The 144179-nt window shown below is 42.5% G+C and overlaps 2 protein-coding genes across 2 annotated transcripts in view; both read right to left on the reverse strand.

The window, feature by feature from the left end:
* Nucleotides 1-1285: 1285 nt before the first annotated feature.
* On the reverse strand, nucleotides 1286-74622 carry CMTM8 (CKLF like MARVEL transmembrane domain containing 8). Its single transcript, XM_019727742.3, has 5 exons — nucleotides 74490-74622; nucleotides 73955-74185; nucleotides 6677-6850; nucleotides 3662-3778; nucleotides 1286-1710 (listed from the first exon to the last, which is right to left on the reverse strand). Exons 2-5 carry the CDS (start codon nucleotides 74099-74101, stop codon nucleotides 1627-1629), a joined length of 522 nt encoding a protein of 173 aa, XP_019583301.1. The 5' UTR covers nucleotides 74102-74185; nucleotides 74490-74622; the 3' UTR covers nucleotides 1286-1626.
* A 42193-nt stretch (nucleotides 74623-116815) lies between these two features.
* GPD1L (glycerol-3-phosphate dehydrogenase 1 like) overlaps nucleotides 116816-144179 on the reverse strand; it is a 44025-nt gene continuing 16661 nt past the window's right edge. The window contains exons 3-8 of the mRNA XM_019727743.3: nucleotides 142216-142356; nucleotides 140625-140763; nucleotides 135010-135122; nucleotides 125816-126049; nucleotides 125408-125514; nucleotides 116816-119730 (exon numbers count right to left, since the gene is read on the reverse strand). Of these exons, the coding sequence (XP_019583302.1) occupies nucleotides 119634-119730; nucleotides 125408-125514; nucleotides 125816-126049; nucleotides 135010-135122; nucleotides 140625-140763; nucleotides 142216-142356 (831 nt within the window). The 3' untranslated portion in view covers nucleotides 116816-119633. The remainder of the gene's footprint in view (nucleotides 119731-125407; nucleotides 125515-125815; nucleotides 126050-135009; nucleotides 135123-140624; nucleotides 140764-142215; nucleotides 142357-144179) is intronic.

The following is a 144179-nucleotide window of genomic DNA, read 5'->3' on the forward strand; positions in this document are numbered from 1 at the left end:
TGACTGTTTCCAGATACAGATCTCTGCAGGTTACATTTTTCTGCCTTTTATGGAGCCTTGATTGCAAATATAAAGTGCTTAACCCCACGGAGTACATGGAGATGAATGTACCTCTGTGAGTATGAGAGGAGTGATGGACAGAGAGACAGAGCACACAGACTGACTAGTTATGTCAGCTTTTCTTGCAGGATGAGCGAGGCAGAGGCCGTCCCGGTGATGAGTGGGAATCCAGCTGCCCCAATCATTTGCAGGTCTGTGTTGTGAAAGCTCAACCTTCACGGCCTGCTAAATGTTGGACACAGAGTGGCCTCCTGTGCCCCCAACACCCACCCACTCCCACACATCTGTACTCTACACCACCTCTCATGCTTGGTAACCCTCCCCCCTACCATTACCTCTTTGGACCCACAACCCAAGAACATTCTTTACTGTTTCTTTCAAAGATCTGGGGTGGGTGTTTAATTAGACACTGAAGAAATACCACCTCTCCTATATAGGGGTAAATAGAGCTTGGATAAGGAATTAGAATCAGATAACTAGGAAGACCCACACAAACAAAAAAACAAAACAAAGAAACAACACTTAACCAGAAGAGCAGAGGCCACAGGTCATGTCCTCTGAGTGCCTGGCTGAAACTCTTCACTCTCATCAACTATACCAACGTTTCTGTGGTTTTTTTTTGTTTTTCAAAGGAAGCTCATGTTGAAAAATCACCCAAGAAACACAACTGCTGCAGCAAGAACCGTCCTGTCTAAAAACACTTCCTCTAAGCGCACATCTGCCTTGCTGAGTGAGGTTCTTCCCACCATCTGATTATATCTAATAACGATGTTACAAAATATTAGGGCTAGAGATTTGAGAATTTCGGTGGGGTATTTTCCACAAAATATGGTACACATGTCACTGGTCAGCAAGATGATTTTAAGGTACATGCAAGCATTTATCCTTTTAATGGTTACGCACTGATTTTAGTCTGTATTAAAAAAAATACCACCAGCACATCAGTCCCTGGATGTAAAAGCACCATTTAGGGCGAGTTCATTTCCAAGCTCCAAGGCCCATGTCTCATTAGATGCTCTCCGGGCCAAGTGGTTAGTATGTGAGAATCATGAACAGAGACTTGGGGAGATGCGTCTCTCCTACCGCCCTGGCCTGGTGGCCGTGGACAGGTTTCTTCTGGGAATATTGGACCTGGGCAGCCCCGTGAGAATGAAGACTTCCCCACAGCATCCAGCCTTGGCCTTCAGCCAAGGGTCTCCTTTCTCAAATCAGATTCTACATTACCCAGGATTTTGAAACATTTAATCAAAAAACAAAAAGTGGCATTTCAAATGTTAGATTTACAAACTTGACATTCTTAATATTAGCAATTTATCTATTTATACATTATCTAAGAAAATAAAGTCTATGAAGACATCAACCAGATCTTTAAGAGCTCATTATAAGCTACAGCACTTTGCAAATAAGTCTCCAGTTAAATTGTAACAAACCAGTGGGTGCAAAATTTAACTAAGTATATAAAAACATTAGTTAAATACAATTCTCTGGAAATATACATTATACCAACAGCTGTTTTTACAGTGAAATTCTTCCTTTTGTTCCCTTCTTAATTCTCAAAATGGCAAATCACTGGACAGTCCTGGATCTCCAAGCTATGAAACTGAAATATGTGTTTCCAGCGTAGCAGATGGTGACCAGGAAGGCAAAGAACTAGAGAAAACAAAGCATAATAGAAAGAGCGTTTAGGGCACATTCTAATTAGCAAAAGTTACCATTTTGCCTCCATTGAATCATGCACTCACAGTGTCCCGTGACTCCAAGCTTTCTCATCTAAAACTGCTTTACTGGTTCAATTACCTTCCTTCTGAAATGATTTCTGGCTATGCTGTTTTTGGAATATATCTGGAAAACCTGTAGTTTTGCTCAAATAACCCCAGGGTGCTCGCTTTGGGGTGAATATGATGGTGTGCATCTGAGAAAAGCACATGTATTTCTAATTTAGTACAGTAGTCGCCCCTCCTTAACTGCAGGGGATACATTCCAAGGTCCCCAGGGGATGTCTGAACCCGTGGATAGTACGAACCCTATATATAACCCGTGGATAGTACGAACCATATATATAGATACATATATATATATATATATATATATATATATATATACACACACACACACACACACACACACACACACATATATAGATACATATATATGTATATGGTTCGTAATATACATATACTATGTTTTTTCCTACATATACATACCTATGATAAAGTTTAGATACCTGTGATAAAGTTTATACATACCTATGATAAAGTTTAGTCTCTGTCTATAAATTAGACACAGAAAAAGCTTAACAATAATAATAATAAAATAGAACAATTGTAACAATATATGGTAATGAAAGTTCTGTGAATGCAGGCCCCCTCTCTCTGATAAGCTATCTGATAACCAAGAAGGGTACTGAGTGACTAATGGGTAGGAGCCTATACAGCGTGGAGACGCGGGGCAACGGGGTGACAGAGTCCTGGGCAGGACGGAGTGGGACGGTGCAAGATTTCATCACGATACTCAGAGGGGTGTGCCATTTAAAACTTGTGAATTGTTTATTTCTGGAATTTTCCATTTAACATTTTTGGACATGGGTTGACCGCAGGTAGCTGCAACTGCAGAAAGCAAAACCATGGGTAATGGGGGAACTACTGTATAGGCAATTTTAGACCAGGGCTGAACCTCAGATGGCCACAGGATCGGTTAACAGAGATGAGATGAGTGGGCAGCAGGAAGCGATGAGCCCATCTGGGGTGTGTGAATGGGGCGTGGGAGAATGTAGGCCCCTCTTATGGGCCAACCACCACCCAGTTCCAGCTCTTCTTGCTATGTGTTACCTTGAGCTCAGTGCTGCCAAAGCTTGTGAGTTTTAATCTCATGTGCACCCATGCACGCTACCTTTACATAGAGATTTTTGAAATATAAGTAAAGAATATAACAAAAACCCATGTATCATCAGCCAGCAGTAACATTATCATTTTGACATTCCTGTCTAACTGTCCCCCCCTCCACACACTTCTTTTGCAGATGGAATATTTTAAGGCCAATATCAGAGAAACTTTTACAATGAGTTTCTTTTTAATTAAAAAAGCAATACATGCTTATGGTTTAAAAATGCAAACACTACAGAAGCACATAAATTAAAAAGTAGAATCCTCTCATTCCACACTCATCCTTCAGTCGCAGTCCTGGAAGGAACCTCTGTTGGTGTGTATATTTTCTAAGCATTCTCAATGCATAAACAAACATTTCTACTTAAAAAAGCAAAACCAAAGAGAATCATAGTGTGCTCATTTTCTGCAACTGTCTCCCCACTCAAAGTGTGGGAGATAATTATTCTTAGAATGCCTCAAATATTTTCCTCTCTCAAATACTGATTTGGTTCCAGCCATCTGGCTTTCACTCAAGCAGAGTCCTTCAGCCTCTGCACTTCAGGTCATCAGGAGGCCTCTCCATTTATGATGCTTTCAAACCAGTAAGCTAATTGCCAACGTGTCACTACTACCGGTGATGCTATTTCCTGCAGAGACTCTGTCCTCCTCCTGATCCCCAGAGGGCCTCAGGGAGGGAGGAGGTCATGGGTGTGAGTGTGTGTGTAAGGCTCACTCACCGATGAGGCAGCCCAGCTGTTGAAGTTGTGGCCATCCCTCTCCGGGGAGACGGAAGATGCATCCACAATAGCGGCCGAGAGGTATAAGACGAAGGCACTGCCATTAAAGCACAGACCCTGGGGGAGACAGAGAGGTGGCATGTTCAGGAAGTGCAGGAAGGTCTGGGCCCCTCCAAACTTCAGAAGTAGCCAGAACTGCACCCCAGGCATGGTAAGGAGCCCATCTGGACACTTGGAAGACAGGGGACGAGGGCTGTGAGAAGGCAGCTCATCAGTGTCTTGGGGAGGGGAGGGTTTTACACCAGCTCATACTCAGACACCCAGACATCTTTCTTTCTCTCCCCAAGTCACCCAGGCTGCACACTGCCCCTTCGTCCCCTTCTCTCCCTCATTTTGCTCTTGATCCTTGTTTCATCCAGATTTCAGCCATGGTGACATATTGGCTAAGGACGGAAGACTGCAGAAGGAGCCACCAGTGAGATCCGCCTGCCTTAGCCCATGCAGCAGACGCAGCCCTTTAGCAGCCAACCCTGACGTAGAGCTGAGAGAGCTTCTCCCAAAGCTGCCCAGCCGATTTTCTAATCCCTCACTCGAGGCAGGGAGGGGCATTTCAGTGAGCTCCCCAAACCCCTGCAGGTTCTTAAAAATCAAAGGATCTTGTATGTATTAATAGAGCCCTCTGGGAACTAATCTCACCCGTGGCTTCACCTTATTTTTTCCTATTCTTAGAGAAAGGAGATATGTAAATCCAAGTAGGTATCTGGTTTTCAGTATTATTTAAACTCTAGGAAACCATACTTGATGTGCAAAGCTTAGTCCTAGCTGGACAAGGGTGAGGGGTGGGGTGGGGCAGACTCAATGCTTCATGCAGGTAGGAAGAATGGTGACTCTCACAGAGCAGCCCCTATGGTGTGACATCTATCCCTCAGTAATTCAGAGACACAGGCAGGTAGGCAGAAGGGGAGGAGGCAGTATCTTTTTCTTCTCAGGGAAAGAAAGGCACATAGAATTTTCCAGGTTCAGGCTCCAGCATTCTGATGGCTTGTGTATCCCTGTTACCACCTCTACACTTTGCTCATATTGTTCCTGAGTTATGGGAATTCGCTTTTAAGAGAAGGGTCAGTCCCAGGGTTCAGACCACACATGATGCTCATTTGCCATTAGAAACGTGTCCCCAGAAAGCCTTGGTTTTTCTGGATGACTCAGTATGCTTGTGGGGTTTTTGTTTGTTTTTGTTTTGGGGTCCAGAAACACATTGGTGCATATTTTAAAAATTTATGTTTGTTTGTTTTTAATTGCACTTTTTTTTTTTTTTTTTTTTTTTTTTTTAATGCAGGAACAGTTCAATGGAGTTATACCTCTGAGGAGTGGAAGACTTTAGTTTTCATTTTGTACCCTTTAACAGGTGGGGGTTAAATTTATTTTTCTTTAGTGAACTAGCCATGTATTTTACTTTTGAAACATTAAAATGCTTAAAAACACACACCAAAAACTCATGCGTGTTCATGGCAGCTAAACAAAATCCAGTTCAAACAGAACACTCTGGAGTACAAAGTCAGTATGTCTTTTTCCGTCTCAACCCCGTCCTCTGGGGCACAGGCAAACACTCACGTTTACACAAGTGGAGCCATATAGTTATGAGTGGGGGTTTTTCTCCACTTAGAAAGATACTAAGGGCATCTCATGTCAGTGCAAACAGACCGACCTTGCTTTTGTCGTGGCACTAACCCCTCACAGTCTAACTTTCCCCTAGTGACAGGCATTTTGATGTCCTTAGTGTTTCCAGGATTATAAATACTACTGTAATGAACATCTTTGAACATGTGTTTTGGGGCACCAGGCATGTTCAGTTTCCCTTACAAGGGATCAAGATGAATGAGAGAACGTTCAAAGAGAGCCCAGCCTGGGCAGAATGCCCTGGCACAAGTCCTGGGTCTTGCCCACCTAGCTGTGCAGGTGAAGGGGCCAGAGAGGAAATGGGGAGAAGACTTGCTGAATATATGATTTGTGAACTCCCTGAATAATGGCCCTGTCCCTTATTAAGTGTGGCCTGATCCATGTTTCTAAGGAAACGAGAAACTCCTATTTCCCCTGGAAAGTAGAGGGGCAAAGGGTGGTAGAGAGATAAGTAGGAGGTAGAGGCATTCTCTCTCCATATACCACCCCACTGGGGGCCCTGCGGGTTTATCTCATCCAGTCGGTTGAAGGTCTGAACAGAACAAAACGGCAGACGCTCCTGGGAGCCAGAGGAAACAGCTCCTGTCTGACTGCTTTGAGCTGGGACATCAATCTTTTTTCCTGCCTTTGAACTTGAAAGGAAATATTGGGTCTTCTTGGGTCTTGAGCCTTCCAGCTTTTGGACTAGAATTTACTTATATAATCAGCTCTCCTTTTCAGGCCTTGGGACTCAGACTGGAGCTACACACCATTGGCTCTCCTGGGTCTCCAGCTTGCTGGCTGTGGATCTTGGGACTTGTCAGCTTCCAGAGTCACATGCCCCAATTCCTTATAAGAAATCTCTTTATGTATATCCTATTGCTTTTTCTCCTCTAGCAAACCCTGACTAATACAGAATGAGGTACCAAGAGTGGGGTAGACATACTTTGGAACCAGGAGTGGAGTGCTGCTGTGATCAATACCAAAAACAATGGAATGGCTTTGGGATCAGATACAGAGTAGAGGTATATGAAACAAATATGGACACTAATGGCAATTCTGGGGAGGGGTCAGACGGAAATGAGGCATATATTATTGGAAACTGGAGAAAAGGTGATCCCTGTTATAAACCGACAAAGAGCTTGGTCAAGCTGTGTCCTAGTGTGCTGTGGAGGGTAGAACTTGCAAGCTGTGACGCTGGGTATTTAGCAGAGGAGATTTTAAAGCAAAGTGTTGAAAAAGCGGCTTGGTTCCCTCCTCCTGACTGCTTATCGTAAAATGCAAAATTGACCAGAGGAGGACTAAATTCCATCCTACCTCGCGGGCAATGGACAAGAAGAATGCCCCCGGCTTTCTTACCACCGTTGTCCAGGGGACCTGGGGAATCCTGGTGTAGGTCATTGTTATGTAGACGATGAGGAAGAAGACGGTGAGCACCCAGTAAAACACAGCTACAAACATGACCCAGCCAAAGGCAGGGACCCGGAAGTACTCAGTTCCAGCGATAAGCGTCCATACCAGCAGTCCCAGAACCTGTAAAATGGGAGAGGCAGTGGAAAAGGGAGGAGAAAGGAGAAAGGAAAGCAAAAGAAGGAAGTGAGGACAGAGAAAGAAAAATCATTAAGAGAGTGTCAATCACAAGTTTCATCCATATATACACATATACATAACTTATAAATATAATAGGGGCTGCAAACTCACATCCCTACACACACCAGGAAGGTAAAATAAATGAACATAGTAGGCTGGGCAGAGACCAGGGCTAACAAGAAAAGCTACGTCTGGTTTTAAGTGGCAGTCGCTGCTCAGCTCCAGTCCACTGGGGGCTGGTTTTGCTTTTTTTCCAGGAGAACACAGAAACTCAAGCTTCTACAATGACAATCTTGATTTTCTAAATATTAGCACTACCCAGAGTTGTAAAATATCACGAGAGGCAAAACAACACACATCTGTGGCTAGAATTTGCTACTGCAGGGCCACTCAAGGTGGTCCCTGGACTGATCTGCTCTCAGGGGATGAACCTCTGAGGACTCCCCACCTGCTACGGCTGCCCTCGTCACCGGTGGCCGATAAACCTGTGGCCTGAGACAGCTTTCAGAAAGGAGCATGAGCAAGGGCCTAGTCCTATGGCACTCAGCATTTTAACACCTCGTAAGCTGCACATTTATCCAGCAACAGTCATCAACTCTGTCACTGCTGACGAGCAAGACCACAGCCAAAGCCAAATCAATGTCACTGCTGACTAAAGGAAGACATCATCAAGGGAAAAGAAACTGATGTAAACCATAGGCATGATGAGTCCTGAAGAAAGGAAAGCCAGAGCAAAGTGTGCACCTCACATTCCAGACCTTTCTAGGACAAGGTGGACTTTATTCCTAAGCCAGGAAAAAGTTAGCATCTAAACCATATTCCCAGGAGACAGTATCCGGTGTCTGGGACAGGCTCTGGCTGCCAGTTCCAGCTTGCTGTGTGACTCCGAAGGCAAATTATTTCTTTTCTGTTTTAGCTTTCTTCACAGTATATGGAACAAAATACTACAGTAGTTTACATCACAAAGCTAGGAAGGTAGCTCTCACTCATTTGTTTAGCAACTGAGAGTACCTAAAATATGCCAGGCTTCCTGCTACCCAGGCCCTGAGAACAGAGAGGAGCACAAATTGAACAGACTCTGCTTGTACACAACTTAAAATCTGGAGGGGGGGGGGGGACATATTTGAATAAATTCAATAATGAAAAAAATGCTATAAAGGAAAATAAAGGATGTGATCAGGATCTATAACAGGGAGACATAACCTTGGTGGCAAGCATGGGAAGTGTCAGGGAAAGCCACGCTGAAGCATAACCCGAAGACAGAATAAGAGCTAGCGAGACCGGCGGGAAGACGACATTCAAGACAAAGGCCTGGAGGGAGGAAGAGCTTTTAGAACCCATAAGAAGGTGTAGTAAGTTAGGACATGAATGCAAAATATTAGAGAGGTTGGGGAGGGTCAGAACGTGGGCCCAGGATGCCGCAGGTTTCTGTACTTTATCCTAAGGGCAGTGGGAAGGTTTTGAGCAAGACGATGATAAGGTCGGGTGAGTTTTCGTAAGACCACACTGGCTTCTCGGCAAGAATGGACATGTGGAGAAATGGACACGTGGAGGGGACAGGTTCAGAGACTGTGGGGATCATACAAGAGGGAGAAGATGATACAGAGTTGCCTCTTTGTATCCAGCGTTCTGCCTCTGGGGATTCAACTAACCACAGAGCAAAAACATTTGAAAAGAAAATGTTACATTGTTGCTGATGTGTGTACTATGTAGTTAGGCCCTTGATGGTTGCGTCTGTACTGAACACCTACAGACTGTTTTTCCTTGTCATCATTCCCTAAGCAATACAGTATAACTATTTACATATCATTTACATTGTATTAGATATTATAAGTAATATAGAGATGATTTAAAGTATATAAGAGGATGTGCGTAAGTTATATACAAATACTATGCCATTTTATATAAGGGAATTGAGCACCCACAGATTTGGGTACCTGTGGAGGGTCGTGGTAGCAATCTCCCCCAGATACTAGGGGACAACTGTATTCAAGACCAATACAGTAGCAGTGAATATTGGGGAAGTGAGTGAATTCAAGACAAATTGCAGAAACAGACAGCACTTTAATAGATTAAACTGGATAAAGGAGAATGACTCCCAGATCTCTAGAAATATTTACAAAGTGGATTAGCAGGTCTTTTCCTCAATGGGAACAATGAAACGGGAAAGGGTTTAAGGGGCTGATCTGAACAACAGTTCATGAGCTCAGTTTTCAACCTGCCCAGGCTGAGGTAGCCAGAACCTCCAGAGAGAGATTAGAAGTGGACGCCGCGGGGAGAAGCGTTCAAACCCCTCCTTAAGACGACCTTCACCCTGACTGGGAAGATCATTAAGCCCTCAGACAGGTTTCCAAGAGACATTTTTTTTAATAAAGATTTTATTGGGGAAGGGGAACAGGACTTTATTGGGGAGCAGTGTGTACTTCCAGGACTTTTCCAAGTCAAGTTGTTGTCCTTTCAATCTTAGTTGTGGAGGGTGCAGCTCAGTTCCAGGTCCAGTTGCCGTTGTTAGTTGCAGGGGGCGCAGCCCACCATCCCTTGTGGGAGTTGAACCGGCAACCTTGTGGTTGAGAGCCTGCGCTGCAATCAACTGAGCCATTTGGCCATCCGGGAGCTGATTGGCAACTCATTGACTTCATTCTAGTTGCAGAGGGCACAGCTCGCTGGCCCATGTGGGAATCGAACCAGCAGCTCCATTGCCCAGAGCTCGTGCTCTAACCAACTGAGCCACCCATCTGCCCCTCCAAGGGACATTTTTAAACTGCTCACTGGGAGAAGCCCACCTCTCTGTCACAGTTTGGATGCCTGTGCTGGAGAGCAGGGGGCAGACTCTAAATGTTGCTGTTTCCCTTCTTTAGAATTGAAAGTTGACGTTCTTGTATCTGCTCATGTACGTGAATTCCAAAGAAATGCTTAATGGAGTGTGTTTCTGTGCTTACATCTGTGGCAACAGAGTTTATTGAACGTGAAGATACACAAAATGGACAGAATTCCAGAAAGTGCCAAGCCTCACATGCGTGGGGTTTTGAGGCCCGAATTCACTGTAACTGACAGGCAATCTCTATAGTATGTATATTTAACCTTCCATTGGATCCATAAGACATAATCTGACATGGTAGGGTCTGAAACAACATCCAGGCTTCTTGATTGAACCTGAAAGGGTCATCATGGCCCTTTGTCAGTGATCCGCACAGGAAACATAACCACTCATGAAGAGGCACTGCAAATGGGGTTAGGGTGACTCTCTAGGGGTGTGCAATGGTTTAAGTGTTTCCAGCACAAGCTCGTGTCCAGCTAAACAGGCTCAGCTAAAAGCTCTTGGCTCCAAATGTGGAAACGTTTTTCATTATTAAGGCAAGTGGGGTCCACTGTATAGAGATGCTTTGTCTAAGCATCTGATATGCCAGCAGTGGCCCCTTTAATCACACACCGGGACTATATTGTTCACTGAGCCATCTCTCAAAGAGCAGGAACACACGACCCACAACCTCACCAGCAAACACAGTGTAAAAAAAAAAAAAAATGCCGCTGTCAAGAAATGTTCTACCCAAGTGAATTTCCTAGGTAACTGAAATATATCTAGAAACAAACCCTTTGTCTCTCACTGTAACCGATACTGATGAAAATCACTCTACAAAAATGTTATTCATCTCCTGGTGTGTGTGTGTGTGTGTGTGTGTGTGTGTGTGTGTGTGTTTAAGACAAACTCTACATCTTTATTTGCTCAGACTACAAAAATACTATTTATTTTTTTTACTGATAAGCATTTTCTTACTCTAAAACCTTTTCTGAATGGGAAGGCTAAGACTTACAAAAAATTAGAAAATGACAGATGCAGGTAAAAAGAAACACAGAAGTATGTCATGCATATATAAAGTAAGCAAAGAAATGACAGTCCCATCCTCCAGTTGTAAGTTCTCGAGAGAAACCAGTATAAAAATTTTGTATCTCCCCTTCTTAACTTCTTTCCCTTGCGTTGCTAACCATCACTCGCACAGCCTTTTCTTTCTCTTTTAAAATATGGATCCATCTGCCCATTGTTTGCTTCTTTTAGTCAGTGATCATGCAGGACTTCTGTCCACACTATGTACGGATCTATGCCAAGTTTAACAGTTGCCCAGTTTCCCATGATTCATGTTCCTGGTTCCCTATTGAGAGAAATTTCAGTCTCCTTTATGTTGGTACAAAAATGCCCAGGGAACATTCTTATAATATGTATCTCTGCATACCTGAAATTCAGGATACATTCGTGAAATTTCCAGGATATTTTAAACTTTAGAGATTCTGCCCAATTACTCATCCACAACCTTGTACTAATATTTCCTCTCATCAGTGTAATCATGCTCTTCCCTTCCACCCTCACTAAATTCCCACATTTTAAATGATTAAAAACCTGATTTTAAAAAAGAGATCTCATGTCTTGCCTTTCACTGCTTTATTGAAATACAGCATGGAAAAAAAGGGCACAAATCCTAGCAGCTTGATGAATTTTCCCACATGGAACAAACCTGTGTAACCAGCAGCTGCAGCAAAACAACAACAACAACAAAAAAACAGGACGTGAGCAGCAGCTGGAAGCTCCTTCCCTGCTTCTGGCTACTGTCTCCCTCCTCCAGCGGCAACAGCTCCCCGGAGTTCTCTCACCCTAGATTAGTATTGCGTGATTTTGAACTTCCTATAAATGGGACCTATCGTACGTACTCTTCTGTTTGGTTTCTTTCCCCCCATTCTGTGAGATTCATCCACGACACTGAATGTCGTTCGTTCATCCTCCTAGCGACACAGCAATGCTTCTCACACAGGACTGAGCATCAGAACCCCCTGAAGGGCTTGTGAAAACCACTGATGGGTGGGCCTCAGCCCCTGAGTTTGTGATTCAGAAGGTCTGAGAAGGTGCAGATCTCACACGTTCCCAGGTGATGCCCATCCTGCTGCTCCAGGGGCCACACTTCAAGAACTAGTTACCAGTAAGTCTTCTTCTTGTTTCAGTCTGCACTTGCCTCTCAGTGCTGAGGATGGCAGAGCATCTTTTCAGATGCTTATTAGCCACGTCTAGTTTTTTCCTTATTTACTGATAAGTTTTAAAAAATCACTTTCTTAGTGATTTGTAGAAATCTTTCCATAAGAGGAATGCTAACGAACTACATATATGGCAATATTTTCCCCATCCAACTTTGCTTTTTAACTTCATAGAGTCTTTCATTATATGGAAGTTGAAATTTTTTACATAGTTACTGGATTGCTAATGGCTTAAGCCTTCTCCTATTCCAGTCTGCTTACAAAGATCTTCCTCACAACAAGATTAGAAAAATATTCTCCTACTTTTTAAAAAATAGTCTTGTACATATGTTTAGATCTTCAATCCAACCTGAAAACTGAGTTCTACATGTGGGATGAGAAAAGGCTAATTTTATTTTATTTTTTTCTAGAACATGGTCAATTGATCCATTGTCACTTATTGGTGACTTCTCAGATATCGGGTCAGTTCCTGGCATCTTTATTCCACTTGTCTGCGTCGGCTGCTGTGCCAGTGCCCACTGCTACAGCTTCAGCACGTATTTCAGGCTTCTGGGTAAAGATGTCAAATTGAACACATGGATCTAATTTTGTTCCTTCCCAAAAGCCTTCTAAAAGTATCACGAGAATGGGGTGAATAGGAAAGGAGACAAAAGGGATTCATTGTTTTGGAAGTTTGGAATACAAATGGATGAGGGATCACCGACTTAGCCACCGTGAGAAAGCTGAATTCTAACTAAGCTGGTTGACAGGGAAAGGGAAGAAGCAAACCAAGCCGGCTGCAAAGTCTGAAAAGACCCAGGTGCTTCTGGGGATTGGAGTGAAGTGGGGTGGCGGGGAGTCTAAAATCAGGAGGATTTGTTGAAAGCTATGTCCTTACCTTCTGCTGACTCCCCCACCTCTGTCATTAGTAAGAAAGTGTATTCTCTAGATCAGGATTCTTCAGCCCCAGCCCCGCTGACATTTGGGCCAATAACTCTTTGCTGTCCTGTGCACTGTGCCTCTGCCTACTAGACGCCAGCAGCAAGCCTCCCTGTCTCCCTCTTGATGAAAATCAAAAATGTCTCCAGAAATTGCCAAGTATCTCCTGGGAGGCAAAATCACCTCCAACTCTAAAGAAGGTAAAACAAAATAGAAGGTCTCGGATTGAGGGACACAGACGCAGATTTGAGTATCACACTAAAAACGAGAGGCTTCAATGACTATTCAATATGAAGACTTCCCCCCCTTCCAATCCCTAACCTTTCCCCTCTGCTGGGTGCTTAGAATACTGGCAGCCAGGCTGCCACTAGCACAAGAGAAAGGAAGTACAGATACTCACCTGAGGGATTCAAAGTTGATATTAAAAACTCAATAGAACACTTGAAACCTATTTAACTTTACTAACCATTGTCACCACCATAAACTTTAATTAAAAAAAACCCACAACCTCAATGGAAGTGTTACATCATAAAATTGAGAAAACCTTCTAGAAAAGACAGCAAAAAGACAAAAAGATGAAAGAACAGGGGAGCTAAGGTAGGAAAGTTACATGACAGGCTCAGGAGGTCACACACCTGATGAATAAGTTTCAACAGAGACTGGTGTTTCTCTCTCTCCCCACAAACACACAACATACACCAAGGAAAAAGGAAGAAGGAAGAAGGCAGTGTCTGCAATCCAAGGAAAGAAGGCCTCTCCACACACCAACCCTTCTAGTCTCCAGAACTGTGAGAAATAAATTCCTGTTGTTTAAGCCACCCAGTCTGGAGTATCTTGTTATGGCAGCCCAAGCTAAGACAGATGGTAACAGGAAGTTACTAGTCAGCATGTAAAATTGAACCAGAAGATGGCAGCACACACGTTATTTAGAACTACGAGTACTCATATAAGTAAAGCCAGAGTTGTCTCAAGTGGCTGTCTCTGGGGACAGAGACCTCTGGAGTACGGAGGTAGGGGGGTGAGAATTGCTGTTTGCTATAAGCCTTTTAGTTCTACTTTTGGCCCCACTACTGATCTCAGTTGATATCCTAGAATTTTCTGGCTAAGAGACCTGCAATAATGGTAGTTGTGCTGCTTTCCAATATTTATACCATTTGTTTCTCTTATATAATATTATTGCATGAACTAGAATCTCCACCACCATTTTCCAGAGCACAAGTGACAGGGGACATCCTTATTTTATTCTCCTTTATTGCCCACTTGGATGTTTTACATTTGTATGATGTCTGTTAGGGAGAGTTGATGAATACCCTTTATCGAGCTAAAGGTCCCTATTTGTTAGTGAACTACCAGGTTTCTTTTCCAGTTTCTTTCCTGAACAATAGGGTAATGAGCTCAGTCAAGTGCCTTTTCTGTATCTCCCGTTTACAATTAAGTACAGTAACATAACTACACCTTTTGATGACCCAGGATTATTACAAACATCAAATATTTCAATTACTGCCTGTGCTATAGAACGAGATTGCTTGTCCCTCCTCTGAATGGTAACAGTATCTGAGTTTTTCTATAAAGAAACTTTTGTAAACCGAACATCATCAATGGTCACGTCTTGAAGCTCTCAGCGCGCTGCTTCCAACAGCCCTCCTTTCTCCTTTGTGTGGACTCACCTACGAACCTCTTCTCTATTCTAGTATCCTACAGACTAAGGAAACAGAGGTCTTAGATTTTTAAAAATCCCACTGAAAGACACAATCAGTTTGTCTGTGAAGACTGTCCTGTGAAGTCAACTCTGTGAAGTCAAGTCTGCAGCCTGTGACAGCTGTTCTGTGACAGCTATTCTGTGACAGCTATTCTGCAGCTCAGAGGAATTACCTGATGGTGGAGAGCAAGGGTCTCATTTATCCAAATATCTACTGAGCATTTAAGAGCCGGGGGTTGAGTGGCACGGTTGGCGGGTCAGGAAAGGCTATATGGCTGTAGCACAGAGGCTGGCTGATGTATTTCTGAGTTGAACCTTGACTGGCATGAGAACCATGGCTGCATCCGTACTGAAGCCTTGAAAACAGACAGGTGACTTCTGACGATGAGCAAGTCTACCCTAGGAGCACTGTACCAGCTGTTGCCAGCTGGCTTTGCCCAGAGCAGCTGCGCTGTTCCAGATGTGAACTCAGCACACCGCTGAAATACCACACTGGGCTTTAAATCATGTACCATATTGATTCCTTGCAAGGAGTAGCACTGGGAATCAGCTATTGTAGATTTACTCTTATGTGCCCTGCAACGAGGGAACCAAACAGTATTAGTAGAAAAGCCTGGCTGCTCTTCTCCTGACATGTTTAATACAACACACATGGGGTTAACATTCATTCATTTGTTGATTGATTCATTAAAAAACCTCAATGGTGGTGCAATAATGGGGGGGAAACAGATATGGTCTCTACTGCTGGAGAAGGTATATCAGTGGATATTCCATTATAAACTGTGGTAAGTCCTATGGAAGGAAACTACGCTGATACAAGAATGTAGAGCACAAGGACCCAACCAAGTCTGGATTGTCACAGGAAGTTTTAAGATTTAAATAGGTGACTGGGAGGTAGCCAGACAAAATTTGTGTGGTGAAGGGGATACGAAGACTCTGAGACAGACACCCCATCTGGTGACCTGAGTCTTTTATGGTTAAATGGTTAAATGGTATAATGCAAAGCCTACTTGGCCTGCTAGAAAGATTCAGGCTTTGAATTCTTACTAGCTGTGTGACTATAACTTTAATTTATTTAACCAGTATTTATTGAGCACCTATTATGTGCCGAAGCCCCAGATAACAGTAATAACATAATATCTATTAGAGTAAATAACGTTTCACATGCCTTATCGCATGTAACTCCATAGCTGCCCTCTGAAATGACTTTGATCATGACCATTTTATAGGGAAACTGAGGCCCAGTGTGTTCAATAACAGTCCAAGCTTTTAACTATTGTGCTATACTGTATCATGTCATGCCTCAAAACATTGCACTTTCCTGTTCCTCAGTTTCTTCAGTTCAGGGATTTATATTTCCTAAAATCCACATGATGAGACAAAATGCTCTATAAATGACAATTTCTACTGTAATTAGTAACGGCAGAAATAGAGCGGTTTGGCAGACCACAAACCTGCCCTGAAGGAACAGCCCCGTGCAAAGCTGAACAGGCTGGTGTTAGAGATGGAGAAGCTGGTTCCTGCTGTTTCCTTGCTGTGTGGGGGATGTAGCATTACCTAGAAGGCCACCAACTAGCCCTCCTCCAGGTGCAAGTTTCTGGGCAGAAGCAGGTTCTGGTAAAATTAGTAGAGGCCTTGATGCAAACCCATTCCCAGTTCTGCCAACGAGAGTCCCAGTAGCTGCCCACTGATGTTGGGCCACCATGCAGTGCCCCTGTCAGGGTGGCATGAGGCTGATCATTACAAGGCCTTTTTATCTCTTGGGTTCTCACGTGACACCCTGGTTCATTTTCAATAGAGACAAACAGAAACAGAACAGGGATGGCAGCTAATCTGATTTGCTCTGATGGTTTAAACATCCAAGTCAGAGAGTGTGCTGCTTTTAATACAATGATTTCCAAGAAATCCTGAAAGAAAGTTGGTATATCCCAGAGGTTGACATAGGAGCCATCTCAGCTCAGCAAACACGCTGTGAGCACCTGCTACATGCCAGACGCAGTGCTGGGTGCTCAGCGTCCCATGGTGAGCAAAGCACGGAAGCCTTGCCCCTGAGGAATTTCCTATCTAGTGTGAGAGACAAACACAATTCAGTTTGTTCTTCTTCACCAGGGGGTTGACACCTATGGCCCAGGGCCATGTGCAGCCCATGCACACAGCCACGCACATTCATTTACAGACGAGGATTACCTAGGGCTGCTTTCATGCTACAACGCCAGAGTACGTGGCCTTTGCCTGCAAAGCCTAAAATATTTACTGTCTGGCCCTTTACAGAAAAAAATTTAGCCAATCCCGTGGACCATCACACATGCTCTCTGCACCAGGAAACACACACGCATCCATATATACACTTATATTTTTGTTTCCTGCACTGTTTCAAATAAACCAGATTACTAATACATCGAGCGAGGGAAGAGGATAGGACAAAAGTGTGTACCCCTTCCCTGCACCATCAAGGGACGACAACATCGTCCAGCTGACTGCTCCCTGTGCCTGCTGAGCATTTTCTTTCTAGAGTCCTGGGGGATCTTCAAGTCAGTCACCTCCACACCTCTTCCGGAGTAGCAGCTCTTCTGTTCGGCAACCACGGTGATCTTCTCCAGTTATCCACTAGAGGGCGGCCAAACACCGCTTATGAAACATTAAGTCTGTTCAATGGAGACAGATCGGACTTTTACCATCTGTCTGAGTGAGTTCCTACACTTAAAAGGACATGCCATAGAGGTGGCAGGACGTGGAAGAATAAACTCGGTTTGGTACCACTCATCCATTAGAACCAGACGTTGCCTGGAAACAGATCTGACAAGAAATGTAGTCGGCTGCCTGCGATAAGGATTCATTAACACAGAGACCTGAAAGGGCAAATTCAATCCACAAATTCAGGGCCTTCTCCACGTGCCCATGCCAATTTTTTACTGAAGTGCGTTTAATTCTCTATAAGAGGGACTATGAGGAATACCAACCAGGGCAGCCCAGAGGCTTCAGGCTCTGCTGCTTTCTCAATGAGGAACTCTGCCTCTTCCCAATCTGGGAAATGGGGAGAATGGGCTTAGAAGAGCAGTTCTCAAATGGGGGTGGGGCCAGCATCTGGAGGAGCATATCTAAATCCCCTGGGGGAATTCAATATACTTTGTCTTCTTCCCACTTTCACAGGTGCCGTAAGCTAGGTGTTTCACTCTGGCCCTCCCTGACCGACCTCAAGTACCATTGTAGGAGCCGAGCCATTGGCTGCACTGGAGAGAACAAAGCTTGAGGCTTACATGATGCTAATACTTTGCGACTTAACCTTGCTCTTGCTTAGGACTTTACTCTGACATTCTGCCATCAGTTAGACCTGTGCTGAGGCAATACCATAGGACCAATATTCCCAGCAGGCAATGGAATGGAAATGTGCATACTGGGCTGGTTTTAAACTATGTCTACAAATTCTTTGACATGCGTCTTGGATGTAGGCTCCTCTTCAATGTACTGACTTGGTGCTGATGAAGGGAGCGTAGCAGAAATAATGCTGTGACTTGGGAGGCTAGGTCATAAAAAAGATCCAGGTTCCCCCTTGCTTCTCAATCTCCGATCGTGTGCTCTGGGGAAGTTAGAGGTCATGCTGTGAAGACACCCAAGCAGTGTGGTGGGGGAGGCCCACGTGGAGAGGAACTGAGGCCTCCCACCAACTTCCCAGCCAGGGGCGTGACCCCCTTGGGCATGGATCCTCCAGCCCAAGTCAAGCCTTAAATGGCAGCAGCCCCAGATGACATCTGAGTGTCAGGAAAACTCCTGGGCCAGAACTGCTCGGCCAAGTGGATCTGGAATTCCTGACCAATAGAAACTGTGAGCGATAATAAATATTTACTGCTGTTTCAAGCTAACTTTGGGGGTAATTTGTTTCATAGTAATGGATGATTAATATACCAAGTTCCATCCAATTTGAGCTTGTATACAAAGGGCACTGGGGTAGGGAGAAAGGACAGAAGACCTAGGTTTGTCACGAACTGGCTGTGTGAGTGATGACAGGTAAGCAATGTCCCGCCAGGGTCTCCGTTTGTGCCTGCACAAGATGGATACAAAACCATCTAGGTTGCTGCAGGGTCTGAAGGCGTTTTGTGATCTGCAAAGATCTAGGTGAACGGTGGTGACTACTAGTCTCATGTCCTTGCCTCCCCCCCCCCCCAAGGCATATGATTTAATGCTTAGCGGAGCTGGAATCTTGGCAGTAAGAGTCTTTAGAGTCCTTAGCTAGTGAAAGAAAAGGGGAGTCTGTGCCTGTAATTAGAACCACTGGGCTCAGGGTGCTGCGGAACCATTAGAGCAGCAGTTGGCACACACTGTCTGTACAGAGCCAAATAGAAAATATTTTTGGCTTTGAGGGCCATATGGTCTCTGTCACAACTACTCAATTCTGCCACTGTAGCATGAAAGTGGCCACAGACAGTATGCAAATACACGGGAGTAACTGTGTTCCACTAAAACTGTATTTACAAAAACAGGTGGCAGGCTGGATTTGGCCGGAGGTCTATCATTTGCCAACCTCTGCCCTCGAGCCTTGCTTTTCCAAGTGTGTGGTCCCCAGGGATGCGGGATCGGCACCCCCAGGAGCCTGTTATAAATGCAGCCGCTCAGGCCCATTCAGCTCTGCTGAACCAGCCTCCCTGGGGCAAGGGGCCCTCGCACCGTGTTTTCTTTTTTCTTTCTTCACTTTGATTTATTTAAGTGTATTCTTCCAGGACTCATCAGCTCCAAGACAAGTAGTTGTTTCAGTCTAGTTGTGGAGGGCGCAGCTCACAGTGGCCCATGTGGGGATCAAACCAGCAACCCTGTTGTTAAGAGCTCACGCTCTAACCAACTGAGCTAACCAGCAGCCCCCTGCACCGTGCTTTCACAAGGTCCCTGCAGCTCAAGTTTGAGAAGCCCCACCTTCCTTCTCACTGGGAGTCCCGGGAGGCCCCACCCCCACCCCACCCCCTGTACTAGGGACTAAAGAGGTATCTCCGGCGACAATGACCTGATCCAACATCTTCTTAGGCCTCACAAAGAACACACATCATCTCAATATTCTCCATGAGTCAGTAAAAAACATTTGATTCATGGTCCTGGGTCACCAACAAGCAAAGCAGCAGCCAGTCGTAGCCAAATAGCTTAGTCTTCAAGAAAATAGAACAAATGGTGTGGTAGTGACACTCCAAGAATGAAGGGCCTGGATTCAGGGATAGCCCAAGGCTGCCTCTGGATGGAGCCCTTTGTGATCACATACCAACCTGGTTCCCGGCCCTACTTGCTTCTTTCAGCAAATTTATTTGAATACTGGTTTCCTTCCATTTTGGTGAAGGATAGGGGTGTAAATGGTAAAGAGGGGCAAGAAAAGGCATATCTTTTAAGGAACAAAAGACAGATGAAAGGCTTCTAGGAAAGAAGCAATAGGAAGAAGAATGAGAAAGGCACGGGAGCAGGCGAGAGTCACTATACAAGTGTCTTCCACTTTCGTGTGGGAGGGAGACACTTGATCCCATAATGACAACACCCGTTTTGCCTCGAAGCACCCCCGTTAGTGTTTGTCTAGGGTATTCCTTGTTATGTCACCCTCATCTCATTTAGTCACACACAACAGCCGTATGATGTAGACATCGCAACCACAATTTAGACGGGCAAACTGAGGCTCAGAGCAGTGAAAGGCCGTGTCCACAGCCCAATTCTACAAAGCTGGTGCAACCACAGCTCACAGCCACGTTGGAGGACGCCTATCTGCTACAGAACCTCCCAGCACTGCCCACAGGTCCAGCTATGCTTGAGCTCAAAGACCAATCTCACATGCACAAGCCTTGATTTGTGCCGATTCCACTTTATCACAGGTCGCCTGTGGGGACTGCTCACAAGTGGCGTTGCTTCTTTCTACCTGGGACAGCTCCACCTCCATCCTCCTACCTTTAGGTACCAGGAAGGGAGATTCAGACCAAAAGTTTCCGACCGTGGTAAACAGTGTAATATCAAAAGTCACACCGCCGCTCTTTAATGTCAATCTCAAAAGAACTAAAATAAAAATCAAACAAGGAGGATTATGAAATGCTTCCTTTCACCTAAGATGCTAAGTCCTTGCCCCACGGCTGCTGGAAGTGAAAAGCCAAACCCTCATGTGGAGAATCAGTCAACTCGAGGTGGGAGGTTTGCCAGCTCTCTGTCTGGGCTGCTGTTTCTGGAGTCTGTCCTTCCCTGGACATTTAACTGCCTCTGGGTGCAGGAAATAAGACTGCTTCATCTCAGGGTGAGAGTTCTGATCTCACAGCTTGCAGGTTTCCTTGTTTCCATGGCACTGAAAGGGGCCTGGCAGCCACGCTTGCCTCTTAAGAATCTACACTCCTTTGTTGCGTCCGTTCTTAATTCCGTGTTTCCTGGGTTATCAGGTCTTTGTTTCTAACAAAAGGAAATTTGGGAGGAAGGCATAAATCATAACTGTCAACCCAGGAAACACACGGGAACAGGCAACCTTGAACACATCTGTTCTAGCCCATTAGCCTTTGTCCCGATGGCATCAGCTGGACCAGGCTCGGTGGGGTCCAGTGGCCACGGTCAGTGAAGTCATGGCTGCAGATATGGAGAAATGTAGCCATCTGTCCCCTAGAAACAAGTTCAGGAATGTCAACCCTTGTATTAAGGTGAGCCTGACCGCTACATTTTCATGCAGACCTCCCCCGAGTAAGCTAGTCTGCTTTTTTCTGTTTTAATTTATTGGGGTGACAATTGTTAGCAGCCAGTCTGCTTCTGATGGGAGATGTACACCTCACTAAAGAGTCCTACCACTTACCAGCTATTGCACCTGACCTCAAAATACCAGATGGTCCTAGAATTAGTGATGTTGAGCATCTTTTCATATGCTTTCTGGCCATAGGTATGTCTTCTTTGGAGAAATGCCTACTCAAGTCCTTTGCCCGTTTCTAAACTGGACTTGGGTGGTGGTGTTGAGGTGCGGGAGTTCTTTACATACAGTCTGGATATTAACCTCTTATCAGATATTTGATTTGCAAATACTTTCTCCCATTCCGTCAGTTAGTTGCCCTTCCATGTTGATCGTTTCGTTTGCTGTATAAAAGTTTTAAAGTTTCACGTTGTCCCATTTGCCTATTTTGGCTTTTGTTGCCTTTGCTTTGAGTATCATATCCAAGAATTCATCGACAAATCCAATGTCATGAAACTTTCCCTCTATGCTTTCTCCTAGGAGAAAGACCTATAGTGGTCTTACATTGAGTTCTTTAATCCATTTTGAATTAGTTTTTGTATATGGTGTGAGGTAAGGGTTCAACTTCATCCTTTTGATATGTGGATATCCAATTTTCACAACACCATTTATGGAAAAGCCTATCCTTCCCAATCGTGTAGCCTTGGCACCTGTGAAGATCATTTGACCATTTATCTGAGGGTTTATTTCTAGACTCTGTATTCTGTTTCATTGGTCCTTATAATCAGGTAAGTTGCAGCATTCTGCATTCAGGATGTTACTGGAAACTACCGCTGATAGCCTCCTAACGAAGTCCTTTAGCTAAAAAAGGCCTATTTTGCCTTTACACTTAACTGATAATCACACTGGTATAGAGCAGGGGTGTCCAAACTTTTTTCAACGTTTTTCACCAAGGGCCATATGCGGTAAAAGACACAAATAGCCGGGCCACTCACTCGAGGTGAAGTACGTATTGCCTCAACTGGTTTATTTAAGTAAACTAAATATATTTTTGGAATTTGCTGTGGGCCAATAAAAAATGGATCGCGGGCCGCAGTTTGGACACCCCTGGTATAGAGTGTGACTGTATTCCCGCTTTTGTTTTTTTTTAAATAGCTTTGAGCTATAATTCACATACGATAGAATTCACTTAAAGTGTACAATCCAATGGATTTTAGTATATTCCCAGAGTTGCACAACTATCACCACAATCAATTTTAGAACATTTTCGTCATCCTAAAAAGATTCCTGTACCCATACCAGTCACTCCCCATTTCCCCTTAACCATACTCTGTCCCACCCCACCCACCAATCCTAGGCAACCATTAGTCTACAACCATTAGTTCTCCACAGATTTGCCTATTCTGCATTTTCATATCAATGGAATCATACAACACATGGTCTTTTGCGACTGGCTCCTTTCACTTAGCATGTTTTCAAGGTTCATCCATGGAAGCATGTATCAGTATTTCTGTTCCTTTTCATTCATGAATAATATTCGATTGTATGGATATTCCATTTATCCATTTATCAGCTCATGGACATGTGGGGCTGTTTCCCCTTTGTGGTTATTATGAATAATGCCATGAATATTTGTGTACACGTTGTATGTGGTGTTTTCAATTCCCTTGGGTCTATGCCGTGGAGTGGAATTACTGGGTCATATGGTAACTCTATTGAACCTTTTGAAGTAATGTAGGACTGTTTTCCAAAGTGGCCGCACCGTTTTACATTCCTACCAGTGATATGTGAGGGTTCTAATTTTTCCACATTATCTATTTGATTCTAGCCATCTTAGTAGGTGTGAAGTGTATCTCACTGTGGTTTTGATTTGCATTTCTCTAATGGCTACATATACTGAGCCTCTTTTCATGTGCATATTGGCCATTTGTATATCTTTGTTCAGATCCTTTGTCCATTTTTTAAATCGGGTAGTCTTTTTATTATTGAGTTATAAGAGTATGTCTTATTTCCAAACCTAACAATCATCAGTATTTTCCTTCTAATATATTTTAAAAATGCATTGACAGCTACGTTCTTAAATATAGGTAAGATCCCAACATTTTAAGAGTCTTTTTTTCTAAAAGATGCTATCAAGTTGCTATAAGTCAATTATTTTAAAAGCCTTAGACACATGCTATTCACAAGAGGATGCATAAAATCCTGTTTGGGAGAACAACGACCTTCTAATTTAGTTTCCATGTAAACTCAAGTTTTCCTGGATTGCGTTTATTTATAGCACATCTGTGTAAAACTCCGTCTTTTCATTCTTCCAGCAGCTGAATGAGGGTCACTAAGGTTACCGGACACCAGGACAACCAAACACACAAGCCTTGCACAAGGCCACTGCATACAATAAAGATGACACAGCTCTTGCCTTTGAAGAATGCTCAGTATGGCTAGGAAGATCAAACAAACAGAAAATAACACTACAGCACAGCCAACGATAAGGGCCAAGAAAGTGCAATCATTTCGAGAAATGCTGAGTTTCATTCAGGAGGAACAATAAATGACTCTGGATGTGTGTTTGTTGTGGGTTTTTTTTGGCTCAGCAGCTACCAGATGTGCAGTTGGGAGGACTCCCCCACCCAAGTCTTCTGACCAAACCCTCTGAATGTCCTCAATTCCTTGCTGTCAGCATCCCCGGGACACTTGGCAACTGCTGTGCTGGACCTCACTGCTTCCCTCACTGCCTTGGGGTTGGCGCCTGTGCCAAGGACCGTGAAATTCTCCATGAGGTCTGATCCCACCCAGCACCTAAAACATCTACTTGGAAAAGTAGGACCAACCTCTACCAAGATGCTTTGGGGAAGACAAGAAACCCCTCTGCTGTTTCCATCTCTGGATTTCTCTGTATCCCAGCTACATGGGGAAAAAAAGGCCACCCATGTTGTCACTGTTAGAGTTCTGGCCACTTAAAGCGAGGCGATAGCAACTCAGTCTCAAGTTTAAATTCCTGGGGACATTATGATCGCCCAGCTTGGGTCAGGTACCCACCCCTGGACCACCCAACGATAGCCATGGCTGGGGTAGGGTGGAGGGGAGCGATCACACAATTGAAGATGGCCGTTCCCACTGCCACTCTATACAGAGAGGACTGACAATCCCTAGAAACACTGTGAGCAAAGAATTCAACAGGTACCTTGTGACCAGGGCAGCATTAAAAGTGGCCTGTCCAGGGAGCTATCTGAGTTATGAATCATGAGGAAGTTAACACTCTCGTGGGGAAAATAAAACTTGGTGTCATCTAGCTTCTTCCTTTAGAAGCAAAATGTAGATAGTTTCATGCCAGCTCTTCACTGACTCCGAATGCTCCTAATAAGTGATAAACACACCACTAAAGAATATTTGAAAAATGACCAAATAATTGCCTTCCTGACTACTCCAAGTAGGGAAAAAACCCAAAACACACCATCTGATTAACAGAGCTAAGGTGCCACGTCAGAATGATCTGCACTGAATTGCGTACTAACGTGGGTTCTTGATTTCCTAGCTGCACAGCCCTGGGACCTGTGGTTTTTCCTCCGAAACACATACCAGGCTCCAGTTCCACAGACCACAAATGAAGTCTTCTTTCAGGAATCTCATGGGAAGGGAATTTCATCATGTAGCACTGAAGTTAGCAAACTTTTTCTGTAAAGGGCCAGATAGTAAATATTTCAGGCTTTGCAGGATAGATAGTTGCAATAACTCCTCTATAAGGTTTAGGCCTGAAAGCAGCCAATAGGTAAACAAATGGGCATGGTTGTGTTGGAACGAGAATTTCTGAAGAAAACAGGCAGCAGGCCAGATGTGGACTGTAGTTTGCCAACTCCTGATGTAGCAGGTTATAGCCACGATTTCCCTGCATTTCAAGTGGAGTTTGGGATAATATGGTGGGGCCTCACCACCCACGCAGCAGGGCACATTCGTCCACCATAGCCTTTCCCAGGAGAAGTCAGGACCTGCCTCGCCTCCTTCCTCCCCAGGTTCCATGGGGGGACCTGAGGAGTTAGTGCACACACACGTACACTCACGCTGCCATGCACTTTCACTAGCTGTGTGCTCTTCCCTCTCCTCCCACTACAATTTTCTATTTTCAGAGTTTTTTAAGTGAACAAGCTGGCATATGACCCCAAGCCTCACGTAGGTCCCCAATGTTGTTTCAATGTGCCAGATGTCCCTGGGAAAAAAATGCTCATATGGCTCATTTATTAGCAGGAAAATACACCTCTGACTTGGGGGTTGTTTTTAAACCCTGTCTTCTTGTTGGGTCATATACATAAAAGGGCCTGTCTTTGGCCGATACCAGTCTGTTTTTTGAAGACCAAAGCAATTTCCGACACAGGAAAACTCCAGAAAAGGAAAGTCACTGACTGTCGCCCAAGAAGAAAAAGATGCTTTACGAGAAGTTTGGGGTAAGGATGGAGAAGGAAAGAAGCTATTATCTGCTAAAGGACTGACTGTCCTAATCCCAAATGAACCCCTGGAAGTAAAGTAAGATCACAGGGTTAGAAAAGTTACTATTCTTTTCCAGGTGATTTCTGGGGAGAGAGAAACTAAGTTTGCACAGAGTTTTAAAGGTGAAAAGAAACGCCATCTCCTTCCTCACACATCTTACCCATCACACCCCCCGACCCTGGGGCTACACTGTACCTGAACTCCAGGAAAAAACAAAAATGCCAATGAAGAGATTCAGGTACATTTTAAGGCACTGTAATTTAATCAAATCACATTTTAAAAAAATAACAGCTTTATTGAGATATAATTTACACACCACAAAATTTACCCACTTAAAGTATACAATTCAATGGATTTATATGTATTCACCGAGTTGTACAACCATCACAATGAATTTTAGATTTTCATCACCCTCAAGTAACATGGTACCCATTAACAGTCGTTCCCCATTGCTCCCAACATCACCACCCTCAGCCCTTAGCAACCACTAATCTCCTCTCTCTACAGAGAGAGGACATTTCACATAAATGCAATCATACAATATGCAGCCCTTTGTGTCTGGCTTCCGTTACTTAGCATAATGCTGTCATGTTGTAGCATGTCTTCTTTCTAATGGCTGAATAATATTCCATTGTATGATATACCACATTGCGTTTGTCTGTTCCTCAGCTGATGGACATTTGGGTTATTTCTCCTTTTTGGCTATTAGGCACAAAGCTGCTATGAACTTTCATGTACAAGTTTTTGTGTGGGCCTACATTTCCATTTCTCTTAAATCCAATCCTATTTCAGATGTACAGGGGAAGCTTGCTAAGGATCCGAGGCAGTGGCCCTATTTGGGGTCAGTTTAGATTCATGGGTAACAGAATCATAGGATCGCTAGTTAGAAGGAGCAGAAGTCGTCCCTGTATTCTCTCTCCCACACAGCTGTTCGGAGCACCGATTCTCTGTATGAGGAAATACACATGGGCCTAACTTTCAAGTTCCATTTTTGCAGGTTACTGATTGTAACTGCCACATGCCTTTTGTACTGAGTATCCTGACATCAGCGGACGAGCCAATATTTTCACCAAGGATGGGTTTTTTTCAAGGGTTGTTTGATAGCCCGCTACGTCCGCCTTCACAGAGGAGCGAGGGTGCACACATATCTGAATATTTTATTACCCTTTATCCTCATTAGCCTCTGACAGTGAGTGGGACATGGAAAAGTAGAAACGTTGATGCTAGTGATAACACTGTTAACTACATGTTCACCGGGTGGAAGTCACTAGACTGTCCAACTCAGAAGGATGAAGTGACCATGTAGGAAGCGCTGAAGTAACTCTCTGAAAAGCATCAGAAAAGCAAAGTGAAGTGATTGCAAGGGTGACAGTATTGTGATTGTGTGTGTGGGTTGGGGGAGGAAAGAAGTGTTTAATTTTTAAAAACTTCTATTTTAAAATACAGAAATTTTATCTTCTACATGAAAAAGATAGACCCCTTTCGAGCTACCTACTAAAATTTTTACAGATGAAATGAAATGTCACCTTGGATTTCCTTCAAAATCCTCCTGGAGGAAGAACGGTTAGGAACATAGGAGAAACAATATTGACCATAAAATTAGTAATTACTGAAGCTGGGTGCTGAGCAGATGCAAGTTTATTATGCTGTCTGAAATGTCCCACAATAAAATAAAAATAAAACCACACATTCCTGAGACTTAAACACAGAGAGAAATTCCCAGGGTCTCAGTATTAACAGGGTGACAGATCACGGCAGACACCTTTATCAAAGGAGGGAGTCTATGGTTGAAATTCCCTCTGATTATTTTAATTCTTCAAATACGCAGTACCCTGATGTGGTTCAGAAATTGAGAAGTACAAAACGTTAGATGGTGAGAAGTCTCCTATCACCAGGATCCCCGTTTTGGATGTCCCTTGCCACAGCTTTCCTTCTTCACCCCGGTAAACACTGCTAGTTTCCTATGTATTTTTCCAAAATTATATTAATACTTAACTCCCCTGCTCCCCTACTCACTGCTGTCCTGACTTACTGCTTGTGGAGATCTTTTCCAAGAATTTAGCATCCTTATTTCTCATTAAACTACTAATATTCCTGAGTATATATACTGTCTCTGCTAAGTTCCCCAGTGGTGGGACTTTTTGGTTGTTTCTGGTCTCTTGTTATTGTAAACAGTCCTGCAAAGAATCACCTCATACTAATACAATGTTGTATATATTCAGGTTTGCTGTAGGGTAAATTTATACAGAAGTATAACTACTCAGTCAAAAACTACCTGCATTTGTCATTATGATGGCTGTGGTTAAACAGCCCTTCCTAAAGGTTAGACCTTCATTTATTTTTATTTAATTTTCCACCAACAGTATGTGAATTTAAAAATAAAACCCAAACAAATTTATGACTATCTCTTATCTCGTTCCCTTCAGCAGTACCGTTTTCCCCCCAAAATAAGACCTAGCTGGACAATTAGCTCTAATCTGTCTTTTGGAGCAAAAATGAATATAAGACCCGGTATTATATATTATGTTATTGTATTATAATATATTATGTTATATTATATTATTATATTATATTATAATATTATTATAAAGACACGATCTTCTATTATAGTAAAATAAGACCGGGTCTTATATTCGTTTTTGCTCCAAAAGATGCATTAGAGCTGATTGTCTGGCTAGGTCTTATTTTCGGGGAAACATGGTACGTCTTTCATCCAACATTAATGTTTATTTTCCTACTAAATGTAATTTCAAGTAAGATGGATGAAGTCAGACATGAAGAATTTACTTTAGAAAAGTAATCACAATTACTGTTTAATCTGTTTTAAGTATTTACATAAAAAATCATCTAACATTTACTGAGTCACTGCTAAGGGCCAAGCAGCACTCTGAGCCCTTTTTGGGTATCGACACGCTTAATCCTGGCATAGCCTTGAGGTCAGTTCTATTACCAGCATCAGTTCAGACGAGGAAAGAAGTCCAGACATGAGTTACTGTCCCAGGTCACATAGCCTGTTAGTGACAGCATTAGTGACAAGCAGATGGCAGTGTACTCCATCCTCTCCCTCTTTTGCTGTTTGTGCACAACCCTCTAGAGGGTTAGAAAATTTACACATTTAGATCCCAAGCCATTTTCCAATATTCAGGGAATACTGTAAGTCTGGCATTCAATTTTCAAACACCGGCATGGCCTGCATTTTTAGAAATCAATGATACACAAAAGCATTTTCCTGTCGTAGGAAAATATCTGCCATACTGGGAAACAAGATTTTCAAATCTAGGCTTACAATTAGTCAGCAATTTGATCTAAGTGTCGAGCCCTGAAATATTTATAAATGGAAAATGTTTCACAGTAAAACAAACAAACAAGCAAACAAACAAAAAACACAATAGTTCATATATTTCATGACTTAGAAAAAAATAATTGAAACTTAGCCCTGAGTAGTTCTCTCATCACGTAATCAAATGGTTCCTAAAAAGTTTACTGAAAAATTTAGCTTTCAAATCAAGTCATTCGCGTCATGTTCCCATTTCACCCGCAAACATCATTGCCCCGGAATACACTTTGAGTCCCAATGGAAATTGCTGCTGTCTTGGAAAAAACAACCCCCAAACTAGCAAGCAGGCACTTTTATATTCAGCTTTCATTTCACAGTCAAGTACAGTAGAGCTCAACAAATGATTCGACGTCTCCGTAAGGACCTGCATGGTCAGCCACAAACCTCCTAAGGAAAGTCACATGCTTGTCATGCCTTCTGTCAACCATCTTCTAAGCTGCTCTGAAAAAGCTGTCCATCTGTCAGGGTTCAAGACCCAACGTGTAAACACTGGGCATCTGGAAAAGCCTGAGTTAATCTCAGAGGAATTTTTTGAAAAAGACAATGGCTAAAACTTCATCAAATCTGCGTAACCAATGGATGGACCCGAGCAAGTGAAAAAGTGAAATCAAACCAAATATGGAGTCAAAATTTGGATTTTGGTGAGTTCCTTTTGTAACTTACCAGAGGATGTCTAGTTATCTCAAGGAATGTCAAGAATTTCTCAAAATAGAGTTGATTCATTTAAAAAATAATAATTAAAAAGAAGAGCAAGAGGCATTTGGCTTTCTTAAAAGGAATAAAGTATAGGTTGTCAACTCCAGATAATTTAGGAATTAATTTCTAACACCACGTCACCAAAAAAATATGACACCTGCTCAATAAGTTACATTTAAAAAAAAGTATTTATTTTTCAGTTATAGTTGTCCATAAATCACATTTTTAAAAGTATGTTCTCAAGACGTACTCCATGAAAACAGGGTTGATGATCATATTAGTCTGGGAAAGGCTAGACTCTAGCCATTTCTTAAAAAGGTAGTATATTAAAGCCTCTGACGTGCTTCACGGTAATGAAATTAACCTTGTCTAACCCAGTCTTTTTCAAACTTACTCAGACACGGAACCCCTTTCACTTTAAACATAACACCCCAGGGACCCCACTATGGAAGTCCTCTCAGAGCACCTGGCCAGCGATACCTCTGTTCTAGCACTTTCTTCACCTTGCCTTGTGTTTCACGGTCAGTGTCCACAGCTCTTTTCCCCTGAACGATAAAGTTCTGAAAACAGGGATTGTAGTTTAACTACCTTTATTTCCTGAACAGGACTTAGTTTACCTACTGAATGAATGACCCAATGCTCACCGTGGCCCTCAAAAGTCAGGAAGTTTGAACAGAGAAACCAGACAGCGGTGACGGGCATTTTCAGCACTTACTAACTAAAGTGTGAAGCTACATTCACAAGAACACACAATTCAAGATCTGTGTAAAAGGCTGTCAACATCTCTCCATCAGTAAGGCCTCAGGCGAACTCCCCAAGCCCACCCCAGAAAATTCCCCCTCCCTACTGATAATGGACAGAAAACAGATCTGGTAAGAAAACTTCTGTCTAACTCTCCTTACCAGCGCTCTCCTGAGCGGGACCTGACTTCACACCCAGGGGTCCTTGAAGGGTGGGCTCCTGCTGGACTCATTCCAACCTGCCCTCAGCTTCTGCAGAGTGACCTGGGTCAGGAGCTTCCACACTCACCCAGCTCACCCCCCTCTCCTCCCCAGACACCCCCACAGCCAGCGTTTGCTCTCACCCCAGTATAACCACAGAACAACAAAGCTCCCCTTTCTCCAGAGGGGTCATTGGCTAACGCAGAACAAAGCACTGATGCTCTACTTTTGTGGGGTGTCCTGCGACTGCAGCTGTACCAGCCTCCAAAATGGAGACTAAATCCTGTAGAATCTTGCACAGGAACTAGCCTTGGTAGCACCTCTGAGACTGAGTTGTTTTCCCCTTAAAAGGTGATGCTTAGACTATCAGCATCTAAATCTCTTGGTGAGTTTGTGAAAAATGCAGATGGCTGGGCCGCACCCCAGAACTAAGGGTCAGAATCTCTGGGTGGGTGGGTGAGGGGTGCTCAGGAATCTATGTTTAACAGTTTACGTGTGACTGAAGCATAGTACTTTGAGAACCACTGCTGTAAAAGACCAGGTGAAGAGGGAGAAGTGGGTGAGAGAATGACTCATTGTGTTAGAAAGAATAATGGCCCCCAACAAAAGACGCCCACGATCTAATCCCTACAACCAGTGAATGTGACCTTATATGGCAAAAGGGCCTTTGTAGGTGTGATGAGGTTAAGGACCTTGAGATGGGGAGATTATCCTGGATTACTGGATGTGCCCATGGTCCACAAGTATCCTTACAAATGAAAAATTAGAGGCAAAGGAGTCAGAGTCAGGGAGAGATTTAAAAATTTGAAGGTAGCTTTGAAGATGTGGAAAGGAGCTATGAGCCAAGGAATACACCTGGAGAAGGCAAGGAAACAGATTTTCCCCTGGAGCTGCCAGATGGAACACAGTTCTGCCAACGCCTTGACTTTTAGCTCAGTGAGACTGATTTGGGGCTTCTGATCTCTAGAGCTGTAAGAGAATAAATTTGTGTTGTTTTAAGCCACTGAGTTTGTCACAATTCGTTACAGCATCCACTGGAAACTAACACACTCAAAAACAATAAGAAACCTAGGGATAAAAACCCCAGTAGCGCGGTAAGCTTGTAGCCCAGATGTTAAATATATCTCCTTTCTAAGAGGCATTTTAAGTGCAAAAGGCCCACCAGCAAAAGAATAGAAATGGGGGTGGTCGGTTAGCTCAGTTGGTTAGAGCATGGTGCTCACACCACCAAGGTTACCGGTTCGATCCCCGCATGGGTCACTGTGAGCTGCGCCCTCCTTAAAAAAAAAAAAAAAAAAAAAAAAAGAAATGCCTCTGGCCCCAAAGCCAGAAGGTTGAGGCAGGAACAGCTGTGGAACAGAATGACAGTGGTGGTGATGTGACAGGAATCACTGAGTTCTTACCAGGTGCCAGGCTCTATCCTAAACCCTCCTATGGAGGAAATCATTGCATCTGAACAACTCTATGAGGCAGGTTACCACTTTACAGGTGAGGAAACCACATCACTGAGAGGGAGAAGAAGGTGTGACGGAGCAGCAACATAGAGGTCACCGTGGGTGAGTTGGGCCGAGGAAGTGTGAGGAGGGGCAGCTTTGGGGTGAGCTTGAATCGAGGGAAGGAAAGCCAGCCGAGCTGGAGGGCGGTGGGGGAGGGGAGAATTCTGGGTTAGCTCTGCTGTAGACCGCAAGGGGTGGAGTTCAACATCCACCCCTTGGATGGATGGAGGGGAGACAACTGGACCAGACATGGGGGCAAAGGTAAGCGGACAGCCAAGGTGACAGAGCAGACAGGTCTGCGACTGCTCTGAGGGGCCAAAGGCCCAAACGCCTGGGCTCATCCTAACTCCTCTTTAACCAGGAAGCAAAACTGGGGTGCGGGGGCCTGAGTGTCATGGGGGACAATCTCAGATTTGGATTGAGGAAGCAGATTTCGCAATCATCATCCTAAGCCAGGTGGTAAACTTCCTTCCACCAGAATTTACCTAGGAATGGACACTGAAGAATGAATATAACTACATTAAAAAAATTAAAACATTTTATGCTTTATCATCCCAATTATGGAAAATGTTTACATATCTGTATAAAGGGGAAGGAACTCAAAATATAGAGTAGCCCAATTACCTTGGGGGAAGGAATTTGGGCTCAACTTTTTTTTCCACATCTTCAGGGAAGTATAATTTACATACAACAAATGGCACCCATTTACAGTGTACCGTTTTGTGAGTTTTGCCAAATGTACGCATCCGTGTAACTATCACCACAACCAAATACAGAAAACACTTCCGTTACCCCCAAAACTTCCCCTGTGCTCTTTTGCAATCAACACCCCTCCCCTCTTGCCACCTCCTGGTGACCACTGATCTGTTTTCTGTCCTACAGATTGGTATTTTCTAGAATTTCATATGAATAGAATCATGCAGTTCAGGGACCAGCATGCCTTTTCTAGAAAGGGCCAGCAAGTAATTATTTTAGGCTTTGAGGCCACAAGGTCTCTGTCACAACCACTCGCGTGACCCAGGAGCACACAGGCAGCCAGACAGTACACAGACGAATAAGCATGGCTGTGTTCTAGTAAAACTAGTAGTGGACCCAAACTTGAATTTCATGTAATTCTCACATACCATGTTTTCCTGAAAATAAGACCTAGCCAGACAATCAGCTCTAATGTGTCTTTTGGAGCAAACATTAATATAAGACCCAGTATTACATTATATTATATTATACTACATTATATTATATTATACTATACTATATTATATCATATTATATTACACCTGGTCTTATATTGTATTAGACCCGGTCTATATTAATTTTTGCTCCAAAAGCCGCATTAGAGCTGATTGTCCGGCTAGGTCTTATTTTTAGGGAAACACGGTATCGCAAAATAGTATTCTTATTTTGTCCTCAACCATTAAAAAAGTAAAGTCATTCTTAGTTTGTGGGTCATACAGAACAGGCGGTGGGCTGGATTTGGCCTGTAGAATGTGGTTGGCTAACCCCGATACAGTATATCCTGTTTTGTGTCTGGCTTCTCTCATTCAACATCACGTCCGGCATTCATCCGTATTGTTGCGTATTGCCAGTAATTCACAGTACGGTGCGGCATCCCATTGTACGGCCATGCCACCACTGTTCATTCATTCACCTGTGAATAAACAGGCCCAACTGTTTACATTTTCTTTATCATAATCTTATTGTTAAAACATGAAGCATACACGCTAAAAAATGTCCAGTATGAAAAGCAGCAATTATAGTTATACTAGCATACGCGTAGGTATTTACATTTTTTTCAATTGTCTGCATTTCTAAATTTCTAAAATGCTTTCCACAATGGCATACTTCTTTATATTTGTAGAACAGAAGACTTGGAAGCCGATCCTAGAAACATAAGCCAGAGTATTTCCTATATAGCATGTTCAGCGGTTCAGAGGTACACCTGGCACCCGGCCCGCCCGAAGCCCGTGCCACAGATGACCATGGCAGTGATAGGACCGGGTTCCTAGGAGGAATCGTACTCACAGCTGCAGCGCTGGCCCTAACACTATGACGGATTCCTCGCACTGCAGGAAAATAACCCTAGAAAAAAGTAGTGGAGTCCAACCATTTTCACGAACTCATTTCTTCCTTTGGCACCCCTTGTAGGCAAGGACAAGGCCTCCTATTATGATGTTATTTACTGGATGGGAGATTTATAAAATGCCTGCAGACAGTGTATGCACAGGTCAGATATATTTTTTTCGTGAAGCAAAACCATGGCTGGACTGTAAATTCAAGCTGCAGCCTGACAGTGCCAGGGAAATCCCTTCCCTTTACCACCACCACGATAGAATTTGGATGGGGTCTTCCCTCCAGCGAAGCCATCTCCCAAACCTCCCCCCACTGATGAGTACAGATGTGGTTTCTTCAAAGCCACATATTAGCCTTGAAATATTTGAGTTATTGAGGGAAAAAACCCCCACAAAATTTAAATAAGTATCCATAATGCCACCATTCTTTTCCATACGTATAACTTACATGGTAAAAATGAAGTGGATGAATATCCTACTCTGTGTTCCCTTCGCCCTATTTTGAAATGTCCTTCACTTGCTTCCTGTTTTGTCTTCTAAAGACTAAGCTAGGGAAATAAAGACTGGCTGTGAGAATCTCAAACGATCCTGGAGAAAGCAGGGCCAACCAACAGTCAAGGGTGACTGAACACAGCCATCAGATGCCCAGAAGAGAGAACAAACTCTCTCATCACAAATGCAAAGAGGTCCACCGTAGGTGGGTGCCACCTACAAAGCTCCCATTCCCCGTTGTGACCTGAGAAATCACAAAGCCGAGAGAACACAAACAGGAGTGAACACCTCCTCTGGCCTTCCTGATGGACCAAAGGCTTGCTTAGAACAGCTGCACTACTGAAAACACAGCTGGGCTCTCAGTGGGCTGGACTTTGAGAAAAAACGAGACACCGAGATGCCCGAAGTTTGGAACAACTTTGTGGACCGATAAGTCCAACACAAGGGCAAAAGAAGAAACTGGTTTCTAGCTCAGGCCTGCGGGAGCCCTTCCAAGTTTAAACTCAAATCAGCTGGTCCTGCAGCAAGTACCAGGCAAAGCTGAGGGAGGTCAGGCAATGCTTTGCACTGCTAGACATTTCTGTGAGCCAGTAGTGGGTGAAGGCTGTTTGTCTAGAGATAAGCAACTCGGTACACATGACCAAGATGCAAGTACTCCCCAGGACACCCAATTATCTCTGTTTCTACCTATGAAACATGCAAACCTACTAATCCTCCCAACTCCCCAGTGCCATAACCCCATAGGCGGGGGCTGTCCTGAGATGGTGCCATTCACTTCTAGTCATTGTTGATGAAAGACCTAGGATGACAACTTTCCAGCAGACAGCATATGGAGCAAGGAGAATCTCTAATTGGTGGGGCTGCTGGGACCCCAAAATGTGAAACAGTTTTGATTCCTAAAGGTGATACCACCTTATTTTCATGAAAAGGCTATACTGTGGTATCTAATGGATAATAGAACAAAATTCACTAAACTCCAGTGTGTTTATCAACCAATATTAAAATATAATAGCAGGTTACATTTATTTTGAGCACTTGTTGGCAATGTTCTAAGGACTTTATATATATTCTCATTTAAGCTTCATCATGATTCTGAGATAGATACCACAATGAGCCTCATTTTATAGATGGGAAACTGAGGCACAGAGAGGTTAAGTAATACCAAGGCCATGAACAAAGACAGAATCCAGATCGCCTCATGAAGGACACCAGTGCCCTTTCTATGGTTCCACCCAATACACCGAGGCTCTAGAGAAGAACCTGTGGGGTGGAAATGCCTACGTGTGCGCTACAGAGTCCTCTTGCAAATTTGTTTTCTTTGAAGCATATCTACACATAGATGGGGAGGGAGAGTTTATACATTTGTTTTTCCCTATATAGAAAACTCAATATATGACTCAACAGCTGGATTTTTTTTTCCCTTCACACTATATCACTAATGTCCCTAACAACCTGCAGACATGAAGATGCTTCTGTGTTTTCTAATGCGGCTGAGAGCAAGACCATTTACCCTGAAGGTGTCCTCGTACCCGTGTCAGATCAGAGACAAGCAGTGGGGCAGAATCTGAAGGAGCTGTGACTCTTTGTGTTCATTTATCCTAAAAGAATACAAAGTCTCTTCCATCCTGAAATAATAATAATAATAATGCAAGGGAAACATGCTTCTTACCCTATATCCCTCCCTTTTCCCCCCTCTTTTCCTTTTGAATCAGGATTCTAAAAAGACGGCGCTAATTCCTTCTTAAAACACTATTGTCCTCTAAGAGCTTTCACCCTCTGAGGCCTCTGCTGTTTTCTTTCCTTTGCCCATTTCCTGACCGCAGTCCTCCAAGCACCTTCTCCGTTCATACTCTGGCCTGTACTGGTGGTCCCCAAAGTGTGGCGCCCAGACAGCAACATCAGCACCACGTGGAAGCTTGTTGGAAATGCAAATTTCCCGGCTCCACTCCAGCCGACTCAGGGGGCTGAATCAGAAACTCAGGGGGCAGGATCCTGTGATCTGTGATTTAACGATCTTCTAGGTGATTCTGGTGATTGCTTGAGAGCCATTGTCCTACACAAACCCGTGCCTAGCAGTCACCTCCATTATCTGGAAATTCCCTTCTTCTCACCTTTAGCTTCAGCTTCTTTCAAGCTGTCCACCCACTCATGCAGGTGTGCTCTCTAGACAGCTCTACCTTGTCACTCCACAGGCTTCTAAACTTGGCGCTGCCCCCAAAGGACTTCTCTTCTCCTCCAGGGTCTGTTCCTCCTCCCGTATTCCTCAGCAACTCAAGCCACACCATCTCCCCACCCACCCAAGACAAAAACACTCAGTCATCCTAGACTCCTGCTTTTTTCTCACCTCCCTCACCCAATCGGCTTCCAAGTCAGGACGCTTCTATCTCTTCTCTCCATTTCTATGGCCTTACTATTTCTCAGCTTCCAATAAGGCATCCAAGCACCTAATAATATGTATCTTTCCCTTTGGATCCTTCACACTGCTGTCAAGAGAATTCCTCTAAAACATGAACCTAAACGCAAAATCCCCTCCTAAAACCCAAGGTTGCCCACTGCCCTCAGCACCAAGTCCCAATGTCCCAAAAGCCTCATCACCTGCTGTTCCCTCAGCCATTCCAGGCTGATGTAACCATCTGCCCCATGCTTCTTCCCTCTTCAGTGTCTTTGCCCAGGAAGCTAATATGCGTAAGAAGAGATGTCCAAACTCAGTAAGCAATGCAAAACAAATCATGACAATAAGATATCACTAAACACATCTCAAACCAGTCAACATTTAAAAAGTTGGACAATGTTAAGAGTTGGCTGTGGGAATTTAGGAAGCCTGAACCCTGCGGTGGGAGCGAGGCAGGCATCTCGGAGATGTCTACACGTAGTCAAACTAAGTATAGGTATATGCTATGCCTCAGCAATCTGATTCCTGGGATTACATCCCCCCAAATTCTCATATAAGTCCCAAAGATGATACACAAGGATGTTTATTTTAGCACAGCATCCAAGGTTGGCAGCAACACGGACAGGTGTCACTAGGAGACTGAGTAGTAAAAGATGACGATGGATGGCTGTACACTCTCATTAACTAATTGCATCAATGGCCCATTAACCTCCTTATAACCACACTCTTTGCCATGTGACTTTTCAGCTCCTCCTTTCAAGAGATAGAGTCTGTTTCCACACATTCTGAATCTGGATTGGACTTGTGACTTATTTTAGCCAATAGAATATGGTGGGAATGAGTGTGCAAGTTTGAAATCGAGGCCTTGCACATTCTTTTCCCTCTTGGACTCCTGCCCTGCCACCATGTGACCCAGCTCAGGCTAGCCTGTTGGAGGATGACAACAATGTGTCAAGGCCCTCTTAAACTATCCAGCCCCCAAGAGACTACAGATGAATGAATGATACCAGCTGACATGAACAGAGTTAGACACAGATCAGCCAAACCACTCAACCAGTCCCATAGACTCGTGAAAAATGAGTGACTGGTGTTTTAAGTCATTATATTTGAAGCAGTTTATCACAAAGCATAACCAACTGATACATACCCAAAGAATACTTCACAGCAAATAGAAGCAACAGAATAGATGGGCCCATAGCAACATGAACTGATTTTTAACAGCATAGAGTTACCCTGTTTCCCTGAAAATAAGACCTAGCCAGACAATCAACTCTAATGCTTCTTTTGGAGCAAAAATTAATATAAGACTAGGTCTTATTTTACTACAATATAAGACCCAGTCATATAATATAGTATAATATAATATAATATAATATAATATAATATAATATAATATAAATACTGAGTCTTATATTACTTTTTGCTCCAAAAGACGCATTAGAGCTGATTGTCCAGCTAGGTCTGATTTTCAGGGAAACACTGTAACTGGAAAGACACTGAATGAGATAATTTATGCAAATGCAAAATGTTAAGATATCCACAGAAGTCTGTAATACACATTGTATTTTTAAAAATGCAAAATCAAGGATTCACATTTAACTCACAAGTATGGTTGCCAATGGTGTAGAAGGAAAGGCAGGATATATTGGGAAACCATAAGAGACCTTGAACGGGCCAAAGATAAAGCTGTGTGAGCTGGGGAGTGTGTTTTCTCAATCCTCCATGCTTGGTAATGCCTACTCCTCTCGTAAGCTCCAGCCCAAATGAGCTTCTCTGTATAGCCTGCTGCGCCATCTTCTCTCAAACAGTTAAGGGGGCTTGTAAAATAAGAAAGTTCATTTACCATAGTTTTGGGGTGGTCTATAGGTCTGTTTTCCTAATGAGACGGTGAGCTTTGAGTGCAGGGTCTTATTTTTTTGAAACACCCAGTGCCTCTTACTCTGCAAACAGGTGTCTATGAAAGAACTCTACCATTCCATAAAAACGGGCCTTTCCACCTGGGCAGTACTGACGCGTGGGACCTGGTATTTCTGTGTCGATGGTAATGGTATGTGGGGAGTGAGGAAGGGCTGTCCCGTGCACTGTAAGATGTTTAGCAGCATCCCTGGCCTGTACTTACTAGATGCCAAGAGCACACTCCCAGTTGTGACGATCAAAAATGTCTCCAGATGTTGCCACACATTCCCTGCAGGTCAGACTCACTCCCTGGTTGACAACTATTGCCATAAAGAACCGGGCTACACAATGCTACAATTCTAAAATGGCACTGTAGAAACATTTACCATGTTTGAAAAAAACAATGTTTGAGATTACTGAATTCCATTACGCTCTATATAATACTTCTCAAGGAGGATTAGATTGCCAACATTTTTCCTGCTTAGATGGTTCTCACCCACTGGCCCAAAACTAATCTTTTAGTTCACTACCCTATGGGGAAAGATGAAATACAAAATTCACTTGAGTTTTCACATCCATGCAGAAGTATTTCTCCTCATAAGTTGTACTCAAACCTTTCATTTACAAAATCTAAATCCGTCTCTTTAAGTCAACAGTATGTGTTGCTGATTTTTCTCTATTACACCACAGAAGCTGTTTATCTAGCTGGGGCTGCTGAAGCAGACGTTCCTGCTCTGTACTACTAACTGAAACACGAAAAAGCACCGTGTCACCAAGCTAAAAGAATTCTGCTTCATTTGTCCTGTGTGTGCCACCCGGGCAAACATCAGGCATTTTAATAACCTCATCCAGACTTTCAGTAATCATTGTAGGCTACTGGCTCCAGACAAATATTTGCCTTGAAGGCCTCTCTATGGAGAGACAGAGGGGAACTAAGCTTCTTTTGTTCATATAGATTGAGTGTAACAATTGGGAAAATACAGAGCACTCACATCACTCATTCCTTGCATTATACAAATATAGGAATAATAGGGATGGTTCTACACAAATCGACTGGGCACCTTTCCTTTATACGTTTCCTTCCCTCCTATGCCACCTCCAGAAACAAATCAAAATAAAGCTAAGAAGAACATCAGTAGATGCTAAAAATCAGTGTGCGAAAGTCTTTTGGGGAAAAATATATTCACGTGGTCTCAAAGTAGTCCCCCCACCTTTCCTACCCTCCACATACTTATTACAAGGGAAAGGGCCCCTTTTCAGAAGATCTGGCAGATAGGCTTTTAACCAAATGACCAAACTCAGCAACACCAATATGGGAACCACCCATTATCAGGTCCCCCCGATGTGATAGGATCAGACTCGTACAGCACCACTTAGGTTGTTTTCTTGCCAGTGTTGTTTAACCCGAACTTCATTGTGAGGAAACAGACACACCGGGTTGTGGAGCATGCCAGGAAACAACTGGCAAAGATTAAAGGTGACTAAAGAGACCTGGCAAACCAAATGCCATTTGTTGATCCTCACTGGATCCTTGAACAAAAGGTGGACGTAAAGGACAGTGAGACATTTGAGGAAATCTGGGTATGGGTTGCATGATTTAGTATTGAATTGAGGCTAAATTCCTTCAGTGTGGTGAAGATATTGCAATTATATAAGAGTATCTTTGTTCTTGGGAGACACATACTGACTTCTTAGGGAGTAACTGTCATGCCTGCAGCTTACTTCATAGTGATCAACAATAAAAAAAAGAAATAAAATTAATACACACATGCCCACACAGGGAGAGAAAACCAACATGGTGAAATGTTAATTGGCAAATTTCAATGAAGCAGTCTATAAAATTTAAGTAAAGGCGTCTGACTAGTTCTTTCAGTTTTCCTATAGGTTGGAAATATTTCGAAATTAACGTGGGGGAAAAAGAATGCTAGGTATAAATACATAACCAAGCCATCATGCTTCAGAAATGCATCAAACAAGAAAAAAGTAGTAAGAACCAAATATTATTTTCTGCCTCAAATCTGAAGATAAGTAACCTGAATTTAAGTGTTTGGAAGCATAAGATTAATTTTTTAAAAAAAATATCCCTGAATCCATTTCAACATCTTTTGAGTCTGTCACCACATTAAGAATGAGCTGAAATCAGAAGTTTTTATGCACTAGAGCTCTCAAAATTCTAGAAATTTCTCATGGATATGATAATCAGCTTGAAGATTTATGCACACACTAAATGAATTCCAAGCAAAGATTAAAGTAATCTTTGTAACTTCTTAACACAAGTGCTTTCAAGAGCATTTAGAGAAATCTTGCCAGGAAAAGCCTCCACTTCCAGCAAGCAGTGACTCTCAGCAACGTAGAATAAGTAAAGATTTTCTTTAGAAAATCTTGCTTTTTTACAACCTAAATTTATTTATTGTTTTGGATTCTGGACTTGAGCAATTTGGACAGTCAGTTTAGAGTTCATGTAATAGTGATCAAGAACCATTTGCTGGAAAAAGGAGAAAGTCGCACAATTGGGCATGTGGTTGTTTGTAAGGGTTGGGGGTTAGAGAGACAAAATTAGTTTAGTAGTTTAATAGGGTCATTTGGGTGTTAAAACCTGAGACCAGGTCCTTCTTTAAAGACAAGTTTCCACACCAAATGCCCGGGTCCCTTTGTTCAACTTGATGAGTCAATCTTTTGGTGTCTGGGGTCTCAAAAGATCCTGAAATTACAGGCAAAACTTGGGTGGGGTGGTGGTGGTGGTGGTGGTGGTGGTGGTGTGTGTGTGTGTGTGTGTGTGTGTGTGTGCTTAAGAGAAGAGGGAAGTTAGCTTTCCTGGGTTCTCAACAACCCAGGATCCCCCCCAAAAAGGTTACGGGCCAATGCCTTTTAAGATTTGCCATAATCTTTTCTTTGGGCTTCAAATACCCAGGGAATTTCAAGCACCCTCAAGTGCTCTTTTAAATTCAAAAGAGCCTCTGCTTCCTTATCCTCTATTTCCAGCTCTCTCCCCAATGTTCTGGTCTGTCAGGGTGCCAACTGCCTTTTTGGAGCTCTGTTTCATCTTATCCTCCCTTAGTCAAGGAAGTCTTTCCTCTCCGACTTCCAACTACCTTTGGACAGGGAAGTGACCCTCAGGTAGAGGGAACAGAAAGATCCCGTTGGGAGGCACTTGGCACCAGAAAGCGAACAGCAAACAATGGCAGACAATTCCATTTTGTATTTTCCACCACTATTTGTTCCAGGAAGAGAATTCACTTGAAAGTGTTACCTTTATCTTTTATATATATTATTATACATGATTATTTTATCTTTTACATAAGAAGTTAAACCTGGAAATCGAGACTCTGAACACAGACTATGCTCTTACCACTTATTTAGGAAAAAGAACATTTAGGAGTCAGTGACCACTCCATTCCACCAAAAGGAATTGGAGTTGATTTGTGTTATAAAATTTTTAGTAGCATAAGGAATATTAATGACCGTAGAGTGTAAGCCTTTCCTTTTACATATGCAAAAGCAGAAGCACTGTGATACCCATGTCACATAGTTAGTTGCTCACAGACTCAAAACTAGAGACCTCTTGACACTCAGTCCATTATTCTCTGGGACACTACTTGCCTTCCCCAGATGAATGCCTTCTGAAACAAAATTCTTTTCTTTTCTTCTTCTATTTTGGAAATGTTATCAATTATTAAGAACCACTGAGTGGAAACCACAATCATTTTGGAGAATTGTATGAGATGTCTAGAATCCTGTGCGTTGCCACCACTATGGCTGGCATAGCAATGCCACACCTCCACTGAGTCCAAGGGGACACAAGAGAGGACCCCAACCCAGCTGTGTGTCTCCCTCTCCCCCTCTTCATCCTGTCACTCTCCCTTGACCAGGACAGAAGATAAGATGTAAACCTTTTATTTTTTTATTGCATGATTTATTGAATGGCCCTATCCTTAGTTTTAAAAACAAATGAACAGAAATTCATGTATTGTTTAAAATGTCCCATGTTGCTTTTTGTATAGGTGGCTGTCAAAGTATGATTTTTGAAAAGTTAAACACTTGGCTCTCATATAAATATATAGAAGTACATGCCAAAGATTGGTTTAACTCACTGATGAGGGAATGAGCAGGATGACAAAACTGGCTCAAAGGAAGGTACCAGAACTTCAGTATGTGTGAGGGGGAATCTATGGAGAAATGAATGCTGGAATAGATTGGAAATTTAGATACAAAATGCCAAAAAGCAATACTTCGATGGTCCTTTTCTACCTGGGAGGAACCATTTGTGTCTTAACTGGACAAAAATCATTGGCAACTTATCAATACCAGCCATCTGTTTTCACAGGGCCTGTGAGTGAAGAATGATTTTTGTATTTTTAAATAATTGGAAAAAAAATCAAAAGAATAATATTTCATGACACATGAAAATCATATGAAATTCAAATGTCAGGGCCCATAAATAAAGTTTCATTGGAACTCAGTGACCTGCATTTGTTTACATATTACCTCTGGTTACTTTCACAACACAATGGAGGAGCTGAGTAGTTACCATAGAGACCGTGTGGTCTGCAAAGCCTAAAATATTTACTATCTGGCACTTTAGAGAAAACAAAACAAAACCTGCTGACTTCTGCCCTAGACCATCAGGTGATCTTTGGCGGGCGTGTTAAACAGTGTTCTAGGAGGATACTGCAAGGGCACTCAGTCATCTTCTATTTTTGCCTTATTTCTAAGTTTTGGATAAATTTTTCTTACAAATGCCTTTCCACCAGTGTATTATGCTTTTCCCCTTGAGCCAGTGACTCTTATAGAAAGGAAACCTACCTCCAGTGTCGAGATAGCTGAGCTAGATAGAATCCTGGCATTCCCTTGGCTGAACCAAAGTTCTCCAACATGTTTACAAAACACAGGGAACCTAAGCCAATATTTTCATTGATTCAAACCAATGTTCCCTTTTGACTTCTCCTCTTAAAAAGGAGTGGTAGCAGTAAGAAAAGTTTACAATTGGTGCCTTGACAGTCTCTCACTTCTTGCTGTATGTTTAGGTTCATGGGCTGTTTTCGATGGAAATATGTCAGGACTATTTGAGGTGTGAACCCAAAACGGATTTAAACTAGCAATTTGTTGAGGAGCTGGATGCGAGGAGAGCAAATAAAATATGAAATTAGGATTGTTTTAATTTAATAAGCAGAAGCTGATTTTAAGGAAAAGTCCTAGCTAGTGTATCCCTGGAAACAGACCAAGAGCTCTTGTTCTGAAAAATATTTCTAAGGGAATAAAAGATTTTATTAAAATGCAAAATCCCACATGTCTACAGTATGTCTCATACGTTAGATATTCCAATATTCACAGAAAGTTTTTAGTTAGGAGACTAAAGATTTTGTTGGGATTTGATGAGCAACAAACATTGCTAGTGACCGTGAGGCCTGCTGGGAAACACAAACCAGACCTCTTTACCTGTGTCCTTGACTTTCTCATCATCGGTGACTTTTGAAATGTTGTTCTTATCCAGGACTCCCTCATAAACAAAGAGTCCAAATCCTTAAATTAGAACGCAAACTATTTCCCCAAATCCTTCCCACATACAGATCTTATTTTCCTACATGCAGGCCTTTATTTAAACTGCCAAATCCCCCCAAGTCTAAGAATTCTATTTTTCCTTAACTACCACAAGCTGATAATTAAATGTTCCCCCAGATAAGGCTGGTGAACAATAGAAGAAATTGTATCTTTCAACACCACTGTTTTGCACAAGATGCTGTGATGACACGACTCGAATTTCAGACGAAGTGGCTGGAGGGTCCACCCCAGCAGCAAATAGAGAGCTGATACCAGCTATGGCATTCTCTGTGTGCGGCCATCATTCATTCCACACGGTGAGCTTTAGTCACAAATGTTGGTTCAGAGAAGACAACGGCCTAGTTAAAATTTAGGTACAGGTTGTGTCCACTCATGGTGGGGAAATGGTATGATCCCTCTTTGAAAGTAGAGGGCAATTTTCCTAAAAACCATCTTTTTACACTATACATAATAAGGGGATTTATTCTCTCTGTGCAGTGGCTACACCACAAATCTTCCAGGAAGACAACCATCTTTTGGAAGCAAAAACATGGGGAGTAAGTTGGAAAGGTATCCTCTTGATGGTTTATTAAAATAATTAAAACGTGGACATTGTGGTGGGCGCTCCGAGGCCCTCCACTGGCAAGGTCAGCGACACACAAAGGCGCACACACGCCCCTCCTGCCTGTCTCCCTGTGGTTGAATTAGGTACTGCTCTTACCAAGAAAAACCTGGGTAAGAAAGCCAAGGGGACCGACCTTTCGAACCTCCAACCCAATAGAAACATGTGAAGCAACACCGTGCATTATGCAACCCTAAGGATTGTATTCCCCTGGGATACAAAGTCTATGGAGACCTCAGAGTTCAGCGATTCTGTAGCCGCACACAGTAGGTCATTTAATAAATGCTCCAGAAGAATAAATGATCTCTCCGGGGACATCCAGCCAGTAATGGGGCCAGACACAGAACATGTTGCCTGCCTCAAGGGAAACCAGATTCCTACAAAGGAAAAAGGTTCCAACTGAGCTGGCCGGGATACAGGCAAGTCAGAACATGCATCCACAACCCATTCTATGCTTTGATTATCCATTTGTCCATCCATTTCTGTGTCAGGCAGTCACTGCAGATACACTACGAGATGGGAGATACATCCCCACTCCCGGGGGTCGGGGGGCTAAACAATTAGGGAAATTCAGACAAGTGACTGCAATATAAGGCTGTGGACGTCTGAAGAGAAGGAAGTCCTGATTTTTACTAAAGCACAGAGGAGGGACATATGACCCAGACTGGGGGCTGGGGACATCAAGGATGGCTTCCTTAGGGAAGTGACATCCACCAGAGACCAAAAGGATACTGGCCAGGTAGGGCAGGCAAGGAAACTATTCCAGGCCAATGGAACAGCATGTGCAAAAAAAGCAGAGATGAGAGAGCATGGGGCATTCTAGAACTTGGAGGAACAGTGGAGCTGGGGTGTGCATAGGGTTCAGGGGTAGGCACACTGCTAGGCAGGCCCCAGATGACACAGTGCCCTGCAGGCCACTGAGAGAGTCCGGACCGCGCCCTGAAGGCCACGAGGACCTGTGGAGGGGTTTACGCAGAGGGGAGGTACTAAGATTTGGGTTTGGGTTTCCTCCATCATACTAGACTCCAAGGAGTTTCCTTAAAGAGCAGTCATCATTCCTGCCCCCAAGGAACTTACAGTGTAATAAGGAAAAAAATAATTCTTGAAGCAACTAATAAAAATGGTAATACTATAGGATTTCAGAAATGATATGCAATAGATGTATCTATACTTACACTACCATGTCATTCTGTTATGTCATTCACTTCTGTTAACTGTGTCGCTGCAAGTGAATGCAAGCTACAAAAGAAGGGATTTTTATCTCTTTTCACTGCTAAACCCTCGGTTCTCAGATCAATGCCTGGAACAGAACAGGCACTCAAATACTTGTTGAATACATTACCATTCACTTTGCAGACACAGTTTTGGTTTTTAGAGAATATATGCGATACCTTCATTTACATTGTTGAAAATTGTTGAAGACATTGTTGGAAATAAACAGATAGATCTGCTCTCAAGGAGCTGATACGTAATAAATGCCAATCTGCTGCTGCGTACTTCATGTAGGGCTTCTTGCTACTCTTGTCTATTGTTTTCTGAAAAAAGCATTGTTCCCATTTTACAGGTGAGAACACTGAGGTTCAGAGAAATTAAGAAATTTGGCCAAAGACCTGCAGATGGTAAGTGGCAGAGCTGGAACTCAAAACCAGACTTGTCCGACTTTGGACACCCCCGTGATCCCTGGGCAACATGACAACAACGTGACAGGTGACAGCGTAGCAGCTGTAGTAAGGCAGGCAGAGGGAATGTGGAGGAGAAGGAAATGACTGGCAAGTGGGGGTATAAAGCAGAATCAGGAGAAGTTTCTCAGAGGAGATGGCATTGGGAGGCCTCAAAGAACGGTGAATATTTAGAAAGTGAGAAAGAAGAGCATTCCTGGGGGAGAGCCTGGAAGAGCAGAGGCCCGGAAACAGACAGCACAGGACACCTGCCACTGAGGGGAAAGCAGGCAAAGCCGCGTTTTATGGAGCTCCTTGCTCAAGATGAATAAGACCATTAAAACACATGTGATGCTGGTCTATTAGGAAACACGAGGCTTTTATCAGCTACAGAGCTGGCAAGGATCCGAAGGTTTCATAACACAGTTGGTGAGGCTGTGGGGAAACAGGCCTCTCAGTCACTGCTGACCGAGTGCCAAAGGGCACGGCCCTCGTGAAGGGGAAATCTGGCAACAGCCACCCAAATGAGACGCATTTACCCTCGATCCAGCCACCCCACTTCTGGGGACCTATCCCACAGATACACCCACACAAGGGAGAAGGACACAGGAATAAGTTTACTCGCCGAGCACAGTTTATTAGCACATGGGAACCAAGCACCGACATGAGGGAACTGGTTGAATCTATTATGGCGTCTCCACAGCATGGAATGCTGTGCAGCTGCCAAAGGGAAGGCAATGTCCGTGTACTGATCCAGACCTCGAGGATATCTATCCGTGATAAAAGTAAAACCCCATTACGCACGCACACACACACACACACACAGTCAGGAAGAGGAACTGTGTTTATAGATTGCTACTTTTAAGTAAAAAAAAGGTGGGAAATAAAGATATACGTTCACATTTGCTTCTATGTGCCTAAAGCAGTGGTTCTTAACCACGGACAATGTTTGTCCCCCCGGGGGTTTTGTCATTGTCTGGAGACATTTTTGATGGTCATGACCGGGTGGAGGGTGCTGCTGGTACCTGGTGTGCAGAGGCCATGGATGCTGGTAAGAGTCCCACAATGCAGGGGGCAGCCCTCACAATCGAAGGATACACAAGAAACCTAACGAAGTTCTGTGTATGAGCTAGCACTAATGGCAGGGGTGGAAGGGTGGGGTAGCAGGCTTTCTGTGCACGGCATTTCATAACTTTGCCTTTTGAACCCTGCAGACATAGTTTCTAGCATATGCCTGTTTGGCAATTAAGTTTAATTAAGAAAAGAGAAACAGAAAGTTACAACGTATGGGAAACAGGAGGGGCTCTAGACTGGCACACAGGAGCCTGGATTTTGGACCCAACTCTGTCAAAAACTCACAATGTGTCCCTGTCTCCATGCCCAGACCTTCTCATCTGTAAAATGAGGTATCTCTGTAAGAGGCGCTCAAGGCCTCTTCAAAAATCTCCAATTTCAAGGTACCCTGCACCAGGAGGGGGTCACAATCTAAAGTGATGTGGGTTGAAAGAGGGAGACAGACATTTGTACCACATACAAACTCAGCCTCAGGAATGCTCAGATTTTTCTGAATATTTTCTCCAATAATCACCTTGAAAGACATGAAACAACATTCTGTTTCCAGATCAGGTTGTTAAAAATCAAACCACAGGTAAATCTAAATAGAAGGTAATGGCAGCTATCAATCATCGGAGGAATGGAAGGAGGTAATAACCATCTAATGTAGTTTTTTGACTCCTAAGAAAAAGTTTACATCCTATGTTTAATCACCAAGTAATAAAAAATAACAGTAATACAGGTCATAAAACTAACTCCCACTAGCCATACACAGAGTGGTGGCAAAGGTTGCTTCCTCCTCTTAAAAAATAAATTCACACGAGAGAAACTAGGTTTAAAGAGGCAGGGTTTGGGCCCCAGGCCTTACAGGTGACTGGCTTCACTCACCATACATCAGGCAGGTGCTGTGTACCTCAGCCCTTTAAGTGGCAAAAGTGAAACTCAGGAAATAAGCTTTCCAGATTCATTCCTTTCTCTGGATCCAACTGTGACCATTCCAGTGAGGCCACCATTTATCCCTGAATTATAGCTTGGTGGAAAGGGATGTGGTCTGAACTGACATCTTACCTGTTTCACTTCCAGCTACCAGTATGTGGCTTTGCATAAGTCACTTAACTTTTTTGGGTTTTGTTATTTGTAAAACTCTTTTGGAAAATGAGGAAATCAACTCATGGATTGTTTCACGGGGATTAAATGAAATGTTTAAAGTCAACAGTAAACCTTGAACAAATATTCTTCTCTACCCAGGCTCAACTTTGCCACTCATCTCCCATCTAACCTGCAAATCGCCAGTGCAGAAATAAAAATAAAATCTACATAATATCTCGTCCCTACTTGGGCTATTTCAGTATTTCTCAATCTTGAATAGTGAAAATAATTCTTAAAAAATCCTCACTCATGGCTAAGTCATGTAATATCAGTAAAAACAAGAATCAAATATACATCATTTACTTATAGCTCCTCCACATTGAAAAAAATCAAATTTGCAAATTAAATAGAACACAAAACCACAAATCCAATGAAATCAAATCAGTAACATTATTATTAGTTAGCAAGATTTTATGAAACTGAACCACTATTTGCAACTTAAATATGGTACTGACAGCAGTCATGTCAGTTCTTTTGGATTTACTATGCCCATGTCATGTAACATATCTACGTGACAACACAATTCTCCAATCACTGTACGCTAGCTGCAAGCCCCTTACTGGACTGTGACATTACTTGGCTTACACTTGATCTAACCAGATACTTCTATAATCAGTCAATTTGTTCTTTTGTCATTAGTCCATGACACATTACTACAACTCAGCACCTAGATGACTACAAACACAAATACAAGTGTCTGCCCTGAAGTTACCTAGCAGCCTTTGGGAAAATTCAGAATGTCCAGAGTTTGCTTCTAACAGTAAAGTAATATACAAAATAGTTTAATTCCCTGAAAGTACAAACCCTGGCCCCAGTCTAAGGAACACTGCCATATTAGATCAGCTCTAAATTCCATATTCTAGCACCAAAGTCCTAGACTGTTTCACACACAACACATTTTAGAAGCAGCTTAAGTTACACATACGTTACACTTACCCACACAAAGACTTTGTGATTTGGATTGTAATTATTTTGAATGCATTTCTTTGGGAAAGAAATGACATCTTTATAATATTGATACTTCCCATTCATGAACATGGTATAGCTTTCCATTTATTTAGATCTTTATCTTTCAAAGAAGTTTCAAAGTTTGGTTCCATAAAGTTCGTATATATTGTGAGTTTCAGAAATTATACTTGCAAACTATTTATTGCTTGTGTACAGAAAACGAATTGACTTTTGTATTACGATCTTATATCGAACACTCTGTTGAACACTATAATTCTAATCATTTGTCGATTTTCTTTGTGGACAATACCATTGACTTTGATTTCTTTCTTTCCAATCCTTACATTCTTTTTTTTTTCTCTTGTTTTACTATTATGATTAGGGCCTACAATACTATGATGAATATAAATGGTGATAGTGAAGATCCTTATGTTCCTGATTTTAGAAGAGAATGCTTCTAAACTTTCATCATTAAGTATACTTTCATCATTTTTGGTGGTTGGTCCCACATTCTCTATGCAGCCATTTCAGTCAGACTGGCCTTCTTGTTAATATACTATTAAAAGCATATTGGTATCATACTGGTATTATTACTTTAGCTAGCATTTTGAGTGTTGTTGTATTGAGCACTGACTATATATTCTCTTTCCTCTCATATAACCAACCCCCCCCCAGCCCAAAAGGACCACTCTGTCTTCTCTACTATCCATCCTTAAAGGCCCCTTTTAGATTCCACCTCCTCCAGAAAGACTTCTCTGACACATGGCTCTCTGACGCTCCCTGACTTCCTACTCGTTTGGGGAAATGCCATTAGAGTTTGTCCTAAAAGCCCCAGAATAGACAGCAGATTTCATTCTCAAACTTGAGGACCAATGGCCAATTCTGTTTAGCATACAAAATGTTGGTCATTATAGTGTTGTTTCTTTCCCAACTAATTGTGGTAGGCTATACACAACATGAAATTTACCATCTTAACCATTTTTAAGTATACAGTTCAGTGGCATTAGGTACACTAACATCGTTGCAAAATCACCACCATCCACCTCTGTAACTTTTTGCATTGTGTGAAACTGAAACTCTATGCTCATTAAACAGCAACTCCCATTCCTCTCTCCCCACAGCCCCTGGCAACGACCATTCTATTTTCTGTCTCTATTATTTTGATTACCCTAACTACCTCTTCTAAATGGAATCATACAGTATTTGTTTTTGTGTGACTAGTTTACTTTACTTAGCATAATGTCTTTAAGGTTCATCCATGTTGTAGGCATGTCATAATTTCCTTCCTTTTAAAGCCTCTGTATTATTTCATTGTATGCACATAGCATGTTTCGCTCATCCATTCATCCATCAATGGGCCCTTGGGTTGGTTCCATGTTTTAGCTATTGTGATTGATGCTGCTATGAACACAGGCATATAAACAGGAAATACAAATTTGAGAACTTGCTTTCAATTCTTTTGGATATATGCCTGGAGGTGGAATTGCTAGATTATATGGTAATTCTATTTTTAATTTTTTGAAGAAGTGCCATACTGTTTTCCAAAATGGCCATACTATTTTACTTTCTCACCAACAAATACAGTGGTTTGAGAATTTTTTGAGAAGGTTAATAAGGACATGTTATATTAAAATTCAGATTTATGGCTTCTCTGACAAATTAGAAGATCTGCTATCATTGAACCTTTCTTCCCTCCATGGCAACAATCAGCTGTAGCCAAGTAGCAGTGCCCTCTTTAAATGGAAGTTGCAATCTCTGGTTCACCACAAGCCCAATGCTCTGTGTTGTCTTATAACCAGCCTATTTCGCTCATTTATACTGCCTACCTGGTCCCCGTATGCAGTTGATTTTCTGACTTCTAGCATGAGAGAAATTGCAAGGGACCAAAGATCAGGACTGTGGCTCTGTCACTTGCTGGTATGACCTTAGGTAAGTCACTAATTCTTCGAGCTTTGGTTTCCTCACCAGGAAAATCAGCTAATGGCATGTGCCTCGGCTAATTTACAGTTGCAGAAAATTCAAATGAGATAGTTCATTTGGAAAAAAAGTGCTTTAGAAATGATGGTTATATTATCATCTAGTTACCCTCATGGATGAAAGTCAATTCCTCAACTAAATTTTAAGCTCCTTGAGGGCAAGGATCCATTATTTATAATTCTGTGTTTGCAGAGTCCTGGACACAGAGAAAGTGATGTTGTAAAAAGACCATGGGTTATAGAGTTGGGCTACATGGGTTCAGACACCCGTGCTAGCTATGTGATATCTGGCAAATGACTTCATCTTCTGGAACCATAGCTTTATCATCTGCAATGAAGCATGTCAAGTAAATAGTACGTATCATGCGAGTTAAGATTTCGTAAATAAACTTCTTTTAAAAAGCCATAAACAGATTGCTCCCTTTAGTGCCAAACTTTAAGCACGGAATACTGCTGCTTTGTCAGGGTTGACTGGCATATGAATGTATTTCCAGATTCCAGACTCTCTGCTGATTTCCCTATAATCCTACCAACAGCCTCCACATAATTTTCTTATCTCCTTCACTCACAAAGTCTGAATCAAACTCTCTTCTGCCATCCTTTTTGATTTGGCCATCTCCATAAGGTTGGGGGGAATATGTGAAATAATTTGGATTTTCATTGAAAGGACAATTTTCGGAAATATTTATTCTATCAATCTAATCGACTTTTAAATCTTATCAGCATTTATATATTATATTAAACTTTTATTTCCCAAAATCTAATGTTCTAATTCAACTTTATTCTGAATGGGCAAAATAATTATAATTCCTGTCATACATAAAATAATTCACCTAGCATCATATATAGTGAACAGCTAAAGTTTTTAATGATTTTAAGAGTAAAAGCATCCCAGGCAAGAAAAAGCTAATAAAGGAGTATATCACCACCAAACCAGTATTACAAGAAATATTAAAGGGATTTCAAGAAAAAAAAAAGATAAAAAATATAAATAATAAAATGGCAATAACTACATATATATCGACAATTACTTTAAATGTAAGTGGATAAAATGCTCCAATCAAAAGACATAGGAGGGCTGAATGGATAAGAAAACAAAACCCTTACATATGCTGTCTATAAGAGACTAATTTCAGATTGAAAGACACAGAGACTAAAAGAGATGTAAAAAGATATTTCATGAAAATGGAAATGAAAAAAAAAAGCTGGGGTAGCAATACTCATACCAGACAAAACAGACTTTAAAACAAAGGCTACAAGAGACAAAGAAGGACCCAGTAATTCCACTTCCCGGTATTTAGCCAAAGAAACCCAAAATACTAATTTGAAAAGACATATACATCCTTACGTTCATTGCAGCATTATTTGCAATAGTCAAGATATGAAAGCAAACTAAGTGTCCATCAATAGAGGAACAGATAAAGAAGTGGTATATATATACAATGGAATGTTACTCAGCCATGAAAAAGAATGAAATCTTGCCATCTGCAACAACGTGGATGAACCTAGAGGGTATTATGCTAAGTGAAACAAGTCAGAACAAGACAAATACTATATAATTTCACTTACATGTGTAATCTAAAAAACAAAATAAATGAACAAACAAAACAGAAACAATGAAAGCATGATAAATGCAAGGAGCAGCAGCTGTGGGGGGCAGAACCCCCCTAGCCTGTTTCCCTGGGCACTTGGCTGGCAGTAGGTGCCAGACTGCACAGGATCCCCCCTCACAGGCCTGTCTTAGCCCTCAGGGCTCACTCACCTGCTCCCTCCTGTTTTCTCAGGCTAGCCTTTCCCCCCCACTTCTGTTTAAATCTAAGTGTATATTTGCGTGGGGGTTTACATATACTAACAAAGTTACTTCAAAACCCTCTTTAGAAAGAAATGGGCTATAAATAAAACATCCAGTGACTATTTAAGAATGAGTTTCAGAAAAGATACCAAAGGCACCTCAACAATCTAGAGCACCGTTTTCTGGCCCTAAACGAACAATGTATTCGGGTCTCTGTGTAAATTGCCTTCATTTCTTTATTCCTCCTCAGGGTCTCTCTGATACTTTGGTTCTCAAAGTGGGGTGTGTGTGTACATGTGCGAAATATATGGAAGACGTTTTTGGTGTCATGATAAATCCTGGGAGCCAGAGATGGTAAATATCCTGCTGTGGAGGGACAGTCCCACATAATGGTCACCTGCCAGGCCTGAAAAAAGTGCCCTGAGGATAACAGCGCCACAGTGGACTCCCCCAGTACTGCTCCGCATGCTCCAGTGGGAGCACCAGGAAGGAAGCTAACTCCCCTACTGTGTGCAGGTCACTTACATACACCCACTATGTGTGGGAGCCTTGTGTCCACAAGTCTGCAGCTCCTCCAGAGAGGACAGCCTGGCTCCACCGGCAGCAGTTCCCCACCGCGACCAGGAGACTGTCAGCCACACAGGAAGAGCTCAAGAGACTGTGGCTCAGTCGAAAAGAAGAAATTCAAATGGTCTTCCCAATTAGCAAAGCTTTGCTGTGTGACAGGTAGATGTCACAGATAAAACAAAACAGACTGTCCCACGAGGGGAAAAGCGGAAAGAAAACTACCATAACAAGAGAAAGAGCAGGCCCTGCGGGACCAAGTGCTGTCCCAAGGCGTGGGACAAGGTTTTGTTTCTCAGCCTTTTTCCATATTGCTCCCCACCCCCGAGAAACCTTTGCAAACATTGTTTTCCTAATGCTGCCATCCATCCCACTCCTCCCTACATGAAATTCTGTTTTCTTTTAACAAACATTTATTTAGTGCCTATTACGTACAAAGTGCCATTTTAAGTCCTGGGGATATAACAATGAACAAAACAGTCTACTCTCAGAACACAGCTCACATTCTAGTGGGAGTGTCAGACCAAAAAGCAAGCAAAAAAAATGAATACATATGTCATCAGGTGGTCAGATGGCGATAAATGTTATGAAGAAAAATAAGGCAAGCGTAAAGAGGCCAGAGTGGCTGGAGTGTCTGACCCAGGAGAAGAATAGGACGTAGCGTCTTGGATATGGTGCAGAATTTGACTCTTACTCAGAACGAGATGGGAAGTGGCAGATACTGTGTTTTCCTGAAAATAAGCCCCAGTTAAGATCTCAGCCAGACGGACGCATTTAGTACATTATGACGATGTTCCAAAAGAAGATGACATGACTGTATTTGAATAAATGTAGATTGTTGTACATGAAAATAAGACATCCCCTGAAAATATGCCTTAAGGCATCTTTTGGAGCAAATATGAATATAAGACCCGGTCTTCTTTTCGGGGAAACACGGTATGACACATCTTAGCAGGATCTCTCTGGCTGATCTGTTGAGAACAGACCGAGGGATGCGGGAGTGGGACTAGAGGCAGGGAGATCAGTCAAGAGGCAATTGCAAAAATAAGACAAGAGAGGATGTTAGTTTGGCTGAGGATGGCAATACTGGAGGCGGTGTGCATTGATAACATTCTGGGTAAAATTTTGAATTTTTTTCTAATATAACAGAATCACCATTATCACAGCTCAACAAAATTGACAATACTTAGTCAATATTCAAATATTCCTGATTGTCTCGTCATTTTTTTTCACCATTTGCTTATTTGAATCGGTATCCAAATAGGATCCATATATTGTAACTAATTGACATTTATCTCTTAAGTCTCTCTTAATGTACAAGTTTCTCCTCCATTACTTTTTATTCTTTAAAATTTGTTCGTTTTTTTGAGAATTGGGTCATTTGTCTTATAGACACAGCCTGGATTTTGCTGACTGCACTGTCCTGGGTTCTTTTAACATTTCTCTGTCCTGCTTTTCCTGAAACTTGGTACGTAGTGTTGAGTTGCCTGTGAGATGTACAAGAAGGCGTATCAGCATAGACAAATCTGGGATTTGGGGGAGAAGTCCAGGCTGGAGATAGACATTGGGAGTCATAGACATAGAGAGTTTAAATCCATGACTCTGGAAGATCTCCACGAGAATGAGGGTAGACAGACAAGACAAATGTTCGAAAGCCTGAGCGCTGACACACCCACGTTTAGATGGGAGATGAGGAGGTACCGGGAAAGGAGATGAGGAACACATCCAGCAAGATAAGAGAGAACACGTGTAGGACAGTAGCCCCCAAAGTCAAGCAAAGAAAGTATTCAAAGAAGGAGAGAGCAGTCAGCTGTAGCAGTGCAGCCCACAGGCTCAGTAAGATGAGACTGAAAGTTTACCACTGGGTTGGGCAAAGCGAATACCACTGGGGACCTTGATCAGAGGTGGTCGGGTAGGTTAGTGAGAGTGGGTTCAAGAGTAAACTGGGGGAGAGGAATTAGTCAGGGAATATTATAATAACAAGTCTTTTAACAAGTTTTGTTGCTGCAAAGGGGAACAGAGAAAAAGAGGTGACAACGAAAGGTATATGTGACTTCGTGGGGAAATTACACAGCATATTCTCCTCATGCAATTTTAATACCCCAGATACACTGTACATCTATTTATGGACTTTATACATTTAAAAAAGTCCATACTTTATACATAAAAAAAAGAGGAAGATTTTTTTGCCTCCTCCCCCCGCCCCACCAGTTTCTGCTCCCTTGCAGGTAGCACTGCCTCCATTGAGCATCCATGTGCTAAAGTAACCAAAATATTATGAGAGAAGAATCTAGCTACCTGTTTCTTCCTACTTTCATTAATGTGCAATGAGTTCTTTTTCTGGCCACGGGAAACGTTTTCAGGTATAGCCCCAGGAGGTGTTCCAGGGAAACCAGAGATTATTGCTATATTTCTACACAAAATCCTGCCATGGTGGGGCCACAGGATCCTTCCATGTTCTGACCGCCATCATAAACATCAGGCCTCAGAATCTTTCCCCATTCAGAGACAGGGGATCCAGAATTATTTACTCCAGAAACAGCTGAGTGCAATGAATTAAGAGCCTATTCTTGGGAGTCAGAAAGACCTGGTTTGAACCTACCTCTGCCACTTCCTAGTTGTGAACATACGAGGCCACCATAACCTCTTTTAGCCTCAATTACTTTATCTGTAAAATTGGATGAGGTAGTTCTGAATGTAGAAGGCACATGGCTTTTGTTTATTTGTTTTTCTACCTGTTTTACCTCTCCTTAGAGACCTACTCTTTCTGCAATGGAGCTGTCATATCTGCCCTGCGCAACTAGTACTTTGACTGTCAAATGAGAGAAAAATAAGTTTACCTTGTTTAAAGCCACTAATTTTGGTCTTTGTCACAAGAGTCAAACATGTATCTTGACCAACACTCTTAAATGGAGATGGCAGCTATTTCTCAGTTCCAAAGGATTATCGTCATGAGGGTTTGTGGGCTCAATGATATGCATTTGTGCAATTTTCCAAGAGAACATGGAAATCTAGATTGTTTTATATATAATATCTGACTTTTACATATTGGCAACTAATTCTGATTTTCAACACTACATAGGCCAACAAAACTGGTCTGGGGGCCAGTCTCATCTGTTCCACAAGCTGCTGTGAAAGAAAAACTTTTCACTAGGACAACTAACATAACTCTAGGTGATAACAGTGACTACATATTTAGAGTCCGGCAAGTTTGAGCAACACAGCGCAATCCCACAAACTCTCATCACCCTTAAATATAACAGCTCTATTCCCCTGGAGACCTGACTGACCAAACCATGTCAGCAGCTGTGACAACCATGGGGTCTCACCTGCTTGCTACCTACTGCACGGGCCTCCCTGGATACCAGTGGTTTTTACCAGGGTGAACACTGTCCCTTTCTTTCTTCCCTTCCTTCTCCTTCATAAGATTAAACAATTTCTCACGAGACAAGGATGGACAAAAGTATCACCCATTTGTGTAAGAAAATCTAAGGTGAAAAAGGCATCCCTCGGTTTCATATGGAGGATCTGGTAGCCTCACCAAACAAGTTCATCCAGACAAACCACTCCTTGGAGAAGGAGTGGGAGGTGGCATAAGATGCACCAGATGCAACATCCAATGCTCATTTCATGGAACCCATGCTCGAGACAGGTTACCAGGAAACAGCCTAAGCGGCATTGGCACTGCAGGGCCCCAGCTTATACTCACTTCTAAAAAGCAAGATCCTGTGTGATGCAACTTCAGCTCAGCCCATCTTTCTCCCCTGGCATGCAGGTGGAAGGTCTCTAGAAAAGTCCACGGTTAGCCACGGGCGATACTCTAATTACCAGCAGAGCAGTAACTCCATCAAGGTGTTGCTCATACAGGTTTAAACCACAAGCTATCCTCACAAGGCGATACAAAGATAAGAGAAATACCATGGCACTCTGTTGCACAAGTAGCACAGTGAACAGAATAGAAGCAATCATGTTATAGGAAAGGAAGCTCCTATTTATCACACCGTCTGCCCTCTAGGAGCTGGTTCTTGGTTCAGCATGGAACCCTCACTGGGGTGAGATCACTCAAGTTTGGAAACAGGAGCCAGAGAGAGTTTCTCTGCACAACAGAGGGTGAAAAATTTGGAGGTGAGGAGGTTGAGTAATCCAAGAGGGGAAGTGACAAGACAAAACAAAACAAGAGGGGGAGGAGAATGGTGTGGGAGGTCTGTTTGCATTCTCCAGGAGCCTCTGCCCCCATCTCTGGTCAATAACTAAAACCAACCCAGCACTCGGGCAAGTAAGCGGGCTTCTTAATGGACATTGAAGATGGAACGACTGTCGCTCAAGCTTTTCAAGTATCTCAAGAGACAGCAAACACGAACACCCATCCCATCTGAGCTACCTTTCCACAGGCAAGTAGCTAAGCCAGCTTGGTATTAACCAGTGACCTAGTTAACTGAGCTTTGGTCTTTCACCTTCAATAAATCAACCTTATCACATAAAGGGAAGTTTAAAAAAATCCAGCATTAGCGTCCCAGGGCAATGCGAACACAAGCTCGTGATGTGAAATGTGAATGAATAGGAAAACAGCTCAAGATTCAGGTCACAGTTAAAAGAATCTTAGACATGATTTCCAAAGTATAAGCTAGTAGAATATTAAATACAGCTATTACAGATCTCCTTAAACATCTCCAATTCTAAGGGAATTCATGGGCCTGTGAATCCAGAAGAAAGCGAAAACCTCGAAGCACAGACTTTTTTTTCACTAAAGTAAACCTAAAGCTAAAGGGAGATTAGCTGAAAAGTCCTCAATATTTCCTCCTCTTGACGGCCCTGTGCAGGATCAGGTAACAGAACTGCTTTCTATCTTTAAAGGATGTTATCTGAGAATGCCCCTTCAATTCTGCTCAAGGTCTAGTGCTTCAAATCAAGTTTTTCTTTTTCTAAAGTGATCTCTGATAACTGCCAATCCTTGATTAGTGTAGATTTCTTGTTGCATCCTTTAAAACCTCAATTTAAAGATTTCTGGGGGCAGCTGGATGGCTCAGTTGGTTAGAGCTTGAGCTCTTAACAAGGTTGCCGGTTCAATTCCCACATGGGATGGTGGGCTGCGCCCTCTGAAACTAAAGATTGAAAACGTTGACTGGACTTGGAGCTGAGCTGCGCCCTGACAATGACTTGGAGCTGATGGGCCCTGGAGAAACACACTGTTCCCCAATATTCCCCAAGAAAATTAAGAAAAACAAAAAAAAGATAATTAACTTACAAATGCAGTTTAAAATGTTGGAGGAAATCAGATTTAAAAAAAAAAATAGATTTCTGTCCTGCCTCAAGTCGTTGCTGGAAACAAGGCAGGTTATCAATCAACAATAAAGACATCTTTCTCCTCTGAATTATTTCCCCCCAGAAAGTGGCACCTCTTATAATTAGATTTTAGAAAGGGTAAGGCAAGATAAGAAGCAAGGTCAGAGCTTTGCATGTTTTCCAAAACAGGCCATTAAACTCAGACCTCTGGAAAACTGACCCACCCCATGGCTTTTTAGACCTTCTTTGAATAAAATCTACACAGGAACATAAATCGATGAAATCTTTCCACTACATACTGGGTGATACGATTCTGGGAGGTTTGCTGGAAACTCAGCCTACAGCCAGTTCCTCCAACCCTACCAAAATTTTTGGAAGCCATATAAGCCTCTTGCTGATTCAACTAGCTAGAGTAGATGTTGTCATCTGGAACTGAACTTTGACCAAGGCAACGGATATCCTGCTTTCCCATAAAAGGGAGGTTCTACTGGGATGGTTACCATGAATCTCATGGGTGGGTATGGAAGAGGGAGAAGCACTCAAATGGGATTTATTTCACCTTGCATTCCACAAGGGTGTGGTTGACCCTTTCTCATACGATTTAGGAACAGTCTACTCTAATCTTGGCATAACTAGAAATGGAAATGAAAGAAGGGATTTCCCAAAACCTGTGAGATAATAAATGTGAAAATTAATTTAGTTTTAAATGAAAATTAATGGTAACATACTCATCTAAGGAAAACTACTGCCATCTTCCTGGGAATAGCTCTAGTCATTAATCTTGGGGGGGGGGGGGGAGAAAGAGAAAAAAACTGTATTTGGACCTGTTAAATTTTAGATTTAAGTCTGTGTCATGCGGGAGATCCTGTGGGGTCTCTGCTCCCGCTCCCCACACAAGAACGCAGGATATGGTGAGGCCAAAAAGGAACACCCACGGAGCCATAGGTAGGGGAGTCATACCACTTTATTCTCTCTGGCGGCACTATACTCTCACTGGAGGCTGGATACACACTGTCCGCAAACCGCCATCCACGCTTGCCAGCCCAGCCGCCATCTTCTTGCTAGCCCCATCCTTCTTCTCTTTCTCTTCCCTTTTTCTCAAACCGCCATCTTTTCCTCTCTCCACGGGGCTCCATCTCTCCAGCAGCTGCATGGCTTTTCCTGTGCTGGTGGGAGAACCGTCCACGTCCTCCCACCCCTCCACGAGGGTCCAGCTCTCCGGCAGCTGCTCCTCCTGGTCTTCCTCAGACTGAGTGTTCATACACACAAACTGCTCCACCGTCCTTTGGAGAGCTTTGGCCGGCACCATATCCTGCCGACTACGCCATGTGTGGGGAGCGGGAGCAGAGACCCCACAGGATCTCCCGCATGACAAATGGCGCAGCGAGCAGGGTCTCCCGCACGACATCTGTGAGATGAATAAAGGACCAAAGGCCTACAAGAAATAAAAGCCTCTTGAATTTCAGCTCAAATCTGAAAATCTGAGTTTTTTAAAAACTAACCTTCAGTATCTTCCTAAGTATATATTTTTTTGTCTTACATCCTATCATTGATCATTTGTTTAAATAAAAATAGAAAGGTACAATACCACTATATTCTATTAAGAGATGACAGACACCAGTTCCGGTGCACAATAACTATTCAATACATATGAACCGTTGAGGAGTTTTCTTCTTAGGAACTAAAGTAGTGTAAACCCCTATTCCAAAAATTAATCTATGTGTTATATATTAATCCAATCAAAAGTCAATATAATGTGACAGAGGAGAGGGGACACAAAAGTATATGACTTTAACAAAGTTCTAAAATTCATGGCGGGGTGGTTTACCCTATCAGATATTAAAATGTATCCTAGAACTACAGATGTTAAAACATGGGAGCAAAGACTGGAATAGACTAGAAAGTACAGAGTTGAACCCAAGTAGATACAAGAATTAAGTAAAAAAAGGAAGCAATCCAGATTGGTGAATGAAGAATAAATTTATCAATATATTATGTTGGGACAACTGAGTAGGTATTCGGACACAAAGTTAGACCCCAATTTTATACCCTATACTACAACAAATTTCAATATTAAGGTTAAATATTAAAAAGTATTTAAAAATACAGGTTAAATATTAATGTATAATTAATTATATTTAGTTTTGCTAATGAGGTAGTACTTTCTAAGCATGACACCAAATGTAGGGAAAAATATGACTGATAGATTTGAACATAAAGTTTAGATGTTTAAGTGAAAGTAAGGCATAATAGGCTGGAAGAATATTTGCAACACAGAAAGTCAATATCCCTTATATACATTAAAAATACTGGTAAGTGAATAATGAAACAGCTAAACATCTCTTTCAAGGTAGCTGACTAGACTGTATGTTCACCTCCTCACAAAATCTCACTGAAATGACAAAAGGAAAAACAGAAAAACTAAAAAACAAAACAAAACAAAAAACAAAACTAAAACACTACCCAAAACCCAAAATAAATTAAAAATGCACAGTAGTGCTGAGAATCTAAAAGAGCACCCTGGAGTAGTGAGGGATTCCTGGGCGGCATGTAGGAAGAAACTAATGGGATTTCCAGTCTTCAGGAAAATAGAAGACCTATCAAAAAAGTGAGATTCCAAGCAGACCCTAAGAAAACGCCACAGATTAGAGGTAACAACAGAAGTTAGAGAAGCAATGAGCCAAAGGTAATCTGCTAAGGAATAAATTTAAATCCTTAGAAGCTGTCAAATCATTTTCTCCCCATCCCCTCCAGCAGTTACTTTTGGAAATAGCCCCCAAATAAAGCTTTAAGGCTGCTAGATGGTTCAACGAGGTATGGGAAAGTCCATGCAGCTACAGTACTCGCAAAGTCTCCCCTCTCCAAAACACACACACACACACACACACACACACACACACACACGTATTTCCTTTCCTCTGAAAAAAAACACTAGATGCAGGTCATGTGATTAAAAACTTGCATTCATTGCCAGGGGCTCAGGGATTCTCAGGTAGGTTGAGCAAACACTCTCCAGTCATCTCATCTAGAATTACAAATGAACAATCACGAATCACCAAATGGTTGAGAAAAACAGCCATGAGAAGAAACAGGTTCAACAAACAGAAACAGTCTCCCTGTAAAAAAGGAAAAGCTTAAATATACTTAAAATGATTCAATTAAAAAAGCAATCAGACTACAAAGTAAAAATAATGACAACTTTTAGGGGTTAAAATTATCAAAAATATTCAACAGTACGGCTGAAGAGCAGAACATACTCAACCAAAAACCTGAATTTGGGCTGGAAGTGTTATTTCCCTAGAATTCTGCAAAAGAACAAATAGTAGGAAAGTATGAAAGAAAAGTTAGGAGATATTGAAGACAATTTAATCTCGCCTGGAACTTCTGGGTTGAATAAAGATTTTTTTTTTTTTAAGGAGAAAACAGAAAACAGATATAGGAAATATTAGAAAATTCCCTGCACTGAAGATAGATTTGAATATAGTCATATAAGGCCCAACAAGTGTTCATGAGGATGAATAAAGAATGCCTTTCTAGACACATAGTGATAAAGTATATGATCTCTATAGATCTTTAAAGATACGGAGAAAATTCCAAAAGCTTGTAGAGAGATAAAAAACAAAAACACCACCAAAACCTTTGATTACTTAACAGGAAAGGAGAACCTAATTCCCATAGAGGAGTGGGTTTGAAGCCTAGTGAAAACAAGCCTTTAATATTACAAAGGACTTAAATATTACAAATAAATAAGGACTTAAATATTACAAAGGTTACAGTTTACTACAATCAATGCAAAGGACATATTCTCATCAGGGAACACCAGGGGACATCAGGCTACAGCAATCCTGAGACAGGAGCTTTAGGTCTTCTAGATTACTCCCATGCAGAGATGAGGACATTCTGCCTACTCAGGAAGAGATCCCATCAGGAATCAGAAACTCCAAGTGAGGGCTCAATAATCTTCTTTTACTCTTAATCACATCAACCGGAAACTCCAGTAGAATTACCTGATGTGGTTGCAAAATTGCCTTTCACAACCCTTTTCACTCCAATATAACAACAACATTCCACCTACAATTTTTTTGTCACATTCTCATGGATAATATAACACACAAGGCATCACTCATGCAAGGTCACAGTGAACGTAATGCACAATCCCAAATGTACCAGGCCTGCCTAGGGTCTACCTACCAACTAGTCTCTTATTAAACAACACTGGATGCTAGAAGACAATGAAGCAATATCTTCAAAGAATTAATGAAAATAAATTTTAAAATTCACAATTTTTTTTTATTACTCAAGTATGGTTAAAAGAAAGATGTTTCTAGATGTGCAAGGATTCAAAAAGTTTACTACCTTCAAAACCTTTCTAAAATAATTACTCCAGGAGGTACCTTGAAACTGAAAAATAAAAAAATTAAATGACACACAAAAAATAATAGAATGAAAAAATTTAAATGTGTAATGAAGTCTAAATAGTTGTTTGGTAATATGGGTGGGAAGCTTAGGACAATTGTCAAGAAATGATTCCTAAAAAACTGTCGACGAAATAACATCCAGCCTAAGAGAAAGCTTGTAAGAATTTATTTGAGCCAAGCGGATGACAACTACCGGGAAGCAGTCTCAAGGGATTGAGAAAATGCTCCGGAAAATGGCCGTTTTGCATCTTATTTATACATTAGAATGAAAGGAGGAGGGTTACATGAAATCCATTGGTTGTAGATTATGGGGGTGGAAGGAAGCAAAGCAGGGAAATCTCTGGGATTGGATAAAAAGCAAAATAGAGAGACACACACTTCTTTCCCATTGGTGGATACAAGATAATCAATAGCATTTTACAGCACATAGAGATGGTATTTGGGGAACAAGATAACAATGAGGGATTTTGTAGTTTCCTGCTCTGGTGTGGTGCGTTCTGCCCCCTGGGGGGTCTGGAAAAAGGGATTACTCTGACATTCCAAGGGTATATTATCTTACATGTAAAAAGACAACAGATAGGCTCACTTAAGGTAAAGATTGACCTTTGTCAAGGAAGCTACAGGCCAAAGATGTGACTTCCAGCCATGGCCCACCTTAGTTATAATTTTTTATGTTCACGCCATCCTAGGTGATTATTTTCAGTCTCCTGAGCTTGCCAGGTTTAACATGTGGCTCCTTTTCCGTCCACAAAACCATTTTTCAAAAAAGTAGTCCAGGGATTGTAAAAAGGTACATGCACTCTGGAAAACAGTGCGGCAATTTCTCCAGTGGTTAAACCCACAGTTATTACATGATCCAGCAATTCCACTCCTATGAATGCATCCAAGATAAATGAAAATTTATGTCCACACAAAAAACCTGTACATGAATGTTCTTAGTGACATTACTAACAATAGGTAAAAGGTGGAATCAACCCAAATGTCCATAAACTCATGAGTGGATAGATAAAATGTGGTATAGCCACATTTATTATTATTTTATTGCCAAGTAATTATTTGACAATTAAAAAGTACTGATAAATGCTACAACATGGATGAACCTTGAAAACATTATGCTAAGTAAAAGCAGCTAGTCACAAAAGGCCACATATTGTAGGATCCATTTATATGAAATGTCCCAAATAGGCAAATTTTTGAGAGAATGTAGGTTAGTGGTTGCCAAGGGCTAGAGGGGAGAGGTTGTTAAGAAATTAAGAATGATTGCTAATGGGTATGGAGTTTCTTTTTGGGATGATGAAAATATTCTAAAATTGATATTTTACATAAGAATCATCTGGAAAAACTTAAGACTTCAAGAGCATAAAATTACCTAAATACAGAGATTCAATATTCCTAGGTGATAAAATTCAGTATCATAAGGACATCTCCTCAAATTGCATAAACTTAATGCAATGTCAAAGATGTAAAGGGGTTTAAGGAGCATTGATTCCGAAAGTCACCTATGTTAGTGTAGTATACAAGAATAGCAAATAAAGAAAAATTTGTATGACTTACCCTATTGGATTTTTAAATGCATGATAAAGCTATAATAATTAAAAGGATCTGGAATTAACTCAGGAATAGAACAGAAGAGGGTCAAGAAATAGTTATACATATAAGTGAATATGACATGATTAATGGTGAGATAACTAGATATCCATTTGGGGAAAAAAGTGAAATTATATTCTTAAACACAAAAAAATAATTTATGATGGTAAATATTCTTAACACTAAAAAATTTCTCCTATATTTTCAAATATTTGTATAATCCTGAGGTTTGAAGCCATGCTTTAGCAAAGTAAACCCCAGAAGGCTAACAGTTTAGATTTTATGCAAATTAGAAACTTATTTTGATGAAAAATGTCATGAATGATGCTAATAACAAGTGACAGATGAGAAAATTAATACCTATCATATATGGTAAACATAGGAATCAACAAAAAAATCAAGATATTATTGAATGAAAAAAGTTGCAGAATATATATATAATGCTCCTTCATGTATGTGTATGTCTTATGCTATGTGTGTATTTGCACATGTACAGAAGAAAAGGCTGGGAGAAATGTGAAAGGTTAAGTACATCAGGGAAGGTGGGATGGAGTGAAGGAGGTAGGTTAACAGAGACAGTTTTCACTCTATTTGAAATTTATTTTTAGAATGAACACATTGATTTGCTGTAAGCTTCTTTAATTACATGAATGCATAAATGATTCTCATTAGAAAAACACTTAAACCATATAAAAATAGAAAGAGTTAAAATACAAACATCCCTATTCAAACACATTCCCCAAACCAATATTATTTCCCTCCCGGGAGGTAAACTTCATTAAAGTTTTCTCTCCGTTTATACCTCTAAAATATTTTTTAAAGAAAGAAAGAGCCCCATTTTTTCAAATGGGTAGAGGAAAAAACAGGTAGTTACCAAAATAAGAAATAAATGGCCAATAAGCATACTTAAAATATTCAACTTTAATAATCGCAGAATGACAAATAAAAACAATTTGCTCTTTTTCACATGTCCAGGGCTCCCCTGAATATTAGCTGATGTTCTTTCTTACTAGTGTGTACCTATGCCAAACAGGTTTTTTATGACTTTGAATGTCTCCCACGATAAAATTGGCAAATATTAAAAGAAAGCTTGTGTATTTGTAGAAACAAACCTTGTTACACACTGAAACACCAGTAAAGGGAAGGCAAATTTGTATAAACCTTTCTGTACACGTTGGCACGAGAAGTCTTCAAAACACATATGCCAAAGTGCACGGGCGCACGTACACACACCCATAAGAACTAATAAATGAGGTCAGCAAAGTTTTAGGATACAAGGTCAAAGATACAGAACTCATTAGATTTCTATGATCTAACAATGAACAATCCAAAAGTGAAATTAAGGAAATAATTCCACTTACAATGGCATCAAAAAGAATAAAATACTTAGGAATAAAATTTACAAAAGAAATGTAAGACATGTATGCTGAAAACTATGAAACACTGTTGAATGAAATTAGAGAGAACCTACATAGATCGAAAGCCATCCCATGTTTATAAATTAAAAAACTTAATTTTGTTAAGATGGCAGTGCTTCCCAAATTGATCTACAGATTCAATACAATCCCAGCTGCCATTCTTTTCCAAAAGTTGACAAACTGATACTAAAATTCATATGGACTCAAACTCATAGGGACTTAGAATAGCCAAAATAATTCTGAAAAAAGAGGAACAAATTTGGTGGACTCACACTTCTGATTTCAAAACTTTCTACAAAGTTACAGTAATCAATACAGTTTGGTATTGGCGTAAGGACAGATATACAGGCCAATGGAATAGAACTGGGAACCCAGAAATAAATCCTTATATTTCTGGTTATTTGATTTTCGAAAAGGGTGCCAATACAATTCGATGGAAGAAAAATAGTCTTTTCAACAAATGGTGCTGGGACAATTAGATATCTATATGGAAAAGAATGAATTTAGACCCCTACCTTACACTACATACAAAAATTAACTCAAAATGAATCATAGACCTAAATGTAAGACATAAAACTATACAACTTTTAGAGAAAATATATGAGTAAATATTGTGACCTTGGATTAGGCAAAGTCTTCTTAGATATCAAAAGCACAAGCAAAAAAAGAAAAAAATACATTAAATTGGACTTTATCAAATTAAGAACCTTTGCACTTCAAAGGATACCATTATATAAAATGAAAAGACAACGCACAGAATGGAAGAAAAATATTTACAAATCATCTGTCTGATAAAGGACTTGTATTCAGAATATATAGAGAACGCTTACAACTCAACAATAAAAGAAATTAATGTAACTTTACAATGGCAAAAGATTTGAATAGACATTTCTCCAAAGAAGATACACAAATGACCAACAAGCACATGAAGAATTGCTAATCGTGACAGAAATACAAACCAAACCAAAATGAGATACCCCTTCACACCCTGTAGGATAACCAGGATCAGAAAGACAGACAATAACAAATCTTAGTGAGGATATAGAAAAACTGGAACCCTCATATGGCTGATGAGATTGCAAAGTAGGATAAGCACTTCGGAAACAGGCTAGTAGTGTCTCAAAATATTAAACAAGGAGTTACCATATGACCCAGCCATTCCATTCCTAGGTAAATGTCCAAGAGAATTAAAAACATATGTCCACATCAATTTGTATGTGAAGGTTCACAGCAGCATTACTCATAATAGTCAAAATGTGGAAACAACCCAAATGTCCATCAAATATATCTATATCTATATTGATCGATCGATATAGATATAGACAGATATAGATATATATAGATATATATTGCAATGGAGTATTATTTGCCAGTAAAAGGAAAAGAGTACTGATACACGGTATAGCAAGGATGACCCTTGAAAACATCATGCTAAGTGAAAGAAGACAGAAAGGGTCACATGTGGTAGGATTCTATTTACGTGAAATGTCCAGAATTGATAAGTCGATAGAGACAGAAAGCCAAGTAGTGGTTACCAACTGCCGAGGGAAGGGAAGAATGGGGAGGGGCTGCTAAGGGGTATAGGGTTTCTCTTTGAGGGGACAAAAATGTTCTGAACTTAGATAGCGGGGATAGTTGTATAGCGCTGTGAATATCCTAAAAATCACTGCATTGTACACTTCAAAAAGATCAATTTTATAATATGAATATCTCAATAAAGCTGCTTTAAAAAATGCATATGCCCAAACTCTATCCTAAATGGGGTGAATTTTACTGTATACCTCAATACACCTCAAACTTGACTTTTAAGAATATTCATATACCTTCTATTCAATTCTAAGTACTCATCCTTAGAAAACATTAAAGAACATCCAGAAAGATTTAGTTTCAAGGATGTTTGTTACAACATAGTTAAAGGAAAGAAAGAAACATGAACAGTAGGAGGCTGGATGTTTATGGAATACTATGTGGCTATTAAGAATGTTATAAGAAATTAATCATTGACGAAGAAAGGTAATTTATCAGGTCTCAGCAGGAAACAAGGCACATTCAGACTCGGTGACCTGAGTGGAGTTTAATAAAGGTGTTATTTATAAAACAGGGTGTTGGAAGACCCAAGTGATAGCGCAGTACCTGGCAATAGTAAGCACGTGGGAGTGTACAGTTATCAGAGCCAGAGGAAATAGCTGTGTGGAGAGGGCTGCCAGATAGCCCACCTTCCATGGATGACACATGCACTCTGCTGATGCCCACCAGGGAGGAATCCTGGGGAATGAATACCCAGACCCTGCTCTCCTCTCACCCTATAGCCTCCTGTGGGTGTCACTTTTGAATGAATCCAGTGGGACATCAGAGGGAAGCCCCTGAGACAGTGTATGCATGGGTGACAGAGGGTGGACAGCAGATCTCAGGAACAAAAGGAAGATATCCAGCAGAAATGGCCATAGCAGTGGAAAAAAAAAAAAGGTGTAAGCAAAAAGTAGTTTGCAAGTGACTGCATTTTAAAAAATTACAGACAAAGAACATATAACCACTTGGGACATTCTGGAATGGTTTATTCCAACGGGTAAATGGTGCTTCAGAGTTTCTTAACAACAGTGCTGCTGGCAACTGGTGACGCCATTCTTCATTGTTGGGGACTGTCCCATGCACTTCAAGACATTTAGCATCCCTGGCCCCTCCGGCACGAAACACCAGGAGAAACTCCAGGCATTACAACAACGAATTGAAAAAAAAAAAAAATCCTACCCACTCCCAGACATGGAGTTGTAACACGCCTGTTAGCAACCGCTGTGGGGGCTAGAATTACATTCTTTTTCTTACCCGCATTTTTCTAATTTTTCTACAAAGGCTAGATATTGTTTTTGTGAAATGGAAACTATGTTCACCCTTTCTAAAAAAGAACTCAACAAATAGAATATTTAGATTCCAGTTCTCGGTAAACCCTGTTCGTCCTTCCCCAGCTAAGTTTGCTCATGACAGTAAGTAGATGAAAGGTGATCTAGCATTATCACAGGGATGCTGTAATTCATTTCCAAATCACCAATAACAGTTAACAGGAAGGGTGCAGTTAACGCAGCTTTGGATATATCGTTTTTTTATTCTTCAAGTACTCATGCTGGTTATGAGATCATAGCACCCTACAAGTCACAGGTCAAGTACTGGAGTGCTTCTAGCTTGTTATAAAACTTTAAAAGGAAGGAAACGACTACAATTTGGTTTCAACACGATATTACATTGGCAAGGCCGAGAGTGTTTTTAGTAGGTGACCTACTACCGCTCGCCCCGGTGAGAAAGCCAGCACAAAGGATTTTGACAACAAATTTGGGGAAACAATTGTGTTCTGTTCTCTATTATTTCATTTCCCCTAGGTTCAAGCAGGAAGTCAGGTTCTTAGTAAATCTGTCTCAGTATTTTCTTTTTTTCAAGGCAGAAAAGTAACATTCTTCTGGGGGTGGGTCTAACTTAATCTCAGGGCTGGGACAGCAATAGTTTGAAACTTGCCTTTCCCTCCACCCCCAGATAAGAATCAGTGGTACCATATTCCATTACATCCAAGAAAACAACCGTTGTAAGCTGCATCCTGATTCAGATATTAAAATATGAACAAAAAAGTATCTTAGAATCAATAAAACATAGTACATCATTTAAGGTGAACCTTAACATTTTTAATTTTAAGAGTTCTTCTAATTTAAAAGATTTTTTTTGTTTGTTTTTTTGTTTGTTTTTTTTTAGTTTAATAGGCTCACACTACTGATGACAGTTTAAACCAGTACAACTGTGGGAAAAGATAATTTCTGAATATGTAACAAAACACTTAAATTTGTGCACCCTTTGCCACAATTCTACTTTAAGGCACTTTGCCTTATAAAAATCACTGGACAAATGGGGAAAGAGGGACAAACAAGTAAGATTGCTACAGCACAGGCTAGTAAAACCTAGGAACATGCTAGTTTTAAAATAGAAAACTGAGGAAATCAAAACAGTACTTCTTTGTGACAGAAAACTGTAACAAAGCGAGAGATCCCAGACCCTGAAAAAATGCTCATGGTATGGTAAGTGAACACAACAGGTTACAAATCCAAGAAAAAAATTATAAGAAAATACATGCATAGAAAAAGAAAAAGTATAAAAGGAGTTTCAGAAAAAAATTGAGAAAAATGCAAAGACAAAAATAAAAAATTTTAAAATCACCTTGAAAACAGGTAAGTTTCCTGATCGAGAGAACATACCAAGTCCCCAGTATAATGGAAGCAAATGGACTCATATGAAGGCACATCACTGTGATATTACAGAAAAAAGATGATTTGATAGGCTTCCAGAAGAAAAAGGTTCAAGAAATGGAATAAATATGGCATTTGGTATGTTGCTTCCTGATAACTGTCATCAGTTTTGGCTCAAATAAACTCCTAAAAAGAAGTTAAAAATTTAAAAATTAAAAAGAAGAATTGCAACATATATTTTTTAAAAACAGTCAGAATAACTCTAAGACAATAGAGGAATACTTTAAAAATTCGGAAGAAAAACAATTTCTAATCTAACATTCTTTACCCAAACTGTTAATTATGTGTAGTAGTTGAATCAAGACATTTTGAAAGATGCAAATCTCAATTTACACACGCATCCTTTCTTCCTAGACTATTAGAGGCTGTGTGTTCTCCCAGAGGAAGGCAAGACAGGGAGGACACTGGTAAGCAGGGGATCCCACCGAGGAGAGGGAGGCAGAGAATCTCCAGAGTGATGGTGCAGGACCCTGGGCCATCAGAGGTGCCCAAGTGAAAGCAGGCCAGGTAGAAGCAGGTAAGAGGATCCCACAGACGGTGGGTCATGAGGATGACCTTAATAGAATACCTGATGTCTCTCAGTTTTCCTGACAGATTTAGACAATTAAGGTAAAACTAGTGACTAAATATCTGGAGAACTAAAATATGGAAAAAGAGAGAATTCCTAACTCCAGGGAAAACATGAAATTAGGCAGGAAAGGAAAAGAGCTCATAGACTACTCAGTGGCTCAATGTCCTAAGGTCAACACTTGATACTGATCTACTCAAAAATATAGTGGGAGGCAGGAAGGCTATAATGGGGGTGGGGAAGAGGTGGTCCAAGACAGCCCAAGCCTCATCTTTCAGAGTAGGAAGGAAGCTAATGGATAGCACCTACAATTGGGAAAAAAAAAATTATCAAGAAACAGCATTAGCAGCACATTATTTAGAGCTCTAAGAGACTTGAATGTAGGTACTTCTAGGTATGGAGGTGGTGAGGGACTTATATTTCTGCCTATAGGACTCTATAAACATGTGCATACATAGCTCTGTCAAAAATAAAAACTCAGTTATAGGAGTAATAAGGGTAATTTTTCTGACATTTTCCCCCATGTTTTTCAAAAAATTTAAATCTAAAAGGATACATGCCAATATATCAACAGTGGTTATTTCTAGTGATGGGATTGTGGGCCGTTTACATTTTTCCTTCACTTTTCTATTTTCTGAAAAAGCGTGGAACACGGAACATATGGATCATAAATCAGAAAACTAGAGGCCTTTTCCTTTATCCCTGGTTGAAATCTACCGCAGGGTAGAAGCTCCATCTGTGTCATTTCAGCTTCTGTTTGCTGATGGGGCAGGGGAGCCTGGCAACTCCTTCATTCACACTGCAAATATTTGTTGAATTCCTATAAGCCAGGCCCTGCAAGGTGATTCTTATCTCTCAGCTTTTTATGGGGTCTTCTGAAGTCCTCAATACCAGCAGAGGGAACCGGCTGGGGGAGGTGCGAAGCCAACATTTGTCAAACTTCACCTGCACTGGAACTACCTGGGATGAATCGGTAGGTCTGGGGTGGGGTCTGAGACTCCGGAGGAGCAAGTAAGCTACTTCATGTGCACAGGTTTCACTCAAGATTTCTCAGAGTCTTCAGTCACCTTTGCACCATCTCCATTCTCTACCCGGCTATGTGCCTGATTTCCTTTTCACAAATGTTTAAAGGAAAAGCATATGAGATATGGTGGAAGAGGCACCAGTTAAGTCAGTTAGAAGTGATGCCATTAGCAGTTAAGAGCAGGCCTGCAGAGAGTCAGGCCTGGGTTTGAATCCCAGCTCCACCACCTCCAGGTGTGACTTACTTCCTCTCTCTATCCCTCAGTTTCTTCACATGTAAAGTGGGATAATAATTAAACTCACCTTCACACGGTAGGGTTGTTGTGTGGATTACATGAGGGCACAAAGGCATTGAAAGGGCTTGATGAGCTCCTGGTACATGATGAAGACTCACTAAAACAGTGGCCACCACTTTCTCAGACATGAAGGACTGGCTGGGGATTCTCTGGAAATCACTTGACCTCTCAGCTTCCCTGTCCTCCTATGAAGAGGAGAAAGCACCTGCCTGGCTTCCTCCCCAGGCATATTCTGAGCCTAAACCAGGACGTGCCACACCACCAGGCAGGAGTCCATTTGAACCTCAGAGGTGGAGACCCTTAGATTTTATTCGGTACATGTTTCCTGATTCACCAGGAAGATAATTACGAAAAGGAACAAATCCTCTCTTGTCTTTTGATCTTTGGAAAGCTTTGCTTTAGGGAGCAGGCCATTCACGTGGAGATTAGGTAAGGGTGGCACCAGGTGTTCATGACACTCATTAACACAAACGCCATGCCCACCAAGCATCCTGCTCCTAGGATACGCGGCAACCACGGACAGGGCCCCCAGCAAGTTGGGTTTCTCCCCTAACAGACATCCCCAGGGTCGAGACCCTCTTACCCCAGAGATCCCAACGTGTTTGGACCTCATTCAGAGAAGTGCTCTGAGTTTGGCACTTTGGGAAGAAGGGAGAGGCTGCGCAAATAGGGTTCCTTTGAAGCACGTCAGCGGATGTGAGTTGGCTCCGAGCCCAAAAGCACGCGCGGGGGTCCCTCCGCGCCCCCGCCTCCCCGCGCCCTGCCGGGTAGGCACTCACGATCTCCGCCACGATGAGCAGTCCGGGCACGGTGCGGAGGAACTCCCGGTCGTAGGCGAAGCTGCTGCTACTGGTGGAGAAGTTCTCTGCGAAGGAGCTGGTGGTGGTGGTGACGGTCCGCGGGTGGGCGCGCTGCGGCTCCTCCATCGTCGCGCCTCGGCCAGGCTGGCACCTCCTCGGGGACCTCCAGCGCGTCCCGGGGTGGACGCGCGGCCCTGAGCCCCGGGGACCCTGGTGAGGGGGAGGGGAGCGCGGCTGGAGCAGGGAGGGAGGCGCGCACGGGGCGCCTCCCTGGGCCGGACCTGTCGCGGCGCGTGTCCTGTGGTGCACGGCAGCCCCCGCTTTTCCGAGCGCGGGCTCTAGGGCGGCCCTAGGGCCGAAGAGGAGGAGGAGACCGGGAGAGGGGAGGCCGCCGGACGGCCGAGGCAGGCGGGGGAGGCCGGGAGGAGGGGAGGGGGCGTGGAGAGGGGCGGGCGCGAGGCGCGCGGGGGTGGGACGGTCCCGCAGAGGAGCCGCGGACGGGCAGCCTCCTCACCTGTTGCCCGGGACAGATGAGACCGAGGCAGTGCCGATTAGCGCCCAGGGTCGCCGGGCGGGCTGCGCGGAGGAGGGGGTGCGGGGTCCCGGCCGCCTGCTGCCCCCCTGCGGAGCCCCGGCCTCCGTCAGGCTCCGCCTCCCTTGGGCGGGCAGCCGCTGCTGACCTGTCTCCTTCCACCTGACGGCCGCCGCGGCGTGAGGGGCCCTTAGGGATACCAAGGCCTCCAGGAATGAGGTCTCTGAGCTGCGACCGAGGCAGGGGGTGGGGTGGTGAGTCGCTAGCGAGAAAGCGCGGCGGGAACTCCGACCCGACCGGACCTTAGACCCGAGATCGATGCAAGGCCGTCAGGACTTTCCAGGAGACCGCCCGAGCTTCTCCCCCGCCCGCTGTGGCCGCCACCCCAGCCCGGCGTTATTTCCTGCCCCTCCTGTCGGGAACAATGTGAGGAACCAACTTAATCGCTGGGCTTTGAGAGCGAGACGCCTCCAGGAGCACGCAGTGGCTGCATCCCGGGGATCCGTGGAGCCGAGGTGGCGGCTCCTGGCCGGAGATAGGAGTGGGGAGATATTTAGGGTTCCTGGTCGAGATGGATGAGGGTGACCATCCCGTCACCCTCTGAAGGAAATGTTTGGAAAAAAGCTCGAAAGGTACGGGTTGTGCAAAGTGAAGTTTATGACACTCGGGCTGTGTTTTTCTGGGCTGGGGAAGGGGATGAGGGAGCCCATTTTGTGAGACCCCGGTTCCAACACGGAGGCGCTAGCATTTCTCAGCTGTATGACAATCAGCAAGTGGCTCCACCTTTCTGGACCTCAGTTGTACCATCTGTAAAATGCAGGCTTAGAAAGATGGACCTCTCCCCAAAAAGAGCATGTTCTGGGTGGTCCCTCCTGTTTTGTGAGAGGATGGCAAGAAACAAATTTTACTCTGAAACCACCAAAGGGAAAGGAAATAATCCTTGGTCACAAATAGAAGTTTGCTTTGGGGTCATAGGGAAGGCATTCCCTCTGATCCGTTCCAAGACAGGTTAAAAAAAAAGAGGTCAGAACTGACATTTTATCCACACTATTCTATCAGTTGAACTGAGAAGAAAGCAAAATCTACAGTCTGATAAAACAAGGAATTAGTTTTTTTTAAGTCTAGGGCCTAGCAGGGAGTACCTCTGGAGTAGAAGTTAAGGCTTCAAAAGCATTACAAAGATAAAGGTTTGGTGGAAATTGTTCCCCATGAGCATTGGCTAAGCACTTTGGGCGAGTGGGCCAATATAACAAAAATTAAAATACAGCACTTTCCCCTCCAGCAGCGGTTCTCAAAGTGTGGTTCCTGGATCCGTGCCACCAGCCTCACCTGGAAAATTGTCAGAAATGCAACCTCTCAAGCCCCACCTCATACCCACTGCGTCAAAACTCTGAGGACAGAGCCCAGGAAGCTGTGTTTGAACAAGCCTGCCAAGAGATGCTAATACCTACACTTATACTCTGAGAGCTACTGGTTTAGAGAAACCAATAATATAGCTGGGGAAATAAGAGATACACACATGAAATGGTGCCTATGGCATCAGTCATGACATTTAGGGAATACAGAAAGACAGGAAGTCTAGACGACACTATTTCTGTAATACAAAGGACAATTCCTTCTCAAAACACCCTTGCAGCCAGATGGATTTCAATATGTGTGTGTGTGTGTGTGTGTGTGTGTGTGTGTGTGTGTGTGTGTGTATATGTATATATTAGGAAGGTAAAATGTACATACATCATATACTAGATAACACCCTTAGTGCGGTCTGGAATGGCACTTTAATCAAATACACTGATTTTCTGCAATGAAAATATAAGAACAATACGTGTGTTTGAGTTATCTGTTGCAAAGTAATAAACACTCCTCAAACATTAGTGGTTTAAAATGACAACTGTCTTACCTGCTCGTGAATCTCTGGGTCAGGAATTTGTGCAGGACTTGGCTGGCAGTCTGCACTGTGTGGTGTTAGTTAGAGTCATTTACTCAGCTGCTTTCAGCTCGTGGCTGGGCAGGCCTAGAAAATTCGACAAGGCTTCACTCACATTCTGGCCCTTCAGTGTACCTCCACCTCTTTCTTTCCATGAAGCTTAGGCTTCCTCATAGCATGGCGGGGCTCAGTGTAGTTGGACTTCTACATGGTACCTGGTTTCCAAGAGGGAACATTCCAAAAGGGGCAAAAGTAGAAGCTGCAGCTCTTGTAAGGCCCAATTTTGAAACCTACACAGCATCATTCTTGCCACATTCTATGGGTCAAAGCCAGGGACAAGGGCAACCTAGATTCAAACAGGGGAAATAGATACCACCTCTGGATGAGAGGAGCAGAGAAGAATTGTGGCCGTCTTTTTATTCATGAAGTGGGATAAATAAAGACAATAGATAGCTTCACATCAGTTTACATGAGGTTGTTCTACCAAATAAATTGTCTTGCGAACTTGAGAGGAAACTCTTGGTTTTCAGCTTTTTAGATTCCAGAAGTGCAAAGAAGCAGTGGTACACTGGTTATTGACAAATTGTCTGCACCTTTTCAACTCCTGCCTAAATTCAGGTGCTCATCTTCTGCCTGAAATACTCCTGATTGGTGTTCATTCCTCCAATGACATATTTATCCAATTCACCCTCCATCTTCCTGCAAGAATTATTGTCCTGAAACCCCAGGCTCAAATCTGGGCTAACATCCCACTGTACATAGTGTAAAAGCCTCTATAAAGTGTTTGAATCTCTTCTCAGCCCTTTTCCCAACCTCTCTAGAATGTTTTCCATTCCAACCCCAAATATATTGTTACATGCTTTTGTAGGTGTGACCACTGTATGTCCATAACCAACTTTTCTCAGTCTAGAAATTCTGCATCCTTCAAGGCCCATTTCAAAAACCACTTTTTTGTGTGTGTGTGATTTCCTTTGGATTTCCATAAACCTTGTTCTTTTCTTTAGAATTAATTAATTTTATGCACCTCTCTTCACTACTTCCTGAGGGACTCTGAATCACCTTTCTTTGTCCCCCCTCTGCCACAGGGGAGTGCTGAGAACCAAATTTTATTAAGTGAAGAAAAATATCAAAGGAAGGAAAGGTGACCCTGCCCTCCTGTAAAAGGCTCCATGCAGAACAGAGCTTTGAGCTGAGACTTGTGGGAAGTATATAATTTGTAAAAATGGAGGAGAAAGTGGACAGGTGAGACGTCATCACAGCTTATAGGAACAGTCCAAGTGACACCAAAAGTGCTGGGATGAGCAGGCCATGTGCAAATAGGTACAGAGGGATCTAAGGAGATCTGTTTGCATGGAATGTGGGTGATACGTGGAGTGTAGACTTAAGGGTTTGTATGGAGTCTGAAATATTACCGCAAGGCCATCTTACCCCATAAGCAAAATTTATGACAAATAGCACTCTCAAGGGTCGGTGGAACTCAGGTTATTCAGTGGGGACCCAGGGCTCATAAATAACAGTGAAATAAGTGGACAACTGGGACTTCCACCTGCTATTTGAGAAAGAGAGCACCAAAGGACATTATCATTTATGAAGCACTTTTCATAGATTTGCCGATCACGTGTTTGCCTTCATTATTATTCTGTTTTAAAATTATGGTTGTTTCAGGTGAGAATCATCAATGGATGTTAGAATTAGTGGGTGAAAGTATGATGAGAAAGGGGATATTTATCTCATCTCAAAGTATTTCCCCAGAAGATACTATGTTATTTTTAAGTCATAAGTAACTTTGCAGTGGAGAAACTTGTGAGCCACCACCAGACATCAAAGTTGGGGTCACTAGATAGCATGTACCTCCTGATATGGTGCATTGAGAAAGATACATCACTTCTATGGTATTCTTACTAAAATGAATAACCTGAATTTAATCATGAGGAAAGAACAGAGAGACCAAAATTAAAGGACATTTTATTAAGTGTTGTTAAAAAGAAACAACAGATCCAACATGGAGTCACTCTTGCTAAGCCTCAGCAAGACTTAATTCCTAGCCTAATTGTTGTTAGAGGCTCTCCCAGGAGTGGAATTTTAAACCAACCAGTCTGGAATTTCCTGGTTCTAGTGAGATAGTCTGCCTGATAAGGCCCCCTGCCTTCCCCTAAGGGAAGGTGACTTTGCCTGAAATAATATGTTTTAACTTTCTTGTCCCACTCTTTTCTGCCTGTAAAAACTTTCCATTTTGTACACCTCCTCTGAGTTCCCTCCTCATTGCTAGATGGGATGTTGCCCAATTCATTAATCGCCTAATGAAGCCAATTAGATCTTCAAATTTACTCAGTTGAATTTTGTTCTTTAACAGAGTCAAGGTCATAAAAGACAAAGACACACTGGGGAACTGTCCCACACTTAAAAGACACTAAGGAGACCTGACAGTTAAATGCAATGTGAAATCCTAGATTGGATCCTGAGTCAGAAAAGGAACGTTAGTGAAATCTGAATGAATTTTGTAGATTAGATAACAACTGCATTGTGCCAATGTTAATACCATGATTTCAATCTCGGTATTGTTATGAAAAATGTTAACATTGGGGGAATCTGGGTGAAAGTTTACAGGAAATCTTTATTTGTAACTTTTTTTTTTTAAGATTTTATTGGGGAAGGGGAACAGGACTTTATTGGGGAACAGTGTGTACTTCCAGGACTTTTTTCCAAGTCGAGTTGTTGTCCTTTCAGTCTTAGTGGAGGGTGCAGCTCAGCTCCAGGTCCAGTTGCCATTGCTAGTTGCAGGACTCGAGGAATCGAACTGGCAACCTTGTGGTTGAGAGCTGCTGGCCCATGTGGGAATCGAACTGGCAGCCTTCAGAGTTAGGAGCACGGAGCCCCAACTGCCTGAGCCACCGGGCCGGCCCTATTTGTGACTTTTTTATTACTCTGAAATTATTTCAAAAAGAAAAGTTAAGAAAATAAACGTAATCATGTGTGGTTGATTAAAAATACAGTTCTCTAATTCCAATTGTAGTTCACATTCTCCAAGCACATTTGATTTTATGGTTTATCATCCCAGACTGTCCTGTCTCCCTACTCTTATTATTAATGTGTCTTATTGGGAAAGCGGGAGCTTGGCTGAAAACTACAAATGTTCTTTCCACTCTAGTCTTGAGAGCTACTTGTCAACTTGGTCTGTCTTCATTTTGAAAATCGATGGAGATGGGCCCAAATCCATTCGCCAATGTACCTCTGGGTTTGGGGTTGTTGAGATTCCAGACTCTATCAATTTGACCAGAGGTCTTAAATCCTCTGGGGTTAGGCAGCTTATTTGTTAAGACAAGTAAGTGAATCAGTCTCGATGTGTTTCAAGAATGGCTTCTTGAGTTGTATTCTTCTGAACCAGACACACTTGGACTTAAATATTAACTTTGTAGAAAGGTCTGCACTCACACAAAAAGGTAGATTCACTCCCGTGTTTTTTTTTTGTTGTTGTTTGTTTGTTTTTGAAACATTTGACCTCCTGGGCTGTACTTTTGTTTATCTCCTTTTGTTTGAGACACAGGGACCAGAAACATTTTACAACGTTTGGGAATGCAATTAAATCAGCTCCCAGCATTCCAAGTCAGTTGTGGGGAGTCCATAGGGAGTGTTGGGGTCTTTGATAAACAAGAGCTCTAATGCTCTAAAGGGGCCAACTGGGTTTCTGCTGAACCTGAGTGTTGCCATGTAAGAATTTGCGCCTTGTATTGCTAGAAACCCTGATTTTTAAATATTGGCAACGAATGTCCGTTATTTTAAAACCCTGGATGTGCCACCTTCGTGGGCTGAACAAAACATATCTGAGAACCATCAGTTTGCACTCAGTGATTCAGGCAAAGGGAAAGGCCCTCTTCTCCCTCCCAGCCCCCTCAGTCCCCCAACTTCCACCTTGAAAGCCCTCTAGTGGCCTGGGAGGACACAGTGTAGGTAGAGAAGGTGTCTAAGAACAGAGTAGCTGGAGGAAATACTGGGGACACTGGCAAGTAAAATGTGAAATAAATGCAATGGTACTGAGGGCAGAAGATGGTTTTCCAAAGCTAAAGCAGGTTAAGGCTGGGAAAATATAGAGGGACATTAAGGATTAGCTTATTTTGAAGTAGGGGTTCTTGGAAGATATAATAATAATAACTAAATACTAATTTATTATTGGCCTACTTTGTATCTAGCACTGTCTTAACTCTAAATAATTTTAAGTGACTATTTGTTTTAAATCTTAGGGGGTCTTGATCTCAATGAGAAAGATGGAACTGCTTCCTCCCCAGAAAGTTCTAAGCTGTGTTCATTGGCTCAGGAAACATTTATTTAATACCTACGATGTGCCATGTGCTACTGCAGTTAGTACACAGCTCAGTAAGATACTGTCCCTTCCCTTAATGAATACTCATATGTCATCAAGAGGGTGGGGGAGAGACCAGTAAATCAGTGATGGGTGGAATCCCTACCAGGCCAGGGATGGGCTCAGGGTCTGCCCACACAGGGGGCAGGCAGCAAGGGTCCCAGGGACAGTTTCCTCTAGGAGAAGACATTCAAACTGTTTTCAAGGGCCATTCAAAGTTAACTAAGCAAAGAAGAAGGGGATAGAGGATGAAATTTCAGGAGGAGGGACACACCCCTCTTAACAGGAACCACTGGACTAGTGTTTGCTGAGATGTGGCTGCAGAGAATTTCAGGCCTCCTCACCTTCCAGCACAGAAAATAAACCCTTGCTGCGCCTTCTCCCTTTGGTTCATAAACATGTGTTAAACCGTGTTTCGCAAAGGAGAAGATGGAGAAATTCCATCTTGAGCATTTAAGAAGCTTCAGGTTATGCCATACCTATTCCTGTCTGAGATACAGAGGTGCCAGGGGTGTGTGTGTGTGTGTGTGTGTGTGTGTGTGTGTGTGTGTGTGTGTGTGTGTATTAGAGGGATAAATAAAGTTAGGGTCAAATACTTGAGGCTTTATTGGTTTTTACTTTTTTCAGCAATTCCTTTTACAAGCCAGTAAAAATTAAATTGATGATACACAATATTTCACAAAACCAAAGGTCAATAGAAGACTGGGAACTGGGGGGAGGTACTCGTTAACTTTCTCCCGTAAGGCCGCTTCGTGGACCCCCATGCCAGGTTGCATAGTGGAAAATAACAGGTTTGTTGAAGGAAGGGCAAGTTTTCCTGCAGCATGGCTTTTAGGGACCCATTTATCACATTCACACAAGGAAACAGACGGCATAACTCATAAGCCAACAGAAAACCCCAGATGGGCTATGTCTGAGGATGAGGCGCCAGCGACATGGCCACTGGTTTCATAGAGGGGATCCACCGAGTTTGGGGAGCCTCCCTGGCAGTTCCACAGAGCGGGGGGAAATGGGAAGGCAGAGCTGTGAAACAATACCTCGTTTGCTAATAGTACCTTGTTGAGGTTCCATGGGCCAAAACCTACAGGCTTTATTCGTAGGACTAAAAAAATTCTGGGCTCTCATAACAACTTTAAACAGAGGTGAATTTGAAGGGCCTGATGCCAAAGCCTTTTATTTGTTAGTGTTAATTAGGCACTCACGTGCGAATTCCTCTGCCCAAGGTACCGGATGAGCAAAGACCTGTCCTTCCAAGGCTGACTACACCCAAAGAAATGCCAAGAATCTTCCAAAATGACTTCAGAAGCACCCACAAAAAATTGGACAGCCGAGATGAAAAGCAGAGTAATTATACCCATAAGGTGTCTCGCCAGAAGACTCTCCGAGAGGAACACAGTAAGCAAGAAATTTAGGGAGTGCTATTTGCTTACCAAGTATTTTGCTTTAGAAAGAATTGCAGGGTTTGTTTATAGATGAATTTGATTGAGGAGAGATGATAGAGCTGAGAAATTTAAAGACGACTAGGATCTTTATCCAAAGAGTTATCACCCAAAAAACCACCAATACAACACCAAATTTGTACAAAAGGATACATCTATGTATGCATTCTTGAAGAATTTCTGGCAGGAAAAAAGAAATTGGTAAGATGTATTACGGGGTTGCTGGAGGAATTCTATCGCGTTTGTAATGCTAAGAATCACCCCCTCGTTTATTTGTTCTTTAATTCCTGTGTTCTGCTCCGCTTTGCTCAAAGATAAGTAACTATTCCTTCAGCCACCTCATGTGTTTGCTTTGGATGTTAGGCCACAGGCTCTGAGCCGGACTGACACAGCCTCTTTTGCACAAACTGAAGTCATATTAGCATCAGGTTTATGATTGGATGACAAACTGCACCCCAGATCCTCGCCTCCCTTGATGTGGTGACTCTGTAACCAGAAAATCCAGTTGGATCTCCTAGCACACTCAGGTGGGGGCTGATGGAGAAGGAGCAGGTGGACTGCCTTAAAGGGATCTGTGCTTTTCAGAGCAGGGGATCCAGGTGTCTTGCCTGTGACAGCCTCGTATGTATCATAAACTCAAGAGAAATATGGCACGGCTGGCAAGGATGGAATTCACCATGGACACCTAGCCTGGCACATGCTGAGCACTCAACAACATCTGGGAAGAGAATGGGGTAAAAAGAAGGGTACTTTCATAAATCCAGAGCATCGGGGGACCTCTACATGGGTCATGTGGACAATTGAGACAGAGCCTGGCACACAGCCTCACACATGATTATTATTTTTATTGTTTTCGTTTCTAGGAATGGATCACATTCACCCCATCACACAAGGAGGACTTTACATAGGATTTTTAAGATCCAAATTCCAGATTGCAGTCCTCTTCAGTAGTCTTTTTAGTTATTTTAGCAAGTATTACAGGATAGAGACTTGTCTTTGAATGTCCCCTGTCCCCTCCTTCCCTTAGCTGGACACCTAGCCACCTGGTTAAGGATATTTTCCAGCCTCCCTTGCAGTTAGGTGTGGCCATGTGGCTAAACAAATAAAACTAATAATAGCTTTCACTCGTATGTGTCAGGTAACTAAGCTAAGTGCTTTGGATATATTAACACAAATTAATAATATTCACAATCATTTCATGAAGTATTAGGAAACAGAGGTGCAAAGACATTAAGTGACTTGGTAGAAAGTAAATGGTGGAGCTGGGATTTCAAGCCCAAAAGTGGTGCACCAGAATGTGCATTCCAGCTCACATTCAGACAAATGGAATGTGAGTAGGACTTCCAGGTCACAGCCCCCTGCTTTCTCTGTTCCTGCTCCACTTGGGCGGAAATGCTGGTCAGTGGTTCCCCACTACATATGTCCTGAGTTAACAGGGGCGGCCAAACCAAGATGGAATCCTCATCTCCCACCCAAATTCCCAGGCAAAGGGCCCAATGGTGTAGCATAAGCCCCCTGCCTGCCCCCTCATTAAAGCAACAATGACAGGTGCGCTGCAACCATATGGATTTGGGGAGAGGGCCATTCCCATAGATATAGTAGGGGCCAGAGGACTTAGTACAGAGGTCCTCCACTCTTACCGCACATTTTTAGTATCATCTAGGGAACTTAAAAAACTACCAAAGTCCAAGCCCCACCCTCAGAGACCATGATTTAATAGTTTTGGATGGGATGGAGTCCTGGCATCAGTGTTTTGGGGGAAATTCCCCAGGTGATTCTTTGTAGGCCACAGTAAGGTGTTTGCAAAGTATCTTAGCAAAGAACCCTTTCAGAAAGGTTTTAAGCAGGAAGTTGGGTATCTGTCATTCTCTACCCCTTCCCCGTCCAAGGCCGTACCCCTAGGTGTCAGCCTGGAGCTCTCGCTCTCCATGCTGCTTTTTGATGGCAGCAGAGAGTGGAATAAATACTGGGCCTCCCGATGCTCACCTCAGTGTCCACAGTGCAGATTGCCACTTTTTCTTGATTTGCTGTCTCAACCTAGGGAGACTTGCCATTTTGCCTAAGATCTCAGGCTTCTGGGCTGCTCAGTTTATGCTTTGCCCCTGCTCTGGGCAGCTAAACTGAAAAGCACTCCAGAGCCTATCAAGCGGGTTCATGTTTTCTTTCGGCCAGATAGCATCAGAGGGAAATAATTGAAAGCTACTGCAGAACAATTGTCCTTTTATACCAGGTGACCTTCACTGGGGGAGGGGAACCCTTTGCTTTATTATCCTCCAAATTAGCCTCACAGGACAGGGGCTGCACTCTCTCTCCCCCCACCCCCACCAATGCCCATCATCATCCCAATCCTGGGCTTTCCATGGTCACCTTTCAATCTCCCCAGCTCCCTCCTTTTTCTTTCCTTTGGGAAAGAGTCAGGTTACCTAAAATGGGTTGAGGCAGATGTTGAAACTCAAAACCAGAAAACTTAAATCTGTGGGAGGTAGGTGGCCTCCAGCAATCAGTGACTGGTAAGATGTGACAGAGACAGGAGACTGAGTGGTCATCTCTCCAAATCTGGCTCAGATGAGCAGCCAATGGGAACCATAAAATATGCCGTGGTTTCTTAGAGTTTCCTGAACCAGTGTTTGAAGTTAAAGGATGAGTTTGTGTGACAGAATGGGTTTGGTGGACATTGAGGTTGCTTCCCCCACATCTGTCATTCCCCTCCGTCATTGTGAGGTGGCCATGGTGGGGGAATAAGTTTGACCCGACCCCTCATCCCCCTGGCTGGGCCCTGATTGGTTCAAGGCAATGGGGATAATCCTACTTCCCTTTGCCATTGTCATGCATGGTGTCATGCTGCGGTCTCTGGTCCCGCTCCCCACATAAGAACACAGGACATGGTGAGGCCAAACAGGAACACCCATGGAGCCATACATAGGGGAGTCATACCACTGCAGTCTCGCTGGTGGCTGGGCTGGAGACACAGGAAGCAGGAACCACATGATCCGCAACCCGCCGTCCACTTCTCTGCCAACCAACATCACTTGCTAACTGCAATCCGCAATCCACAATCCGCGCTTGCTAGCTCAGCCACCATTTGCTGCTAGCGTAGCCACGGCAGTTATATTAGTGGCCAATGGCTTACTGGTTACACCTGACAGCCGACTAGCCACAGCTGATGGCCATCCAATCACAGTTGATGGCCATTTACTACCCGAGCCAGCACCTTTCCACGTGAGGGCGAGAGCCTGGAAACTGCACTCCTGGCTCTGTCCCCACAGCCATCGTGATGGTTTGAAGGGAAGCTGGACTGAGGAGCAGACCTACATGTGGGAGGAAGATTGAGCTGAAAAACAGAGATGGCCCTGAGGATTCAGTGTATACATATCCCAGCTTCCCCATCCCTGCGGTGGGGAAATTCTGAGGCGTGTGTCCCACACCATTTCTCAGAGCTTCCCTGAGGGACTAAGCTTCAGGTACTCAGAATCCATAACTAACTTAACAATGCTCCCTTGAATGACCTTAGTAGAGTTAGGCATTCACCTGGTGGTCTTCTGTACTGAACGTCCTAAGGACAGGCACCTTTATCCCCGAAGGGATGAGCACAGAACTTCACACACAGCTGGCACTCAATAAGTATTGTTTGAGTCAATACATGAATAAGTGACAACGTCTAGCTAGCGTATAACTAGAGGTAGGCATTCAGCTCTCTAGGAGTTGAAGGTTAGAGTTCCGGGTTTAAATAACTGTTACTCTAAAGCAGAGGTTCTTAACCTGCGTGGATTCTGGGTAGCTGGGAACCCCCAGAAATTGTCTGCAAAGCTATGCACGCTGGGCATTTAGCTGAGGAGAAGATCTTTGCTGTCATCAGATTTTCAAGAGTCTCACTCAGCTCATTCAACAACATGTGGTATCTATTTTGTGGAAATTACACACCAAATACGGAGCTAGGTGCTGAGAATAAAGCAGTGAACAAAACAGACAAAATGTCTGCCCTTATAGAACTTCCATACCAGAGGAGGAGACAGAAAATAAATCGCAAATGGGGATAAGTGCCACGTAGAAAGATAAAGGAGGAAAGAGGGCAGACGGTGTATGCTGTTTATCTAGGGTAGCCAGGGAAGGCCTCTTAGTAATAGCAGCATCTATCCCAAAGCCTGGAGAGGAGCAAAGGAGCTTGTTCCCGTGGGAAGATCTGGGAGAGAGCCTTCGGCCCCAAGGAGAGGCATCACAGGGCCAGAAAGGATACCTTTGTGGCTGCAGGGGAAGGAGCAGGAAGGAGAGCAGAGTGGGGTGAAGTCAGAGAGGTGTTATAGACAGATCCTGTAGCGTCTTCTAGATTGTGGAGAGGACCTTGGAATTTCTTCTGAGTGAGGGAAGGAAGCCATTGGAAGATTTCAAGCAGAGGAGGGGCACATTCAGAGGTGGGCTTTATAAGGGTCACTTATGATTATAGAGAGCAGACAGCATAGAGACCAGTGAAGGGATGATGGGAAAAATCCAGATAAGTGATAATGGTGGCTTGATCTTGGATTGTGGATGTATTTTCAAAATAAAGTCAACAGGGTTTGCTGATGGATTGGATGCGGGTGTGAGAGAAAGAAGAATTGACAATGACCCCAAGGTTTTTGGCCTGAGCATCAGGAAGGATGAAACTGCCATTAACTGAGATGGGAAGTCAGTCTGTGGGAAGGCAGTAGAGGGCACTTCAATTACTGCCCCAGAGTGACATCGCAACTAGTGACAATAAACCTCTTACTCCCTCCAGCTGCTTCCTGACCTTCCTGGTACCCAGAAACGTATGAAAAACAAACAAACAAACAAGCAAACAGTTTTCTCCAAGACCTTTCTGAAACTGGAGCCATGGTGGTGACTACCGGAGAGCCTTGGGAAGAGGTATTTATTTTCAAAATTAGTAATTTTGGAACAAGCCTGGCCCAGACAAAAGCATCAGGAAGGCATCCCAGGGCATCTGGAATATGGTGTGACTGTAGAAGAAGCAAAGATTTCTTGCTCAGAAAGATCTGGTTGTAGCCTCAGTAATTAGCTGGGCAGTGCCAGGTTTCCTAATCTCCTCTGGTTTCCTAATCTGGAAACAATAGTGGTTGCCATAGGATTACATGAAATAAAGACATGTGATCTAGTTACGATTGCTGTGCAAAAAACTACCCCAATATTTAGTGACTTAAAACAACAACCATTTTATTATATCTCACACATTCTGTGGGTCAGGAATTTGGGCAGGACTTGGCTGTTTTTTTGACCCCTGTGGTGTCAGTTGAGGTTGCTCAGCTGGTGGATGGACCAATCTGGAGCATCCAAGATGGTGTCACTCATGTCTGGTGTCTGGGCTGGGGGTGAATTTGTGGTCCACTATGGTGGTGGTTTTAAACCACAGCTGCAAATTCTTTGATACTCCTTTCATCAAGATGTTGGGCCCATGTCCCTTCATCTATGTTCACTCTTGAATGTGGGTAGAAGTGATACTATGTGACTTCTTAAGCTAGGTCATAAAAGGTTATACAGCTTCCGTCTTACTGGTTGGAATACTCTTTTGAAGCCCTGAGCTGCCATGTAGAAAGTTTAACTACCTTGAGCCTCCACATTGAGGAAGCCCAAACTACATGAAGAGGCCATGTGTAGGTGCTCTGAGCTACCATCCTAGGTAATCCCAGTCTAGGAGTCACCTCAGCCCAGATGCCAGACAGGCAAGCGAGAACGCTTTCAGATTATTGCAGCCGCCAGCTATCTAGTCTTCCCAGAGAAAAACAAGTCAGCCCTGTGGTGCCCTGTCTGAATTCCTGATTCTTGGAATTCCTGACATGATAATCTGGTGGTGGTTTTATACCATGAAGTTTTGGGATGGTTTGCTACAGAGCAACAGATAACCAGAAAAGCCACTGTTAACTTTTTTACCTTGCACATGTTACGTAAACTGTCAGGTCCCTCGTCTGACAAATGAGGATGATAGTAAATGTACCTACTCTCTAACTGGGTTTCTATGGGTATAGAATAAATTAGGAGACTGTGTCTGGCATGTAGTAAATGCCCAAGAAAGAGTTTCACTATAGTTCTTACTGGCATTCAGGGCTGTAACCTTGCAGAGTTTTGTTTTATTTTGTCTTGGAGGAACCTCCACACTGCCTTCCATAGCGGCTGCACCAATCTACTTGCCCACCAGCAATGCATGAGGGCTCCCTTTTCTCTATAGCCTCTCCAACATTTGTTATTTCTTGCCTTTTTGGTAATAACCATTCTAATAGGTGGGATGTGGTAGCTCATTTTGGTTTTGATTTGCATTTTCCTTATGATTAGTAACATTGAGCACCTTTTCATGTAACTGTGAGCCATTTGTTTGTCTTCTTTGAAAACATGTCTGTTCAGGTCTTTTGGCCATTTTATAATCAGGTTATTTTTTAATTTTGTTTTGTTTCGTCTTTTTACTGTTGAGTTGTATGAGTTCCTTACATATTTTAGAAATTAACCTCTTATCAGACAGATGGTTTGCAAATATTGATGGACAAGCTTTTTGTGAGGGGTCAGCTGGGGAAGGATCTGCAAGGCTCTTTTCTAAAAGTTGATTTATTACAAAGTACCACTTCACAATGTTAACATTTTTCTTAGATAATATGATGCTAATTTAATAAAGAAGATAAATTATTCCATTAATGATGAAAATTAAGTGGCCACTCAACTTATGTCTACAGGTGTTACCTGCAGAGTTGTTTCATAACCAATACTGTTGTCTTTCAACTGGAGTCTTTTTAAGCAGTTTCATTTCTAAGACTAATTCCTCTCTCAAAGGCCCAGTTTGTCACCTGCCACAGATGGTATTTATTTGGGCTGCAGGAGACAAGATCTTGTGGTAAATTTGTACCTACCCCACCCCTCTCCCCACCTAGGGCCCAGCTGGCTCACTTTAGCTGCCAGTAGGAAGAACAGTCTACCAACTTCCCTTCCTCCCAATTCTCATAACAGCCTAGTTAGTAAGATATCTCCATTAGTCAAAGACCCTGCTGGACTGATGGCACACTCAGATTGGGTAATTTGAAAGAGTTTAGGAAGTTGTGAGAAGGGTGGGAAAACACACGAGGAAGCAGTACCTCTGGGTTCCTACCAGGTGGGGGCTGGAGGAAGGAGGACAGGAGAGGCTGAGATGATAAGGAAAGGCTGTGGTGGTGGTGGTGGTAGTGGTGGCGGTGGTTGTGATGGTGGTGGGGGTGGGGGTGGTGGTGGTGGTGGTAAGTGCTGTCTTACAAAAGCTGATGCAGCTAGCTCTGTCACCTTGCAAGGAGGAAGTTGAAAGGTAAATACCCTGACCTCATCTCCCCAGCACACCCTGTTGTCTCCTGCTGAGGCTCCTAATTGGCTAAAGAGGGCAGCCTGGACCAGAGCAGAATGGGAAAGGGAGGGAGGAGATCTAGAGGGGCGAATGGCCTTGGTCATTATCCTGATTTAATGGGAACACCGTAAAGGCTCAAAAAAATTAAATAACTTTCCCAAGGACACAAGGAAATGCATGACACTCCCTGAAGCCATGGCCCAGTCATTCTACTTATAAATATGTCTTTGAATCCAAGTTCATTGATATTATCAGAGAAAGAGTTTGTGTTTTCACTCTTTTGGTGGTGATGGAGGGAGTCGGACATACCCTAAATATATTTGAATCTCTGATTAAATTACATTTATGCCAGGTAGCCTCATTGGGAAAAAGTTTCACTAGGCTGGGCCTGCAGCTGGGTGAAGAGTGGGGGAGGGGGAGGGGAGCCAATGACTAAGGTAACGCTCCCGAGCACTGGAAATCCCCGCCCTTTGAATGGAAAGATGCCCGACATTTTTTTTCTCCTTTTTCCAAGTAGGTTTCAGTGTGACTTCAACTCAGTTCTTCCTTTTCTCTTTTGTTTCAGCTACATCTGGGTTCTGATAAAGACCAAGCTGAGATGCATTTGTCTTCCTTGCTAATAAGCAATAATATTTGTGGTATTGAAGCACTGTATGTAGTAGGCAAAGCAAGAGGTGTGGGCTGATTTGGGTGATAATAATCTTCTTATTTGTTGGGAAACAAGGCAGTGTTGTAAGCGACTTAGGCCTTATATTATTACCCTGAATCTTTATGTTTTTAAGTATCCCCAAGAAGCCCAGCTCTGGGGGACCCACAGGCTAGGGGAAGGGCCTTGTGTATCAAATAGGGGTTACCGTGCCTTTGTCACCTTCACCTATCCTCTGTGGCACGTTGCACTTGTTAAGCCTGAAAACTCTTCTGAAAAGAGAATTCCTTGCATCAGCTGCTGCCCATGATGCATTGTCTCAAAGCTGTGGACGAGGCTATGATTCTTTTGGCAGGAAGGAGGCTTAGAAACCATAGAAACCCAAACCGTCGATTCACAGATACAAGGACAACCCAGATGGGTGGGTGCTCAAAGCTAGGACCTGAACTCAGCATTCTTCCTTACAGCAGCCTGGGTCCAGCATCCAGACAGAGGCAACCCAAATTTGTCAAAATATCATGGAACGTGTGTCCTGGTATCTTTTCACAGGGCACCTATTGCTCAGGTACCTATCACACATGTGCAGATATAATTTCCAATCTGCCTGATGGAGTGGCTGTTTGCACAGCAAATAAGACTTTGCTCCCTCTGAGTACCTCTGTACACTCTGTATGCAGAGTGTGTATAGTCCACCTTGCCCCATGCAGCTGACTTGGGAAAACAAACATATTTGTTGATAGGCACAGCCATTAAAGACATATGCAGAAAATTTATTTTACAGGGTTCTAAGTCCCTCAGGGAAAACTTTTGCTTTTTGGATTGGAAATACCTAAGGAAGTAGGTTTTAAATCGTCCGACATTTTAACCATAACAAAGTATGGTTTCATATTAGTTATCTTGTGCTACTTTTTTTTGCCATTCTGAAAAACAGTATAAAACAATTCCCTATCCTATAGATCTTTGGGGAGAATTACACGCAAAATTAATTTACTCCTTAAGCCAGACAAGCATATATAATTATCTGCTGTAGCTAGGATTGCAGTTTCAAAGAGTGCTGGGAATAGCAATGGGTAAAAAAAGGAAGATTTGGATGGGAGCTTTCAAATAATTACTCCATTAGAGTTGGTTTATTAACTTTTGATATTACATGAATATATTTATGGCATACTTGTTCCAGGAACAAATTATGTTTAACCTCCATGTATCCAAATGCTCATACAACTTTCAAAAATTACACTTGGTAAACTTGCTTTTAAAAAAATGTCTTTCATACAATGGTGGTTTGAATAAAGGTTCTTTACAAGTTAAATAACTTAATTGCACGTAATTTTTCAAAGCATAGCTTTAAAGCACTAGGGGATCTGAAATGGATGGTAGTTTTAATTTCAGTTGTTTTGTTTCACCAGCCAATTCCTCCCTCTTTGTTCCCATAACATGTTGTATAAATTTTCATTAGAATCAGGGACATGTCATGTCTAGATTCATATTAATAGTGTCTCCTCTGATTCTCAAAACTGTCCCACATTGAGGATCAATTACGTGGTCACTCTAATCACAGTGCAGGTCACACTGGGTTCTGGTGTCTCCTGATGGAGACTGTGTTCCTTGTGGGGAGGAACCCTTTTTTCTTTTTATCTTTATGTCCTCCATGTCTAGACCAGAATCTGACATGTGGTAGGTACTCTGGAAGTGTTTGCTGAAGGCTTAACTGCCAGTCACCAGAGAACTGATATTTCCTATCGAGATATGTCAATTAAGTGCAGCCTTAATGATTTCATTTTATTTACTGAATTGGGCTCGAGCCTATTAACTAATGAACAATTTGGGCATTAGTATGGTAGGAAAAGAAAAAATTGAATGATGGAGTTACAATCCATCTGCATCTGAGTTACAATCTACCCTGCAGTCAAAAATTATTAATATCATTCAATATTTATAGTCTATTACGTGCTGGAAAGATAAAACTATTTATAGTGTTATGACTTGCCTGTAGCTGTAGAATGATATATTTTGATCTTGAAAACATAAAAGTGCTACTTTATAGAATTATAATAACTGATCCGTTATGAAAAGATCTAGAACTTGTGGGGAAAGAGGCATGCGAAGATTCAGATTTAATATCATGTAGTTTACTTTTATTTAGCAGAATAGTAGAAATAGTAGTTTTGATGAATACATTTATTCTTGTGCTGAAATTATTCCCAAAACATAAATCTCAAAACCACCAAGAATGGAATAAGATTTTCTTCTGATAATGAAGAACATGTGGGAACATTTTCATCCGGTGATTTGAGTCTTGTAGCTATTTAAGGAAATGTTTACTGTGAGCACTCCCCACCCCCACCTAATTATAAAAAGAATAAAACTTATTGTATAACATTCCATCAATAAAGAAATGCGAGAAATGAAAGTTACTCTTCTCTATCCCACTCTCCAGTAGTAGCCATCATTTTAGTTTTTAATTTAAGCAAGATATTAAAAAAGAAATCTTTAAGATTTTAAATTAATATGTTTTGTGCACAAAAAAAGAGTGGGAAAAAATAACATCAATGCAAAGGAACGTTTTCCAGTGGGCAACTTCCCTTTACTTATTAATGGTGTATAAGTCACTTTCCAGTCATAATCCTAAGATCTAATGGTTCAAGAGATCATTTCTTTTTTTTCAACTTTTTATTTTGAAATGATTACAGTCTGGTTATGAACTGAATATTTGTGCCCACTCCCAATTCATATGTTGAAGTGCTAATTCCTAATATGGGCATTTGGAGATGGGTTAGGTCATGAGGGTGGGACCCTCATGAATAGGGTTAGCGGCCTTGAAAGAAGAGGCCATAGAGCTAGCTTACTGTCTTTCTGTGAGGATACAACCCACAGGATGGCTGTCACCAGAACCTGACCATGTTGGTAAACTGATCTCAGATTTCAAGCCTCCCGAACTGTGAGAAATAAACTTTTATTGTTTATGAGCCACCCAGCTGATGGTACTGAGTTATAGCAGCCTGAACTGACTAAAACGAGTCTCAGAAGAAATCGCAAAAATAGTACAGAGAGGTCCCAGGTACCCCAATCAAGAACTACCCCTAAAACCCCCTTCCAGTCACCCCTGCCCCTGGGTCCCCACTATTCTGACCTCTATCAACATAGATTAGTTTTATCTGTTTTTGTAGTTTATAAAAATTAAATTGCCCATCTAGTATAATTTTGGAAATAATTTCAATAGAAAACATTTGACCCCCGTTTGCAATAAAACAATGCATTTTACTATCCTACCATACATTTTGCAGAGTATTCTGCCCTAAACTTAGCATAATTGCATTTCCAGGGGCGCGGGAGATGATTTAACGCCATTCAGTTTTCCTGTAATACTCCTGGGAATAACTTAGTTAAATAGACAATTGTGCATGAGAAGGAACATTTTGGTCCATGGAGGTATCCCTCATCTTGGAATTTTACCTCTGAGTGCTGGTACCGAGGGGCAGGAACCTTTAGAGTGCACAGGCTACACAGGGGCTTTGGTTTCCATGTCAAGAGGGCCACGGAAAGGTTATGTCTGCAGGCCAAAGCTGCAATGTCACATAGGGACTGTGTCTGGGCCGGGGGCTGGGGCGGGCCCTATCCTAGGTTCTCACACCCGTACAGCCTACAGGGTTGACTCCAGAAAAGGCAGGAGAGCCTCTTCCTCCTCAGTATCCCTCCAGCACCCTCTACAGGGAAGGCTTGCTTAACATCATACTCAACATACAGGAGAAAGGCTTTAAACATATTCTGTTGTGGATCACAGAGCATATTCAAAGGTGAATTGGGAGCTGAGAGGCAATAAATTGATAATCAGCACAGCTCTGACTGAATCATCAGGTACTATTTGGTGGGTAGAAAGACAGAAGTGGACGGATCTCACTTGTATAAACTCCCATTGAGAGTCTGGATCTATTTTCTGTCCCCTTGAATTTGGGTGAGCTAGACTATCCTGGAAGTGACCCTACATGACTTCCAAGCCTCGGTTATAAAAGACAGTACAGCTTCTAGCTAGTTCTCTTGGGAGGATTGCTCCTAGAATCCAGCCACCATGCTGCCAGGAAGCTCAAGCAGCCATATAGAAAGATCTCATGCACATTTTCTGCCAAAAAAGTCCAGTTGTAGTCACTCCAACCCAGCTTTCAAGTCTTCCCAGTTGAGGCCCCTGACATTGTAGAGCAAGATAATCCATCCACACTGAGTCCTTACCAATCTCCAGATCCATAGAGTCCACGAGCAGAATAAAATGGTTATCGTTTGAAGCTACTAAGTTTGCCGTGGTTTGTTATCCCATAATAGCAACTGGAACACACCGTGTGGGAAACCCTTTCCTGTAACTCCCAGCTGTCCTACAATCTGCGCGCATCCTCCCATCCTTCTTTCCTCTGATCTTGGGCTTTCCATTCTGCGGTTTGCTCTACTAAACTGACTGCTAGTGTCCTGTGCTTCTGTGAGCATGTTCTCCTCTGCATGACCCACACTGACCAAAAAAAAAAAAAAAAAAAAAAAAGCCAAAGATGGACACACCTGAAATTCGTTCTTGGCGGTACTAGGAATGTCCTCTTTAAGACAGGAGAGGAGAGGAGGCCTAGTTAGGCTCAACTTTGTGTTTTGGTCGTGAAGAGTAAAGAAATGAGTCAGGCTGGTGGGCTCTGCTTCTTCCCTGTATGAGTGACAGCCACACAGGGAGTTAGCTCTCCTAAGGAGGCCTCCTGTTCTCCCTCCTCCACTTCTTCCTCTTCTCGTTCTTTTCTCTCTCCTCCTCTTTCTCCTGTTTCTTCTTCTTTTTAAATTAAGTAGTGACCAAGCACCAGGCCCAATAACTAAATGAGGTGGTAATTACTGGTAGTATCCCCTAGTTGGTGCTGTCAGTGTTCTACATCCCCTTCCCTACCCACAAGTTCTCTAGCTGGCACTGGCGTCTCTTTGGTTTCTTTATCTCAGGATGGCCCTCAGACTGCAGGGGCATTGTTGCAAATGCCTAACAGTTTACAAACCTGTGGAAGTGAGCCACAATGACCCTCGGGGGTTTGGCTAGATATCGGTCTATAGTATAATGCTCTTCCCTTCCCTGTCCCACCATCTGCTCCCCCAACAGGTTTGTCCCGGGAACACTTCCTGATCTACATGACTCCTGGCCTCAGAGTCTATTTCTGGGAAATTCAACCTCAGTCATTTCTATTTAACAGTCAAGGAAACTGAGGAGTAAATTGTTGAAGCTCAATAAAAAAAAGTAATACTGAGATTTAAACCTGACTCCCTTCTGATTCTCAAATCTGCAGACTTACCCATTGTATCCATTACTGCGTCGGGAGACAAGGCCATCAGGTAACATCCAGGTCTCTCCAAGAGAAGGACGGCTCTGGACAAAACACTGCTAGGAAGGGCCAACCACTCTCAGCTGCCAGTCTCTTTATCCACCACCCCAGGGTCTTTTTTTTTTTTACTACATACAAAATATTTTATGATAAAAAGCTCAGTTGCATGGCATTTTAGAAGGAACAGAACATCCCATACAATTTTCCTTTCTTGTTGTTACACAGGAGAGACTAGTAAAGTGTGCCAGTTACGACTAGGATCCCAGGCAATGTCGAATGATAGCTAGACTACAAGGGCAAGCATTGGAGAGAGCGGCAGGAGGAAGCTGTTTTGCCTCTTATGAGCTGGCCTCAGACATCGCATAGTATCACTCTGCTCTTCTTTATCAGTGGAAGCAGTCACAGAGGCCCACCCAGTTTCAAGGAACGGGGACAGTCATAAACCCCACCTCTTGATGGGGAGTGGCCAGGTTCTGGAAAAGCATGTGGGATGAGAAATATGGCCATTTTTTGGAAACACAATCGGCCACACCATGTAATGTCCTCATTCCCTCAGTGGGTTTCTGCCAGGCATGGATGGTGTGTCCAACTGTGACGCTCAGGCTGCCATCTTCAGCTCCATCATCGTAGAGGGATGCCCCTCCACTGCTTTGGCCCAGTTTGGGGACGATCCTTATACCATTTACAGTGGGAAGAGATTGAATAATGTGAATGGCTTGTCTGGTGTCAGGGGCCTACGACTCTACCAGTCACAGTGGCCTAGGGGGTGATATCTGAAATAAGATGTCTGTAAGCGTGGGGTTGGGACAGGGTAGGGGCAAGGCGTAGAGCCAGAAGCGGGGAGGCCTGCTGTCCCCATCTGACAAATCAATAGCTGTCCATCCCAGGCTTGAAGTCCCGAGTTTAAGGCATGCTCTCTTGGAGGAGTTGCTCATAAAAACTGCTCTTCTCTCCCCACCCCCCGCCCCCCATACACACTGGGTGACAAGGAATGTAGCCAAGGCTTGACAAATGGGCTCCCTGGTTGCAGCCCCAAGAGAGGACTTGTAGTACTTTATAGACCCAATTCTGACACTATAACTGCGGGTTTGGGTGGCTGTTATAGAGATTTATGTTTAAAGAAACAAACAAACTCAGCAGGATTAGCAGTAAACGGGATTCATTTCTTTCTGGAAGTTTCTGCTCGGAGAAGGTTTGAAGTTTCAAGTTATATGATCCTTGATGACTGCAAGCAACCCACACATGCTTCTCAGGAAAACTTTGGTTGAATACTTCAGATTTGGAATGCCAACTTTGGCCCTAAAAAACAAGAAGCCACTTACGAGCCTCTAAATAAAATCTAGATTCTTGGGACCCGATATTCAAGACCTTCCATAATCTGGCTCCAGCTAAAAATTACAGCCTCCATTTTCACTAGCAATTTAACCTTGAATGGGTAGAATTTAAAATAATGTTCTAAATACTTTTCAGTGCTTTTATTTTCCACCTTGGCTAAATTTTCTAGGTGGTAGATTATGGACCATTTTTGTTTCCTTCTTCATATTTTTCTGTATTTGAGAAAACCTCATAAAACATTATTTTGGAGGAAACAAAATTATCCCCTCAGTAGAGGGGTCTTCTCAAACCTGTCAAGCACTGCTGGAGTCTTCCGTGGGAGAGGACATACTGCCGTGCAAGGCTGTGCCATCTTCCATCACCAGTTATCACGGTGAGAAGGTTATTACATTAAACCTGAACCTGCCTCTCTCTTACCCAGAAGTGCGGTTCTGGACTCTGGACCAACATGCACAATTCTACTCCTTCCCATGACTTCCCTCTGGATATTTTAAGATCACTATCAAGTTCATCCGACACATTCAGCCCACACTTTCTGCCACCCAGTGAATCATATCCAGGAGCCATTCTGGTTGTCCTCCTCGGGACAGATGTTAATTTTAGATGTTCTCCCGGACAGTGAGGTGTCTGTATTCATTGCAGTATTTCTTCATTCTTTCATCAACTGTGCATTGAGCATATATTGTGGGACAGGCACTGGAACTTAGTAGAGAGGCAGGGGACCCAATCCCTGCCTCATGGAGCTTACAGTGTCTCCAAGGAGATAGGGACATCCACAGAACCAGGGGCTGCTCTGATTTCTCAGGATCACGACTCCTTTCTTTCCTACTTGTACAGCCTAAACTGTATTACATTACTTGGTTTCTGCAACAACTCTTTTTCACACGAACTGGGAAAATGCCAGGCACCTGTTGTCCTGTGCCTGTGCAAGTTTATTTATTTTGTACTTCAATACAGCAGCAGTGTTCATTTGATCTTGTTGGTGACAGCTCAGCATGCTGATCTGTTGAAATCGTTTAAATCTTGATCATGACATCTTTTTGATTTGCCATTGTCCCAGTTTAGAGTCATTTGCTAAGTTGCAAAGAATGACTTTTTAGATTTTTGTTTTTAAATTAATGGTTGATTTTTACAAAATGTGGACAAGCAATAAACAGTACCCCATGACATAGCACATCATTTCAACGATCCTCAATAAAACACTTGAATGAATGAATGAATGAATGTGTACTTTTCTCTGACATTTTTTAAAAAAAGCCTCCTTTTCAAAAGTCTCTTCATTTGCTATTTTCCAAGTCATTTGATCAATTTTTCCAAAGAGTCCTGACACTGCAATGTAGCCAGACTGGTGGTAGCTTCTCAAACATAATTAATGACATAAAATGTGTTGCAAAGAACTATAATAATGTATGTGCATCAACCCAAATATCTGTTGTTTGTAGGATTGCCCAAACTACCACACCTCCACTAATCCCCGCCTCACTACTTTAGAAAGGAAAATTGGGTTATTTGAATGCAATGTCCAATTTTCATTTGTAAGTGTCAAAAAGAATAACATTTAAAAAAATGTCTAAGGTCAACACCGGCATCTGCTAAACCATTTTATTGGTAATTTTAAAGCCCTGGATTACTCAGGAAGATTCTATTTTTATGTTCATTGTTGAGAGCATCAGGTATCAACAGGAAAGCAAATCCTACTGAGAGAGATCAGATAATACCAGACAATGGGTTGTCCAGCCATTGTCACAAAGCTTCTGCTTGAGCTCGCAGAGAGCTAGGGGTCTCCTCCCAGCACTGAAGCCACTTCCGGAGCTTCCAGGTGCTTCACAGAGCAGAGCAAGGAGCCTGGGTAACTATCAGCCTCTGATTTATGTGGGGAGCTAACATGCAGTGAAGTAAGACAGGGAACTGAAAGGGGTTTCTGCTTGTGCAGGCCCTGCCTTGGGGCTGGGCTGTGTGTCCCTGGAATCTCACTGGGTTCTGGAGAGGCAGCTCGCATTATCTATCATCCATTCGAAACCCAAGAACATTCTACCATGACTACAGTACTATTATCTAATCCATATACTTTATTTGGATATCACTACATGACTCACCAATATTCCTTTTTTTCCACTAGGGTCTAATCCCATACTATGCATTGCATTTCGATGTCATATTTTAGAAAGTCTTCTTTAATCTAGAATAGTCTCTGTCTTTCTCGTCTTTTATCACTTAGACGTTTCTCAAGAGTATAGACCACTATTGTGTAGAACGTCCCTCAACTTGGGTTTGTCTGATGTTTCTTGGTTATTGGATTCAGTTTATGTATTTTGGGCAAGAACACCACAGCTGTTGTGTCCTTTTCAGCACATTATATCAGGAGGCACGTAATGTCTGTGATGATGGTTCGTGATGATGTTAACCTTGGTCACTAGGTGAAGTGTCGGCCAGATTTCTCTACCACAAAGTTACAATTTTCCCCTTTGCAATTATAATAATCTTTTAGGGAAATACTTCGAAACTATGTAAATGTCAAATACCATATTTCCCTGAAAATAAGACCGGGTCTTATATTAATTTTTACTCCAAAAGACGCATTAGGGCGTGTTTTCAGGGGATGTCTTAGTTTTTCATGTATAATAATGTACATTTATTCAAATACAGTCATGTCATCTTCTTCTGGAACATCGTCATAACGTTCTACATGCATCGTCTGCCTGATGATCTTAACTGGGGCTTACTTTCAGGGTAGGTCTTATTTTCAGGGAAACATGGTAGGTGTTTTGAGAATGAAAGGGGGTGCTGATACTTAAACTGGGATAACAGAAGTAAGCCAGGACTATTCTGGAAAAACTAGGACTTATGGTCACACTAGTTTTGAAGGACTTTTGTGACTTCCTGCTATAATGGTCACGTTGTTCCCAGCCACAGCTCATGGTCACATTTGTGGTGAGGCCTTTCCTCACTCTCCCCCTATTCTGCCCCCATCTCACCTTGTAGAGATGTCCATCAAAGACTTGTAACACTTACGCGCATCTGTGACTCCTTGTCTCTCTGTCTGAGACTGAGAGCTCCTTGAAGGCAAGGAGCTCATTATTTCATCTTTATCTCCTAGTACCTTACTTACATCTGGTACAGGAGAGGCACTACCTAAAGTCTGCATTCCTACTGGTCTTCCCTGATTCTGGGCTTCCTCAGCTTTTGGAAAGAAGTATAATAACTTTGCTAAGTGGTCTGTAAGGGTCTATTGCAATGAGATTTTATAAGTTAAAGTGCTCAGTGAGTGGTAACTGGGAAAGTGCCAAAGCATTGCCGTTTGGAGCTAAGAAAGGCCCAGATACGCACACCGAGTCTCCTCTCAGACCCGGGAGGAACCACCCAAACTCAGAGCTGAAATCAGCTTGTCTACTCCGTGTTCCTAAGGGTTGTTGCTGTGGCTGCCCTTTCTGTGTTGGTAGCCTGAGGATCTAGCATGGAATCAACAAGAGGTGCTCAAAAAGTCTTTTGAAAGAACACCTGCATAAGTGTGAATCCAGCCCCTTCCCTCTTCTTAGTGCTTAATTCTCCCAAAAGAAATCTAAGAACTGGCACTCCATCTGATACAGTATTGTGTAACCACTCCAAAAACAAAACAAAACAAAACAAAAACCTCATGAAGATACCTATAACAAGTAAAAAGATTGAATTAGTAACAAAGAAAACCACCCACAAAGAAAGTCCACATGCAGATGGCTTCACTGGTAAATTCTACCAAACATTTGAAGAAGAATGAATACCAATTCTTCACAAACTTTTCCAAAAAAGAGACAAGGAGGGAATACTTACCAAGTCATTCTGTGATGCTAGTATTACCCTTATATCAAAACCACACAGAGACAGAAAAAAACTATAGACCAATATTTTTTATGAATATAGATTTTTAAATCTTCAACAAAATCCTAGTGTGCATAATCCAGAAATATATAAAAAGAATTATACACCATGACCATGTGGGGTTTATCCCAGGAATGCAAGATTGGCAACACATGAAAATCAATCAATGTGATACACACCACATTAATAGGATAAAGAGAAGAAGGCCACATGATCATCTCAACAGACACAGAAGAGGCATCTGACAAAATTCGACATCCTTTCATGGTAGAAACACTCAACAAACTAGGACTAGAAGGGAACCTCCTAAACCTGATCAAAATAAATCAACAGCTAACATCATACTTATTGGTGGATGACAGAAGTTTTCCTTTCTAAGATCAGGAACAAGATAAGAGTGAGTGTCTATTCTCACCACTTCTATTTAACATTCAACTAACTGACAAGCCAATTAGGCAAGAAAATGAAATCAAAGGCATCCAGATAGGTAAGAAAGATGTAAACAATAGGTCATCTATTTGCAGATGACATGATCGTAAGGACCCAAAATAGCCAAAACAATCTTGAAAAGAAAGAACTAAGCTGGAAGACTCATACTTCCCAATTTAAAAACGTACTCTAAAACTACAGTAATCAGGAAAGTGTGGTACTGCTCTAAGGGTAGAATATAGATTAATGGAATAGAACTGAGAGTCCAGAAAGAAACGCATACATCTATGGGGAATTTGTTTTTGACAAGGGCGCCAAGACCATTCAATGGGGAAAGAAGCCTATGTAATAAATGGTCCTGGGACAACTGGATAGACACATGCAAATGAATGAAGTTGGCTCCTACCTCATGCCAGATATAAAACTTAACTCAAAATGAATCAAAGACCTAAATATAACAGCTAAAACTGTAAAACTCTTAGAAGAATACAGAGACTTAAATCTTCACGACCTTGGATTAGGCAATGGTTTCTTAGATACAACAGCAAAAATATAAGGAACAAAAGAAAAAGTGGATAAATAGAACTTTATCAAAATTTAAAATTTTGTGCTTCAAGGACACTGTCAAGAAAATGAAAAAAAAAATCCTGTGACTGGCAGAAAATACTTGCAAATCACGTATTTGACAAGGGATTTGTAGAATATATAAGGAAATCTTACCACTCAATAATAAAAAGACGTATAATCCAGTTTAAAAATGAACAAAGATCTGAATATACATTTCTCTCAGAATACATACAAATGGCCAATAAGCACATGAAAAGATGCTTAAATCATTAGTCAGCAGGAAAATGTAAATCAAAACCACACTGAGATATAAACTTCACACCCACTAGGACAGCTATAATCAAAAAGACAGATAGCAGGTGTTGGCAAGGATGCAGAGAACTGGAACCTTTGTGCACCGTTGATGGAAAATGTAAAATGGTATACCTGCTGTGGAAAACAGTATGGGAATTCCTCAAAATATTAAACATAAAGTTACCATATGACCCCGCAGTTCCACTCCTAGGGGCATATCCAAGAGAATTAAAAACACATGTCCACACAGAAACCTGCTCGTGAATATGCATTGCAGCATTATTCATAAGAGCCAAAAAGTGAAAGCAACCCAAATGTATATCATCTGATGAGTGTTAGCCAGACAATGGAATATTATTCAGCCATAAAAAGAAATGAGGTATTGATGCATGCTGCAACATGAATGAACATGCTTAAAAACATGCTAAGTGAAATAAGCCAGATACAAAAGGCCACATATTGTAGGATTACATTTATATGAAATGTCTGGAATAGGCAAATCCATAGAGACAGAAAATAGATATAAGTGGTTGCCAGCAGCTGGGGGCTGGGGAGTGAGGCTGATGGGTGCATAGCGTTTCCACACAGGGTGACCAAACTTCTTGGTTTGCTTGGGACAAAGGGATTTTCCTGGGACATGGTGGCATTTCTGTTCTAAAGCTGGGAGAGCACCAGGCAAACCAGGATGAATTGGTCACCTCATCCCATATCTGTAAATTAATGTGTTGTATTTGGCTGTCTCTAAGGTCTCTTCTAGCTCACAAATTCTTTGATACTTGATTTGTGTAAAAAACAAACAACAACACATGCTCAAAGATAAAAATTTTTTGTTTGTTTGTTTTCTGTCTGGTAATTGATACTTGTCCAACTTCTCAGTTATCCTCAGTGTACCACAGCCAGCAGCAGGGTTCCATGATTGTGGGAGCTGCATGGGTACTATGTAGCTAGAAAAGACCCCTGCTCAGTTTCTAACCCCAAACCAATTATATCAGAACATCTGGGGATGGGACCCAGGTAATGAGCATTTTTTAAAACCTGCCCAGGTGATTCAAATGTGCAACCAGGTGTGAGCACCAGTGGCAGTGAGATCTGACAGCTGCCCAGCTCCTTTACGTCCAGGCTGTACCAGCCTCTCCAGTGATTGGACCAATGGCTGCTGAGAAATATTAGCTGAGCCAATCAGAGTTTCTTTCAGGATTTTGAACTAACATATTTGGGGGGAAGCTTGAGAAAGGAGAGGCCATGGTAGCTCACAGGTGGGTGGTGTGTGTGTGTATGTCAGGGGGAACAGAGGCCTTAGGAAATCGAGGAAGATCAAGGAAAACAGTGAGCAGAAAGGGACCTAAGCAGATCTGCAGTTGGTCACAGACCAGCTACTGCTGGCCCTGCCCTGCTTTCATCCTAGGGTTTTCCTAGCTGGCCTGTTGTGTTTTTATAATACCTCTTTTTCTTAGCAGTAGGGTATATTGTGTTTTCTAAAGATGGCTACAGCAGTAGCTCCATCCCACATGCTCTTCTCAATGTGACCTTGCCACTTCCCCATCAGGAGATGGCATATAATCCCTCTCCTCTTGAATCTGGGCTGACCTTATGCCATAGCCAACAGAATGCAGTGGAAATAACACTATGTGACTTTCAAGGCTCGGTAAGAAAAGCCACACCGCATTCATCTGGTTCTCTTGGGACCTTCACTCAGGGAGACCTGAGCTGCCATGTAAGAAATCTAACTACCATGAGACAACCCTCCGAGTAGGTCATATGTAGGCTCTCCAAATGAAGTCTCACAGCTGACCCAATCATTCCCACCAAGGTGCCATATTGGATACTCCAGACCACTCCATCCACCAGCTGAATACCACTGAATGACCTCAGTCAACACCATGAAAAGCAGAATTGTTCAGCCTGAGCCCTGCCCACAGTCCTGATCTGCTGAATCCATGAGATATAATAGAATGGCTGCTGCTTAGTCAACAAAGTTTGGGGCATTGCCTGTAAGTTGCTGACTACTTAATGCAAACAACTTTGTCCCTGAGTTTTGCAGCTGTCTGAAGACTGGCCATAGCTTTTGCAAAAATGATAATAACCCTGTAAGAAGATTGCTGGTTTTCGGTAATGAACATATAAATTTTAAGTTCAACCACATTGGTAATTTGTTACACAGCAGTAATAACTGGAACAGGTAGTCTAAGAAAATCTCTGTTCCTGTCATCAAAAGAGCCCGAGGAGCACGCCCAATACTGTCTGTCAGGGTTTGTCCACATTCTTAACTCATCCTTGGTTTAGTTTTCACCAAGCCGCCAACCACCAACCTCTCACTGTGTTGTTCTTCTCCATGGCAGTTGCACCATTTTACATTCTCACCAGCAATGCACAAGGGTTCCAATTTCTCCACATCCTCACTAACACGTGTTATTTTCTGTTTTGTTTTGTCTTTTTAAATAGTCATCCTGATGGATGGAAAGTATTATCTCATTGTGGTTTTGATTTGCATTTCTCTAATGATGAGTGACATTGAGCATCACCGATTTCATCACCATTTGTATATCGTTTTGTATGTCCACTTGTATGTCTATTCAAGTCCTTTGCCCACTTTTAATCAGTTTGTTTGTTTTTGTTGTTGTTGAGTTGTAGGAGTTCTTTATAAATTCTGTGTATTGATTTCTTAATAGACGTATGATTTTCAAATACTTTCGCCTATGTTGTGGGTTGCCTACAAGCAATATTAAAAGAGCTGGCAAAGACTTTTAAAGCATGGTACCCAAACAGAAATTATAAAGGAAACAATCGATGGATTTGACTACATAAAAATATAAGTATTAGCTGTGGTAAAAATACCATAAACCAAATCACAAGTCAAATGACACAGGAAATTTTTTTTTTTGCAGTATGTGGCAATGGATTTTTAACAGATAGCAAGTAAAATCCAGTAAGCAATATATAAACCCCAACAAAATGAAATAGAGCAAAAGACACAAATATGTACTTACAAAAGAAGAAATACATGATCCTTTGTGCACACAAAAAGTCTTGTGGTAGCAAAACTGACACCTTGCCTCCATTAAGTCTCATAGTTAGGGGACAACAAACACTTTCAACCATGTCTAATTCCAGCCTTCCACAAATGAACTCTTGAGCAGTGCCTGTAAGTTGCTGACTATATAATGCAAACAACTATATCCCTGACTTTAGCATTGCTGCTGTCTGAAGACTGGCTGTAGCTTTTGCAGAAATGATAACCCTGTAAGAAAATTGCTGGTTTTCAGTAATGAACATATCAATTGTAAGTTCAACCACCTTGGTAATTTTTCAGTGTTTAGCTTTAATGACCTGTTGTGTTTTTTATTTTGAGTCTTGTATTTCTTGAAAGTAAACTTCTTTCCTTTTCTAAATGCTCTTATCTCTGAGTTTTCAATTCATTGATAATTGATGAAATGCAAATTAGAATATCAAGATTTATTTTCACCTATTAAATGGGCAAAATTGTATTTTTTTCCACAATATTTCTCAATGCCAGCTAGACGGTCTGTAAGCTGGGCCCACCTACACGACTAGTAGGCAGTTTGGTTACATTTATTGACAGCTGTTAAAACGTACCCTTTAAGCCTTATAATTTCAGTACCTGCAATTCAACCCATGGATATAATTAGGTTGTATATCCTAAAATTAAAAAACAAACACTAAAATGCCACTGACTTACAAATAGTTAAACGTATTTTCTAAGAATATTTAATACCACGGGAAAATGCTCTTGATTTAATGTAAAATGAAAAAAAGTAGGATCATACAGGGTAATCGAAATTTTGACAATAAAACCATATATATGGCATTTTAAAAAACTGAGAGGAAAAAGAAGCATTTTAATTACTACTCTCTCCTGTTCTTTAAGGAAAAAAGTGAAGAAAAAAAAAAGAAAAAGAGAAATCTGTCTATTCTGCTGCCACTTAATAACAGAGAACATTAAAATTTACTGGGTTCAATTAATTTGGAATTATATATAACATTCTGTGTTCAGGTCAGCTAAAGTGGGTGGTTAGAAATGAAGGAAAGAAGCAAGAAGGGTAAAGAGAGATGGCATGGTGTCGGGGAGGCAGGGGGAGAGACAGACAGAGACAGGTAGATGAAAGACCTAGAAACTTAGGCAGAATGAACACACAAAATCAGTCCATCATTTTGGGGCATGATTTTGTCTCTCTCTCTCTCTCTTTCTCTCTCTCTCTCTCTCACACACACACACAAACACACACACACACACACACACACACACACACACACACACACACACACTCCTGGCTCTGTAATAGAAACCAACAAAAACTCATTTCTCTGCACTGACAAGAACACAGACTCTTCTGCAGACACGACAAGTATTAAAGTGAAATAAATGATGTTGGCATCAAACCCTTGTCCGGGAGAGGCAGGAGCATGCCAGCTGGAGTTTGCAAAGGACATCCGAGAAGTCTCAAGTTGTATCGGGTCGTTTTAGAGGGAAAACAAAATCTCATTGCAAAAAGGCTCAACCCACCCTTGTGGAAATCACCCGTAAACATCCTGCACGTGCTTCCACCTCCAGGAGGCAGGGACATCAGGCTCAGATTGCTGAATTATTTATTGGAGCTCTAATTTAAAAGAATGAAAACAGTTTAATAAAATTAAAAGGTCAGGGTAGGGGAGTAGGAAAGAACAGGTTGAAAGAAAAGAACACGCTGTTATTTACAAAGGGGAAACACACACACACACACACACACACACACACACACACCTGTAATAGGATCAGACAGGCAGTGTACCAGGAAATTAAGCAAAAGTCTATAACAAAGATCAAAACCAGGAGCCATAGCCAGTGGCAGGCCCCGGGTTCTACACTGCCGAGCAAGCTTTCCTGGCTTCTGTTGATACAGAACCAGCCCCATGGAACGAGCTCTGAAATGCTGGGTCAGGTGAGGCCCGTCCTCTCTTAAACTGAGACTTATACCTCGAATTGCCCAGGTTTGAGCACTTTTTACTGCATTAAAACTTTCCAAAGAGTCTGCTTTAGTAATGGGGAAATGACCTGGAGCTGAAATTAAGAAAGTGTTATAAACACAGGAGATTTAGCACTTGGTAGCTAGAAAAGAAAAGCAGGGTTCTTTGGCCCAGTATGAGAGAAACAGATCAAATTAACGGCTTAGCAATTCAGCTACCCATGGAGAGAACCCAAGAAGCCATTCAACACCTGTAAGTGCCCTGCCTGGTGTGGATTTCAGGAACCTCAGGGCTTTTGATTCTTGTGATTCTTGCATGGTCATTCCTTTCAATAAGTCACAGTGGCACAAGCTCTGAGGGGGCCGAAAATAACGTAGACAGAAAGTTCAGAGGACTTTGCACACGTATCTGGACTTGGATAATGGCAGGATGCACAGAACGGAGTATCTTCCTTCCCCCTCCCTCCTGTTTCCTTTTAACTCCGACCAGTGGCCTCAGCCACAGTGCTGGAGCATTGCTGTGACAGTATCTGAGACAGATGTAGGGCAGGATTATAAATGACAAGGAGGCATAGACAAAACCCCAGTACAGTGGTAAAACCTTTTGTGGATATGAAAGGTGGAGGCCGTACAGCCTGCCCGACCCATGAGGTGGTTATTATAGCTATTGCCATGAGATCCCAATGACATAAACACACATTAGGAAGCCAGTGCACAGAAGGAAATCCTCAGAGCGATGAGAAGAAGGGAGGGAAATAGATTTGACAGCTTGTTGCTGCCATGGCTTCCTTAGCAAAGATAAGATCAAGATTGGGTTTATTTAAAAAGAGACAAATCCTGCTGTCTACCCGAGATGTTTGTTCTTGCTGTATTTAATCTGTTGGCAGGAGCAAGGAAGAAGTCATATTTGGGTAAACACTGCTTAAAGTAGTAGCTATTCCTGGCAGAGCAGTTTGTAAACTGGATACTGAAAATGAACCATGAAAAACTAGGCCAGCCTTGGTAGTGGTTGCTGCCCTTCACAGGGGCTCCGAGCAGCTGTGTTTTCTTAGAAACACAGACCACGTTTGTCAACAGAGTTTTAAACATCCACTTGGAGAGGGAGGTCAGAGAGCTGAAGGTGTCACTGGCCGTCGTCACACTCCGATTCCTTAGAAAAGGGCCACACAGAGCCTTCCCGGAAAGCTGTTCAGTCAGTCAGTTTTCATAGAAAAAAATGACCAACTCAGCTTAAAACATGTAGAATAAATATTCCTAAATTCAAGTGGTTTAGATAAAAAAGCTATTTGGCCGCTCGATGGAATCACCCAGGGAATCTGGGACCCACTCTGGACGAGTGAAATCTGACTCTCTGAAAAGTGGGCACGTAGTTGGCATTGTCTCAAAGGCCTTTCACATGGTTTCAGTCCGGGTGCAGGGTAAGAAATTGTGGTCCAGAGCAGTGCTTTTCAAACTTGAATGGGCATACGAATCAACGCAGAGTTTAATTCAGGCAGGGCTGGGGAGGGCTGCAGAGCCTGCATTTCTAACGAGCTTCGGGGATGCTGATGCTGTTGACCCACGGGCTACACTTAGGATAAAAATGGTCTCTAGGGTCAGCTCTTTCATCATGGGCATTGGAACCAAGGCATCTCATCAGTAAAGTACAGGTCAAAGCCAGTTACAAACTGTTTCATCATTTTGGCCAAAAACATCTTGCTTATCATGTGTGAGTGGAGGGGTAAGCAATCACATCAGATGAGCAGAAATCAGAAAAACCATTTTCAATTTTAGTTACATTTTTAGTAAGCAATTCTTCACCGGATGAATCAGTAAACAAAATGTGCTATATCCCTACAATGAAATATTATTCAGCCATAAAAAGGAATAAAGTTCTGGTGCATACTACAACATGGATAAACCTCGAAAATATGATGCTAAGTAAAAGAAGTCGGTCACACAAGACCACATTGTATATGATTCCATTTACGTGAAATACAGAATAGGCATATTTATAGAGACAGAAAGTAGATTAGTGGTTGCTTAGGAGGGATGGTGGACAGTAATGGATACAGGGATTCTTTTTGAGGTTGTGAAAATGTTCTAAAATTGACTGTGCTAAGGACCATTGAATTGTGCACTTTAAATGGGTATGTTGTACGCTATGTGAACTATATCTCAAGAAAGCTGGAAAAATTAATAGAGGGTCTTTGCAGTGCATAGAAGCAACCAAGCATATTAACAATATATAATATTCTTTATATATTGTATATATAATATACTATCTTTATATATTATATGGATATGTATTATGTATAAAATCTACAATATATAATACAGAGATTATATAAGGACTTGTAAGAGCAAGTCTATTAAAAAAAAAAGCAAACAACCCAACATGACAATAGACAGAGGATATGCACAGACAGTTCATAACAGAGGAAACCGGAAGGGCCAGTATACACATGGAAAGAGGCTAAACATCTTTGGAAATCAGAGAAATAAACATTAAAATATCAAGCAGATACCATGACAGACCCATCAGATTTGCAAAAAACTATAAAAATTAGTATGATGACACTAAGTGATGGCAACTATGGAGAAATGAAAATTCTCATATATTGCTGGTGGGACAGTATTATAGATGGGTTCAAAATCTTTGGAAAGCAATTTAGCAATATTTCAGTAAATGTGAAGTTTGTATGTATATCCTATGACTTGCCAGTATATACATGTGAGGAAGTTCCATCCATGTATGCAGGAGGCATGGATAGGAATATTTTTCCATTATTTTCTATATTAGTAAGAAACTTCAACCATCAATAGGGAAATGGATAACTATTTGGGGTTTATCCATATAATGGAAAATTAAACAGCAGTTAAAAATGAACAAATTTCAGCTACTATAGGTAATAAAAATATTTGAAATATGATTCATATTATCTCCTAGAAATGAGACTAAAGGGAGTCAAGGTTTAGGAGAAAGTCAAGCTGACAAATATATATATATATATATATATATATATATATATTGCTTGGACTTGCTACACCATCACTTCTGCCATATTGCATTGGCAAAACAAGTTGGAAAGCCAAGCCCGGATCCAAGCGGATGGAAAGTACACTGTATGTAAAGTCTCATGGCGAAGGACATGCATTTGAGGAGGGGTGAAGAATTGGGCCGTGTTGGAAATCTCCACATTGCCATGTTTTTGTGCCATCTCATTAACATTATTGCTTCAAGAACCATCTGGAACAGAGCACCCCCTAGAGGTCAGCTCTGGGCTGGACACTAGGAATACACCAGGTATCAGCAAAACCATTGGGCTTAGGGAGATAGTCTAGTCAGGAAGACAGGACATATTCCCAAAAAGATCAGTAACACTCAACTTGAAGAGAGAATTGACCTTTGTGTTGAAGGAAAGCTAGGGCTTAGTGGCCAGTGGAGAAAATGCCACTGGTAAAGAGAGGTAGCTTAACGAAAAGTTGGTGGTAACTAACTACGCCTCTCTGCCTTTGTAAAATGGGACTAATGCCACCTGCCTTGAAATGAAATGTTGTGGGAAAATGCCTGACACGTAGCAGCTTCTGAATAAATGTTAACAGAATCTAGAAATTTAGCTCTAACCCTGACCTCCCTCAATATCCCACTCACTCTCCCAGCTCATGTGCCACTGTCCTTTTGTCCCTTACTCACTAAGCCCTCTGCCATCGCAGGGCCTTAGCACATGCTGTTCCCTTACTTGGAACACTTCTTACCACCGATTTCATTCTACTGCCTCCTGATATGTGTGTCAAGGGTCGCTTCCTCAGGAAATGCCTCCCTGGCTTCCCAGGCTAGGTCAGCGCCATAGTTACAAACTCGCTTTGTACCTAATATGCCCTTAGTAAGTATATGTTGAATCAATGGTATTGGGTCCATTACCCTCGTGCAGGGCTGCCCTCGAGTGATTCCTCTGGGCATTACAACAATGGATCTCAAACTGATGCTTAATGGCTTTCACGCTTTTGTGAGTGCAGACCCAAATGAGAATGCGGCTCAACAGGTACGGCCAAGGTGCTCAGCATCACGAATCATCAATGGAAATGCAAATCAAAACCGCAGTGAACGATCACTTCACACCTGCTAGGATGGCTATTATTAAAAACACAATAGATAACGAGTATTAGCAAGGGTGTGAAGAAAAAGGGACCCTGTGCGCTGTTGGTGGGAATGTAAAATGGTACAGCTGTTATGAAAAACAGCATGCAATTCCCCCCAAATTCAAAATAGCACTACCATGTGATTCAGCAATCCCACTTTGGGAATACATCTAAAGGAAATAAAATCAAAGATTTTATTTGTACAGAAGAGATATTTGCACTCCCATGTTCACTGCAGCAGTATCCACAACAGCCAACATATGGAGACAACCGAAGTGTCTGTCCATGGATGAGTGGGTAAATAAAATGTGACACACACACACACACACACACACACACACACACCAGAGACTATTACTCACCCACAGAAAAAGAAATCCTGCTATTTGTAACAACAGGGATGAACCTGGAGAACAGTATGCTAAGTGAAATAAGTCAGATAGAAAAAGACAAATACTGTATGATGTCACTTGTATGTGGAATCTCAACAATTTGAAATGATAGAAGCAGAGAGAACAGTGGTTGCCAGGCACTGGGGTGGGAGAAATGGAAAGAGGTTGATTAAAGGGTACAAACTCTCAGTTTTAAGAAGTTCTGGGGACCTAATGTACAGCCTGATGGCTGTAGTTAATTATACTGTATTTTATACTTGAAATTTGCTAAGAGACTAGATCTTAAGGGTTCTTACCATTCCCACCACAACCAAAAGGTAAATATGATTATTGAATATGTTAGATTGATTGTGGTCATCATTTCACAACGTATACATGTATCAAATCATCACGTTTACATCTTCAATGTATACAATTTTTATTTGTCAATTATGCCTCAGTAAAGCTGAACAGAACATGAGAACAGGGTCCTAAATGAGTAAATCCTGAGGAATGGGTGCAAGATTGATAAATCCTGCCCGGATGAAATGTGACCTTCTCTCCAGGCCTTACCCCGGACACGTCAGTCTGATTTCACTTAGCTGTTACTGGGCCCTGAACTCTCTCTTCCCTCCTGCCTCACAGATCCCTCCTTCATTTCGCTCTGACTTCATAACTGCCTCACCCAGACAACACCTTTGCTCCTCATTCCCTTTTGATCTCGACACCAGAATGTTCTCTTACCTCCTGGACATCTCCATTTGAAGGCCTCAAGCAATTCAAACCAAATATGGATGTCTTTTTCTCCGTGGGTACTTTCCATCTTGAAGTTCCCTAATGTGTTCAGGGAACTGTGAAAAGCAAATTACTTGTTTTCTGACTTCTCAAGAAACCTGACACTATTTAAAGACAAGAAAAATGGAAGTCTAGAGAGGTTAAGTAACTTGTCCAGAGCCAAACAAGTCCAACATTTGGAGTCCCCACCTGACTCCAAAGTCCCCAAACTAGGTGTGGACTCATTTTAAGGGGCCAGGAGCTTTTACAACTTGAGAGCAGGGAACTCTGTTTAAGAAAAAGAATATAAATTTAAGAAAACAAAGATAGGTACAGGGCCTTCGAAGAGACTTGCAGAAGTAAGGGTCTTGAAGCTTACATTTTCTTAGCTTCATAAAATGGCCTCTAAATGAAAATCACGCCATGTCCAAAGATAACAGACAGGTAAACCAGAGGGAAGATTAGGATGCGAAGAGGTTTTTTTCTTTCAATATCTACCACCATGCTTGCTGAAACTTCTTCAAAGCATGAAACTTCCATTCTTTAGAAGTATTTCCCACATATGTCTTTCCTGAGACAAAAAGCAGGAAGCAGGTTGTTTTGCCTTTGTTAGAACGAGAGGGGGAAGACGACGGAATTTAACAGACATAAGTGGGTGTCCAACATCAAGAAAGGGAAAGAGATCCAGAAGCAACAAAACCCAGTCAGATGTCTAAGTGGACAGAGGGCAGAGTGAAAGTAAAACCACCGTACATCGAAATTTATGGTTGGTTTTCAGTTAAAAAGTCAAAATGAAACCTAGAGACTTGACAGCTGCCAAGCACAAACTCATTTTAGTCCATTAGAAATGTGTGGCCTTTTAAAAACTTGACCAAAAATTGTCACAGGAACAATGGTCCTATTTTTTGCCGGCTGCCAACTGCCTAAGAAAAAGCCGTTTCCAAAGAGTGACCTCTAGTGGACACGAGGGTCATAGTGCACTGGAACCTGGAATTTCCTCAGACAAGGAATTTAATTTCCTAAGACAATCTTATCCGATCAGCGTGTTTTTCATAAGACCCTTCTAGGGTTTTGCCTAAAAGGTGAATTTGTGGGTTTAAAAACAATTAATGTTTCTTGTTTCAATATTCCTTGTAAACAGCTCACTTACACGACCCATTTTGTGCCTATATAAACTTTCAGCACCACCAACTATCACAACTATTAGAAAGATGGCTGCTTTAACAAAAGTATAGTTTGAATAACAAAATGTTACTTTTTACAGTGAAACTGGTAGAAGAGACTTCTAAATTCTTGATAAATACAAAATTTCACATTATTTTGATTTATTGGTTTAATTTATGTCCCTGGTTATTATAAAAGGAACCTCTAATAGAGGTTATAGAAGTGATTAGGAAAAGACAGTGAGGTCAGAAGCATAAATTGAAGCCATCCTTTTGAACATTAATTTTGCAGTGTTTGTTGAAAATATAAAACACACATATCTGTGAGACAACAATTTCACTTTTAGGATTTTATCCTCTAAATTTACTCACATAAGTGAACACATGTAATTTTTTTTTTTTTAAAGATTTTATTGGGGAAGGAACAGGACTTTATTAGGGAACAATGTGTACTTCCAGGACTTCGTTCCAAGTCAAGTTATTGTCCTTTCAGTCTTAGTTGTGGAGGGCGCAGCTCAGCTCCAGGTCCAGTTGCCATTACTAGTTGCAGGGGGCGCAGCCCACCATCCCTTGCAGGAGTCAAACCGGCAACCTTGTGGTTGAGAGGTCGTGCTCCGACCAACTGAGCCATCTGGGAGCTCAGCGACAGCTCAGCTCAAGGTGCCATGTTCAATCTTAGTTGCAGGGGGCAGAGCCCACCATCCCTTGAGGGAGTCGAGGAATCGAACTGGCAACCTTGTGGTTGAGAGGATGTGCTCCAACCAACTGAGCCATCTGGGAGCTCAGCGGCAGCTCAGAAATAAAACATCTCTGAATTTTACACAATATAAGAGAAATAGAATCATTGGAAAAGTACCTTATCATTAAACTTAATGCACCCTGTAATTTATCAAGTTGGTTGACTATTATACAAAAGACAGTGTCAGCGAGGATATAGAGAAAAGGGAAACCTTTGTGCGCTGTTGGTGAGAATGTAATATGGTACAGCTGCTATGAAAAACAGCATGCAAGTTCCCCCCAAATTAAAAATAGAATTACCATATGATCCAGCAATTTCACTTCTGGGTATATATCTAAAGGAAATGAAATCAGTATCCCGAAGAGATGTCTGCACTCCCATGTTCACTGCAGCATTATCCACAATAGCCAAAATATGGAAACAAGTGTCTGTCAGTGCATGAGTGGATAAATAAAATGTGGCATATACCTATCCAGTGGAATAATACTGACAAAAAGGAAATCCTGCCATTTGTGACAACATGGATAAAGCTGGAGGACATTATACTAAGTGAAATAAACCAGATAAAGACAAATACTGTATGATCTCACTTATATGTGGAATCTAAGTAAATCGAACTCATAGAAACAGAGAACTGTGTGTTTGTCAGGGATTGAAGGTGGGGGAAATGGAAAGATGCTGGTCAAAAGGTTGGTTCTATCTTCTGGAACTCCTATCACATGTATGTTGAATCTTTGTATCCTATACGCCACTTCTTATGTTCTCAAATATTTTTTTCTTTGTTGCTTTCTGTTAGTATTTTCCAGTTTGCTAATTCCATCTCCAGGTATCAAATCTATTCTTTAATCTGTCCAATGACATAATTTAAGTTATACTCATTTCTAGATATTCTGATAGGTTTGGTTTCAAGTCTGCTTTGTTCATTTTTTTCTATAGTAATTTGTCCTTAATACTTTTTTTTTCTTATTGGGGAAGGGGAACAGTATACTTCCAGGACTTTTTTCCAAGTCAAGTTGTTGTCCTTTCAGTCTTAGTTGGGGAGGGCGCAGCTCAGCTCCAGGTCCAGTTGCTGTTGCTAGTTGCAGGGAGCACAGCCCACCCTCCCTTGTGGGACTCAAGGAATTGAACTGGCAACCTTGTGGTTGAGAGGATGCTCTCCAACCAACTGAGCCATCCGGGAGCTCAGCAGCAGCTCAGCTCAAGGTGCCGTGTTCAGTCTTAGTTGCTGGCGGCGCTGCCCACCATCCCTTGCGGGACTCAAGGAGTTGAACCTGCAACCTTGTGGTTGAGAGCCCACTGGCCCAATTGGGCATCGAACCGGCAGCCTTCGGAGTTAGGAGCACGGAGCTCCAACAGCCTGAGCCACCGGGCCGGCCCTGTCCTTAATACTTTAATGCTCCCTTTATATCTTTAGTTTTAAAATTACCTTTCAAAGCATTTATCGTATTGCTCAATTAATTATCTGAATCCCTGGGCACCTAATTCTGTTTTAAAAATTCTATTGACTTTCGCTCACAATGATTTTGTAATAATTTTATATATATTGTAAATGCATATTCAGTAGGACCTTATTTGGGAAGCCTGTGCAGCCTGGATCCAGTGTGGATTCCTGCAGTGTTTTTGTGTTTTTGCTTCTGCCAGCTATCTACTGGTATTACTGGCCCAAGTTCCCATTTTTATGCTCCCTGTTTGCTTGTGGTTTCCTGGATATAGAAATTCAAACCCCAAATCCGTTTGTGGTGCTGGGCTCATAATTACAGGTTTTCAGAAGACACTTTTTCTCTATCTGGAGTCCAGCTTCCTTGTTTGTGCCTACACATGGGTTTTCTTAGCTCCCCCCCTCCCCCCCACCCCTGGAGTATAGCCCTCGGAGAGCTGCAGTTCCAGCATAAGCTTTATAAGCCACCCCCTTAGATAATGGAGAGAATTCCCACTGCCTCCCTGGCAGCCACAGAGCCACTGCGTGGCCTCACCACTCTGGCTGTCAGCCCCGTATTAGCTTCAGGCTCCTGGGGATTTCCCTCACAGTTTTTTGTGTGAGAAGAGCCCTGCATATAAAAGGCCGCCTGAAACAAATAAACAAATAAACAAATAATTTAAAAAGGACATTGGTTATATTTACCTAGCTTTTCTGGGTATTTGAGGTGGGGGCAGGGGTAGATTTCAAGTTCATTAATCCAGTGGCTGGCTGGAACTGGAAAGCTTCCATCCTACAATTATATTGTATACAAATATTAGCCAGCAATGTGAAGGAACAGACAGATGGAACAGATGTGTCTGAAGACTAAAATTAGAGATGAAGACTTTCTTTTAAAAATTGCCTTTCTAGGGCAGCCGGATGGCTCAGTTGGTTAGAGCATGAGCTCTGAACAGCAGGGTTGCCAGTTCAATTCCCGCATAGGATGGTGGGCTGCGCCCCCTGCAACTAAAGATTGAAAATGAGACTGGACTTGGAGCTGAGCTGCGCCCTCTACAACTAGATTGAAGGACAATGAGTTGAAGCTGAAGGGCTCTAGAGAAACACACTGTCCCCCAATATTCCCCAAGAAAATTAAAAAAAATTTTGCCTTTTTATTATTGTTAATGCAGCACAATTCAGGGGGAACAAAAGACCTGAACTAAAAAATAAAGCTATTAACCAATTAAAAATAAAAGATCAGTAGCACAGGTTTGGGGGGGTTAAGTGTTTATTAAACCAAGCTTTTAAATTATATCCACCTATAGTCTGTAAACAAATACAGTATACATGGAAGTAAAAGGCTCTTAGGTTAGAACTAATGGAAAAACTGCAGATCACTTTGTACACTGGTACCTTACTACTCTTTAGGCCGATGCCATGGGGCCATGTCATAGTTAAAGAGATAGATGAAAAAAAAAAAAGAGTTAAATGAAAAACCAGAAGGAGAGTAACTCAACTCCACCTGCTGGATGGGTTTCAAGGTTGACATTTCTTTGTTCCACATTATAGTAGATTAGATTATAGCAAGGCAACAGTGTAGTTGTTTACATTCACAGATTGGCTGAAATAGTACAAATTAAGCTTCTCTTCTGGATGTCTCCCTCCCCACTACCATAATTAGTAAGAAATGTGAATTAAAATAGATGATAAGACCACAGGTGGTTATAAAAATAGAAAACTCATAGAGTAATAAATATCTATAGTTAGCAGAGCACAAACTTACAAAATTTGCTTTTTTCCAATATGTGCAGAATATCATAAGTATGTTCAAGAGGTACAGTCAGCAGACTTCAGAGTGGTAAGAGCATTTGTACAGAAAAAACACTCAAGTACAAAACCCAGAGCTGGAAGCTGAATACTGGTGAGAGGACATAAAAGACATTAAATCTTGATTCCTCACATCTGATTATCCTACTTAATAGACACCACAATCAGCTTACCGCCCCTATGCAGCTTAAAAAGTAACTTTGTCACCTATGTACAAACTTTTAAAAAGATTAATCACAAGACAAGTAAAATTGATTAACTTAATAGTGGCACGAAAATCAATGAAACTTGTAGCATTTTGTGTGCTTTCATATACTTCTGTGGATGGGGCTTTATAATGTCCCTCAAATGTTTTGGACAGAGTTTTTAAAATTCCCACAAAAATCGATTCTATAATCATTTCAGATGTAGAAGGAAAAAAGTTCCAAACTGGAAAATAAAAAAGGTCAAAATCTCACAAAGTGACCGAAAATCCATGAATATATATGTGACATTCATAAGTTCCCTTAACATTTTATCAAGTGCTATGTAAGGTAATTGTAAAGCTATCCCGAAACCAATCTCATTTAAGAAGATACAGTAATTCCCATTCTAATTCTAGAATTAAAAGCTCTTATTCCACATAATGTGCGTTTCAGCGAGGTTAACATCTACTGGGTTGTACCTGTCGGTGTCACCTTAAAGCTTCATCAAAGTTTCATGGCAGACCTGAATTGTAAAGGCTCAGACCTAACATGACCACAGGTACTTATTCATCCTAATTTCTTACAGGAAGTGAAGGGTATAAGCTGTCCTAAGGTCACCTCAGCCTAGAACAGTGTCCCCTGGAAACTTCGGCAAGTTTCCTTGCCAATAGAAGTCTCCATAATCTAATGTGTTTGGGACTAGCTAGGTTAAATAAACCTACTAGGTTCCACCCACATACAAACATACATTCTACACATTTACGAGGGGTATGGAGACGCAGCTTTTCCCAAACTACACGGGAACCACCACTAGACCCCAGGACACTAGTTTCCTATGGAACATGGTTTGAGAAATGCCAATCTAAATTTTCTAAAGTAGTGGTACTAGAATTGTAGTGAGGATCAGAAACAAATGGAAGGCGTGTTAAAGCACAGATACCAGACCCCACTTCAGAGGTCTGCATGGGAGCCGGGAACCTGCATTGCTAAGAGACTCCGAGTGAAGCTGATGGAGTGAGGACCACACATTGAGTGGTATCCATCTAGACAACGCCCCACACAAATCTCAGCTGCAGGAACCTCTCCTATGGCCTCAGGAAAGGTCGCATATGGCATGTGCCACAACGAATTAACTGGAGGACAAATCAGCCCAGTGACATCTGCGAAGGTCCCGGGGCCCCTTGGTGGGGTGGAGGAGCATGAGACTTGACTCCTGACTCTGCCCTTCCTCACCAGGTGAGCAGGCAGTGACTGCATCTTAATAGAGGAATAGTAGCAGCCCCTTCTCAGGGAACCTGTGATGCTTAAAGGAAATGTTTGCACAAAAGTACTGCCTAACAAAAAGCATCATACAAGTGTCATTAATGAAAAGATGTCAGTCACAGCAGGAAAATCCCAGATGAGTTTTCTGTCTTCTGCCACTGCTTCGCCTTTATGAAAGCACATTCTGGCAGCTAGTGAAGAGCAAAGAGGCTAAAAATGCAGAAAACTGCAGTGAGAGGAAATTCAAGTTATTTACCTAATTAAAAATAACTAATTGTTAAAAAAAAAAAGAGATCAACTCTCGATTGAAGTAGTTAATTATGCTGGCTTTGAGATAGTCTTTAAAAGTTACAGTATGTTGATCTTTGGACACACTCGTTCTTCCATTCTACCATGTTATTAATGCTGGTTAAATTGTAATGTCATGAAAAAAAAGAAATTCCTTCACTCAAATACATATGAATTAGAGCTAAAAAATTTAGCTGAGATTGTTCCAATCTTATAAGCTACCACAGTGGGAAAATTTCAAAAGTAATCTTTAAAAAGGACGTTTAATTTTGGTTCATAGAAATATCCACAGAATGAGAAATGAACACACATTCACACGTCCACATGTGGGTGCCTAGTTGTTGCCAGTACATCTTAGCCAATGAACTGCTCTCGCAGTTCAAAAACAAACCTGTAAAAATTCATATACATCCATGATGGGATGACAGTCAAGCAAACATCTTGTTGCCAAGTCCCAGTTTCCATTTGAACCCCAAAGAGTGATTGGAAAGGCAGAACTTTGCTGGACTTGTTGCATGATCCACTTTATATATGCTCAGGATGGCTCTGGAGACAAGACAGCATCTCTTGAACGGGTCTGCCTTCATAGCAGATCTGATATACGGCAGTAAACAATGGAAACCTAATTGGGGGGAAATGTGAAAAGACAGGTTAAGCCATCCGGTTTACCTCAGAGAACAAATTCGTCTTCTCTGCTAACAGATCGCAGATTAGCGTGCACCTTGCGGCCACCTCCTACATTCCTCTATCACTGGGTCTGCAGGGAGCCTCTGCACTGTGGGCCATGAGATCTGGTTACAACCTAAACCATCCTCTGCCTAACTGGAGTGCACTGTCTACAAACAAGTCACGCGGCCGTCGTCACCGGGTAACCTGTGGTCATTCACAGAAGGGGATGTGGCATGGGCGCTTGGTCAAATCTGGAATGAGTCCAAGTTTCTGTCACTACTTTAAAAGATCGGAGAATAAGTTTTAAATTACCAGGGGCTATTGCTCTCCCTTCTCCAGAAAGGATCATCTAAGGATGAAGAAGAGGCAGCCCACACATCACCATAAATAATTCAGCCTGGAATGCTCCAAGAGTCAATGTGGGGACCCACAATTGGCAGACACTGATCTCATGTCGGAAGCTGGATTTATTTTGCTGTTACTTCCAAGATGTGAACACATATAAAAGAAAATTTGAAACGGATGAGGGTTTGAAGGGGTGGGCTAATAACCCACTGTAAGAAAAGATAACGTTGTCCCAGGGTCCAGCTGGCTCAGCAAATAGTATGGCAGATGTCACTAAGGAAATAACAAAGTTAATGGCAATCAGGCTTTTAAACACATACACACACACACCCACACACACCCAAAGTGAGCTTGACTGAATCAACAGAGTCTTAAAAAGCCATTCTGAAATTTATCCAGTTAGAATCCTAAATGACAGCTTAGGTCCTATGACTTTGATAGTCTATCATCGTGGGTTTTTTAAGACTCACATATTTTGTTAGGTTTTGGAGTCATGTAGACTTAATGAAATATGACTCCACAGTCTATTAACTCTGGGCAAGTTTCACAATCGCTCTGCCCCACTTTGTTCATCTGTAAAATGGGGCTGGCCTCTTGGGCCTCTTGTATACATGACTTACATGTAAAGTATATAGTGCAACACTTGGCACGTGGTGGGTGTACAATAAATGACAGCTTACGAACACAGCCGCAAGAGGGCCACTGTGTCGCAGACTGTGAGCTCCAAGCTGGGGCCCGAGTCGATTTTGCTCACCTCGGTGTTCTCAGGGCCTGATACCATGCCCAGCAAGGGGCAGGGGCTCAGTGAGTGTTTGTGGATGAATTCTTGTAAATGGGAGTCAGAGCCGAGAGATTTTCGCTTCTTCCGTGGCTTAGTTTTCCTGTTCCTATGATGAGCATAACTTGTATGTCCCCAGAGCAGGGTGGCAGGTGATGAATGACCGCCCAAAGCCATTCTCGAACCCCTTCTCTCCTTACTGAGGTTGGAAATGGCCTACTGCTCACTGTCCCAGCCTTTGTTTCACCTGGAATTAGCCAAGTAAGCAAGTTCTAGCCAGCAAGACATATACATCTGCTGAGGGTTTCTGGGGAAGATATTTCTCTCCTTAAGAAGCACTGGAGGGAAAATCTGCTGCCCCAGACTGCTCTTGCGCTGAGTGCCATTGTGTGAGTATGTGATGCGGGGAGCTCCTTTAGCCATCTTGAGGGTTTGAGGGAAAGCCAACAGGATCATTGAGATTCTAATCTACAGGCATTGAGCCAACATCAATAATGTCCATCTCCAGACTCCTTGCTATGGAAGGAAAAGCCTCCTCTTGTTCAAGGCATTTTTCACTGAGTATTGCTATTGCAGCCAAAAGCACTCCCAACTTTCACAACCAGCATTTCCAAAGTGCATTCTGTAGATGGGACATTAACAAGGGATGTGGAATGTGGGGGAAAGGGGAGATTTCTGACTCTGGAGCCCACATCAACCACTAGCTATGCTGCTCATCTAAATGCTAGTCTCAAGACTATAAAATGCTACCAGGCCAATTAGGTGAGTTTGGGGAACCCTCTAAATAAGGTTAGAGGTGAAAGGAGGACAAAGACAGTATTTCATGGAAAAATACTGACGTAAACCAATCAGTCAGCAATCCCACTAATGGAAACTAAGGACTTACGATGTGTCAGGATTCAACTAGGGACAGGGTTGTGCAATATTATAAACAGGGTCTCAGCCTTCAAGGAACTTATAAAACTGTTATGGGCTAAGTTGTGTTCATCCCACACACATGCATTTCATACACTCAAGTCCTAACCCTCAGTACCTCAGAATGTGACTGTATGTAGAGACAGGGCCCGTCAGGAGGTAATTAAGTTAAGAAAGGCTCATTAGGGTGGGCCCTAATCCAATATGGCTGGTGTCCTTAGAAGAAAAGATTAGGACTCAGGCACATACGGAGGGAAGACCATGTGAAGACACAGGGAGAACACTGCTACTTATAAGCCAAGGAGAGAGGCCTCAGAAGAAGTTGACCTTAGACGTCCAGCCTCCAGAACTGTGAGAAATTTCTGTTGCATAAGCCACCCTGTGGTGTTCTGTTGTGACAAACTAATACAAACACCTTATGCTCACACATGTTCATAAAGACACATGTACAAGGAAATGTAATAAAACAAATTTTGTAACAGCAGAAAAACCCAGACAACTTTAATATCTCTCAAGAGGAGACTAGTGAAATTAAACTGTGGTTTTCCTATACAGTGGAATGCTTCGCAGGCATTAAATGAGATTTCTAGATGCAGATGTGGGTTACTCTTCAAAATATTCGTATATTCTAAAGTGAAGAAAAGCTAGGGACAGAGTGGAACGTGGAGTCCATTGCCCACTACACCAATAACAGGGCTAATTGGAAAATATGTGAAAAACTGAGAAAGCAGCCTGCATCTAGGGTGGGAAAGAAGACTCACTTTCCCCTGTGTGCCCTTTTTGTATAATTTCTTTTTTTCTTTCTCTCTCTCTCTCTTTTTTTTTAACCAAAAGCATGTGCTCCTTTCAAATTTGGAGAATAAAAGCAAATTGTATGTTTATGTATCAAGTCCACAGCACATGAGTAGCAATGTTGTCTAAACCAGAAGTCGGCAAGCCACAGCCTGAGAGCAAAATCTGGCCTGTGACCTGCTTTTGTATTACACGACCTGAAGCTAAGAATGATTTTTACATTTTGAAAGTGCAGTAAAAGCAAAAAAAGGAGAATATATGACATAGAACTGTATGTGGCCTACAAAGACTAAATATTTATTATGGGGCTCTTTACAGAAAAAGTTTGCTGACCGCTGGTCTCAACAATAAGTTCAAAGCAGCGGAAGTTATTTGTGGCTGGAGGACATGGGAGAAGGCTTCTGTGAGGACAGACCCGCCTTTAGTGTGACGAAGGTTGAGATGCACGAAAAAGAGGGTGTCCGAGCAGGCCAAACAGTGGAGGACAGATGTACACAAGAGTCTGAGAAGAAGGCGTCTGGTGCAAAGGGACGTCTGCTTCCACTAAGGATAGCGTGGAGGGGCTTCATGGACATGCGGTTAGAAGTTACGCTGGTACAGGCACAACTTGGAGACACTGCAGGTTCAGTTCCAGGCCACCTCAATAAAGCAGGTATCCCAATAAAGTGAGTAGTAATCTTTCTGCTGGGGGTTGGGGGGTCTCGCCTTCCATTTGTGAAAAAGGAAACAGGTGAAGCATAACAAAACGAGGCATGCCTGTACTGGACTGAAACGGGCTGACTCAAATAACAACCTAAGGACCACAGTCCTCATTCTGTTAGAGCAGGAGGCCTCTGAATTTGAATACTCAAGGTAGAAGGGACCAAGCAATCATCTGGTCTACCAGCTTGATTTTTGTGGGGAAAGAGACTAGGGCACAGAAGAGCTAAAAATGTGGCATGCCCAAGACCAAAAGGCTAGTAGTAAGACACAAGTGGGTCTCGAATGCTACCTTCTTGTTCATCGCTCTTTCTGTAACAATGGAAGAGGGGGAAAAGGAGAGAAGGAAATAGAAGAAGACCAGAGTAGTGACGGCCGGAATGAACAAAGAAAAACTCAAGATGCCGTGCAAAGGGAGAATGGCAGAACTCAGCTCTGCCGGTGCAGCTTCGGGAGGCAGGCACAGGGAAAGGGCGAGTCCCACAAGACTGCATTCCAGCCGGAAGAAAGGGGGTGCCCCTCTAACTGGCAGTGACCTCATTAAGCACAAGCACAGCCTGTTCAATTTCTAGTCAGAAGAAAGAAAATGGGACATGACTGAAGAGAGGCATCTGCTCAAAGCCGAGTTTCACCTGCTTGATTACACCTGCTTTTTAAGGCAGGTTTTGATCCCAGAATGTCAGTTCCAGTCTGTCTCCTCCTGGAGTGAAATGATGGGTGAACACAGACTAACTGCCAGCCAACTTGTTAATTCGTAAAATCCTATCAAAGGCACCCCTTGGTAGCACACAGATGTCACTTTAAAATTGTGATGGGGAGACACTAACCATGGCCAAACACCCAGGTTATTTTTCAAAGACTTTAAACAAATTCCTGATAAAGACTTAATGGTCTGTAGAGTAGCCCAACCCCACACAAACACAAAGCTGTCTGCTGTTAAGTATGTGAGGAAAACCATGCATGTCAGAGGTGTTTTCCTTTTAGTCACGATTTAAAGGTAATTCTCCTCCTCTGGAGGCTTGTTTATGACTTTCATCTCTGCCTGGCTGATTCTGAAAGCCATTTCAGAAAAATAAAACGCAAATTAAAGAAGGAAGACAAACACCCTGTCCTCCCTCACTTTCCACTTAAAATAGGAAACGCTAAGGCTGATCCATTTGTACTGGGTAAAAAGGGGGACAGCTGGATGCGGCGTGATGTGAAGATGCATGGTTGGGGCCAGCGGACACCTGGGCTGACCTGAGAGGATGAGGGAGACGCAACCAAACAGCCAGCAGACGCCACCCATAACCACCTCCGGCAGCATCAACACAGCTGCCCAGCTCCCTACTTTCGCAGGCAACCAGACTTGCCTTCTCCCAAAGAGTATTATGGAGACTTAAGGACATACAGACTCTGCCGCATAAACAGTTCCTAGGTGCTGTGATTGGCATCATGATTATGGAGGAAGGCTCAGCGAAGCAGCAAGATGACAGGGCTGTGCGGCAGGCAGGGCCGGGGTCCCAGCTAGGTGGGGCAGCTTCTGTGGTGCTAAGGGCTTACTCCCTGGATAGGACACAAATCAAGCTGACCCAAGCCCACCTTTACCACGTGACCAGCCCAGAAAGCTGGATGCATCCATCGGTGTGCGATGGAGAGACTGCAAGGCTGCTCACCAAACCTTAACACAGGTCACTGCTCCTGGTAGAGTTCTGGGGGGCGCTGCCTTTCCTTTTTTCTCTGAATTGTTTGGCAGTTTATTAACAAGACTCTCTCTTTTTATAAAAACAACAAAGCAATCTTTTTTTTTTTTAATTTAAAACTTAGCACCTCTAGCTCTTACCAAACACCCTACAGGAAGAACCAGAATCTTAAACTTCGTATTTTGTCATAGGAAGAATTGAGCTCTTCCCCCTGAAGTTGGTCCTGGTTTTGTGTTTGTGTAAACATTCATTTTTAGGGTTGCCAGACTGTTCCTGCCACAGACGTTCACGTCACACAAAGGACAGAACTAACCCCGCTGGCCTGCGCACACTTGTCAAACAGCTGTGCACTGACGAGCTGGTGCTCCCTAGACAAGTGGGAAGCTGACCGTGTGTCTCATGGACACTGGGTGACTTACTTCTCAATCAGCCCCTTCTGTTTGAGGATGCGGTACACTTCAGCAGACGTCTGAGGTCCTTGGAGCTTCTGCCCATTCAGCATCTCCTTCTCCAACTCTTCGATGGTCTTAAAAACAAAGGATGGGGGGGGGGGGGGAACTGGATGGGAAAGACTGGAGACTCACTTATTTCAAGAGGAGAGCGGGGGAGGGGAGCTGCACGCCTTTGCTGCGACCCCGGGACAGACGAAGACGTACAAGACAAAGGACATAAACCTCAAGTACCTTTAAGTAAAAGCAGACAGGTACACAGGACAACCCCGCAAACAACAAATGCTGGCCTCCATCTCCACCGGAATGTGGCTCACCCCAGCCCAGGGGATCTCAAGAGAGGAGGCAGGGGTGAAGGGAGGGCAGGCCCAGGGCTACCTTTCCAGTCTTGGCAAACGCCTCGGCCACCCTGCGGTTCCGGCCCCCGTAGCAGGTGGTGATCAGGTCGGCCACGCCGCAGCTCTCCAGGAAGGTGGCTGTAGACACCTGGCCCTTGCAGAAGATCCTGGCGAAGGCGATCATTTCCATGAGCCCCAGGCGGATGACGGCCGCTTTGGTGTTGTCTCCACTGCGGAGGCCGTCGCAGAACCCGGCTCCCACCGCTACGATGTTCTGCAGAGGAGACAAGGAAGCCAGGATGCCGTCACACACCCAGTGTGGGTGAGGATGAGGGCACTGCAGCAGGAGAGACCCAGGTAGGGACCACGGGCTCCCGCACAACCTTGGGTTCTGCTCTTGTACCCGTGAGTGAGTGACAGAGATGAAAGAAGGGACCAGGTTTCCATATTCCCATTTTCAGGACAAGGAGCCCCGATCTGGGGTCAGCAGGAGGTGGAAGGGGGAGTCCACAGCATCCATGCAGGAAACGAGAATGCTGTGGCGGTGGTCTCTGGTTAAATACCATTTGGATGAACTTCTTTCCCGTTTTTTTTGTTTTTAATCAAATGCTTTATTCAAATATAACACTCATACAGAAAAGTACATAAATCATGTGTACGGCTCGCATTTTCACAAACTGAGCACATCCATGTAAACAGCACCCTGACCAAGAAAGAGAACATAACCAGTGCCCCAAAAGCCCCCCTCAGACCCCTTTCTAGTCACATCCCTTCCCCCACCAAAGGTCCGCCCTCCTGACTTGTAACAGCACAGCATTGCTTTACCTGTCTTTAAACGTTATACAAATAGAATCCTACAGCATGTAATCTTTTCTGTCTACCTTCTTTGTCTTAATTCAACATTACATCTGTGAGATTCAGCCACATTTTTACACATAGCACATTTATTTCCATTGCTGCATTGTACTCTACATGTGAATACAGTGCCATGAATGTATCCATTCTTCTGTCGACTAGCACTGGGGTAGTTTCCAGTTTGGGGCCGTTACAAATGGTGCTGCTAAGGACCCCTGGTACATGCCCTTTGCTGCAGGCATTTCTGGTGGGTGTGTACCTAGGAGTGGAGCTGCTGGGTCACTGCATCTGCCTATGGGTAGCTCAAATTTCAGCCTTTTGTTTCATTTCATAATCCCTACACCAATATGTGTGGAGCCCTCGCTCTTTGCATGGCACTCACTGGACAGGTTAGATCCAGACCTGCCTCTTCAGAAGCTGATAATCTAGTTCACAGGTCAGCACACTAAGGGCCAACTGCCAGTTTTTGTAAATAACGTTACTGAAACTCAGGTGTATCATTCATATATGTACTGCCTACAGTGCCTTTTGTGCTGTAACAGCAGATTTGAGTAGTTGTAACAGAGACCATACGATTCTCAGTCCCACATTTTCTACGGGGCCCTTACGGAAAAAGTTTGCGTAAAATGTTTGGCCCCGACCTAATAAGAAAAATAAAATGTGGACACAAATAACTGTAATGCTCGACTGAAAATCTGCCTTTCATTTCAACGCATGTATTTCAAGTGAGCATGCCTTGTGTGGGAAGCCCTACACTGAGCCTTGGAGGGCAGGGCGGTACTGGGGGGGGGGGGTCAAGGGTACCCCCAGGGAGGAGCTACAAAGATAGAATTCGACGGAGGTTCTCCTCACAGAGTTGCCAATCTCGCTGGGAAAAGAGAAACAGCCAAGCACAGCAGGAGACAGAAGGAGGACAGTATGCCAAGAAGTGGGGGCCACAGGCTTCATTTCAAAGCAAGGAAGGCTGCACAGAGGTGGCAGCATCTGAGCCAGGCCTTAAATTGATGTAAAATCAGACAACCACATATGACAAGTAACGAGGGCACAGAGGGTACTCATTTGGGACAGCAGGCGAGCCCCCAGGTTCCTGGCCCTTTCCACGTTACCAGCTCCTTCACCAAGAACTCTCGGTGCTAGGAAAAATGCAAATATTTTGACTCTGTCTAACCACCCTAGCATTTTTTATACTACCGGGTGACTATATAAGGATTTGGGCCTTGAGAGAGATATTAAAACATGAAACTTAGCTGGTAGCAAATGGAAAATCAGTAAAAATAAGTGCATTTTGTCCTTCGAAAGTTTTTATTAATGAAAGGCAGGCTATTTCTTACACCGTCAGGCCTATAAAATTTGAGGGATGAGGTGAAAAACGGAATGAACTGGGGAAGAAAAGTGACTTCTCTGGTTGATGCAGTTTTTGATAAAATACACCAGCCCCAGTCCTGATGTGGCTCACCCTGAGAAACGGATCTGGCCACTTACGACACAGCTATCGCTCACCAGGAGGCCGAAGCCACAAAGCCACTTCAGATGACAAAAGCCTGGAGAGCCCTCCTGAAGCTTTTGTCTGCTTCGATAGACAGAACCCTCCCTTCCCAGCTCCCACAGGGTGATGGCAGAAGGACGAGGGCTAGATAACAGGGGATCAGAATGGCAACGTCCCTGAATGTATCGTCTCTTCCTCGGTAATAATATGGATTGCTAGCTATTCTCACTGCTATCAACACAGAGAAGAAAAAATTCTTGAAAAATACTCAGAAATCTGACAACGAATGCATACATGTTTTAGACAAATTCACACTATTTCTGTGTTCTAGGTAGTCTCCCAGTACGGTTCTGAGCTCCAGCAGACCAGCAAAGCAGCTCCCAGTGGATCACTCTCTCCCCACGAAGGCCGGACTCCATGTAGACCTGGGTTCCTACAGCTATAGGTAGAGCTGACAGGACTCAGAGGTCTTTTGGATTAACAGCCTGACCAGGGAGCATACGTTTTCAGAAGGCACTAACTTCTGCCCGTACCTGCAAAAGCTTCGCAACCCCTTCCCGCCTGAGCCACTCAGGCAACGCACACTGCAGGTTTTATCAGCTCCCTGACAGCAGTCTTCTGTCCCCAACTACCTGCTGTGTGCGCACAGTGAGGAGGCAGTGGGCGGTTCCTGGCTTGGCAGCACCGCGTGAGAGGAGAAGGGACAGGCTGTGTGAAAGGAGCCTCGAGAGATGCCGAGGGGCAAGGTGGGATCTGGTTCTGCAGCTCTGCTCCCGAGGGGACCTTTTAGATGGGCGCTGGGCAGAGACTATGAGCCGGGCATTGTAAGAACACCCAGGACTGGGTGTGTTGTTGAAGTTATCATGGCATCGTGACGAGGCCCAGGATCCAAATGGTTGGATTGCTGACATGGCTCTCTGATGCCTCCTCTGTCTTCTTTCATCACATGTGACCCCTTCTGGAGGTTGCCTGACCACCCCAGTAAATGTCTACAGACTGAGTGGGAGATAACAGGGACTTCTGTTTGGTAAGAGGCTCCTATACACAGAGGCGAGAGGGGTTATTTATTAAGTGACTACAGGGAGCCACATGAAGTCCACTGCACACACTGGAATTCTCGCGGCAGCCCTGACAAGTGTGTACCTATCACCTGGCTGGCTCCGAGAGGGTCGTGGCTTGCCGAGAACACCTCGCTGGTGAGGGAGGCAGTTGGGACGTGCCCCTGGTGCCTGCTTCCATAGCCCCCCTCTTTCCCTGTGCCCTGCTGCTTCTACCGTGGGGCAAATTTGGCCTGGCCACCCCCACCGCTTGCTGGGTCAGAGACCTTCCTGACCCCTCTGCAATTAGACGCCAGAGAGGAGTGTCTGCATTGAGGCTTGGGAGGTAAGAAGGATAGGCTCGGGAGGAGAAAAGATTTATGGGGAAAAACAATAAAACTAACTGTAACAGTTAACCTTATCGAACTGTTTCAGTGCTTCGTTTATAATACTATCAACGTGTTTAATCTTCGCAACATTCTTCCAAGGCAGGTCCTGTTACATGCGCAGTAAGAAGGGAGGAAACTCAGGCACACAGGGTAAGTAGCTTGCCTGAGGTCACACTGTCAGGACCTGCAGGGCTAGGTTTCCAACCCAGGCAGCCTGGCTCCTGAGTCCTCTCCAGGGAGATCACACCACTCTAGGCCCAGCGAGTGAAAGGCACAGAAGAGCCATCTCAGCATCAAGATAAGAACTTCCTAACGGGAACAGTTGAAGCCACCCAGAGACAAAAGACTGAGGCAAAGGACTGAGCTCTCCGTCACTGGAAGCATTCAAGCAGGAGCTGTAAGGATGAGCCCTGAGCTCCAAAGCAGTACGTCTGATCTTTCATGTCACTGCACTCAGAGAATAGGCAGATGAGGCTGCCCATGGCCTGGGGGCTCCAGCCACCCTCTCGGCCCCTTCAACACAGGGTATATGGGTGGGGACGCCCTCACAGTTTCCACTAGATGTATAACCTCCCACGAGGGGTGGGGTGGAGGGGGAGGGAAACGGGCTACTGCAGGGTAATCTCTTCCCTCCTGAGGGGACCCTGGGCCTCAACCCAGTTTAATCGCCTTATGATGGATCTTGAAATCCTTGCTCTTTCCCTCCACCACTTATCACTGTCAAAAGAAAAATAAACACACTGAGCCAGTCAGATCATGTTTGAATAGTATTCGAGCAGATGTCTTCTGAGATCGCTCAGCTGTGAAAGTTATCATTATCCACTGTGCATTTAAATCTGCTTTAAACTGTTCTGGAGCTAAAAATACCATGATTTTCAGAAGATAGTCGTCCTTGAGCCCTTCCCCTTTTCCTGGATTGTGGCAACACCTGAGGCATTCATCCACCCTGAAGTGCCACCTTTGCAATTCCGAATTGGGGCGGGGTGGGCGGGACTCAATTCCTTCCACTCCCATCCCCCCAACAAAAAGACTATCAAACTGGAGGTGTAGCCCACACCACCTGAAGGTTATGCCAACACTCACCACTCATGAAAAATGAGTGGTGAGTGTTGGCGTCACACTCACCTGAAACCAACTCAGCCTTCACTGTTTTCTGTCCATCCAACAATCTAGCTCCTAGTGCATTTGATCTAAGAGGAAGGTCTGTCTGCAGTGTGTGGGCTTACCATAGGCAAGGTACCACGTGTGGTTGGCAGGGTGGGACCGGTATACGGCAGCCTGGCTGAGATGTCAAGGAGGGCTGAGGTCAAGCCCATAAAAGAAGCTGCCTTAGCTAGAGCGGTGTTGTCCGTAGAAGCTTTCGCAATGATGCAAATGTTTTATATCTGCTCAGCCAGTACAGTAGCCAACAACTCACTGCCGAGACGCTCTAGAAAGACTCACGTATGAAGCTAATGAGTCTTTGAAATGGGGTACTGTGACTCAGAAACGGAATTTAAATTTTTAAAAAGGTTTTAATTAATTTGAATGTAAATGCAAATAATTAATTTGAATGTAAATGCACATATGGCTAATGGGGTCTGGTAGTGGCTGTCATCGTAGCATGGTTTATCAAAGCCAAAACACTGAAGGTAACCTACACGTCCAACAATTAGGGCTGGTAAACCTCACCACAGACAGCCCTACAAAGGAGCATCATGAGTTCGTGGCACAAATGATAGGTTTATCCCCTAGTCCATTCTCCTCTTCTTCCAGAGTAATAGAGTCCCTGATTTTCATGCAAGTATATGGCTGCCCAGGGGGGGAAATAATTATTTCCCAACCTCCCTTGCAGCTAGGTATGGTCAAACAACTAAGTACTGCCCATTGCGATAAAGCCAAAGGGTTACACTGTGACTTCCCAGAACCTGCCTTAAAAAGATAGCTGCCATGTACCGTTTGTTCTTTCTTTCCTTCCTTCCTTCCTTCCTTCCTTCCTTCCTTCCTTCCTTCCTTCCTTCCTTCCTCCTTCCCTCCCTCCCTCCCTCCCTCCCTCTCTCTCCCCCCTTATAATCAGGAAGGCAGATGTGATGGTTGGAGCTCTGGCGACCATTTCAAAACATGAGGATGATGAAGGGGTTCAGAACAGGCCTCCCCAAGATGTGCTACTTTGGCATGTGGATTATTTTGAGCTGAAAGCAATCAAGACCGTGCAGGCTCAACAGACACTTTTACCTTTCCCTTAAAGACTTTAAATTGGGTCTTTGCCTATAATAAGAGTTATCATCAGAAATAACTTTTTATGACCTATCTATAAGGCAGGGCAAACATCTAATTACTGAACATCTGCTCTTATTGGCCTGCTAATTGCCCTCCTCCCTTCTGAAGCCCCAGGCGCCTTATCTTACTCCTTGCCTCAGGGTGTCATATATATCTCATTTTCCCTTTCTGTTTCTGAACCTCTCCTGCATGTGGGGGTCTCTGACTCTCACGTATATGAGTTTCCCGTACGTATGTATAGAATTAAATTTCGTTATTTTCTCTTGTTAATCTCATGTCACTTTAATTATTAGAGCAGCCAAAAAAACCTAGAACGATAGAATAACATTTCTTCCTCCTCCATAAGCACAAGTACTGTCCTTGTGAGCTGGAAGGAGCCTGGGTCCCTGAGAATTCTGTGCAACAGAGTTGTCATATGGATTCAGGATTTTCACATAAGAAATAAATGTTCTACCTGTTCAGCCACTATTATTTTGGGTCTCAGTTAAAGAAATTTAATCTTGATAAAGCATCTATTCAAAATGATAACATAGATTGAAATATACACTTATGACTTTTGTACTTTTCTATATGAGGTACCTCTTAAAGTTTACATTAAAACAAACGGAAATACACCCCCAGTGAAAGAAGCCAGACACAGAAGAGTACATTCTGTACAACTCCATTATAAAAATTCTAGAAAATGCAAACTGTAGTGTACAAAAGCAAATCAGTGGCTGCCTGGCTGGGGGGGAGGGGGGAAAGAAGGGGGCTTGAATTGCAAAGGGACATGTGTAATTTTGGGGGGACGATGAAAATGTTCTGTATTGTGGTGATTTTCACGGTGCATGTACACATCTGCTGAAACCCATTGTATTACCTATTTTAAATGGATGTAGTTCAATGTATTAATACATGAATTACAGTTAAAGTTGTATTTAAAAAAGACTATTGTCTTACTGATTCAGAGATTAAAATAGCTAGGAGGTAAAAGACATTCTGAAGAAAGTAAGAAGCACTGGTACAAAATGATTTTGCATAATTCCCTTTGATTTTCTTTCTTTTTAAAAAAATCCTTGTAGGGAGTTGTTTTCCTTTTTTTTTTATATCAAACTCCCTCATGTTTTTGAGCAAAAAAAAGACAGTGTACATTTTTAAATTTGCTAGTATGGAGAAGATTACTAAAGGTCGTTAATGTGAAAAGAATGAAACATGTCCAAGTATTTGAACAGTAAGATCCAGGTTTTGTTTTAAAAAGAGGATATACACACAAGCTAAAAGATTAGAAGGGAATACAGCAAACCCTGACAGTGGTTATCTCAGGATGTAAGGATTATCAGTGGCTCTCACTTTCTTCTTTACACTGTTCTGTTGTGTGAAATGTGCACAACTTTCATAATCAGGAAAAAACAACAACTAATTATGTAATAACACCAACACAAACATGTGCCATCTGTCCTTGCTTTGGCCGGCTCTGACCAGGAAGGGCTTCATTCTATTCAACTACCTGGACACACGCGAGGAAAGTCAGGTCGGATACACTAGCGAGGAACGCCAGACTAAGCTTCTGAAATCCGCATTCATACTCTGTGCCAATATTTTCTATGGGAGTCATTTACTCTCTCTGGAATTCTATCTCCTCATCCGTACGACAGCATGGTTAGACTGCTGAAATGTCTGTCTGTCAGTTTTCAAAACTCCCAGCTCCAGTGCAAGCAGACAGGAATGATGGTAACGGGTCCTATTTTAAAGGAAAACTTAGGGGGAAAATGATAAATGGTCCTCAGCCCCCATCTACCTCCAACCCCCCCCGCCCCCCCAAGAATCACTCTGTCTTGGTAGCAGGTACAAATCCACTCATAGGCTTCCTGCCAACAAAAATGAAAAGCCATTCTAAGCTCAGACACAAGACCAGCTCAGACACAATGGGGTCCCATTAACAGGGCTTTTCCAGAGCCCTCAAACTAGACTCTTTCTCCTCCTCCAAACCTTTGTTCAGGGCGGGATCTCACAGCTTCCTCATCTACCTCCAAAAACATCCAGTCACTTAAAAACAGCTTTGGAGTGACACAGATCCGTGCTGAGCAATTAGGCTTTCTTGATGCCCCTGCTGTCGAGTGGTCATTAAACTAATGAAGGACTATTAAAAACACATAAAAATCCCAACCAACGAAAACAAACAAAGCAGCCGAAGCCGGTGTCTCAGATGTGCAACGGCCACCTGTAATGGGAGGGGCGCCCCACACAAGCCTTTAGGAAGATGGACACGTGCTGCCCGGGAGCCCGGGTCTTTGGCTTTAATTTTTAAAATTCTTCTTGCATAGGGACATGTGACTACACATACACGTGATATTAATTCTAGAAAGTGGTTTTAAATACGGATGAGAAAACACGGTGTACAATTTAGAGGAAGAGTCAGAAGGCATTCTTTGGACCTTGGTTTCCTCAGCATTCTTTTAATCTTCGCAATGCTTACCTAACAAAGTGAGGACAATTCCAGATCACCTAATTTCTTTTCCTAGGTGCTCAAATTCCTGAAAAGCAGCTTTTGCTACAAAAGAAATGACTCAGCAGCCCAGCTCCCGCTGGCTGTTTCTCAGAATCCGTATAGTGAGAGGGACCTGGACCCCAGTCTTTAAAAGGCAGAAGCAAGTCAGGAGCCCAAAGAGTGGAAATTTCTCTTTACCCTCCCAAGCCCCTGGCCAATAGAAGCTGCTCTTTTCATTTGATCTTTTCCCCAAGATAAAACTATTCTTAGAAAAACCTCCTCAAGCAGCAGACTGTTTTCCTTTAAAAAGAACCAACTGAACCATCAAACCAATAGAGTAGCACAATTCAGAGGAAACAAGTTCCTTTTCCTGCCCCAGATAATAGGTAGGAGAAATATCTGAATTAATAGAAGACTTTGCTCGCAGGTAAAACTACAATCGAGGCACTCTCTGCATGCTTCCCAAATATGAATGCTGCCGATTCCCCAAAGAACAAAACACCACGATTCTCCCAGATTTAGAAACAAAAGCAAACCGGGAGTGAGAGAGGACCTAGAACCACCCAGGAAAGGCTGGGGTGAAAGTAGGGAGTGATAAACAAGCCTCCCAATTCACTATCCTTCCCTGAAGTACATGCCCAGAACACAGGGCCCATTCTTCGGGATGAGATTCCAGAATGCTAACAGTGCCTGTACACGATTAACTCCGCTCCGTGAGTGGAAATAACAAGGCGACTTCACCTTAAGCGCACCACAGAGTTCCACAGTGTCAGCATCGTCAACCACCGTGATTCGAAAATTTGGAGTCTGCAGAAGCTCTTTGAAGAGAAGGCCATTCTTCATTACCTTGCTGCCTATTGAAAGGTTAGAAACAGGCAATGAATAACAGTCTCTGTCTCAATGTGCACATCTAACACAGTTCAAAATAACTATTTTCTTATTATAAAAGGAACGTATGTTCACATTACAGAAAATTTCAAAAATTCATAGGAGTAGAAATAGAAGATAAAAAATATCCTGTAACTGCACCACAGACGATCATTAACAATTTGCATACATCTTTAACTTACTGACATATGAATATACATAGATTTTCTCAAAACTGGGAACATAATGTGTCTGTGGTTTCGTAATCTGCTTTCTCCCATTTTACGGCAGGAATACTTTTCAATGACAGCATATCTTTTCTACATCGTTTTAAACTGCTGCTTTGTACTTTTCCGTGTACATGTATTATATTTTATCTAAGTTATCTTTCCAGTGTTTGAAATCTAAAATTGTTCCAACATTTTGCTCCCATAAACACTTATTGGCTCAATTTCTGGTTTCCATCTGTAACAGATTATTGTTCAAAACCATTCACCCTCTCGTTTCCACGGCATAAGGGTGCATTCATTTCTACGGCTGTTAGTCTTGACCACATGATGTGCTTGGACTTACAGGGAAGGGGGCATATTCCCCCATGCCTTGGCTTTCGGCTCAGCTATGTGACTTTCTTTGGTCAATGGGACATTGACAGACATGATGCATTAGAAGCTGGAAGCCCACTGTGCAGTAGGGCTGGTTCCCCTGTACCAGCAGGAAGATGACAGACACATGTAGTAGAGCTACCCCAGCTGTCCCAGTCACCACCAGCTGACCCTCCATGGACTCACAGATGTGTCAGCTGTGTTTATTTTATATGCCACTGAGATGCTGTGAGAGTTGTTAGTTAGCATCACTATGGCAACAGAGAACTGATACAACACCAACAAATATTTTCTCTGACTACACTGCAGAAGATGGCAATGCATTCACAGTACTTGTTTTCGCTAAGATCTGTCCCTTCCCTTGGGACAGTGCCTGGAATGAGCTGGAAGCTCAGTTGTTTTCACACATTATTTTGTTGTTGTTGTTGTTTAGGGACTTTGGGTTAAAACCCAAAACAAACAAAAGTAAAGCGTGATGTGAAATCCACTCTGGTTGGTGGGGGTGCGGGGTGGGGCTCTGCTCTGGACATAAGGATGATAAACTTACCAGGCCAAGTACTGGCTCCCAAATCAATGAATGACGACTCCACACAGATGACAGAAAGCTCACTGAGCTATAGGACTTGGGCTCTGCCTGCCTCTAGGTTCCCAAGCTTGTTCCCAAACTTGTCTGCACATTACAGTCACCTAGGGAATCTTTAAAAACACCACAGCCCAGGCCACATCTGAGACCAATTAAATCAGTCTCTGGGGTGCAGCAGGCATCAGCAATTTTTGAAGCTCCCCAGGTGATTCCAAGAGGCAGACACGTTTGCAAACCTCTGATGTAACCTCCTCTGGCCTCAGTTTCCTCATGAGTAAAACACTACGACACTCTTAGGGCCTGTTGTGAGGTTAAATAAGAATCAGGTATGAAAACAGGCTATTAGTCGTAAGGAGCACTGAAGGTCCTATGTGATAATAACAGGCTAGCCGACACTCACATGCTTATGACTATGATTTTGCCATTTATAGACAGGAGGCCCAGAGAGGTTTACCAATTTGCCCATGGTCACACAGCTAGTAGGAGGCAGAGCTCAAATTCTAACCCACATTCCCTGGCTCTAGGGCCTATGCTCTGACTCCCTATGCTATGCTGCCTCTCAGGGGTAGGAAAACAGAAGATAAACCAGCAAAAAACAAACATCACAATTAGAGCTATAATTTTTCCAATGAAAAAAAAAAAGATGCTTGTCATCAATTAAAATAACACCCAAAGGTAGTATGTCAAAATAATCCAGGGGAGAGTAGGGAGAGGGTGGGGATACCGACGAAACAAGGCTAGCCAGAAGTTAATCATGACTAAAAACAGGCAAAGGGTACATGGGGTTCATGACACTGTTTTACCTGCTTTTGTTTTCAAGGAAATTTTCCATAACAAAATGTTTAAAATATCTACACCCAATACTTAGGGACACATTTTCTATTCTACAGGCATTGCTAGTATTTGTTATTTAGCCGAGTTCTCCTCTGTCCAAATATTAGAGTTGTGTCAGTTTGAGCAAATGGTCCTCTTTCTTTTTTAAATAGTCCACCAGACCATCTGGGTGATTCTGTGCAACACCGTTTCATTCCTGGGATGGGTAAAGTAGCCCCCAGCCTCCACATCATGACACCATTACTCTCTCCTCTGCACCTCACCATGGGCCACCGCTCAGTGCCTCCAACATGAAGGATGCTTGTGAGTCTCACAGACAAACTCCTCACTGTCTGCAGCTAGAATCTTGAGCTGCTGCTGTGAGCCATCTGACAAGCAGGCAGGGAGAAGTGCATTCTCCATCTGCCACTGATACAAAGTGGAGTCTCTCTGTTCTTCTGTGGCTGCAAATGACACACAGTGTCCATTAGGGAGGCTTAATGTACAGCAAGCTCACTTTTTCTCAAATGTACTTTAAAAAATTATTCTAAACCATGGATAAGAAAGCACTAATCATATTATTATTATCGGTCATAATCAGTGATGTGGCAAGCAGAGACCCAGACTATCTAGCACAGAACAGGTGGTCCCCAAAAGCCATGAGGAAGGGCTATTCCAAACTCAATATGAACCAAAAGACAGGAAAATCCCCCTTCTCTTTTGTGCCAAGTTTGAGAGATAATCAACCTCTTTAACTCACTCCTTCAAAACCCTCATTTCAGTCTATGATTCCATATTTGTTTCTGTACTTGGAAGCTCCACAAGGAGCTTATGTATCGTCCAGTTAGCGCCATGCCTGATACATAATAGACTTTGAAAAATGTTTGTGGGATGATTGAGTTAAGTCTTCAATTCTGTGAGGTCGGTCCCAAGAACGAAGGAAACTGTCACCACCAGGGGGCACCGTAGCTCACCACACCGGTTAGTATTTACACACCATACTAAAAACAATGCCATTTTTTTCTTCTCCCTCCATAGAAGATTCAAGTAGGCTAAGATTCCTGAATCTACCATAACTGAAAATGAGTTGGTTGCTAATGTTATCAAGAAACTGGATAACCACAGTGCAATTATCGACTATGGGAAATTTAATGTTGATACAATTATGTAACACATAACCATATTTCAATATCAACAATTGTGGCAATGTTGTCTTTCATGGCACCTTCACTCCCTGAGTCTTCTGTAGTCTAAGACACTTCCTTAAGCCTTCCATTGTCTTTCATGATACTGATAGTTTAAGAGTGGGGACAGATGTTTTGTAGTATGTCCCTTACTTTGAGCTTGTCTGATATTTCCTCATGATGAAATTCAGGTTACACAAGACAATTTAGAGAATATCACCTGCGTGTTCTATCTTACTTTCAAAGTCTTACTTAATTTAATTCAGGTCACTCTTGCCAACCAAGGTCCGACCCATAGCGAAGACACTGGAAGCATTGGGGAAACAAAAGCCGGAGGGAAAGCGGTGTAACTTCTGTGCATCTGTCTTTACAAACCAATAGAGTCTAATGCACTAGAAACTTTTCTACAATAAACAGGGCTTAGAGGCAGGTAAAAATCCTAGCCCAAATCTACAGGTAGATACAAGGTGTAACTCAAGGATTGGAGATGTGCTCTCAGCCGTATCAATTCCAACCAATTGGCAAAAGTGATTGCCAATTGATTATTGGCAAGTAGGACTGAGTTGGAACAACCAGTTAATTTTCTTTTGAAAAACAGAATTACATAACAATTTCACAGGCCACAGTAAAATCACAGATGGACAAAGGAGTTAATTGTGAAAAAATAAAACCTACATGTAGAGGAGTATATATACATATGTAATTTTTTTTTTTTTCTTTTTTTTTTTCTGGAAGAATACTTAGAAACTGTTAACAGTGATTCCCTTTGGGTAGGAAGGAAATTCCTTCCTACTTTTGAGTAGGTAGGAAATTATCATGTTAATTCTAATTTTACACCTTCTCATATTGTTTGAATTTTCTTACCTGTGACTATATCACTTTTGAAAATATCAACCTAGGAAATGGTATTCTTATAGGCCATTTTGTTTTCTTCTTTATATTATTTGTGATACCTCTCTTCTCCAAAAATATTATTTCTCAAAAAAAGAGTTTTAAGTGATCACATATATGGGATTGTTGTGGAATACTATACAGCTATGAAGATGTATGTTGATGGATTTTAAAAGTTGCTATATACTAAGTAAATAAAGCAGTTATAAAACAGTATATAACAACTACAAACATAGTCTGCAAAAATAGACAAAATAATGAAAATTAAATGAAATAATAAAAATGGTTATCTTTGATTATCTCTATTTTCCACATTGATGATGTAATAACTATGCAATTAAAAATTAAAGGGATGGTGGCCTGTTAGCTCAATTGGTTAGAGTGCGGTGCTTTTAACAACAAGGTTGCTTGTTTGATCCCCACATGGGCCACTGTGAGCTGCGCCCTCCACAACTAGATTGAAACAACTACTTGACTTGGAGCTGATGGGTCCTGGAAAAACACTTAAAATAAATAAAAGTTAAAAAAGTATATATTAAAGGGGAAAAAAAGCAAAAAGAGCAAAAACGTCCTAACTGATAGGCATGTATGAGAACCAGGAGCTACCTTTTCTCGTGCATCCCATCTTTACTCAAGAGAGCCTGACCTCTCTCAGAGCTTCTGTTTACAAAGCTGCCAGAGAGAAATGATTCACACTGTTCAACTGTTTGACAAAGGTGGAAGTAAGTTCTGGAGTGGCAGATAAAATTAAACAAACTCTTACAAAGCAACTGCAAATATAACAAAATTACCCTTCTATGAGTCCTTTAATATGGTACACGGGCACTTGAGAATTCCAAAGCCCTTTTTAAAAGAAACAAAACTTTTCACAGCACCAATGTTGTATAAGACTAGAAAGAGCTTTCTATTTCAGGAAACAGGAGATCCAAGTTCATGCCTGGATTCTGTACTAGCTGTGTGACCTTAGGGCAGGTAACTCATCCCCTGAGCCTCGGCTGATTCATTTGGAAACAGGGATCATTCCCATCAGTATTCAGATCTCCTTGGAATCCTATGAGGATCCAGAGACCAGCATTTGTGAGTAAAGAGAAGCTGGGTTTCTAAGGCCAGGGAAGCCCTACCACGGATGTAACCAACTGCTTCTTGGTACAAGTAACCTCACATTTTTGTGCTTAATCTCAAAATTCGTTATTGGATCATGGCGAGTCCAAATGGTCTCCGTGGCTTTACTTTCATTCTGGAGGTTGTTGAAACACTTCAATTCCACAGAATGGCCTCTTTACATAAAATCCCCACCCCACGGAAGGTCCACTTCAGGAATGTTAAGGGGGCAGGGAAGAGTCCACTACAGAAAATACCAGAAATGGAAACTGTCCGTGTTAAAACAAAACATGTCCAGGCCCCAGCAGCCCTCACCAATGGTGGTCTCACAGAACTTCTCAGCAGCCACCTCGCTGGCAATGTTGGCTCCCATCAACACACTGATGTCTATGCCCATCTTCTCTCGGATGATGTCAGAGATGAGTTTCAGCCCCTCCGGGCCCTCATCTATGCCCTACAAGGAGTCAGGAATTCACAGAAAAACACACTGTCAAAAATACAAGAGGCGTGAGATCGCTGCTTTATAAGAAATCAAGCTTCAGACACCCAGTGCCATACGCATCTTGAAAAATATCTCTTTCTTACAAGAGAAAACATATTTACTGCCTATGTACTATTTAAAGAGTAACAATAAAACGAAAAGAAAATGAACATGTCCCCACCTCAAACATGTAACCACCCAGGTTAAGAAACAAAACATGACCGACACCACTGAAGTCCCCTGTCTCTCTCCTAGCTCATCCTCCTTCCCCTCCAGGGTGAACCACTATCCTGAATGCTATGTGCATTGTTCCCTTGCTTTTCTCTATCATTTGCCACATATAACCATCCCTAAACAATACGTTAAGTCAGTATGCCTGTTTTTGAAAGCCTATAAATGTTAATTGTACTGCTCATATGTGATGTGCTGCTTTGCACTACATTATTTATTATTTTAGAGATTCGCCCATGTGGTTGCAAGAACGCTCTGGTTCATTTCTATTTACTACTGTGTAATTTCCAAAATGAACAGCCCACCATTCATTTATCCATTCTACTGCTGATGGACATTTGAATTGTTCCAGTTTGCTTTCATAAACATTCATCTATGAACACTCCAGAACAGAGTCTCTCTAGGGAGTTCTGTAGCTTTTTTATGATGTGGACCCCACCCTGGGGAAGTTTATGAATTCATTCTCAGAATTTCAAATGCATAAAGCAAAATACATAAAATTACCCAGGAAACCAATTATATTAAAACATAGTTACCAAAATGTTAAAAAATGAAAACAAATTTTTGATAAAGTAAAATATGTGCTGTTTTATTAATGCAATTAGAAAACAGATGTCATGGCAGGTCTAACGGTTACCATAATTTCAAAGTAGTGATGAGGATAAATGATACCTTGAGATATCTGAACCTACTGTAAAGTGATGGGAAAATATCTGTGATTCTATTGATAAGAGGGTCCCAGGTCCTGCTCATACTACTGTTATTGAAATTCTGGCTTATGGTCTACATTCATAAACAGAGGAAATGCTCATTTCAGTTAGAGGCTAAAATAAATAAAAATGCAATTTTTCCTTACAATTAAGACCACGAACCTCCTGAATTCTGTCTATGGACCTTTGGAGGTGGTTCGTGGACTTCTGGTTTAAAACTCCCTCTTTAGGGAATATACCAGGAGTGGGAACTAAGGATGGTGAACTTCCCAGCTAATGCAAACCTGGGAAGGTTCTTTCTGACAGCAAGGTCAACCAGGAGACCACCCTCACATCTGCCATAGAAAACAAAAACAAACAAAACACCAAAAACTGCCCTAACCTCCCCTTCAGCTCCTTATCGAGAGATGAAAGTGAGAGGAAGTGAAATTTCACAGGAACCAATGTCTAAGGCTGTGTTCCCTGCCCGAGTTGCGGGCGTTACCTTGATCAACGTGATTCCCAGAGCTCCCTTGGGCACTCGCCCGGTGATCTCGTCGCAGATTCTGTGGATGAACTGGTGGGGAATGACAAACACCAGCAGGTCCGCATCCTGCACGGCCTCGCTGAGGTTTGCGACCGCAACCTGCCGTGGTGAGGAGCAAACGGTCACTTCTATACCGAAACGTGCCCATCCAAATGATTCCATCCACTGACCCTGTAGCAGACGCCTACTGTGTGCAGAGCACTGCGCAGACAATCAGAGCAGGTGTGTGGGCTGCCTGCCTCACTCAGGACAAGCATCTGAAGCCAGGAGGGGCCTGCCTCTGTCCCTTACCTTTTGGGCAAGGGACTTACCCTCTCCATGCCTCAGTTGCCTTACCTGTAAAAGGAAGTCATCATAATACTCTGTGGGTTGTTCTCTGTTTCTCTCCCAACCCCCCAATCCATTTCCTGCCCTTCTTTACCCCACTCTGTTCCCTAGGAGGCTGTTTTCTGTGGACGGTTTCCCCTGGGTGCCCTTGCTCTCTGTCTTCCAGTTGGCTTCAGCCAAAGGGGGGCACTGTCAGGAGACGCAAGGTGGGAGAAGAGACAGGTGAGGGTGTTTATAAGCCTCCTGGGCCACTCCTGCCCAGGCTTGCAGGGGAGCTGGCTTGACTTCATTCTACCTTCTGACAGGCAGTCTTTCTTCCATGTCCCTAAGCTCTGGTCAGGCCTGTTTGGTGATACCAGTCTATCCCCTTGCCCTTTCAGGAGTGGCTATGACTTCCTGTTACTAAATTCTGGGCACGTCACCAAGCCCTTGTGGTTCCTTCAACTCTGTCCCCACCTCTTTCGAAGTGTCTGGTAACTGGTATGCACTCAATATAGGTCAGGTATTATGATGATTTCTTTCCTTCAGATATATACAAAAATGGGTTTTTAAATTTAACATGGGCAGACACGCAGACACACACACACACACACACACACACACACACACACACACACAGGCAGAGGTGAGGCCATCTAGTGAAGACAAGGGGAACATATGGTCTCTTGCAGGGACTGCCTGTTGTTGCCAATATCTGTTCTCCCCTTTTTCCTCAACAAGAGAACCTCTGGCTTAGGGCTAGGCTCATAAATGCCAGGAAAGAAGGCTATATTTCCCAGCTTCCCTTGCAGCTAGACATCCCATGCGATTAAGTTCTGACCAATGGGGTGTATGTGGAAGTGTTGTCTGTGGACTTCTGGGAAGCGCCCTGGAAGGCCTTTCTTCCTCCTTTTGCCAGATGGAATGTGAAGAGATGGCTGGAATTCATACAGTCATCTTGAACTATGAGGAGGAAACCAAATGCTGAGATGGTAGAACAGCAGGATAAAAAGTGTCCCTGACACCAGGATGCATCAATAATACGATGAACACCTTTTACACAGGAGAAAAGAAAAAGCAAACATTCAGTTTGCTTAGATCACTGTTAATTTAGGTTTCCTGTCATATGTACCTGACACTAACTGTACCTGACATAGTTCCCATTAAGCATTCCTGGTTTCCTAAAGGGACTTGGAGGAAGAGTCTTCTCTGAGGAAGTGCTATCTGCCACAGGATGGGTAAACTGCCTAGGAAATCTAGTTTGGGAGTTGTAATGGAGACCACCAATTCCTCACCAAAATTCCTTCTCCCCTTTCTCCATAATCACAGAACTCTAAGCTGGTCACTGGTCACCTAGACAGGGACTGCGTTTTCCAGCAGCCCTTGCAGTTCCACAAGGCTAGGGACCGAGTTCTCATCAATGGAATGCAAGAGGGAGCAGTGCACACCACACATGGCTCAGAGCCCTTAAAACAGTGGGCTGCTTCCTCCACTCTTTCTCTTCCTCATTTCTGCTCATTGAAACCCATGGCAACACAGACCTATAAGATGGCACAGGAAATGATGAAGAAAAATGTGACCAAAATAATGGCATGAAGCAAAGGTGTTAGACCTCT

The sequence above is a fragment of the Rhinolophus sinicus genome, chromosome 5, assembly GCF_057876585.1.
Source record: "Rhinolophus sinicus isolate RSI-liver-muscle chromosome 5, RSI-T2T, whole genome shotgun sequence".
Classification (NCBI taxonomy): Eukaryota; Metazoa; Chordata; class Mammalia; order Chiroptera; family Rhinolophidae; genus Rhinolophus; species Rhinolophus sinicus.

What these genes read in the sequence shown, in the direction of transcription:
- CMTM8 (XM_019727742.3), bottom strand. Translation starts at nt 74,101, where the DNA reads ATGGAGGAGCCGCAGCGCGCCCACCCGCGGACCGTCACCACCACCACC. An exon ending in TGCTCATCGTGGCGGAGATC is followed by an intron (nt 6,851 to 73,954) that starts GTGAGTGCCTAC and finishes CCCATTTTACAG; the next exon opens with GTTCTGGGACTGCTGGTATG. An exon ending in ACAGCTGGGCTGCCTCATCG is followed by an intron (nt 1,711 to 3,661) that starts GTGAGTGAGCCT and finishes TGTTTTCTCTAG; the next exon opens with TTCTTTGCCTTCCTGGTCAC.